A 140,580-nucleotide genomic window follows, 5' to 3' on the forward strand; every position below is an offset into this window, starting at 1 on the left:
TTGTACTTGTAAGTATGTGTGTAATTGTTGCTTATTACAGTAACCTTTTATAAAACTGCTGTAGTCCATTTGTATACAATGCATTTCTCCTCAGCGCTGTGACCACACATACATACACAGCAGACACACGCAACATGCAGAAAAGCAAGTCCAGTGGTTTGGTTTTAGTTCCTATGGGTAGCATTTCATGTTAGCTTAGCATGAAGACTTGAAGTCTATGGGAGTCATTAGCCTAGCTCTGTCAAAGTGAAAAAATAAACCTTACAGCAACTCAGAAACTGTCTTGTTTACACAGTTTATCATCCATTCATTCGATCATTCATTTTCCAAACCGCTTATCCGTAAGGGTCGCAGCGACAGTGTCATTCATTTGAATTTGAAATACAATCCTTGGATCTTCCTATACCTTCAAAAGGGCATGAATCACTGCAATAACCAGAGGGATAAATGTATTCAGTGGTTACAGTTCCATCATCTAACTTCTCCTGAAATGATTTTCATTTTTTAAAAAAATCCAAGTTGTGTATTTCAAATAGACATGACACATTGTGTAAGTAAGACAGCTTCAGAGTTGCTGAAAGGTTTATTTTTTCACTTTTATGGAGCTGGGCTAATGACTCCCATACACTTCAAGTCATTATGCTAAGCTAACATGAAATGCTACCCATAGGAACTGAACCACTGGCTGTACAGAGGTGAACACAGTTAACACCATTAGCTTTCAAACTGGGTTCCAGTTGAGAAGTTAACAGGGGGTCTCCAGCAATAAGAGGAACAGAATCATTTAACTTTTATATTATATATTTTGTGGAAGAGAAAAGGGAAATTTGTAAAAAGGATATCAATTTTGATTTGTTTTTAGGTTTACAGTGATCCTAGTTTGGTCATAGCTTTATTGTCCTATCTTTTGTCTTCTCCAAACCCAACAATAAAAAAATTCTCATCAGGGATTCCTTAAGAAAATATTCTCTCGGCCCATGGTCTATTGTGCTGTCCCTTGACATTGACCAGTTTGAGAACTCCTGGTTTACACAACTAATAATAGCACAAGCAGTAGCTGAGGTGGTATTATTCATACTAGAATAAGTATCTGTAGGAGAAGAATCTGTAGGAGTAATAGTTGAGGTTACACCAGAACTAGTGTCAGTACTAGTAGTAGATGAAGAGCTAGCAGTAGTAGTAATGGTGACAGAGCTTGCAGGGGTGCAATAAGCGCTGACACATACCAAACCTGCGACAGAATACCCCCATGATGGCGCTCTCCTCCACCACCCTCAGATCTGCCAGTAAAGCCAGTTCCAGGCCCCCAGCCACAGCGAAGCCACTGACCGCAGCTATCAGCGGCTTCGACAGCTCCAGGCGGGATGGACCCTGCAGGACATGACATGACTAATTAATACCTGTTGAAGGAGACATAAACATCCTTGGAGCACAAGGTCGAATCAAGGTATGAGATTTTGAGTGGATTTCAAAACTAGACACACACAAATCACACTTTCTCCAGGCTAATTTGAACATACAGTCACCAGAAAAATCAAGACACAAGCAAAAGGCTCGTCGACTTTCTATATCCACTGAGCATTACGAGGATATCTATATGCATAATTAGATCTATATTTTTCTCGTTAAATCTGTGGTTTTTGCTCATGTGATTTTTGTTACGTAAATCTACAGAAAACATTCCAGATTGTCCACCTGATTTATGTCTCAAAAGGTCAAACATCAGAGCAACAGATGATCTGAGTTCTGGCCGTCACTGAGGAAATGAACCGCTGAGTATTTTAATGGCGATACAACGCTATAATCTTGTGTGCAGGAGGCTCATTCAATTCCAAAGGACTTAAGATGCAAGCCAGACAGATTTTATGGAGGTTGCAGTGTTTATAGCTTTACAGTACATCATCTGTGTTATGAGCCTGCATTCTGTGTCAAGTGATACTGGGTGTGCCAAAACAGCAAGGGTTTTCCACACATGCACTACAATCAAACACGCACATTAAAAAAAAAAAAAACTATATTTGTGAGTAAATTGCATTAACTTCCCTTCACTCCCTAACCCCAAACTCTAACCTTAGCCCTCACTTCCCCAACACCTAAAAACACTTTAATGATGTCTGCTAAATATTCCTCACAAGTGGCAACTTATTTCTGGTTTCACATTTTTTTGTGGAGGCATTAGGACGTCATGGCATCATAAGAAAATATAGATATAACCGTCACTACTACTACTACTACACACACACACACACACACACACACACACACACAGCCCGAACAGTGCTTACCATCGGACCAGGACCCTTAGTGACATCTTGCTCCAATTTGAGGGAGGCTGTTTGATTGGCCAGCTCTTTCAGATCATAACCAGCGCAGAAATTCCCTCCTGGAAGAGACCGCAAAATTACAAAGTATGGCAGCTGGAAAGTCAGAGAGGAAGGGAAAATGATGAGGATGAAAAAAACAACAAGTTGAGCTGGAGTCCGAGGGCTGCAATTTGGATAGTGGCTTGCATGGGGCTGGCTGGCACACAAATGGTTTTCTTCCCTAAAGAGCCTAGGCCTGATGCATAGATGCAGATACAGAATCATGCATGTGCTCACACACACACACACACACACACACACACACACACAGCAAAATATTCTCATTAACGGAAGACTAACGCACTCAAACCACAGCCCCTTCCGTTGGATTCATGTGGTAATTACAACATTACCCAAGAGGCCAACAAATACTGTGTCACAGGCTGAAGCAGGGGCTCATAAAATCCCTCTCTCTCCCTCTGTGATGGTAATGAGAATGATTATGATGAGGACGTGCGCCAGCAACACCCATCGACTGAGATCTTTGATTACAGCTATGGGTCAAAGAAGGGCAATTATATAAAAACAGTGTGTCATGCTGTTTATGGGAGCAGCAATGAGACTGAGCTCCCTAAACCCCTTTTGTCCTCCGCTGGAGAAACGAGCCAAAGCTTTGGATAAGTGTTCTCTTCGCGGAGGCTGTCAAGGTATTTTGGAGACTCTGCGAGAGACGGCTTATTAGTGAACACAGAGCTTGTATTCAAAGACAGTGAACAGTGAACAGTTAGACATGAGCAACTCTCTCCACAACTTCAAAAAAAAAAGGGGGGGGGGGGGGGTAGTCTAATCGTTGCTGCTGTCATGACTGAAAACCTGGAGACTCCCAATGAATGGGACACTAAGCTTAGAGGAAAAGGTCACCCAACGTATATTTTCCCATTTACCCTTAGTGCAGTATGTCATTTGGATAGTTTGTGTGATCTGGCGAGCTTTCCAGTGTGCTGCGATCTTCCTTGTCTTCTGGCAAACTATATTTATCTGCCTCTAATACACACTCATTAGGGTGGATAGATAACAGTTTGACGGTGTTCTTCAGCAGGAAATAGATCCTTGTCTTTCTTCTTGGATTGTGTATGACCGTTTGTGAAATCATAGCAGACTGAAAACCTTGCTAAATCACACAGAAACCATCTGAAAGGATAAACAGGGAAACGGGGAAAATATATTTTTTTCTATTTTGGGTAAACTGTCCCTTTGGACTGTATGGACTTAATTTTTGTGTGGACTTCTGTGTCTCTTGAAGACATTATCAAAAATACTCCGTTCTTGTGTTTTTTGCTTTGGGATTGTATGCGAGTAACGTCACATGTACTCTGATGAACAGTGAATTTGCCATTCACATACATAGGGATTTGGGGGATTTTGGAGAACTATTTCCTGCTGAAGAACACCATTAAACTATTATCTATCCACCCCAATGAGTATGACTTTGAGACAGATAGATAAAGTTTACTGGGGAAGGATTGCAGCAGACTGGAAACCTCACCAAATCACAGACAGACACTATCTGGACGGATATACTGCACTAGGGTTAAGTGGGAAATTGTTTTTGTTTTGTTTTGTTTTGGGGTTTTTTTGGGGTGAATTGTTCCTTTAACCTGTGCAGACCTAATTTGGAGTTTTTGCATGACCAAATCCTTCCCTTCTTCTGTGTCCCCTGAAGACACTGTCCAAAAATACTTGGTTCTTGTGTGAGTATGTGAGTAACAATACATGGATTCTGATGAACCTTGAATTTGGCATTCACATACACAGAGATTTGGCTGGTTCAGGCTCTGTGTTTCAGTTTAACATTGGAGCTTTTATACACATTCAAAACGCAAGACAAAGACAAAAGGTTCCAGGTTAAACTGGCGACATTAACATTCCAGTTGAGTTTAACGTGCCCCTGTACTGACCTAAACAGCGCACGGCAAAGCTGGTTGGCATCCAGATGCTACCTGACCACAAAAGCCTGCAGAAACATGATTCCAAAACACTCCAAATATGTGCCAACACATTCAAAACCTGCAGAAGGCAATTGCTCTGAATTTCAAAGGACAAAAAAAGAGAAACACTCCGAAAAACGAGAGCAGAGAGAGTGATCATGTTAGAGCTAATTTGAACAAAATGGCTTCCTTATGTTTGTAGAAACAGCATTTCCAAACTGGAACCTCCCTTTACTTGTCATTTCAAAAACGGATGGCCCGCTAATCGCCATCGAAGGCCAGTGGTCTTTTTAAAGGCAGTACTATAGGGGAACCTACAGAAATGAATGTGAGCGGGGACTATTAAAAACACATTATAGACACAGCGGGACTCACAGAAGAGCCTCTTTGGCAAGAACAACCCATTGCGCTGCTCATTACAAACCCATTAAAAACGAGCCAATTACCCTCCAACACACACTGTTTTCAGCTCTCCACTGAAAAGTGGCACACAGCAGCCGTCAACTTGGCCAGTCTCCAAGTTCTGAAGTGTTGGAGCCTCCACATGAAGTATGGACTTGTGTCTCTTGGGGCCAGAGTGCACTTTACAAGGCAGACAGGGAGCACCGGTTGATCCAGGTTGAAGACATTATTTCCACTAAGGGAAGAAGTCCATTCAGCGTGTGTGTGTGTGTGTGTGTGTGTGTTATGATTATTTTTAGAGGTATTAGGAGCTGTGGCATGATTTTGGCTCTGGTCGGCTGACATAGTGCAGGCCTCCCTTGTAGGTGTGAGTGTGTGCACCGCTTTGGTCACCTCTGCCAGTTTATAGAACTGTGTGTGTCCAACTCAAACTAAGGTGTGATCAAATAGAGGAAGAGAGAGAGAGGAAGAGGAGGAGGTGGAGGAAGATAGTCAAGAGCTGAGGACAGAGGAGATGGTGCACAGTGAATCAAGACAATTTCATAACTTTTGCCATTATGCTCCATAACAACTGGAGTGCTTCCATGACCAAAAAATGTTACTTCCTCCTGTGTTAATGTTGTTTTTCAGCTCAGAAAAGTTCTACATTGCTAAACAGTCTGGTTTTACTACAAATGGGTTTTCTGTGGAGAGAAAAAAAAACACTGGAAACCACCATAATACAATGAATGTATGAAACTAGTTCAAAAATGCATTCTCGCATTGGCCTATTCCTGTAAAGTGAACCATTTATAAAATTCCTTTAATTCTCCAGAGAATTGATCAAATTCCCCAACTTTCCCTTGCTGGAATGCACACCCATGATATTCCAGAAATTAAATGAGAATTTCCATACATGGATCAACATGTGAAATTGCACTGTCAATCTATGCATTACAAAAACTCTGTGGCTCTCTCACCTTTCCCATGAAGGACAGCCACATTGAGAGCTGGATCTGCATCAAAGGCCTCCAGCTCCTCCAGCAGACGCCTTGCTGTCTCCTGGTTCACCGCGTTACGCACCTCGGGACGGTTTATTGCCACGGTGACCACGGACCCCTTTCGCTCTGAGACCACAGTCTGCCCTGTAACTGGTGAGACGGAGCGAGAGAAACAGCAACACAACAGATATGGACCACAACGCTTAGAAAGACATCAACCCAAAACAATTACATCTGAACCACAAACAGCAGGAGGGAAGGAAATGGAATGTAAATCGGCCTGCCTGAATGGGTTTGATGACACAAAGAAACACACACACAGACTGAGAGAGAGAGAGAGAGAGAGAGAGAGAGAGAGAGCATCTCTGGCTAGGACTGAACTGGGCTGAGGTGAGAGGGCCCTGGCTCACTCTCTCTCTCTGCCTGTGTGTGTGTGCGCGCGGGGGGGTGTGCACTCCCGCGCCCCTGGTTGTGGCTTGAGATCGCAGCAGGCAGTTTGACCTGACATTGTTTAGGGGTCATCCCAGGAAATCAAATCCTCAGCCACAGCCAGAGGTGCCCCAAAGAGCTGCAGCATCCAAGAGAGAGTAAAGCAGATCAGAGTTGGAAAGAAAACAGGCTACTGGACAGAGTCGGCTGGCTCACACCAGGCTGCACCCGGCAGAAGGGACTGGTAAACAAAACGCAGTCAAGTGTGTCAGTGATGTTTGTCCCGGCCAGACCTTTTCACCGTGCCACTTCAAGCGGCTAATCACACAGTGCAGTGTGTGGCCAGTGAGAAATGCATTTTGGAACTACTTTAAGAGATGGCTATTTTTCCCCATTTGATTTCACTTTCACATTTAGCTTCAATTTCCTTTTTTGTGCAGTTTCTTTAGCAAGAAAGATGAACAAAATGTCATTTCCAAGAGAACAAAGAACATGACTCAAGCCCTTGGCTGCCCTCTTTGGCTTTACAATGGAAACCAGGAGTGTCTGCAGCCTTCATCGTGGACAGGTACTACAAGGTTGTCTGCTTTCCTGTTCAGTGAACTGCTGGCAGCGAACACGTTTTCTGTATCTTTTGCTTCTGTGCACTGTTCCCCTTGGAAGGGCTAATTTGGTTTGCCTTATCACACAAATGATTGTGGCATCATCAAAGACATCTTGTGGACGGACACGTTAATACAGGCAGCCTAGTCAAAAAAATCATTATTTAAGCACTGAAAAGTCGGTTTACTCTAGAGATGTAAATAATGGTGCTAAGGTCAAACGTATGCAATTTTTTTTTTTTAACCTGGTTAACTAAAATAGAGCTTAATATGTGTAAACTCACCCTCTAAGTGTAAACATCCACAAGTTAAGTGCTACCCTGCCAGTGATTTTCTGCTTAAAATATTTCAGTTGATTTAAAGGTCTTTACTTTTTGCTAATAAGCCTTGTTTTGATTACAGTGGTATTTATCACAGTCTATGTGCAAATTATTAGAGTTTCAGATTAATCTTTGTTGACCAATGCCACAAGAATATTTGAAACATGGTAGCAAAGCCTCTTCTAACGTGCTGATAAAAAAAAATCCGTTTTTGTAGTGCCCATACATAATGTCTTACCTTTTTAGTGAGTACAGCTTGAGATAAACATGCGTGGTCGAACATTAAAGCCTATGCTGCCCCCTGCAGTCCCTATCTTGTTACTGCATGGGTTTCCCACATACCTCTTCCTGTCTTTTCTCCTTCTTTTGCAGTGTCGCAGTATCCTCTCTGCACCAGACTCACCCGAAGCGGGTGTCCCCATATTTTCCTTTGACAGATGGCTCCTAAAAGTGGGGCCAACGTCTGACAGTGTTTCAGACTCATCCGTAAAACTTAAACAAACAACTGGAAAATCTTCAGGCTCGTAAAACAAAACGTGTCCAACAGCCGACAATGTCACGTTACAAAAAAGAAATATACAGAAGTATCTGATAGCAAACTCTACGGTAACTAAACTTGGACGTTAAGAAAGAACAACAGGTCATAAATCAAACCGAAACAGTGCAACACTGTTTGAGTCCCTGTAGAAACAAACCATCGCACAAGGTTCTGTGATTTGGCACACTGCAAAAGTGCAATACAACAATAATACAGCAGAGGGCGAAACGGGACTTTTGCAAGTTTCTTTTCCATGCAACATGAGCTGTAGACCTCCAAGGGAAATAATCAAAGTAAACTCCTCTTAAGATTTTCTTTTTTTAATAAAAGAGATTCCTCTTTCATGTGTTTTTCTTACAGATCTTAAGGCATCATGCACAAAAAATAAGCCATACTAAAGGCATTATGCTTATCCTCTACCTAAAATTAGATGTCCTAACATTTAGAGATTTGCTGGTTAAAAATAAGTTTATACAAATATGGCATGTAAGCTGGCATGTCAGTGAATCTCAAAGCAGGTCAGTACCTGCTTTCACAGTATTGTAAACATGGCTTTGAGCAAAACAGATTTGAGGAAGAGAAAGAGAAGGCATGCTTCAACGTGGGGCTGAATTTCCCTGAAAAGCATGCAATGCATTCTAAATGATATTTACAATGCATAATTTTTACCTTAAACACAGATACTCTGGTCTTTTTTTAATAATAACAATTATCATTAAGACACCAAACAAATTTTATGGGCATTAACAGACTGCTCTGACAGACAGACAAACAAACAGACAGACAGACAGACAGAGGGTAGTGTCCGTAATATTCCACATACAACGCCAACCCAGAGTCCCCATCACAGACGTTGTTCAGATTGGTTGTCTTTCAAACACTACAAGATTTTTTCTTTCCCTCAACAAATCAAGCTTCCCTGACAAATGCCAACTTGGGGTGCTTCAATCCCCAAACCTTCAAGAACTGAAATGGGGCTTTTCAGCAAGTTTCCCTGGATGAATTTTATAAATTTTGTATACCTAACTAACTGGGGCTAAACATTTGTCTTAAAAAATCTTGTAGTGTCCACCATGGCAGACATCCGGGGAGGTGCCGGTGGCTTTGGCACAGTTGTGTCCAGTTGTGCTCTTCTGTGGTGATCTGTGTGCGTTATACCACGTTGAAGACCATGGATAGATACTGTTCATATGAGACCTGGATCCAGCCGTCCTGGTCCGTGTCGTACCGCCTGAACACATCAGTCAACCTCTGTGGAGAAGAGGGGCAGTAATATTGGAGTTTTAGTCTTTAAAAAAGCAAGCCTTGGTCTAATGTCTCAAAAACAAGAAATTTACTAGTTAAAACATGTTAAAACATTATGCTATGATTGCTATCCAGATATAAAACTGGATAAGCAAGCAATTTTATGTGTAGTCCTCTCCTTATGGATGTCATGTTTAAATAACCTCATTTACCATACCATACCATACCACATTTATTTATATAGCACATTTAAATACAAACAGAGTTGTGCCAAAGTGCTTTACAATAGATTATAAACATAAATCAATCAAAACTATATATACAACATACCCAGTGCCACATAAAACATCAAAATCATTTATTGCCATAGGCATTCATGACTGGCTGTTTGAACAGCATCTGCCTACAGTGTTAGTTTGTGTTGAAACTGTGAATCTGTTACCTGTAGTACGATACAACACTGGATAAAGTCATCGAAGGCCACCTGTCCCTTCCTCTGGCGGTCAAACTTCTCTATCAGCGTACCGTAGAACTGATCTGACAGACGATACCCTGCACAGAAGAGGAAAGTCATTCATCACTTACTCACATTCCCACACATTCTCCATTTCAAAATTGGACCTCAACATTTTGACTGGATTTGCATGTTCTGATTAGTGTTTATATTTATCATGACATATATAATTGGTGACTGAGCAATGTAACTAAACAAGTTCATGTCACTCTACATCTCAACATTACATTTCATAACAAGTATATACTTATATATAATGTGATAGTGGGTAAGCAACTACAATGAATGTGTGGTTATATTTGTAGCAGGGATAAACAGTTTTCCCTCTATCCTGTGTCTTTTTTTCTCAACTCCTACTTTTTTTGCAAAACCTGAAAATTGTCAGATTAATTCTTCACACTTTGTCAGACATTCCAAACCTGTGTGGGAACCTGCTTTTCCAGAGGTTCTTTTTTTTTTTTTTTAACCCTTTCTCTCAAAAACTACATATCCAGGGTAGAATGCCTGCCAGCAGTCAAATGCTGGTGAATTTATGCTGGGTCGTTTGTCTACTTTATTGACCATTTGATGGGTATCCAATTATTGCTTGGATGTTATTATTTAACATGCATCTATAAATCAGTTTTACTTGTGAATCAGTGGTTGTTGAATTTTTAAAACCTTCAGCAACTGTAGCCAATGGATGGAAAAAGCATCTTTCTTTCCATGAACACATTGTGTCCTCTGACTAATCTAGCTGGTCTGACAAAAACGCCGACAGAGCAGTGCCATCATCAGTGCTACACACATCTGTGTCACTGAGCCTTTTCGCCAGGTTTTAAAGAAAGGCACAGAGAGGATCAGTATGTAATAGCAAATTTATTATGGTTTCTCTGGTATATACTGATTTTGACAGTATGTCTTTAGGGATTCTGTTGGAGGCGATGTTTATATACTATCACTGGACACAGACTCAAAAAGAAACATGAAAATCCACAGAGCATGCACATAGACTGAACAGTTAAAAAAAACAAAAACAAAAAAAAAACACTATTTCTACGATATGCTGCTCTACGCAAATATTCACGGGGCTAAAGAAAGATCTGACCTAAGGAACAGTCCCAGAGACAGCCACAGATCCTGCACCTCGGTGATCAAATACATATCAAAGCATACTCTGCTGCTCACCAAATCCAGTCAGCGCCTGTTTGAGCTCATTCTTGTCTATGAAGCCGGAGTTGTCCCTGTCGTAGGTCCGGAAGATGTTCTGCCAGTCTGTGATGTACTTCCACACGCCGGCAAACTCGTTGAAGTTCACCCCGCCTTTGTTTTCCCTGTCAAACATGGCTGAAAGAGAGCAAGAGGTGGTAAGAGGCTCTGTTGGAAGGTCATGATACTGAACCTTGACACACACATCTTATGAGTTTGTTTCACTCAATAGGAGAGGCAGACTTCAGCATGCACTTAGAGCTAAATCCTGTGACAAGAGAGCCAACATGGAAGACATATCCCTTTATGAAGGCTGTCAGAGGACTGCGAAGTGTGGGTCAGAAAGAGAGACTGCTCACACTTGACTAAGCAGCTGCCACAAGACTGAGAGTGAGAAACTGCTTGATCCCCCCTCCCAACACCATCTCCCACCCCCCAGCGGTTCAATCCAATTACCTCCCAACAAAGGGAGTGTTATCAGAGGATATGCTTAGTGCTGGGGGACCATTAAACAATGGATTTACTGCATATGGTACGGTGGGAAGGGGAGGCAGATGAATTTATGGGGATTTATTCCGCAAGTCACACAACAAAAGAAGAATAATGTACATAAGAGACCCGGAGAAAGATATTTTTAACATATTTTTGCTGTTTAAACTAGAAACTATGGCTGATAATGTGTCAAATGCCTCAGAGGGGAACAATAAACAAGTCAAAAACTAAATCAAGCAGCTTATTGCAGATTCCAAATAAGAAACAGTAGTTTTACAATCAATGTACACTACATTTCAAAAGTAAACAGATCTTAGCCTGAAGTGCATGTTACAGCTGGCTTAAGACGGTAAACAGATCAATATTTGCAATCTGAGGGAATGGGCGGCTGCCTTTTGAGACACGCTCTCACATTTCCTTTCAAATACTCTTTTCTCCTACTTTTATTGACAGCCGCAGGTTTCTACTAGAGTGAGAGATATCAGAGTCTGAGAGGGATCTGTTTCTGCCATTTGACTGCTCAAAAACTATGTGAATTGGATCAGTTGTCATGGAGAGGAAGAAAATAAACAATGGTTGCTGGTCACTCAGGACAAAAGCAAGCTGTGTAAGAATGAGTCTGACATGTCAGCAGTTACTTACATATGATGGAGCGGACGGTCACTGGGTTAAAAGGAGTCCATGTGCCTGCAAGAGAGTAAAATACTGGTTAAAAACTGCTAACTAAGAACAGGTATAAAATAATCAAAGTTAAAGGTCATTAAAAAAGTAAAGACTTGAAAGTAGCTGTGACCATTTGGCTCTTGTCACAGTGACAGTAAAAAATGATTATTTTTTAAGTTTGCGGCGTGTAACTTTACAGTTTAACACTCTCATTTTTCATGATGCTGAGATTTAGCAGGGCACATAAAACTTTGCTGACTCACCTTCCCACTTTATTAGAGAGAGGGAAAGAGACCAAGAGTTCAGACAGAAAAGACAGAAGTGCAGAGATGAGAGAGAGGGGAGAAGAGATGACAAGCCAAGACAAGAGAAGAAAAGATGAGAGAAGAGGAGACAAGAGTAGAAAACACAAGGAAGGAGGACAAAAGAGGCGGCAGACAAAGGAAGATAAGAAAAGAGAAGACAAGACTAGAAGAGGGAAGAAACAAAAAGAAAAAACACGATAAGAAAAGGGAAGACAAGACATGAAAAGAAAAAGGAAGACAAGAAAAGAGAAGGCAAGAAATACTCAAATAAAGAACACAATGGAGGACACATGAAAAGAAAAGAGAAGATTTGCAAGACAGTTTTTGCTGCAGTAACATGAACTAGCCAGCCTACTTTTGCTGACCTAAGACTCTCCCCCTGCAAGTGTATCTGCAGACCCTAAAACTGCACCTGCGGACTTTTTTAACATCTTATAGTCGTAGTGTGAAACCGATTTCTCCTTGCACTGGTCCCAGCTGGTTGTTTTCACTTTCCTTGCATGATTTGAAATATGTCAGCCACAAGCAGGGCTGCAACAGGAGCCATAAGAGCTTAGGAGAAGGTGTTCATTGAAATACAGCCACTCATAAAAACACTACAAGCCAAATTTAAGCCAGAAAAGTGAGTTTTATATTTAAGTTTAATTTCAGCCTTCCTTTCCACTGAAGCCAAAAAAAGTCAAAACCAAGTGTTAAGATGATTGACAATGGGCCATTGGGACAAGAGTGAGCTTAGGACTGATAAGATGAACAATGGTTTTGGAAATAGCTTGTTCAGTGTTAAAAGAAGACACAAGACATTTCCTCGCTCTTCCTCAGTTTGTTTTATTGATGGGCGAGGCTGCCCGGGACTGTGGCTCGAGCTGTGCCTGGAGCCAGGCCTGGGGCTATTATTGAAGCTGGGTCCGGGCCAGAAACTTTATCCATACAGTAGCTAGGAATTGGTGGGCTGATCTAGGCCAGTACACATAAAGTATATTAGGTGAACTGATGTGAGACCAATTTGTGAGGCCAAGCCAAAGAAATCGTATGTGCTTTTTCACTGACATCCAATGAAAACCTCCAAGAAGTTAGCTTTATAGGAGAACAGACTCATTTGTTGATTGGTAACGCTGTGTTTTGGAAATTATACAGTAGGTCTGGAATGTGTTCAATTGTTTGAAAGGTCATGAACGTGGTCACTCTGCACGAGTGATCACGAAAACCTCTGAATCAGAAATTATTTTCCTGGCTGCTTTATGAATACAGCCTCAGCACTGGTGGTATCAGCAAAACCGGCCAAAAGCAGAGGGAGAAAGTGGTCATCCTTCCAGCCACACTGACCTCTTCTATTCTCTCACACACACCCTCTCCCTCCCTTTTCACAGCAGCAGCTAGCTGTGAGGTCATCAATGTGTGCCAGACAGACTGCGGCTGCCCAGTATAAGTTGGTCAATAAGGCTGAAATGTGTATGCGTGTCTGTGTGTGTGTGTCCAACAGGCCAAGCGGGACAAGGCATCCTCTGTCCAACACACACACTAGGCTCTCTCACTGCCTAGCCCAATTCCCAGTGGTGAGGCGGCAAGAGGGGAGGAGGAGAGAAGGTGAGCAGAAAGGCAGGCGGGTGGAAAAACATGGTGACTGACTGCAATGCACACACACACACACACACACACACACACACACACACACACACACACACACACACAAGCCTACTGATGTAGCTAAGTGAGACCTCTGCGGTCACATGCACTGCACTCACACTCTCACAATTACACAGCGGTCACACACACAGTTCATGCACATGAGCACATTAAGGTTTACACACTTTTCTGACACACACACACCCTAAATGCTCAGCCACACACCTCACAGAGCAATCTCACAGATCTGAACTAAAACATACATGCGCAACATCCCCTCCGCCCCAAGTAGAAATTTGACCTTGAGATGTAAAGCCACAAAAACATACAGTCACCATAAAATAAAGGTAGGACACACTGATAATCATCATTATCATCACCATTAACATTTCCATTAACATTAAAATCAAAATTGATATTCCAAGCCAAATTTCCTCTGTCTGGCTGAAATCCTGTGTTTGCTGTTTTGCCACTTCTCTCTTTCTGGCTACTGGGGTTGACAGCCGAAATTGTCTGCCATGTATAGAAAATGTTTTATGACATTGGGACACACTGAAATCATTTAAAATGCTGTGTAAAACGTCAAAAATACATGCCAACCGGAGAGTCACCAAGTCATTCCCGGTCCCTGAACAGTCCGCTCTTTCTGAAGATGCAAAATTTATGGTAGACAACAGTGACTTCTATGATGCAGACCAGCAGGCAAGCTCAAAGGAACCACTCAATCATAAACAACACTAGTGCAAAGTCCCCTCCCCCTGCAGGAAAATGATTGGGCCTAACACAATGAGTACACAAAGCATCCCATCACAGAGTCATGTTAAACAGAGGGGTGAGCAGGACTGCAGATTGATAAGACAAGCAGAAAGATGATACTGAAAAGCTCAACACAAAGAGCAATGCTTACTGACACTGTCTAATTCAAGACACAGAAAGTGTTCCCAATTGAAAAAAAATACAGTGTAGGGTGTAGGGGTCAAGCCTTCTTGAACTAACATCTAAAGTCTTGCAATTCAGCCAGCGTTGCAATCTGCACAGTGTGCTCTCTCATTCTTGTCAGCAGTTTTGACTTGCTATTAACTGCTCCTGCACACTAAAATAAATAACTAAAGGAGTATGAATCTGTGTGTGGGGGAGTGTGACGGCTAGTCAGTATGACAGCTACTCACTGCTGAGCGAAGGGAGGACAAAAAAAAATCCTCATTGATGGAGAGTGGCACAGCTAAAAGGCATACGCACACAGTCATGCAGACACCACTTGGTGTACTCAAAGTGGCTAGTGAAATTCAGCACTGGGCCAATGTGCTGTCACACTCCGGACTCAGAGGGATGGGGAGGAGGAGGAAGAGAGGGAGGACAAACAGAGAAAGAGGGGAGGGCAAATTGGGAGTGAGAAAGAAGAGAGCAGGGGAGAGAGATATAAAAGTGAGAGTGAGAGAGGACAAACAGACAGAGGACACAGCAGGCACTGAGCCGGTGCCATGCCCTCCTGAGGAATAGGAAGAGGAGAGGAGAGGAGAGGAGAGGAGAGGAGAGGAGAGGAGAGGAGAGGAGAGGAGAGGGGAGGAGAGGAGAGGGGAGGATCAAGTATTTCAGTCTCTCATTGAGTCTTAAAATGTTTCCACTAAAACAAGTGAAGGAAAATCCGGCCAAATGAATGAGATTATTTCGTTTATTTTCAATGCAGTAGAAAGTTAAAAAGTATACAGTAATATAAAACAAACAGGTAAGAATAATGAGAAAAACAAAACCCAGTAAAAAAAAAAAAACATTAAATCAAATAAAACAAGGGCTTACTCATGAACCGAGAATTTTCTAAATTATAAATATTGTTTGCCTAAACAGGTTCTTTCCCTTGCTGAACAACGTTATAGACATTCCGTTTTTATGGATGCAGATTTACTAGTTTCATGGGAAAAGTGAGAAAATCTTGAAATAAGGCAGATCAATCCACTAGCATCAAGATGACATCACTTGAAACAAGTGAAACAAGAAACTGCTGAAAATACCCCATGCTGCAGATTGTTCCATTTCCTCTTTGGGAGAGGAGAGGAAGTAACAAAACTGGTGGAAGAAGATTGAGAAAAAGGTCAAAAAGGACAGTGGTGGAAAGTTGGAAACTTTCAGGTTAGCCAGTAACAGGGAACTTAAATGTAGTGGAAAAGAAACATCTTGCAGCATAAAACAACCAGATTTAAAGCAAATTCTGTTGAATTTCGAACCTGCATTGTGCATTCCTCCATCACATGCACAGATCATTTCTAGAAACCTGCACATTACAGCAGGACTACTGAAGCCACATTACTACATCTGAGCCCACAGACTACATCAAGTCAAGTACGTTTTGATGATATTACTGGGGTAAATATATTTGATCTGTAGTATTAAAGCTTAATTAGAAAAAAATAAATCAAAATATGTTTACACAGCAGCTATGTAAGAGGTCATCTATCATGGTGCCAGCTAGCTCAGCTATGATGCTGTTTCTTCTGCCTTCTGCTAGCAAGTTTTATGTTGTCATACAGGAATGTAGGTTATAGTTTGATTTAGCATGCTGACTGACTCCAGCATCAGTCAGAAAGGATTGAGGAAAATTTCAGAAAAATGCAGAAACCAGGCTGGTGAATTTCCAAAATTCACCAGCTTAACTTCCCATGGAAAGTTTCCAGAAAGTTTCCAGGAATTTACCGTAAATTTTCCACCCTGTTGCAACCCTGGTGGTAGCACAGGAGGCCGAGATTGACTGATGATGTGATGGTGTGTGTGTATGTCTCTGTGTCTACATACAATATGAGCAACATTTGCAGGGTGAGTAGAGCGCCTTCTGAAGCAGCAGGGTTGTAGCTTTAGCTAGCCAGCTAACTACAGGACAGGACAGCGCAGTTTGTGTTCAGCCTTATTGGCCCAGATTCATATCACAGTCAAGCTAAGAAACTGTAGGGGGCTGGACCAGGAACACTGGCACAAACAGGCGGATGCTGCATGCACACATACAAACATAGACAGACATGAATTTTGTGCACACACACACACAATCTGAAACACTAACCCACGTCATGAACTCAGACCAAATAAGCACAGCTAGGCACCCATGCGTTCACACATGCACACACTTACACACACAAACACACACATACAGCCACACACTAATCAGTATGCTGAACCAGAGCCACTGCGCAGCCTGATAACAGCTTCTTTCACTGCTGCTGCTGCCTTCAACACTTTCTTTCCCCCCTCCGAGTCTACAGAAAAATGGGTTTCCGAGGAGAGTAATCAGTCCAAAAGTCTTTGAAAAGCAGCCCCAGTTTCTAAGAGCAATTCAGCCATAAACTTGATGGCGAACACATTATATTTTGATGAGAAGACAAACTCAACCTGTGCTAGAGTTTCTGCAAGCGGGAGGAAGGCAAAGTGCTCTCCAAAATATGTCTTGTTAATCATTACCATATTTCAACAATCCAGTCTCATTCAGAGCAAGGTCACATCACAGGGCTTGAAAGTGATGCTTATTCAGACTGATCAGTTGGGTGTGGGCCGGGAAAGGGAATTTTGTGGCAACTCTTCTCAATTCAGGCAAGTGTAAAATTGATTTCACTGGCCAAAACCTGAAGGGAGCACATGATGTTACTTATTCAAAGTTCCTTGCATTGGCACAAACATACACATCTTTTGTATAGGTGATCCAGGTAGGAACAGAGCTCCTAAAACTGTTAGTGCCATGCTTCAGCTACAGAGCTACACAGAACCAAGAGAGGCAACGCTTCGACAGTCAGACCAGACTAGTGCCGATAATCCTTACATTCCATCTCTGGGTCGTTTCACACTGACTTTTATGATCTTCCCTCTCAGTTTTCCATTGGTCCCAGAGGCACCCCAATTTCATGCTACAGAAAACACTGCCTGCTGATTTCAGAAGTCTTGTTAGCGACTTAATTCAACAAAACGTGCAGCTCCTCGCTGATGATATAGGTTACATGGACGACTAACTAAGGAACAGCAACTTTTTGAGTTATGGTGAGAAACAGTCTTTCATCTTAGTTCTGCTACCCAGGCTGACAAAAGCATCAGTTCTCATGTGAGGACCTACCAAAAGTCGCTTTGTGTTAAATCCCTTTATGTGGCAGTAATAGTGACACACATTTCCTGCCTTATACAGGAAGGAAAAGAATATTTCCTTTGAAGCTACCTTGATAAACTTTTCACCTGCTTCCCTGTTGTACTGGGACAAAAATAAAACTCCACTCCTTTTTTCTGCCACTCTGGGACACAAATAAAATCCCAATCCATTTTGTGCTAAGGCTTGGCAGTTGCTGAAATGAAAGAAGAGAGTGGCATAGAGCAATGACGTGTAATGAGGCGATGAGGGGCGGTCAAGAAAAAGAGTGAGAGAGACGTAAAGACAGAAAACGATGGAAAAAGAGAGGAACAAGAAGGGGACAGAGACAGAAACAGTCAGAGAGTCAGAAGGTAAGACAGAGAGAGTAATCAAGCAACAGAAAGAAGACGAAAAGAAAGAAAGACAAGATTAGACAGAGACAGGGGGATGCGTACCATTTGATAAGGCCTGCTGGAGCTCTGAGTCTGATATCACTCCACTCCTGTCCTTGTCAACCCTGCAGAGGAAAACACAGATTAGATACCGTAACAACTGAATGCTCGCTCTATCACACTCACACACACACACACACACACACACACACACATACAACGGCAGCGGGCATTAGCACTTGCCGGCTGAAACTTTATCCTCCTGAGCTCGTGTAAGGATTTCAACAGCCCACTGAGAATGAATGGAGGCTTGTGACCAGGACACACAATGCAGCTTGTACACTTGGCACTCCCCTGAGAGCAGCCACATGAGCAGTGCGTGTGTGTGTGTGTTGATCCTGACACAGCAGTGAAAGTTGACAACCACCCAAGTGAGACTTTAATGATGCTGGCCAGGTGTCAGTTAACAGGTATCTCGCTTTAGCATCTTAAATCATGAAAAGTGAAACCAAAACTACTAAGACCTTGATGCTTTAGATGAGCGTTTCCAAATGTCAGGACCATGGACCAAGAGCAATTGGGCCTATTAAGCAGATCAGGCATAGCTTTCACAACCAATTTCTTTCAACAACATGGGAAAACAGGCAATGAGCAAATTTAGCAAGGGATGGCCAAAAAATCCTTTAAAAAAAATTAAGATTAGCCAGAAAAAAAGTAAATTAAATACATAAATGAATCACCATAAAATTATGTTTATAATTATTATATGTATAAAGAATACCACCAGAAAACTACCTCTAAAAAAACTGTAAAAAAGGAGAAAATTGGCAAAAAAAAGTCCCCCAAAAAATGAAAGAAATTTTCCCATGGGATCCTGGGTTTCAAAGGACAAAAAAAATGGTGTGATCTTTGTGCATATTGAAGTGAAGACTCATAAAAACAGTTCAAAACAGCATACTACCATGTCTTACAGGCTTGTGTCTGACAGGTTGTTAAATTTTTGATGTTTCAGCGATGTGGCCCTACATTAATAGTAAAACGCAAGGGCTTCTGACTGATGATTTTTTGCCTAGGGCCCCCAAATCTCTAAAGACAGCACTACATGGACCCATGACGGTCCTTGAAAGAGTTTCCAAAGGGCCAAATGAGCAAAATGTTCTGTGTCTGCATTTTTCCACTCAAGAAGGCTGTTGAAAGTCAAATCAGCTCCTAGAAATACAGTTAATTCTATTACACATCTCAGTATCTCATGACCAATATCCAGTTTAGGTCATGAAAAAATAGTTTGGAATCCACTGATTAAGAAAAAGCATGAAGGCCAAACACTATGTTTTGTCTTGACTTTTGCCACTGCATGCTCTCAAATGCAAAGCAGTTGTCGATCAAGGTACTTTAACAAATTCAGACCTCATTTGTTCACTGTCTTCCTCTGAGAGGCTGGAAACATTCGCAGTTTGAACACAGACACAAATAACAGCTTCAATCCTCCAGTGACTCAGTCGTTCCTTAGCAACCTGCCCAGCCCAACCTGCCGACCTAGAGCACACTCAACAAACAGTGTCTGAATACCAAGAGAGCAGAAGAAGATGAAGGGGAATTCCCTGAGAAACCCCACAGGGCAAGTCCAGTGCTGGATTTGCGGGTGTGGGTTCAACTCCCAGCTGTGACACATTAAAAACAGTCACATCTCTTCAACCTCTCTGCTCTCTGCGCTAGGAACTATATGTCTGCAGTCACCTCCATCTAAATAAATAAACAGCTTGGAGCCTCCATAAAGGACACCTTTGTGATCATGAAGGTGTAGAGTGGGCTGGGTTAATGGTGTAGGCAGTTGGGGTACCCTACCTTTACCAAACACTGAGGGACTGACTCAGACTGTGTGTGCGTGTACATGTCTAGATGTGTATGTGGGCCTCCAATTTTCCCTCTCTTCTTTTTTTCCCTTCACCCACTCTCTCATTCACTCACTCTCCCTCAGGTAAACTTACCTTGCCAGGTTTTTATATAAAACGAGGTGAAAAATGTGAATGCATCATTAAAATTCCTTCTTGCCTGCAGCAGAGGCAACTAACCATCTGGCCATTCCGTCTTAACACTGTCAAACACAGATCCTGTAAAAACAGCACGGCGACACATCACACTATGGCCGAGTCAGACTATTTGAGTCAATTTTCCCTGTGTTTCACTTTTTCCTATGAAGCAATCATGCTGGAAAACGGTTGGTGGAACATACCCTGCCCTAGTTTTCCACATGTACAGCTCTAAAACGAGGCTATGTCACCTTGGCTTCTCTGCCGTAAAAAGAGAAACTTCCAATTTAAGCCTGTATTTACAGAACTTTCCTGGGAAGTCAACTTCTGAAACCACTTGTCTGTATTAAAGTTTCATAATTTATGAACAAGTCATAGGTCTGTTGCCAGTTAGGCCTCAATTAGGCCTGCATGTTGCATTTAAATGTGATCTCTGTATCCGAATACATTCCCTGGATAATGACATGTGGTGTTGGGACTTCACTGGAACTTTATTTACATCTTTCATTCACACAGAGTTTTCGTTGTATTAGGATCTGTACAGATCACATTTTAATGCAGGCTGTAAAAAGGGTTATGAACGCCTTGAGATCATATATAAGAATCCCTTGTCTATAAAATCTCATTCATTCTTGTTCATTCATTCTACAGGAAACTACCCACAAGGTCAAACTCCACTAGACTAACATTCCTGATACTAAAAGGCAACACCTGAACTTGTTTCAATTTGCTGTGGTTCCCTAACTTCTGTGAAGCCGCCATGCAGAGGCAGGAACTCAGTCAGTGAAAATGTTGTTGTTTTCGCATAGCAACACATCTGTGTTGTCGATCTAAGCCCAGCTTGAAGCCTGCTGTTGTTCCTGACTCTCTAAGGCATGAGTGCAACACATTTTTGCCATTCCAGAGTCATTCATTACAAAGGAAAAACACACAAGACGTTGGCTTCTTTGCAAGTTTGGTTTCCATCTAATGTCAAGGCAAACTCTTCTCAAAACGTTTTAGTTTTATTTGTGTCTGACTACAACACCTGTAGTCTACTTGTAATACCTGCACAATTCACAACGCAATATGCCCTGAGTGTGAATGACTTGATTGCTTCTGTTCCACTCATGGAAAGACAGACTCACGATTATGAGGCAGGATATAATGAGAATTACAATGCATGACTCAAACCAAATGGATTGCCAAAAAAAGCCCACCATTAGGTTGGTGAGTCATAGATTGCTAGGTGTGTGTGTGAGTATTTGTGAGAGAGAGGCCTAGCACTTCGACCATGCTCTAGTGACTCTGATCACATGACATGAGGGAATTCCAGCGCTGTTCTGCCACATATTCACTAAAGAGGCTGCAGATGAGGCGCCACAACACTCACATGAGAGCTGGATGTGCACCCATGAGAGAGATACAGTTTGTTTTAGTGAAAGGTAGCGTGATCATGACTCTGTGTGCAAACTCATGAGAGAGGCATGGTTTGCATGACAGGAAAAGATATGATCATGAGTTTGTGTGTCACAGCAAGAGAGAGAGAATGATGACACAATATAAATGAGACAATGGTTGTGTCTGTGCGTGTGCATGTCCAACCTGAGAATCTCTTCTGAGGGCTTTTGCATCACCTATAAATAATTCGTTAAGGTTGTTTCCAGCCTTAGAATGCCTGCAGCATCTCAATGTTGTGAGAAAGCAAAGCAGCAGGAAGGAATCCTCTGCAGTATTACATAACTCTATAGCTTATTATAACCAGAGGCCAAGCAATTCTACAATTTCCTCCCACCGCCTACTACTATGACCTTCATACCAGCTGCTCTTGACACACTTTTGACTGCTGGTAGCAGGAATTGATGCGTATCAGTAACCTAAAACCTCTACTGATTCTGTGCCTCATACATAGCAGTAAAAAATGAAAAATATGATGTGGAAAAGTGAGCTAACGAGGGCTCTAGAATAGAGGATTCCCATGCCAGAACCCCCTCGCCATCGCCATCACCACCTCACACACACACATTTCAATTAGATACACACTCACTAACTAATAGGCTCAAATTTGGTCAGACTGTGTAAGAGGAACCCCCACCTGAGAAGAATTTCATTGGATGATTTGGCACAAAACTGGGCAGCTGATGGAAAGAGACAATGGTATTATGGTACAAATAAACTATTCCTCTTTTAGCTGGGTGGCACCTCAGAAACGAGGGCTTAACAATATATCATTATCATATTGTTATCTAGATAGGAACATAAATGATATTAATATTTCAAAAGGTAATAATGTAAACATATCAATATATATAAATTAGGATTAGGGTTAGCCCCATACAATGATTGGTCTGCTTTGATCAATAAAATACTTTGTGAAGTACCTGCATTGTCTATGTCCAATTGGTGTTATCATACTGTTTTTGAAGAACACTTAATTCCCACCGTTGCTACACTTACATTTCAAATTAAGTGTGAGCCCATAGTCATATGGTATATTGTATCGCTACTGAGATATTTGGCATAAATATCAAGGCATGAAATTTTGTCCATATCGTGCAGTCCTACCAGAAACCCCCTACCCCAAGGACTCCTGGAGGTCCTTAGACCCCAGTTTGGAGAAACAGTTACCCCTGTATGAGACAGTTCACTGATCACACCAGCAAAGTGCCTACAGTGGTTGGGAGTGGTAATTGCATTTGAAAAGCATTTAACGCAAACAACAAGCAGTGTGATGGATCTAGTAAGAGAAGCGCAGTGAATCTGCTACGAGGCTGACGCTGTACACTTCCAGGAAGCGTCTACAACCACAACTGAGAGGCGCGATTGAGAAATCACTCACAACGGCTCTATTTTCGTAACGAACCACCGAAAAGAGAAACTTAAGTGAAAAAGACAACAGAATAAAGAGGGAAAACAAGCTGTCAGTGTAACACCGCTGCCACCATCCAGCCCCAGTCTTCCTCTGCGTTGTACTCACACGACAGCAGTTTTCAATGCGGAGCGTAGTGAGTCAAGACAGGCGGTGAAGGGGCGTACTTAAATAAGATTAAACGTCTTTTTCACTCACCTCTGGAAGATATTCCACAGAAAACCCTGGTCCGGAGGGGCGTTGATATGCGGGGGAGCTCTGTAAGGACTGTGATACGCCATTTTAAAGGGAATGAGGTGTCAAAATTGTGCGAGTAAGCCGGCAGGCAGCCCGTACTGCTGTAGTTTCTTCCAACGGCTGCTGTCTGTCACAGATTCACTGACGTTCCCCTCCTCGCGCACAGGGGCGTGGCCAATCATTCACCGCTTCCCATAAAGGGGTGACGTCATGTAGTCCCTCCTTATTTCCACTGGAGTAAAATTATATTTAAAAAACTAATTTTAGAGGAGTTTCCATATGGAAAACGCTATAAAACTGCATGTATCAAAGAAATAGCATTTGAAGCACCTTGGTGGTAATTAAAGCTTAGTAGCGGTTCATTACTACTCAGGTTTAGATTTATTTTTTGCCCAGGCTGTGGTATAGGCTTTGGCAGATAGATACCTGAAGGAAATTCCAGAAATGATGAAAAAGGTTAACATGGCTTACTTCTGTCTCTGAATACCGCAGAAAGTGTTATCTCTGCCAGAGAGTCGGTATTTAATAGTTTGTGGACCTAATCAGTGCAGTCATGTGATCTTGTTTAATATCACAGATGCAGATATGATGTTGTTTGAGCTACTAGAAATACACATTGAGTTTGTCTTGAGGGTACCTCTGCCATAACTTCTCTGACTGAAATGTACAAATCTATACTTTTGAACATCTATAATGATTTCTACTGACAGTTGGACAATGCACTGCCTTGTCTTAATCATTTCAATCAAAGAGAAGGGAAACTGTTATTGTCAAAGAATAATGTAAGCAGTGTGTTGTTCTGTACTCCTATTCCTCCAGCAACAGCAAACACAAGAAGTCTGCATACATTTGTAATATTCACAAAGTAATTGAGTGCACAGCATATGCACATATTATGCTGGAACCTTTTTCCTCCATCATTTCCATAGATATGGAAATAAGGTTGTGACTTATCCATGGCATCTGCCGCCTGGCTTTGTTTTGTTTGTTCTCATCTATATGTTTATTAATTAATTTATTATTTATTCATTTTTAATTGTTTACTTATTTATGTATTCATGGTTTTCGGTGTATTCGGTGTATGCTGATTGTATGTGCTGCAGAAAGTAAAAAATGTTGCAGTGAAAACCTTGAGAATGAGGTCAATAATAACTTAAAAAATAAAATAATATTCATCATACTATGCCCTAAAGACAACATGGCGGAGTTTGAACTAGATTCTTTAAATTAATAGTATATTAATGCCATAATGCGCATAGTAAAAAATAAAAATCACGTTCACGGAATACTTAGGGATGCGTTTTCTGTCTAAGCCACCCGTCTGCTCGCATTATCAACACACTCCCAGGTAGTAAGTTAACCGTGCGTTTGCCCATTTTCCGATGCGTCGTGAACGCAGCATCCGTGCAAGGAGGCTCGCATCTGATTGGTCCGCCGATTTGACGGCGGGAATTCTGTGGCGCGATTTCAGTCTTATTGTGTTGAAAATCAATAGTTTTTAAGTTCGATATTTCACGAGCAGATAAATCCCAACAACTCAAAGCAGTACATCCTGAAAATAATGTTTTATTATCCCAGTGTCCTCCATTACCGTACTGGATGTTTCGCCACCATTTGGTGAGTTCAAAATCACTTCTCTTGAGTGCTCCAACTCGCTTGATAGATGGCTAACTTGACTCCTGTCTTGTAGAGTAACCTGTCAGCTACTGTTAGCTGGTTAGCTCAATGATAGACATATTTTTTGTTTTCTAGGTTTGCAGCCACCAAAGGCGCCCGGGTCAATCGCAAAGAGCTTCTCAAGGTCAATGTGAGGCGAACATGGTAAGAAAACCCACAGCCAGGCGACAGGGTTAATGCTAGCTATCTAACCTGTAGGACTACATAGCTAGCATCATCAGATAAAAGAGCCTGGAAAATTTGATTGAATCAGGCAAGATAAAAGATGTGTTTTAATGTTTGTGGGCAAAGTTTGGCTTAAAATAAATGCTACACAGTATGTTGTAGTAGTTTAACCATTAGTTTGCTGTGCAACACAACTTTGATTTACTTGTTTGTTGTCAGGATTATTTTGTAATCAAATTTCACCAGGGCTGAAAAAGTCAGAGTTCACTACAAGGAGCCAAAAAATGTGCTAGGATGCAATTTTAGCAGCCTGCTCACCAACAATCTGGGTCTAGTTTACTGTACAATTATGCTCACCAGCTACAGTAGAGTTTAAATGAAACGTAAAGAATGGCAAGACAGTGCTGTCCTTGAGTGCGGCCCAAAACACTTGCTTTATCATCCCTCTGAATGGGAACTCCATCAGTGATATTGGGTGACTTTCATGCAGGTTAAAGTGGCATACCGCAGTCTAACTTTTTGTCATGTGTCTGTAGCGAGGACATCATGGACTATGTGACAGCTCAGGTCCCTCCATCACAACCCAGCCTGCCCAGGCCTCGATTCTCTCTCTACCTGTCGTCTCAGCTCCAGTATGGCGTGGTCATCGTCTACCACAGGCAGTGTGGCCTTCTACTAGGTGAGAAAAAAGGCAGAGGGGGCAGGAGAGAGTAGACGGATGAGAAATAAGGAGTTAAAGGAGAGTTAAGTCCTCAGTAAGTGTCCACTGAAGTAGAGGAATGAGATGAGAGAGAGGACAGACCGAGGATACCTGCTAATTTGTAGAAAAAACAGGCACATAGAAGCAAAAGAGGATGGGGGATACTTGTTTCTCTAAGCTGTCCTCCAAGCTGCACAGTCAACAAACAATTTATCTTTCTGCTAGGTAAGAGAAAACAGAAGGAAGACAGCAGAAGGATGAAAGGAGGAAAGAGACACTTTGATTCTTTGTGCACTGACAAAACCCAAATCTGTTTAATTGCTTTGGCAGCAATCTAAATTTACATCATGCATCTACAGTCACATCTGCAAGTAAGAGACTGGGGAGTGAATTAGCTGGCTTTAAATGCTGGTTTAAAACAAGGACTGGATTTAACCGCTGTTTACACAGAGGAATTAGAGAAATGCAGTGCATCACAGTATGTAGCAAACCTTTCAGTGTGACAAAAAATAATTATTTTCTAGTGAGAAGTGGAGCTTTCCAGGGCAAGCTGTGAAAACACTGTTTGTTTATCTGACGGCACAGCCAAACTGACAAATCGTGTTTGTCAGATACAAGATGCAAAAATAATCTGAGAAATGCTGTTTTGGTGTAAAACAGCGTGTCATGAATAAGTAAGCCTTTACTGCTGCGATCCTTTTTGGCCTGCTGCATCAACAAGGGCCATCATCACACATCCACATCATTCATTTTGTTCAAATCAAGCTGCTCAATCTGATGTAGAAGCCAGTATATAGCTGATTCAAACACTTATCACCAAACACATCCAGACACACAGTCTTTTATCTGGTCATAAATCATATTTTTATTAATGTTGCAGCCTACGGGTTCACAATTACTGTTGTCAGGGTTGAACAATCAAGCACAATACAGAATAATGAGCAGGAGACAAATAACCACCCACTGCCAGTGGCTATGGTATTTGATCAGTGAATAGAAAAAAATAGAATAGAGCAGAACCCTCCAAAGCTTTATATATAGTGGAGAGTGGGTGATCAAAATTAATGAGTATGTTGAGGACAGTTACAATGCTGGGGCCGGATTCTCTAAAGGTTCTTACGATTAAATTTCCTCTTAAGTTCCACTTTTTTCTTATATTTGGGTTTAAGAAGAATCTTAAGATATTTTTGAATTCACAAACAAAATATCTTAAGAACCCAAACAAAAGATCTTAAGAATGCTCGCAACTTTATTCTTATGATTTTTCTTAAGAATAAATGGGATTCTTGAAATAAATTATCTTACTATTTTTCTTGAAGAGTATCGTAACTTTAAGACAGGTAAAGGTCGTCTTAATTAACCACATGCTGTGTGAAGGTAAGCTATTTTTCGAACATCTTTGATTAATTTAGAGCCAAATTTGATTATATAACATAGATTAATGTAGTAATACCTTAATCATTTTACCTTGTATAAGTTAACATAGAGATAATCATTATCTAAGCTGTAATTCAGCCTAATATCTAAGCCAGTATTTAGACACATATAGGCTATTATTTCTGAGTCTATATGAGGACATTTTGTTTAGCCACCAATCACCACTCAAGTTAGCTAGCACTTATGCAACTAATGTAGCACTAATGCAACTAGCTAGCTACAGTAACGTTAGTTAGCTAACGGTAACTTTTCGAACTGGTAATTTAGTTGCCAGTCGCTTGTGCTTGTGCACACGAGGCTGTTTGTTTACATAAAGATAGATAGTTGCGAAGTTCGTAAGTGGAAAAAATCAAGAAGTTCGCAAGATAATGTGTAGTTTTTAAGAAAATAATTGGAAATAGCACTTGAGAACATTCTTATGAACTTCTGACTTTTTCCTCTTACGCAACGTCTTAAGATTATTAGTAAGAACTTTTTAGAGAATCCGGCCCCAGGTTATCCTCTCATTTCTCCCACTGTATATATACGATATATATATATATATAAATATATATACGATCATTAACCAGTTTGATAAAAAAAAAAAACATGAGAAGTCTGTCTATGGCATTCATAACATAAATAATGCTGTGCAGGACGTGCAGTTTTTAATAGAAAATCTCCAAATTAAATTGGAGAAAATATTTGCATTCTGCAGAATTTGCCCTCAGTTTATCATTCAGGACTTTGGAAGTAGCATCCATAAGGCCAAAATTTGTGTTTAAGAAGAACCCATAAATATTTTAAATGTTGAGAGCCTTTTAGCTGAGAGGATACCACCTACCTCCTGTGTTAAGAAGAGGATTATTAGTCATACACTTTCATTCATAACATTCACCCTCATGTCATATATTATTTTATACCTTCAGCAATGGGTGTTGCCTGTGCCTCTCTCTCTGAAGTAACGCATCCATTTGAATGCTAGTGTGTGAGTTTGTGTGTGTGTGTGTGTGTGTGTGTGTGTGTGTGTGTGTGTGTGTGTGTGTGTAAGAGAGAGACCTTGACCGTGTAACTCATGCCTGCCCTTTTGTTTTCCAGAGGAGATTCAGCACACCATCGGACGCCTGCTGCGCTCTCAGAAACACATGCACATTGACATGGCTGAGCCTGACAGGTCTTCACACTCACACACACACAGACACACACACACACACAGACACACACTGGTGTGCAAAGTTTACCTCAATACAGTAAGCGTTGAAGAGCCAACAAAGCTGAGAATTCAAAGCCATTTAGTTTTAAATTAATGTTATTGTGTTCTGTTTGTGTTTCTTTTGTTTCCCCCAAGTTTCTCTCTTGCTATTCCTGTTTTGTATGAACACTTAATAACCTCCAGCACTTTAGCACTTTGAAAGATTTCCCCAAATTAATTTTATTTCTGTAATTTTTTATTTCATTAACAAACACACTAATGGCATGCTTTCAAGTGTGCAGAAGAGCAGCAGATGCTGAAAGTTAGTTGATTATTCTGGACGCAGGAGGTGTCAAGGCTTTAGTTTTCACTGAAATCTATGCGATTGATTTTTACTTCCCAACAGTTAAAGAAGTGAGCTTGCCAGAACGCTGCTTGTTTGAATCCGTAGACCAGCTGAGAGCATCAAGGCAGACGAATGAGTGATAAAACAGTTTGTGCTGCCTCCTGAATCTCCTGACTATGCTCTATAACAAGGCATTTAACTCCCACCCGCTCCAGTGGAGCTGCTCAGTAGGGAACAATATGTGTGTGTGGGTATATGTAGCCTAGATGTCCCTCTTGCTTCCACTGCTGCAGAGTAAGAATGTGCTCTGAGGAGGCACAGGGCCAGGTGAGGGCTAAATAAGAGAGATGAGGAGTAATATCGGTGTACGTCCCTTACTGTCTCCATGGCAGGCTGATGTTGGATGTACCTGACAGCCTGTTCATGATGGAGGAGGCTGAGGGAGCCCAGGACCCCTTCTTCGGTCTCATGGAAATAGCCCAGCTACCCAGCCCCTATAAAGTTCACCAGGTACAACCACATACACTGATACAACCTTACATGGTCCTGTAACATGCCTCAGGAAAACTGCATGATAGATAAACCTCATAAATATCAAATGTACCTATGGCCAGTCCCTATTCCCAGATAACCTGCACCTTATATCAAATATTCCCTCTGTAAATGTGCACAAGACCTCGAAGGCTCCTCCATAATAAAATACTTAATGTTAAACTCAACTCTCTGAAAATGAGTTAAATCTCAGTATGTATTGCTATTAACATATGGTGTTTCTGAGAAATAGCACAACGTCATCTGAAACCCAGCTACACCAATGTATTGAAAAGGACAGCTTTTTAAAGAGTTTAGCTTCTTTGAGGTAACCCATACACATTATAAATATAATAAAACATATTTTGACATGACTTTGATGCTAAAGATAGAAAGATTGTGTAAGCCAGCTTAAAATTTTAGATAAAATTCAGATTAAAAAGTGTATCGATGGAGGACCCAACATGTCCATTATGTAAGCCGATTTCTGAACTTTGGCTGCTGACATAAGCACATACCACACCCACTTAAATGTGATATACAGTATGCAACACCTTTACAGCCACATGACATTATCTGCTAACATGATATCTGTGGCAATTCTGATGGGATTTTTCAGCCTTTGTTTCTACATGCCAGTTGGTCTGACACATAACCCACATTCATTTTTAAAAATAGATTTACTTATTTCCTGCCTTTTTACTGCATTATGTGTTCTCAGTCACATTCCTGATCCACCTATCAGCCACTGTGGGGGTTCACTGCTTCAAAACCTGACACTAGTACAGGTCGCTCCCATTTAAACACAGCACAGTATCACTTCAGAGCCTCCCGGTGTTCTCAGACACAAATCACAAAAGACAGCTCCTCTGCAGTCTTTCTACAGTAAAGCTGTCAGGCAAAGATTGAACTTTGCTCTCCTTGTAATCTTTTCAAGTGGCAGTAGTTTACACGATTTAAATAGTGAACAGAGCAGTTAAACAAAATGCAAGCTTTTTTTTTCACAATATTATATTACCGAAGCCTCCCAACTGTCTGTAATGAGCATGAGGACAAAAATATGAAAATACCTCAAGTGCACAGTCATGGGATTTTAAAGGATCTCTGAATTTGTTTACACAGTCACTTTCAGAATGCAAATGAAGGAATGTTGTGTATTTAGTTTCATTTCTGAGCTTAAACTTTGGTACTTGTTTGGTTCAGGGTTAGGCTCAGACACGATGGTATTTGGTATCAAAGGGTTTCTCAGGTACTACTGTAACAGTACTTAGACCCACATGTTAGATTGTCAGCGAAAAAAAAGGTTGTGTTCTTTTGCCTTTTATACACACAGTCATAAAAATGGAATACATTTTTTTTCCTAACAAATAAAACAAATTAGTTGCTACTTGGTTTTATTGAACAGTGCCAAGCTCTTGATCAGTTTGACTGTGATTGTGAAATGGCCGTGTTGGTGCACACCAGTCATTTCTCTGGTAAGAGCCAAGAGGTTTACATAAACTTGACTGGTGTATCACATATTAGGCCGCCCCTGCAAAACTGTGAACTGTGTTTGTGCCGTGCAGCTCATGTATATTTCCTGATGTTTATTCCCAGCCAGTGATGGTGATGGAAGAGGCAGCTTCACAGCACACGCTGCTGCCCGGCTCTCAGACCTCGTCTGACAAGGAGGGTGAGACTCGCTCTTTAACATGAAGGAGACTCTGAGATGATCATCATTCTGACCATCTATTCCATTAGTAGTTGCCTGGTCCAGGTCACGTAATCTGACCAGTTCAACTACTGCAAAATAATTTGTCTTCAGAGATTATATGAATGGGTTTGCTCACTTTGTATTTATTGAATTTCCTCGTGGACAGAATTCTAACTTTTGACATGGGAAAACTATTTTTCCCTCTGTATTAGAATAAATGCTCTCTCATTACTAAATAAATCATAATAGACATATGTACATCTTGAATTGATAGTAAATTGAAAGTGCATCAGTCCCAGCCTAGGTCTTTAGTTTCTAGTGTCATCACAGCACAATTCTTGGTTCTGCTTGGTCCCATCAGAAATCTGTGTCTGAATCTGAATTGTTTGGATGTTTTCCACGTTTCTGTCAAAGTCCCAGCTTGATTTTTTTTTTCTCTCAAGCTATCGAGGTATCAGAAGCATCATTCAGGTGCCATGAAACACCGGTGACACTGCTTGTGTCTCTAGCTAGCCTAACATAATTCTAGTGCTACAAATCTGTCTGCTTTGGGAAACCAGGTTTCAGGTCCCCTCCGGCTGCCATCACCCTGAGAGAGAAGGAGCAGTTCGTCATCACCACTGCTGAGGTAAACTCTCTGTCAGAGTCCAGGCAGGGGAAATATCCAAGTAAATCATTTTTGCACGCAGCGGGCTGTCCTGCTGGATCAATAAGCTGAAGTAAATTCTGCGATGCCATCAACATCAAGGCTTCCAGTGTTTCCCACAGAATGACAGTGTAACTGTGGCAGGGATGGGGAGGGGGGTGGAGGAGGAGTTATAGATTTGTCTATTGAAAATATTTGAAAGAATACCCGATTTGTTGTCAGGTATTTCTCAGTTCACCATTTTAAATCTAGTTCATTCTTCACCTTATTTTTATTTTACTCACAAACTATTTCAGTCCCCTCACCTTGGTCTCCCCTCATGGACATGGACACTCAGACACCCATTAACTTTTGGAAGAAAACATATTTTTGGCAGGCCTCCCCCATAAACTCTATGTATGGGAAAGATTGGTGCAGATTTGGTACAGTCCCATGTGTCTGTGGTGGAAGCACATACCCTCTGAATCTAGTCAGTGGGGTTGTGGGAGCTGTGCGAAAATACACCACAACTGCTCAATAAACACACACATGTTGTAGAAGTGCTGGGGCAGAGCGAAGTGAAGTGTCTGACTCTTAATTGAGCTGAATTGTCCTCCTGATGACCACAGTGCCTCAGTGATAGGAAGAGAGAGGGTCTTTCTCTATTCAGGAGACACGTTTGCCAGCTCGAAGCCTTGTGGTTCCTCTGCACTCTGTTGGCTTCCTGTCTCTCACATGCTGATGATGCTCCTGCAAAAGCTTCATCAGCTGATGAAATCCATTTCGGCTTGATAAGATGTGACTTAACCACATCAGCCTGCACTCACACAGTATTGTTTATAGAGATATGAGGATCAAGTAACTCTGTTTCTTCCTTCCTCTGTCTCCTCTCATCTGTCCCTTTGTTTTGAGGGGAGATAATTTTTAATAGCCTGTTGGATTTAGCTATATTTTTGCTTTGCCTGCACAAATTTATTTTTGCTCTTTAGTCTTTTGTCATTGTCACTGTTGTATATAATTTCTGTGTTTTTTATGTTTTATCACTGTGAAACCTGAAGTACTCTCCCTCACCTTCTTACCTTCTTATTTTATGCTATAATTGTGTCCTCTCTCTTTGTCTCTCTTACTGTCATTCTCTCTCTGTGCATCAGCATTTTGAGGGACCAGACATTCCTGAAGCCACGGCTCAAGATATTGACATGCTGATGGACCAACAGGACCAGTTCTATGGAGGTGTGTGTGTGTGTGTGTGTGTGTATATATGTTTCTGTTTTCAAACATGGACTCTCAGGCAGTATGGTGAGCTTTAAATGTGTATCTTCAGTCTAATGCTTGCCATGTGACGTCCTGTTTGGTTTTGTCTAGTTCATCAGTGCTGTATTGTGTTGTCTTGTAATGCAATCTGCACCAATCAACCAGGCCAGATTCCTCGTGCCACTGTTACATCTGGAAAGTAAAAACAACTCTGACAGTGAGTGTGTCATCCTCAGCCAAGGCTCACCTGCCTATCAGAAGAGTACATTCGGGGTCCTGCTCTTACGAGAAAGCCTAGCATGTTGAGCTTTGCCGCTGGAATGTTGTTTTTTAAGTTTTGCATTGGACTCAGTGTTTGCAGAAGTCACTCCAGTCAAGGACACCACTCTAACAAAATACTGGATAGTCTACTTTCCTTTACAAAAAAGACAGCACAGAGATATGTGAGTAGTGTGTGTTGAGTGGGGCAGAGATCGCTTCACACTGAATTCATTCTCTCCATTAAAACAGTAAATCAATAGTCGGAAAAACAGGATGTGCTACAGACTTGCTTTGCCCATGAAAATCAGCTTCTCAGAACATGTGAGACATCTCCTCATTTTTACTTAGTTTTATACACAGATCATTTTGGGGAAATTGTGATCATCTTGATAGATCTGTGTGTGTCTATGTGTGTGTTTACCAGATGTGCAGGAGAGGGAGAGACAGAGGCAGGCAGAGGAGAAAGAGGGCGCCTGGGAGTTTGAAGGAGCCGTGACCTCAGTTGACCTGTGAGTGTGGAAAGATGTTACAGAGATGAATGCCTCTCAGTTTCTAACACACTGCACATACACAGGTGCATTCAGTGTACAGCCAACCACTAGTGGTACCATCGGTTCATTAGTTCTTTACAGCCTGTTGACAGTGATGTGTACAGTGGAAACAATAATATACAATACAATACTACAAAAAATAAACACTCACATTGTTAACATAATGAAAATTCAGGTTTAGAGCTTGTTAAATGAAGCAGCCAAAAAAAAAATCCATTTATAATTCTAGGAAATGGAGAATGCAAGCAAACTCTAAGCTTTTGTGAGGCTATAACAAGCAAATGTTTGTTGTTTTTACTTTGTGTGAAGTAATTTAATCTCTGTCAGCTAAGTGATTTGTCATCTAATTGTTCAGTCATCAATATATTGTCAGTGATTTCTCCCTCCTTTGTCCGGAAATTCAGCTGGCATAAGCAAGTGCCAAAGTTTTGGTGGAAAACAGTTTTTAGATGCAGCAATTTTTCTGATTATGCCACTGGAGCCAAGAACAGGAACCTTTCACCCAACTGTGACAACAAACACTGAGTGGAGCAGCAGATAAATAAACATGTTTGTGGCGAGGGCGACAACAATTTCCTTATGTTAATCTGTGTGTGTGTGTGTGTGTGTGTGTGTGTGTGTGTGTGTGTGTGTGTGTGTGTTGCCAGGCTGAAAGAGGCAGCACCGGGTCCAGACAGGGACAGCGTGTGGCTGCTCGACGAGGAGACGGGTCAGCCTGTGGAGGTTCCCCTGGCAACTGTTCCCGTGGAGATGACCCCCCCACTGGTTGCCATGCCCACCCCACCGCCCAAGTCCTCTGGAAAAGACGGCGAGTCAGAGAGAGCGACAGAGAGTTCCTGTAGAGAGGTGCGATGTGTGGGCGTGCCTGTGTTCTCCTTTAAACCATTTCTTTTTGGCAGAATTTGAAAACACAAAGCCGGCCCAGCCTGTCTGTTCAGCACACGCACATATTTATAGACACGTCTCAGAGACACCCTGTCATTACTGGAGGTATACATGGTATTCTGTTATGATTCAATTATGAAACAGTCATTTCCCAGATGTCTTTGTTTGTAAAAGACTGGTAAAACGGTCTTTTTGTTGCTGTGATCACGCTGGAGAGTAAGAGCAGTGTTTCCCTCTGTTTGCAGGGGGTGTTGGTACTGACAGGAGCCCACTGACGTCTGTTTTCTCTTTTGTTTTTCAGACATTAAAGTTTCAGTGTTATAGTGAAGTAAATACAACACATAGCTTTGTCAAAATGGGCTCTTTTATGTGTAAACTGTTTCAAACAGCACCAGCATCGGACTGACCAGCACCATGTGCGGCGTCATAGACAGAGTGAACTCTGGTCATTATAGATCCACATCACATTTTCAGTGCCTGACTGCTTTAATTCTTAGTCTTTTTTAAGAGCGCATTCATGGGAAACACAGCATATGAGCTTTACTTTAATGCATCACAGCACCCATTATGGATCCATCCATTCATTTTTCATACACGCTAATTCCTAATCAGGGTTTCCAGGAATGGCAGCATATCCCAGCATGCATTAGGCTCAAGGCAGGGATACAGCCTGGACAAGTCGCCAGGTTATTAAAAAGATAACACCCGGACAAACACAGTCACACCAATTTAGAGTCTTTAATTCACCCTAACCTGCATGTGTTTTGACTGTGGGAGGAAGCAGCAGCTGAATATGAATCTGAAGTCAGATTGCTTTGGGAGGAGCTGCCATGTTTACCTGCAGGTCGGGGTCTAACATGTTGTGGGAATCCCTGAAATAACACAAGTGACTCACTGTCACCACGTTTAGTTTACATTCCACAAAGTGGCATGCAGGTGTGTGTCACCTCGATGACTCACCATTTCCAGGAGACGTGTTAGCTTGAGCATGAATGTCGTATCGTTTCCTTGGTCCATTAGTGAAAAGTGTTAATGTTGAAGTGGTGTCTGTGTCTCCCTGCCACCAGGTGGCTGTTGGTCCACACAGGAGGCCCGGTGGACGTCGCAGGCGTCAGCTCGTCTTCGCAGATCCACAGGTCCAGATTTCTGACAAGGACCTGAAGGAGCAGATTGGAAACCTGCGGGCTGAGACACTGAGCCTGGTGCAGAAACACACACACACACACACACACACACACACACACAATAGAAGAATACAAACTAACTGACCCTGGCATGGAAACATACAAACACCTGATCTCACTCCAGACACTCACACACATTGGCACACAGGAAGTTAGACGTGTGGAACAACAAGCATTAAGACTTGATCACACTAATGCAACATACCCACAAAGATGCATGTACACGGCAAAAAATCTCCTTAACAAGTCATTTTTGTTTAATATTCAATATAAAAATCTTGTTTCACTGAAAACAAGTGGAAAAATCTGACAGCTGGATGAGATAATCCCGCTTTTCTTGATACCTTCTGCCTTATTCTGCCTTGTTTCAACATATTTATACTTTCTTTCTAGATTGCTGCACTAGTTTGAAGAAAAACACGATTTGTGAATATTAAATAAAATGCCTGGTAAGGTTGGAGATTTTTGCAGTATATATTCACAACACACACGCACACACACTCCATCGTTCAAAAGAGGACTGAAGACAGTTCCATGGGAATGACTGATTGATTTCTCAGTCATTGCTGTTCTGTAATCAAAGTCCATCAGTCTGCCTTCACCAAGATGTCGATTCATTCAGTTCTAACTCTTGAGCTCTTCTTGCTCTAAGCCCAGTGGAGCAGAGCTCAGGGATTTCATTTCCTTCCATCCATCCATCCTTCTTTATTTCTCTCTCTTCCTCTGAACTGCAATCACTGTTGCCTTTCATCCTCCGTCCCTCTCTCTCTCTCTCTCTCTCTCTCTCTCTCTCTTTCTCTCTCTCTCTCTCTCTCTCTCTCTCTCTCTCTCTCTCTCTCTCTCTCTCCCTCACTCCCCACTGCCTACTCAAAAGTGAAGTAGAAATCCTCTTTAAAAATGTCCCATCTGACTCATTTCTTTGTTCCTCTTGTCAGCCTGAGATGTTGTTGGATTTGCCCCCACTGACCAAGTGCAAGACTCCTGCTCAGCTCTTCAGCGCCCCCACTGCCTGTCAGTACCCGCTGCAACACTTTTTAAGTATTTAACTAAATATTATTGGCAAGGTTTCAACATTTCTTAAAAAATATATATATATATATATTGTCAACAGTCTGGAGAAGTTTTGTGACAGTTTTCTTTTTTTGAGTAATAAATCCCAGAGAGCCATTAAGGTTTTACAATAATATTAATAAACACAAGAGGGAAAATTTGAAAAAAATATAAGCAAACAAAGAAATATACAAAGAAAAGTACAATAAATAAATAGATATAGTGAAAAAACAAAAGCAAATTGGTCAAGGCAGAATCATACCCATATTGGTACATCTTATTAAGCAGTAGAGTTGAGCTTCGGCAAAATATATCAATGATGAGCTGGGAAATTATGTGAGTTCAAAGATTGTAAAAACATCAGGGGAATTTTTTTTCCCAATACACTTTGCAACTTGCAAAATTGTTAAAAGTTAAAACTGTTAAAAAAAAAAGGGTTAGGGTTAGTCATTAGCAAAAACCTGTAAGGCCTCTGTGTAGAAAGCAAAGCTGAGATGCCATAAAACAACAAAAGAAACATGACTGTGTTTTACTTTTCAACAGTGAAGTTGAACTGGCTGTCCACGTCCTCTCTGGTCAGCAGCATAAAAATATTGACCAAAATCTGTCACTGTGACAGCCGCTCTGCTCTTTGACCTCTCAACAGCGCTCCTCCACCCTGACCTCCAGTTGCTATGGAAACAGTGTGCCCAAATCGCCGTCTTCCCTCGACATGGGGAACAACACAGAGGAGGGGAGGAAGATGAGGAGGAGGAGGAGGAGAGAGGGGAATCTGAGCAGGACAGAGAAATACTGAGGACAGAGAGAAAGAGGAGGCTATCCAGCATGAAGGAGGTGTGTGTGTGTGTGTGCGTGTGTGTGTGTGTGTCCACAGTCAAACAATCAAATATGGAAATATGGTAACCATTACCAATTCATTTTAGCAGTGTGGCACCATCTTACCTTATTTTCTTACCTTTCTTACCATATGATGTGATGTAAAACAGTAAAACCTCACAATGAAATATTCAAACTAAGGTCCACTTTACTGCAGTGCTAAAGTCTGTGAGGGCTTTTGTGAAAACATGACTAATAATCAGGCTCTCCAGTTAGTTCGCTAGCCCCTATTAGAAGTTAATCAGCTCTTCAGTGTGAGCAATGTTGATACGTTGTGTTCATGTTACTGAGATTAAGACTCGGTGGGGGAGGCAGATTTGTTTATGAACCTCTCATCTCTAACATTAAAGTACCTTCTCTCTCCCTCTCATCATCTCTCTCAGATCCCCAGGGACTCAGTCGACCCGGGACTGTATCCCACAGAGGCCTCATGTGAGATTTGTTTCCCTCTCTGTTCCCAGCAGGAATTTCAGCATTACTGCTCAGGTTTTGTGCTCATTGACTGACAAAGTTATTGTTTACTAGGTGTTTACCATGTTTTTGCATGTGTGTGTGTTTGTATAAACAGCTGTCTCAGATGTGATCCTGGATATGTCCAAAGAGGACAAATCCAATAGTGACCTGATCACTCCCATTGGCAGATGGTAAGTCTCAAACTGTTAAATACTCACATACTTAGACAGATAGATCGCTGTTTGTGCATGCGTACATACAGTACAGGCCAAAAGTTTGGACACATTTTCTCATTCAATGCATTTTCTTTATTTTCAGGACTATTTACATTGTAGATTCTAACTGAAGGAATCAAAACTATGAATGAACACATGTGGAGTTATGTACTTAACAAAAAAAGGTGAAATAACTGAAAACATGTTTTATATTCTAGTTTCTTCAAATTAGCCACCCTTTGCTCTGATTACTGCTTTGCACACTCTTGGCATTCTCTCGATGAGCTTCAAGAGGTAGTCACCTGAAATGGTTTTCACTTCACAGGTGTGCCTTATCAGGGTTAATTAGTGGAATTTCTTGCTTTATCAATGGGGTTGGAACCATCAGTTGTGTTGTGCAGAAGTCAGGTTACTACACAGCCGACAGCCCTATTGGACAACTGTTAAAATTCATATTATGGCAAGAACCAATCAGCTAACTAAAGAAAAACGAGTGGCCATCATTACTTTAAGAAATGAAGGTCAGTCAGTCCGGAAAATTGCAAAAACTTTAAATGTGTCCCCAAGTGGAGTCGAGATGGTTTGGGGTGAGCTGGACCGCAGAGTGAAGGCAAAGGGGCCAACAAGTGCTAAACACCTCTGGGAACTCCTTCAGGACTGTTGGAAAACCATTTCAGGTGACTACCTCTTGAAGCTCATGGAGAGAATGCCAAGAGTGTGCAAAGCAGTAATCAGAGCAAAGGGTGGCTATTTTGAAGAAACTAGAATATAAAACATGTTTTCAGTTATTTCACCTTTTTTTGTTAAGTACATAACTCCACGTGTTCATTCATAGTTTTGATTCCTTCAGTTAGAATCTACAATGTAAATAGTCATGAAAATAAAGAAAACGCACTGAATGAGAAGGTGTGTCCAAACTTTTGGCCTGTACTGTATATTTCTGTGTATATGTGTGTGTGTGTGTGTGTAGCTCTCCACAGGAGGAGGTCCAGGTGCCGATGGAGCCCATATTGGAGGAAAACATTGAGATGCCTGAGGCTCAGAGTGAGGCTGAGAGCGGCAACATCACGACACTCAGCCTGCTGCGGTACTGCACAAAGAAACACACACACACAAACATTATCAAGTGTGTGTGAGAGAGTGAGTTTACAACTGACTGGTGGTGAGAAGGAACACAATTAAAGATGGGTGATGAAAAATAAAATATAGTGTACAGGCCATATTCACTGTTTTCTCATTATGGCCACGTTCAAACAGACTTTGACGATGAGGATTTTTCCACTTGTTGGCTTCAAACGTCTCAGGTTGACCTACATCCTGAGATGTTTGATGTCTGCTTTGAAAGTCCAAACAGAAATCAACCAGTTTGCCTGGGGGATGAAACTGAACAAGACACACTCCCCTGTGGCTTCATCTCCATTAGCAGCTCCTCTGCTGGAGTTGGACATTACTGGATATCAGCCAATCAGCACCACCCATCTCTGATCCAGTCTGACTGATGACATTTTATTTTGTAATGGTAAACTGGTTGTCTATGGAAATCCTTGAAAGATTCATTTTGCACCCAGTTGGAGCTGCTCTGAGCTTACTGTGTGATTTTGAAAAACACTTGGGCTTGGGATTGGGCAAGGAAAATCTGAAAATCTGCTTTTATGAGACATCTCAGAAAAGTTGACCCTGAACACGGCTGCACCCTCAGTTGAACACCAGCTGCTGATTTTAACCACCGGAGGGCAAACTCAGCCAGGCTGAGTGACTGAGGCGCTGACAATGTAACTGGCATTTTTGTATAGAACAAAATATATGTGGTCCTAAATTCCAATTTTCAACTCAAAAGTGTTTTAGTGTGGAGTTACTCTTTAATTTGAATTGATTGATTACTTTCCACACAGACCACTTTCTCACAGATGTATGAAAATGATTCAAAATTCTTGTGAGTAATAGTTGTATAGTATTTACAGTAGTAGTCATAGCAGTCATCATTTTTATTTTGGGTTTCCATGGAGACTTTTGAGGATCCTATGACTGTCAATATACTACAGGCTAAGAACAAAGACAAAAAAAGAATAAAATAAAATAATAATGGCCAAATTTGAAGTTTTAAAATATTAGCTCTAAAAATCAGCAGCTTTGTTCAAAATATATTAGTAGTGCCAGCCTTTCAAAAGTCCATACTGGTTAATAATAAAACGATCCACCTCTTCCTAGAATGACGAAGGCACGCCCTAGTTGGCTTATATTCATTCTGTTCAGTGCTTCCCTAAGATTAGCCATAACCAGTTCATCCCTAATCTGAACCAGTAAGCCAGAGTGACCACTCAAACTGTGAAAAATGCCTTTGCCATCCTAGAGGGGAAAAAAATCAGCCACCTCTTGCTCTCTGTCTTTCTCTGCAGTTTGATCTCCTCCAGCCACCAGAGGGTTGGGGAAGTCACGTTTGACTCTCTGCTGCCCCCAGAGGCCGACAGCACCACTGCAGCCCACACATTTTACTGTCTGTTGGGTGAGGGAGTCAAAATCTTCTGCTACCTGCTGTAAAATACACACACACACACACACACACAGATTAACATAAGGAAATTGCTGTCACCCTCAAAAATGTCTGGAGAAAGAATTTTTAAAAGTCCGTGAAGGTAAAGAAAATATTTTGCCATCCTGATATACATGTAACTCCACTGCTGTCTGTACTTGTAGACCACATCATCATCATCATCACCATCATCTCACATTTTCATATATTCTGTTGTGAAGGATAATCTGAGTGATATTTAGCACAGCATATTCACACCAACCATCAAATACATAAATCAAGCTCAGGAGGTCTATTACAGAAGAGTTTTAGACTTTGAACTGTGTTTGAACCCTGAATTCTGATAAATGGAGTATGAAGTCTTCCACAACACTTCCATAACAAAGTTAGGCAAGGATTATTATTTAGACTGAAGTTTTTATCACATAACAGGTTTTAAAAAAAAAACAGCAGATTGTCAGAGCAGATTTTTTTCCGCTATTTGTGGTGGAACAGGCATAATGATGGTGAACTGACACCAACACCAGAGCCAGCCACCACAGGTTTAAATTCAATTTGGTTTTCTGCTTTTTTCACATTGGATTCAGTCGTATCATTTTGGTGGTTATGGTTGTTTACAGGAGAAAACAATGTCCCCAAAGTTTGATGCATCTGCTAATGCCAAGTAAAGGCCTAATGTGTGTGTGTGTGTGTGTGGTTAGCGGTCGGGCTTGGTGGCTGCAGCTCAGCAGGACTCAGACTGGACGAGCTGTTTGCTGGTCCTCCTGAGGAGCCTCAGCACGCAGGGGGAAGCCCGCCGCACTGCGTTACAGCACACGGTCGACTAGTTCCCTCAGTTACAGATGCTGTTGGAGTCCAGCTTCTGGAGCTCAAAAGAAAAAAAAACAGATGCAGTCTTTAAATTCCCTCACTGATTTCACAGTAAAACGGTGTGAGGGTGTGTCTTGGTGTTAATCTGAGGTGTGTTCTCCCCCGCAGAGCTGCTGTCTGCCCAACAGCTGACCGCCCGGCAGACCGAGCCCTACACTGCCATCACCGTCCTGCCTGGAGCGCTCACCGGGGCTGCCTGAGGATCTCACACACACATACACACACACACACACACACACACTTACATCACAGTAAAGTCATATCTTCATTGTCGTCAAGTTCATAGCTCTCACTTTTTACTGTTGGACACTGATCCAGTTTTTATTCAAAATGTTGATCCTGTGATGTTTTATCAACAACATGAGATCATATTTCAAATTTTTAGAACACACTTCATTATAAAAAGATGATGACAGATTAAATGTTTTTTTATCCATGTGAAATTACTGTGAAATTTTTATACGGCTGTATTTTGCTTGTATCCAGTGTTTTTAAACAATATTTTTAAAAACTTTCTAATTTATTCATATTAATATATACTCATATTATTACTGTTGCATTATTTCACATGCTGTTATTGATGTTTTTGTCAAAGATGCAGGGTTTTGTACATTTTGTACCTTTTTTATGGACTTGTATCATTTTTGTAATTATTTGGACTCAATTGTTTTTAATAAAATGTGATCTGAGCACTATAGCACATGAGCTTGACTTCTTTTCACAAGCTGTAAACATTCAGGGCTGACTGACTGGATTGTATTTCAGTAGTTATTATGTGTAGGATTTTTTGAATGTTAATGCAGCTCAGTGGCTCTTTGGTAGCTGGTAACACAATTTTAGACATTTTAGTTCAAATGATCAAACAAGGAATTCACTTAATCTATCAAACACTCAGAATAATATGTACCTTTTTTTATTTGGCCCTCATGTCGAATCATGACACAGTAACATTGTTTCATGAATCACTAGCAAAAATTACAAATTTAACAAAGGAAAAGTTTGGCTTGAGAGACAGCAGCGGTTCAGAAACACGGTGTGGATGTTTGGGGTCAGAGACAGGCCAGGAGGGGGTAGCAGAGGAAACCCCTACATCCTGCTGCAGGGCTGCTGCACTGACTAACACTGACGGAGGAAACAATCAACCAGTGTGTTTAATCATGCTCGCAGGACTTCAGGAGTGAGGAAAACGCCACGGAGAATGTGAGCAGAAAGCAGCTGAAGAATCGACAGACAGGCCTGAGTGCCTGTACCCCAAACCGGCCCGCCCCGCCCCACAGGACTTCATTATGCCTCGCTGGCAGAAACCATCTGCCTGAGCTCATGCCTCAATAACTCCATACAATTAAAGTGTCTGCCTGTTGAATGCACCGGGGATAGCTGTGTGTGTGTGTGTGTGTGTGTGTGTGTGTGTGTGTGTGTGTGTGTGTGTGTGTGTGTGTGTGTGTGTGTGTGTGTGTGTGTGTGTGTGTGTGCGCGTGTGCGTGTGTGTGTGTACATAGGAGTAAGACCTGTAGCACCCAGCTGTGATCGACAGTCGAAGGTCAATGCTGAAGTCACAGAATTGTGTTAATATAGCTGCCATAGTTTTATAGCAGAGATGAGAAGAGGCTTGATGCACAGGCATCATGCAGCTGCTGCCACCCTACAGAACAATCATGTTCACAGCGAAAAATATTCTGTGTGTTTCAGAGTTATTATAGCTTTGTATTTTTTCTTGGTGTTTATTTTTATTTGGTTTTTCATTTTTATTGTCAGTTCAGTGGGTTTGCTCATGTCAGTTAAGGTTTTATTGCTTCAAAATGTTTAGTTTCACCATTAGTGTTTAGGGTTTATTACTATTATCATTAGTATTATGATATGAGGGGTGTTTGTCAGAACAGGCACTACAATCCAAAGCCAACACTTTGTGACGGCAGCTGACTCCCAGTCATGTTGACATCCCAGTTTTCAGTAAACATCAGCACAGACGCCTCCATACTGTGTTGCTGAGAGGTTAAAAACTTAAAAAAAAAAAAAAAAAAAAAAAAAAGTCTCTGGTTATGTTTTCCTACAAGACGTCTGCTGCAGCACACTGGTGAACATCATCTATTTTCATCTACTGATGGAAGATTTGCTGAACACGCACTCATTTTTCAGGGATTCCCTGCTTTGACAGTTGCACACACACACACACACACTCACACACCGTCTGGGGTTGAGCAGCCTGGTGGCAACAACACACTGCTGTGAAGGCTTTGGTGGAAGCAGGGAGAAAACACCTGCCATTGAAAATCACTCAGTTAATACTAGTAGCCTTATTACATCAACTTCATAGAGCTGAGTGTGAATGGTGCACAGGTCTCAGCAGCTGTGTGGCTGTTTGGTGGCAGGACACTTTGCGTCTGTGTGTTCTGCGGCTCAGGCCATCAGTCAGCCTCCAGGCCTTTATATTCCAAAAGGAAAACATCATCTGCAGCCGTCTGGGCCGCTGACGTCAGGCTGGTATCTATGTGGGAGGATTTATGCGGTCCACCCATGGAATGTGACGCGCTGTGTCCAGAATGCTCTCTGGTGCACAGGACAGAACACACAAACACACACACACACACACACACACACACACAGAGGCAGCAGTGCATGGCAGAGCGGGCACGTGTCCCACATGAGCAGGAACACGGGCGTGGCTTGTAACAGTCACAGGGTGAGCACATTTTTCAAAAGCTGACAATGTGGCGGCGTGCTGCGAAGGGCCAATACATCAACCTTAACTTGAGCCAGCCTGTCAGCGAGGAGAGAGAGGGAGCAGCCCCACATCCCACACAGGCCCTCCAACATGGCGGACCCATCACTTCATTAGCCGCAGCTGTAAATCTGTCCAGACTAAATATTAAACATGAGCTCCCGTGGCCTTTTGACACGCTGTTTTGAGTTCACCTCGTCACCTCTGAAAAAAGTCATAGAGTCAGTCCTTGTAGTTTGCTTACACCCTCCAAACAAAACACCCCAAAATACCAATTTCCTTTCAAAAATAAAACACTACTTTGCGCTTTGCAATCTAGAGTTTTATCTTCAAAAAAAAAAAAGAAAAATTAAATGTTATTTCTATTTATTTATTTATTTATTTAATTATTTTGTTTTACAGGAGAATCTGCACTATCCAACAAAATACTGTTTCCAAATTATAGTTTTGAAAATTATTTTTGAGGTTTAAATACCATATTTCAAATTAAAGGTCCTCTCCTGGGCTCCTGAGTGTCAGGGGTTTAGCTGAGCCCAGCCTGGGTTCCAAAGCAAATAGACAGTGTAAAGAATGTAATGTAGTGTTGTAACTCACTACTCTGTCAGCTGAAACACACACACACACACACACACACACACACACACAAACTAATTCTCTCTCATTTTGTTCGTCTTGCAGTTTCTCTCTTTCTCTCTCTCTCCCTCACACACACACACAGAAAAACAAGACCATCTGTTCATCAGGCCATTGACAGGCTAATAAAGCTCACATATGAGTGACACATTACACACATGCACTCTGGTGGCTTATATCTGCCAGGAGGGCCGAGCAGGGGTCTGTATGCTGTAAGACACACACTCCCACTTTCCATTAGAGAGGACAGAGGCAGAGCGGTGAATCAGCAGCCAGGAGGAGAAGACAAGACAAAACAAGAGGAAAAACACAGATACTGAGCTCCAGGTCCAGAAGCAAAACAAAGATCACACTGAGAAGGAGAGCGAGGATCACCCTGTTTTTGAGAGAGTGATCGGCGTCCTCCCAAGCTGGCGGGAGACGACACAAACCACTTGCCGGAGGAGGACCAAGAGACCCGAGTGGAGAGACCCCCAGAGGAACGGGACTCCCCTGAGCCGGACGGCAAGATGATCATACGCGCCGAGCTGGAGTGGGACATCCCCATGTCGGTGAGCCTGCCCATCCAGATGCAGCCCGACCCGGCCCAGCAGCCCTTCCCCTTCCTGGAGACCACACTGGCCGACCTGGGCATCCAAGAGTGAGTCTGGTCTTCCTGCTCTTCTTCTTTCAATAATAATTTTAACAAATCTGTTCTGGTAAGACACTCTTTTTTTCATCTTCTATTTTTTTTTTTTTTTTAGATAACTCCAAATTGCATCTTCCTAGGACAAAGTAGTGTTTGTGTTTTTCATATTTCTATTTTTTGAAAAGACATAGTGTATTTTGTTTAGGGGGAAAATAAAACCTGTGAAATTGGGTTGAGGTTTCCATTCAGCAACTCCTCTGCAGTCAGGCTTACTCTGTACTTCTGAGACAAACTGGAGGTGGACTTACCATGTGTGTGTGTGTGTGTGTGTGTGTGTGTCCAGGTCAGAGGTAAAGGAGAGGGTGGTGTGGGTGGACACCAAGAAGACCCAGGTGAAGAACAAGGCAGGCAAGCTGAAGGAGAAAGAGATCACCATCCTGGAGGTTGGTGGAAGTTTGGCTTTAAACAAAACTTCACCCAACAAAGCAGCTTGACAATGAGGCTTCTTTTGATAAAGTGTGTGTGTGTTTGTGTGTAAACAGCATGGGAGCAAGATGCCAACACACTCACACTTGTTATTCTCATCCAGGTGCGAGTGAAAGCCCAGAAGCCCGGGGACAAGCAGCTGCAGGAGGTCCTGTACAGCACCGAGGCCCACACCGACCGCTCCTTCTGCCGCACCGGAGTGGACATCCTGCCCTGGAAACACAGGTGTACAGGTCTGGAGCCTGCTGCAGTGTGTGTGTGTGTGTGTGTGTGTGTGTGTGTGTGTGAATGACTTGTGTGTGACAACACAAGAGGAAAACATTCGTCATAAATGTCTGTTCAGCAAGTCACTGAATTCAAAAGGAACAAGGGATGAGGAAACATCTTTTCCCTGGCCTGGATGTGATCATTGCCACACAGAATGATAAGAAACAGGTATTCTCCCCATTGGACATAAATGGGAATTAGACAAACAGGTTCACTGTGTTTCCACGTAGTGCAACTTGAAACCTTGACATTACTTTGCCTCACTAACAAGTAACCAGGGTAGACAAACTCTTCAAGAAGGAACATGAGAAAGTCAGAGTATCTCAGTGTCCAAACTTTATTAAAGTTAATATATAGATATTCAGCTGGGGAAAAGCAATCTGGCAACTATACTCAACTGTCTTGACAATTCACATTGAAAGTAATTCTTCATTTGATGAAATAAAATCATCTCATCTTTAAGATGTCATCCAGTAAAAGGTTTTCAGGAGAGCGTGCTGAGCGATGGTGTCAGTCTTTTTTGCGATTGTATGGGTATTTGGAAATGTCAGGAATCACATAACTGCAGTCTAATGAGATCACCTTACTGTTTACAGAGAAAATACAGTTAGATGTACTAAACTGTAAAATGACATTATGAAACAGCTATTATGCAAACAAGCACAAAAATGGAAAAGCTCTTTCTCTGTATATCCAAGCAGAATCCTTTTTACTTCCATAAACAATTGACCTTAGACTGTTGTGACTGCTGGGGTTCATGTTAGAATCCAAAGAAGGAAATGAATGTGTTTGCCCAGCGCCTGCTGCAGTCTGCAGTGACCTCCCACATGGTGGCTGACCTGTCAGGGTGACGTGGATCGCCGCTGTAAGCCAGAGCCTCAGACATGGAAATGAGATCACACCACAGCATTACATCAGCGTCCAGCTCAAAGCTTAGCTGGACACAGTCGTGCCAGCAGGAATCCAAATGACTCACTGACTTTCACCAGTGACACACTTCATTTAGCTCGCTTCTGTTACAATCAGAGTGAGCTTCCGTCTTGTGTTATGAAATGTCCAAGACAGTGTGAAATGGACAACAAAACTGCACAAACAGACACACTAATGATAACCAGTTGGTATTTTTGGTCTCATCACTCTCAGCTTCATTTTGGTGTCTCCACATCTGCTATGAATGTGTGGTATTTGTCCCTGTGATCACAGGCCCGTGCTGATATGTGTGTGATGTAATGTAGCTGGGGAGTGCATTTCAAACACCTCTCTGTGTGTTGCAGGGGAGAATGGACTGGCACCAGTGGAGATGACCATGGCACTAGATATGGAAACGCAGCAGCCTAAATTCACTGAGGCACAGGAACAACGTGAGATCTGAGGAGCGGAAAAAAAATAATCCAAAACACAACGCAATTCAATGTGAATTAGCCAGCTAGATTTTTTTTTTTTTGGTTACTCTTTAAAAGGCTTGTTCAAAATGATTGCTCCACTACAAAAACAGAATAGTCAATGGATTGTTTGTGATCTCCGTTCTGATTTTAAGATGCAAGGCTGCTGAAGTGTAGGCTTCATCTATTTGTAACATCAAAATATGTTTAAAAAAAATATCAGTCATCATTTCCTCTTTCAACAGCAAGAAAAAGGTGAATGCTTGATATAACAACATGGCAAAAATTGCCAGCATTGTAGTGTGCCATTAAATTATTGTAGAATTTGTAAAAAGGGTCTTATATTTGTGAAATATGTGCTGTAAGAATGGCTTTGTACAAAGTAAATTAGAGCAGAAATGTAAAAGAAAAAAAAAACGTTTCAAGGATGCGACACTCATGGAGGTGGAGGTCAGGCTGAGCTGAGAATTAACACTTTTCTGTGTTTAATGCAAACTATGACAGTATGTGCTGTGTGTTTAGCTTCAACAAAGTCAACATGGCATGGAAACAGTGAAAATAAAGAGCTGCTTTTTTAACAACTGAGCGTGGTCTCTTAATTCAGCCATGTGCAGTCAGCAAGCTGTGGGGCTCGTACTGCTGGATCTCTGCCCAAAGTTCACGAGCGCTCAGCTGCAGAGCTGGCCTGGGTGACAAACCCCTGAGTAAGCAGTACAGTGAATCTCTCACTAAGGCATCGCCACAAGAAAACTCATGTTGCTCCATTGTTTAAAGTTCATAGACTTACACTGGGACATGGGAATGAAAAATGTTTATGTTTATCAGGATATTAAATTCATTGCTTCACTCTCAGAAAACAAAGCCAGAGGTTTGTCAAAATAGTGGTAAAAAGGGGACAGCAGCAATTAATAATCACACATTACAAGTTGGGTGACAAAAAAAAAAAAAAAACACACAAAAAAGAAAAGAACAACGCAGAATGTTAAATCTCAACTCTTAAAATAATAAAATGTAAACACAGCATGCCCATCAACAAATAAATTAAAAGTTAACACCTGGAAACACATCTGCTGATTGCAATAACAATAAGTAATATAACAGTTTAAGTGCTAGAACTTGCAGGTATTTTGCCAAATTTTGAGAAAAAAAAGTCCTCAACTACTGTCCCATTTTTCCACCTTTAGTATAAAAATTCATTTTTGAGCTGGCTTTCACAAGAGTGGAAGGACATGTGTGTGGGCTACGAGGCAGGCACAGCTGCAGTCAGCTTGGCCTGCTGCTCAACAGGAAGTGAGGTCACAGCACCCTGGAATTCTGCTGAGTGTTTCTGGGCAAACTCTCGCATCAGCACGGCCAAAGTGTTCTGAGTTTCTGTGGAAGCAAGACATAAGAGTTAAGGAACTAAAAAACAGAATAACATAAAAGCTAGAAAACCTAAATGGTGACCCCTTATCACAACACAGTGATGAAGTAGTCTGCAATGACTGAGACACCAATGGTATGCTCAGTGAGAGAAAGCATCAATAGCGATAGATGTGTTACTAACTAAAATATAAACTGAGCCCCAAAGCACTTCAAGCAGCAGACTCCTACAGGGAAATGTAAAATACAATATAAAGCATATGGAAAAGCTGTTTGGCTCTCAGGAAATCTGCTCTAAGTGAAACATCTTGCTCTGAGACTTGGTGCTCACCTGCATCAAGATCCTTGGTGCCCAGGACTTGGCTGGAAGCAGCAATTATGGGCTTCATTTGGCTCACAATCTGTATAAAAAAATATGCAAATATATTGCTACAAGCAGCTATTACAGGAGACCAGGCCCAAGGAACAGACACACAGTTATGGACAAGATATATAATGTTGCTGTGAGGACAAATTGGCAGTTTTGCAAATTACAAATCTGTCCTCACAGCAACATTACAGAGCAAACTCCTTCGCAGCGTTTTTGTTCTAGCATTAATTGATTAGGTTATTGCACATTCACTCTTAACTTCAACTGTATAGGTCACATGTGTTAATCTAAAGCTTACAAGAGTTTAATTTCTTCTGGAATATTCAGTAGGCAGCTGAAATATTATGTGTGTAACGTGACTGAGTAAAAATTGAGGAATAAATATTACATTTAAAAAAAGAAGAACTGTTACTGTGAAGTTGACCTGATGGTAACCACTATGTCTGGTCTGACATACTCCTATCAAAAACATTTTTATGTTTGGTTGCTCTACCATCAAGCTCTTAGGAATTCTACCTAGTTTTATGCATGTTTTGCCCATCAACTTAAGACATCATAGCCATAATACATATGGATCGTCACAGCACATGGTAACCAAGTTCAAATATGCAAATCAGTTCAAATACACTATGTGCAAAATTATTACAATCAACTATTGCTACCATCCCTTGACCTAAAAATCACATTTAAACAAAACTGAATACATTTATGTTGAAGATCTTGAGATAATCAACACTTATGGTTAATCTAGCTCAGGTCCAAAGGCAAACATTCTATCTGGCAGGTGTAAACCGTGTGTATACTGTACCAGAGCAGGGTTGTGTTTATAGAGCATGGCTAGACAGCTGTACACTGTCTTGTTCTCCTCCATGTCCTCCTGCAGAGGAAGACGGGCCACCAGCGCAGGCACCACCTGGGACAGAGCAGCAGCAAGTGATTTGACTTAACTACCAATCAGCCAACATATTGGTTTCCTTGTAAAGAGAATTTTCTACATAGTCATGTGTCTACAGCACGGCCAAGCAGTGAGATAAGCAACGAGATTAACAGTGCCAGTACACTTAAAATGTTCATCAGCAACCTGTGAACAGAGCATGCCTGGACAAAATGGGAGATTAATTCTCTCTTTGCTTGACATCACTATGAGCTCTACCTGCTCCAGCGGGACGGCGTCCACATTGCTCATGATCATCCTGCAAAGCGCAGCACACAAGTTGTCAATCACCCGGCGGTCTGACTCCTTGGTCAGTAGGTTGGAGAACAGAGACAGCATCATAGGATAGTCTCTGGGACATGCATCACTAAGGAATTTGGTTTGGTCTTAATGGTATTAATTATGTGTAAACACACACACACACACACACACACACACACACACACACACACACACGCACACACACACACACACACACACAAATTCATAACAACACAAAGAGGTGTGAGCAGGATACGATGCAACAATAGGTCCAGCAGCCTGAGCCAGAGATCCCAGTCCAAACACACTGTTGTTGCGAACCTCAGCATCACTGTCTTTTACTCCGGCCACCAACACCGGCAGCAGCCGATTGGACAAACGACCTGCCACTCCTCTGCCTCCAGACACGCTGACGAGAGCCTGCAGGACCTCTCCAATTGTTCCAACAGAGAAGGAGCGGTCCGCCACTGTGCAAGAGGATTTCTTTTAAGAAAAAGGGAGAAAATGAATATCAGTCTTGTTATTTCTGATGCCAACAGAAAAAAGGCAACATCAAAAGATCTTAACTATTGTCTCATTCCACCCTGGCTAGGTATAAGAGAGTTAAACTACTATGATATCCACGTCCTTACCACAGTCTTTTATTACTGACCCTGGAAAGCTACTGATGTAAATGTTCAATGTAGCTACGACATTTGTCAAAATGATTCAGCTACATCAGTCTCACAGATTAACAAAGATAAACCTAAATGAACTTAAACAATTCCCCAACCAAGTCATAAACATCAGTATCTGGGATACGTTTTGGGCAGACAAAATTCCTTTTGGGGAAACATGCTTGTGTTAGACCCCTGGTGCGCTCCAGGGGTGCAGACTCACAGCTTTGCTCATGATGAGAGGCAGCAGGTCATTGAGGAAGGGGGCAAAAGTGTCAGCAGGTACAGCTGAGGCCAGCAGGGGAATTCCCTCACCAGCAAACTCCTGGAGCATGGCATCATATTCTGCCTAAGACAATAAATCCACATGGAGCACTTTAAGCACAAAGAGGCATCGGAACATGAATTTCTGGAAATAATGGATTTAAAAAAAACAGGAACATTACTATATACAAAGACAAGGAGTGGGAATAGTGTTCATTATCTGAATTTCTCATAAAGTTACATAAATTTGCCCTTTGGCTGATACTATTATTCTGAGTGCCTTACAATACCATCAGTCCATATTTTTTTGTATGACTGCATGTGTTGTCTGACAACTAGTGCCACTGTAACAACAGAGTACACTGTATGATGCACATCAGCAAAACCCTGTCAAGTCAATGTACTTTACAACTTAATGTTTCTAATAGAGCAATACAGTGTGTCAACCTGTTGGTCGTCATCATCAGGTTCATCACCACCACTATCCTGGCACAGAGTCTGCAGAGACAGAGAGAGAAAAAAAAATAGCTGGAGGTCAATGGCATAATTACGATAAATATATTATGTATATGTAAGTTCTAAATAATCTCAGCCTTTATGAAATTCAAAGGCTGTATGACGATGCTGCTTATATCATGTTGCCTCTGTCTGTCTCGTCGTCTCACCTTTTTCTTGAGTACATCTCGGATGACATGGCTGATCTCCTGCAGTCGTCCAGGGCTCTTCAGCGCCTCCCCCTGGCAGGACTTGAGCACGCTGTTCATGGCCTCAAACACACCCATCACCACCTGGCGCTCACGCTCAGTCCGCACTGCCTCCAGGAAGCAAGGCAGCACTATATCCAGCAGTTTCTGTAGGGCTGGGGAACACAGACAGAGTTGACGATAGCTACACCACCAAAAACTGTAGTGTTCGTGGTCTTATCTCAATCACTAATGTAGTTCTCACTGATTCCCTAAGCTAGCCTGGTGGTACAGTCTTACTTCCCTCACCCTGGTCCATATCTTATAACCACCTTAATGGCTAAGTCTTTGTTTTTGCTGTGGTCCTCTGTAACCTTCCTTTTGTGTCTGATTTGCCTCTAATGGAGAGCACTATGTAAACTCTGCTTGAGAAAAGTGCTATTCGAATGATTATTCAAAAAGGGTAATCATATACATTCTGAGGTAAGGGCAATCTTGCCAACACTTTGGGCCAAAGGTATGGTATTATTCTGCTGCTGCTCCTTTAAGCCCCCTCTGATCTCCCTTGATTTTGTTCATTTATAATCCTAATGCCTGCAGAAAGCAGCACTGCCCATCTGCAAACTAAAAATATTCACAGGAGCATGGAGTTCCAGAGAAATGAAGCCCAGCTTTACCCAGGTGGTTGGCCTCGGTGGGATTCTCCTTCCATACTTTGTGCTGAGCTCGGCAAAACTGGCCCATGGCTGCAAATGCTGCCCTGCGGACATCTTCATGGGGGAACTGAGGTTTATAATCAAAAACACACATGGTTTGCAAATGAAATACATCTAATGAAATAAAGTGTAGTGTATAATATAAAGGCTTTAACTGTCACTAGAAAAAGGGCATAATATATTAGAAACTATTCTGGAGGCACCAACTTCAGAAAATATAAACTGATATGTGGGATTTCCCCACTTTGTCTGTGGAGGCTACCAATTTGCTGGTGACACTCAACTACCCAGGCCAGATTTGTTGCAGGCAATCAAAAATTTCAGTAGCTGTCTATGGAACATGACTACACAAACCAGAGGAACAAAATAACCATTTATAACTGGAAAAAACATCTCTGCTTCCAGTTTTAAGACGTGTCTTTTTCACAACCTGCAAATATCCCACATGCATTTGTGTACCCGCTGATTTATCCATCTGCCAAAAGGCATAAATATGAACATGCATAAACACAAATACACAAACAAACCATAATAATTGAAAACAATTACCGTAATAGTTACTTTTTACCATAAGAGTCACTTTAATTACTGCTGTGGTAATCACTGCATTTCTTTGTTTACTCTATGGCACTTTTTTTTTTTTTTAAGTTTAATCACTTTATCTGAAATGGTCCCTTCATAAATGTTTGCTGTTAGTCACTGTGCTACAGTGTGACCACTTTATTCACTGTCACTGCACACTGTTTTTGTACTATGGAACTATTACTCATCTAGTGCATTATTCATCTACTGCATCAATTATCTATCTATTGCATTAACAGTACCTTGTTTATGTATATAGTGCGGACACCTCTCCAGGCTATTTTTATTTTTGTATGATTTTTTATTGTGTTTTTCTACACTATAGGACATGCTCATTTTCAGGATTACAAGCAAAACGATTGCTTCGGGGTACTGTGTAGTGCACAGGCCATTGTTTCATGCTCAGGCTAATTTACTGTAGGTTACAAATATGGTGTGTGTTTCTAATTTCTAATTTGGACTGAGTGTATTTATCATATTGTGTGTATTTATAGTACTGAGCTACTGGATGCCTAGATTTCCTCCAGGATCAATAAAGTATCTATCCACCTATCTATCTACCCATCTTTCTTTCTTTCTACAAACATATACACACACTGCCCTTCACAGCCCATTAAGCAGAAAAGGGAAGATGAGGCTACACAGCCAGGCAGAGTGACTTACATCTTTCATCTCGTAGACCTGCTGGAAGCTAGACTCCAGGAAGGGCTGGAAGGCAGCACTGCCAGGGCAAACAACAGCAACATGAGTTACAAATTGCACACACAACATTTATTCATAAACCCTGACACAAGTTAGCATTGCAAACTGATTGATAAGCAGGCTTTTCAACAGGGTGGTGAGAAAATTGTTACATACTGTACACATTTTTCTCAGCAGTGAATAGACTGTCTATGTTGTAAAATATAATATAGTTGATTTTTTTAATTCTATGTTTGGGTTGAAATTGAATTTTTTGCAGAACAACTGACGACACACTAACTGCAGGTGTACTAGTCAATGGGTTGATGCTTGAAATTAAATAGCTCAGAGTAGAATCTTTGGCAACATGCCACATTGGAAAGAAAACAGATGAATCATAGGGAAAGTGTTACAAACAGAGCATCTAATTTGCCCTGTGAATAGCTGTATTACCCGGTATTGAAGGCAATTTCTCCCAGTGCATCACAGGCGTCCTCCTTCTCATCAATGTAGGCATTTTCCACGCTAAATCTGTGAGAGCAGACTCTGTGTCAGATAGTGCTTTGCCAAACAGACAAAATAGGATACGTGTATATGTGCATCTCCTACCCTGCAACATCATGGATATCGGGCTCAGCCTCATCCTCCAGAACAGCATCTCCATCTTTGCCATCTTCATCTTCATCATCATCATCCAGTAAGACAAATGTCTTGTCCTCCTCAAGGTGCGCCTGACAAGAGACAGGCATAGTGAGAGAGAAAGAGAAGGAGAGACAGAGCTGTTCACCTCAGCTTCAGGTCAATATTTCTTACATGATTTTTACATTGTACACAGCTTCTGACATAACACATTTACATTACCAACAAGCCAATTCATGTTGCTATGGATAATGTCTTCTCTGTGAGAAAGTGTGTGTGTGTGTGTGTGTGTGTGTGTGTGTGTGTGTGCTGCATACCGTGACACCCTCAGTGGACTTGAGGGCAAGCAGCATGACAGTGGTGATAGCAGTGAGATGAGGAGTCAGACAGTCAGGGCTGACTGTGGACACAGCAGAATACAGACTATACCTAAACAGAGGGAGAGATAAGAGAGAAGCACCAGGAGGGTTATAAAAAAAAAAATAATAATAATAATAATAAAAAGACAGCTGTCTGGAGAAGCTTAAACAATACGAGGATGAGAAAGAGATGATGATTGCTTAGGAGGTTTTAGCTGTAGTAACAATCACTAAGGCCAGTTTAAATTACAATAGACATCTCAAAAGGGAATGGAGGTCAGGGAAGGGAAAATACTTTATATACTCAAGTTTGTACAGGTTTATAAGTACGCTATTTAGTTAGTTTGTTTTTGTGTCATTGTATGTGTTTGGGATGAGGACAGACTTATGTTTGGACTGGCTGACTGAATGGAGATAAAACTGAAAAAGAAAAAGGCACATACACACACACACACACACATACACACACATACACACACACGCACACACACAAAACATACGTGCAGCGTCTCAGGTCAGGGTCATCGATTGTGTCAGTAAGGTTGAGGCCCAGCTGAACACACTCTGCAGCCAGAGGACTGAAGACATCATTACCAATAGTCCGGGCCAACACTGACAGAGTATCTGACAGCAAAAACAAAACATAATTAAAACATGTACATAGTGCCTTCTACTAATTTGAGCTTCAGGGTGTAAAAACTAATTCATGAGACTTGTGTCCTCTGTACAATACTTTGTTTGGGTGAAAGTAATTTAGTTTCTGAGACCTCAGTTCACCCTCCAGCCCATCTCAGGATCAGTTCCACTGGGTGATGCAGGGAGAGAGTGGCTCAAAAATTAGCATTTGTAATTGTGATGCAGTTAGTATAACTTGCAAATGTAATTGTTTGAAAGAGGGGTGGGCTGACAGATATGGTCAGCTGATGACTGAACCCACTGCATCAGAGGTTCAAAAAGGTTCCATGTCTATCATTGTCACAATTTTTCTTTTAGATACAAGACCATTGTGATTTATGTACCCAGGGCCTGAGTCTGCAATGGCCTCATCTCCTCTGTGGTGGCTGTCAGGAAACCCTTCAGGCTTTCAATGACTGGAGGGAAGTAAGGCACCAGCAGCTCCTTGGCAGCATTGGCTGACAGCAAGAAAAGACAGGGATTCACACCAGAGCTTAAGTTATTTCACACTCAGTTCAAGCAGAAACAAAAACTTCATTTGCTAAGGAAGAGATGTGCAACCATGTTGCATGAAAAGGCAACAGTCAACAGGTTTTCATTTCAACCAAACACCACATCAGTTTATTTCACTGACTAACAAGCATAATCAACCAGAGGGGAGTAATTAACATGTGAAATCATGATCTGGTGGTGGGATGGGAAAATCTGTAAACTAAAAATGCATGTCTTCAAGCAAGTTCTTCAAGTTTTAAAAAACAACTTACCTATAGCGCCGATAGCAGACACAGCCAGCTCTTTGATCTTTAGGCTGCTGGCGTTGTTGAGAGCAGACAGCATCGTGTCCATCAGGGTTGGCAGGTAGGGTGCAATATCTGATCCTGTTGAGAGAAAAACAGAAAAGATAAAGCATCTCAAATGCTAAATGAAGTTCTTGGTCTGAATGAGTCTTTGGCTAATGGTATTACCATTAGCCAAAGACTCAATAATGTTACACTTTAGGGACATGTGCAGTGAATGCAAAGTGGTAACTTTTGCTCACTGACACAAATAAAAAACTTTTTTGTGTGACCTACACTAGATACATGCTTAGCTTTCTACCATATCTTAATAATGGTCAGATGGTCATTTTTCAGTTTACCTAGGTTCTCCATGAAGTTCTCTAATGCGTAGAAGGCCTTGGTGACATGACCTACTTTGGCCTCATTCAAGGAGGACAAGTAACCCAACAGTAAAGGCATCAGCTCGTCACAATACTTGCTGACATCCGGCTGGGGAAAAGAGATGAAAAAAATCAAACTGAAAAAACAACAGCGTTAAGTACTGTAGCCATTACCAGACAGAAAGTGATCTTTACTACAACATGAGAAACAGAAAGTTACTTCCAAAAAAAATAAAGTCTAGAAACAACACAGAATAGCAAAGCTAAATGGGTAAAACATGCTAGTACAGCACACTCCTTTAGACTGTGGATGAACCACATCAATACATTTCTGATAACATTTGTCATTATTTGAGCTGCACTGACTTTACAGACTGATTCTGCTGTCCACAAAATAAGACAATATGTAATTAGTGCCCTGTGAAGGGTAACAAATGATAAATCTGTGATGCTACAATGCATAGAAAGGCAACAGTTGTGGTGCTTGAAAGTTTGTCAGGAGGCCCACAAGTGGCCTATGTATGCTGTAGCAGTATGAGTGTATATATATGGACATACAGTCTGTTGAAATAATGTCCTGGCTCACCTGTAAATATTCAGAAAACTGTCCAAGGGCAAAGAGGCCAGCACTGCGCACCACCTGATTACTGTCAGAAAGACTTCGGCACACTGTCTGCAGAACTGATGACAGCATCCTAACACATACACAGACATACACATACGATATTCTCAGTAAACCACAAAATACTTTATGTGCACCTGATATAAATGTTGGTCCCCAGAAAATTAATTAATTCACCAAGAGAAGAGATTTTTTTCTGCTTTCTACTGGACTTACTTAGTGCGTATGTGGTCTGCACATCCTTCAGCCAACACAGCCAAGCACATGATGCCCCCCTTTCTCTCATAGGGGTTTTCACTGGCAAGGCAGGCCTGTGTGAGAGGCATCTAATACACAAAATACAACACAATACATTGTGACAAAGAAGCAGCCTGGACAGTATACTGCCTTACCACTTCAATTTACCACTCTTGATATATCTACAGTTTTTATGTATATACAGTGTGTATTTTTGAGAAAGAAACTAAAACATAGTTCACATCACAATAACAGATCACATTGTAGTTCACATCAGTATCTAGATGATTTACCAGTTGTTGGAACAGTTTCTCTGGGGGCATGTGGAGTGCCATGGTGTCAATGATCTGGAAATACATAAATAATTTAACAAGTTGTTTTGTCTCTCTTGCAACTTCAAAATGAAGCTACAAAAGCTTCTGCAAGTACAGTTTGTTATCAGGCCACAGAGCAGAGATCTTCACAGGTCCAAAAATTCATGCCCAAACCCAAAAAGACCAGGAAATGTTATACCCAGAAACAAACCAGATCTAACATTACACTTTTGAAAGTTACAGTACACACAGACAGACCTCCATCACAATCAGCACAGTCTTCTCGGATCTACTCAGATATTACACAAAATGTTAAAAAGACCTGGGACCCTTGGCAATAGAATGGGACCGACCTGGGCCCAACTGACCAATAAAAAACATAGATCTGAACCCATACAGGTCATGGGTTGGGTCTGGGTTTCTATGATTTGGATGGACCTGTGACACTATGCTAATATCAGCAAAATGAAAATGTCACTGCACCTGAGCAGCACAGTGTTTGGGGTTCTCGCTGTCTGACTGGTCCCCGCTGTCATTCTCCTCGTCCTCTGGGTCCTCCTCACCAGGGGGGGGTGCTGCGCTCAGTACAGGGAATATAGTCTGCAGAATCGGGTTCAGCAGCTTATGCTTCAGCACCGTCTACAAGAGAAGAAGAAAAGAATGAGACTGGGATTGTTTATTTATTTATTTCTAACCAATACAAAATTCCTCAGCCATGCAATTACTTTCAGCTATGGTCAGGCTGAGCATGATGAGTGTGGGGAGCAAATTAAAATTCTTCCCGACTGGGATTTCCCAAGATGCAATCAAATAATAACTGGATGGAAAAAGGCAAACCTGGAACAAATCAAACCTCATTTGGGATTTTAATGTCACAGGGCATGTCCCTTCTATCCCCTTCAGTGTTGTACACTATGATATTACCACAAATACTTAAGCAATAATAAAGAAATTCAAGTGTTTAGGGACAGAAGAGTGGGAGTTGAAATTGCAGGACAAAAAAGTTGTGTTGCATCTGCCTTAAGCTATGTGTTTTTCCGCAGCTCTGACACAGGAAAACTTCCAAGAGAATCCATTCCAGAGGCAGTTGAACAATTTCCTCAAATGTGTGAAAATCAAGATGGGGGTAAAGGAATTGATTTGTAGCCAATGCACGTTTTTTACAGTGCACACTGAAAAATAAAGCAGAGATTGAGGAAGAGAGGAGTTATCTACTGTGTCCTCAGGAAGATTATCAGATATAACAGAGGTGGAGGTGCACCATGACCACAAATGGGTCCTTGTTCTTTAGGGATCACATACTGAAAGATAGATATAGGTCATCCATTTATAGTAACTAATAGGTGGCTTTACCTTGCTCTTCAGCCTAATGAGGGAGGCGATGCAGGAGAGAGCTTTCACACGCAGGGAGTCACTCAATGTGGTGTCAGCACCGACCTAACACACACACACAAATAAACTTCTTGCTCATCATCCCTTAGACTTCATATATGAGCATATATGCGATACTGAGCATCTGTCAGTTTAGACACATTGAAATGAACAATGGTTGAAGTCAGAAATCAAAACAAAGTTGGAGAGTCACAGATCTCCCACCTCCAAGCAGAAGCGGACGATCTCAGCAATGTGAGGAACAATAATTGACACCTCACTCTCCATCAGCTCATCAAATACTTCCATGGCCTCACTGGCTTGATCCTGTGCACATAGAGATGAAGCCAATACCCATACCACTTTTTAAATCTACTTTTAAGAAACAAGGTTTCCAACTGTAAAGTAAAAGTAAAAGTAAAAATAAAGTAAAATAAGTAAGTAAAATACCATAAAAGCTCAGTTTACCTGATCTGCTTTGAGGAGGTGCTTAAGAGCAACAATCAGATTTGGGATAAGAGAACGCATCAGGTTCTGCAAGACAACAAAATATCACTTAAGTAAAAGAGGCCTCGCCTTTTCTATATATCAAAAGTGGTTTAGTGACCATGTTTTATAAAGAGTTTGATGCTGGACGACCAGAGAAAAAAATATATAGGGACTTAGTTTAACTGTTTTTGTGAGCAAAGTTTCACAATTTGAAATTTATCAAAATCTATTTAGTCAAATGTATTGGTGAAGCCAAATCTATCCCTCCTGAAGGGGACTGGATTGTCTATCGACAATTTTAAACCCTGTTTCTGCCAGATGACAGTGCCTCACCATCTCCTCTGAGCCGGTGTATGGGGTCATGGCTGTGAGGGTGAGGATGCAGTAGTACAAGGCTGGAGGGTTGTTGAGGTCCTGCAACACAGTGCCAAACAGCTGCAGCAGCTGACGGTAGTGAGGCTTAAAAGCCTCAGGGTTGGATTCAACCACCTTGCTCAGCAGCAGGAGGCCCACCTGGGAGGAGAGAAGAGGGTCAGAATTTGAAGTCTGTTACAGACTGAGGTCCAAGGCAATGTAGGTAATGCGAGAAGATTTAAAAGCCATAGTAAAAATAAATAACATGAATAAACAATAAATAAATAAATAAATGAATAACAGAGAAAAATAGACAAAAAATAAATAAATAAATAATCAGTGAGAATCAGTGGTGATTATCACAGCCCTTCTTCCTCCCTGTACCCCATGAAAACCATATGTTATGAATAAACTCTATAAAAGAGATCTGTGAAATATTGCTGTCTAACCTGTATCGGCCACAGCATCATTACTTTTTTCAACTGACAACTCATCCATAAACTCAAATAATTTCAAACAGCCACACTGGAACCCTCCTTACAATAATTCAATAGCTGTTTTCACAATACACTTAGCCTTCAGTTAACTGGTCTTCACACCTGCAACTTAGATTGTGGGACATTCCCACTCTTTAATAAACTCTGCTCCAGAGCAGGGTTATCCCTGATATTCTGGAAATATCCCCCAAAAATCAGGGTTAAGGATTGTAGTGTGAATCAAGGTAAGAACCAAGGTTAGCACAATAGCAATAGAACACTTCTGAAAAGCACCATAATATTTTTGTCCAATAAAAACTGTGCTGCAAGCATTATGAGGACATGAACCCTGTGCTTTGATTTTGAAGTGTGAATCCTTAACCCAACCCAGGGTATTAATTACTATGTGAATCGAGGCTAACCTTTGTTAGCCCAGGGGTTAGTTAGCCAAGGGCTATGGCACCCAAGTGTGAAATGGGCTACCATGATTCATGAAAGCATGCAAACATAGTGGTAAATAACATCAATCCAAAACAGGCGAATCTTTGAGTGACTGATAATTTTATCAACATGTATTCAAACACAATGTGTCCTACTGAAAAAATGTAGTTCGACAGCATTTTTTTTCCAAAACTGTCTGCCTTGAATGCAGCTAATAGTGAAATCATAACTAGGCTATGAGACCTGTACCTGTCTGTCCTGTGGGTTGTTGCTTTTGGTGGACTGGTTGAGGAGCTCCAGCAGGGCAGGCCAGCGGTCTGGTGTCTCATGTTTTACCATCACTGCGCTCAGCTGAGAGAGGGAGTGGCGCACTACATGTCTAAAAAAAAAAAAAAAAAAAAAAAGGACATTTAAATGAGTTACATCTCATTCCAATATGACACATTCAACAGTTGTGCATACCTTTGCATGTAGTGTAATTAAGGATGCAATTGTTTCCACTTAATTCCATTTTCAACAAATTAAATCTGTGTCATTGATGTTATAGTTGATGATTATTGTATAGAATGAAGAGCTTACACTGATTCCTGTGTGAAAGCCTGTAGCACCACTGCCTTAAGGCTGTAGAAAGAAAGACATACATCTCATTTACAACTTCTGACCAAACTCAACTAACTGAGTCTAGTAGCATGATGGATTTAAGTACTCTTTGGCTGGGACTGAAAATGTATAAAGTTGCATGATAATCTTGTTAACATGTGCAAGCAGCTTAATTTTTCATCTGAGGTGAGGTTTCAGATCACCTACTTAACCGCACAGTAGAACTCTTGCTTGTAGGTTTCAAAACTCAATTCACCTGCACTGATCTTTAATCAAACTGAATTACCATGAACTTAAGTACACTGGCAGTGCAATAAAGCAATAAATAAATACATAAATAAATAAACAGCTTATAAACCTCTCTCTGTGATCAGGGCTGATCTTCTTCCAGTGTTTCTTCACTCTCATCCTCAGCATCACTGCAGCTGACTGACGAATCTAAATTAATTGAGACAGAGGTGAAATGAGGATAAGACATACAGTGTGTAATGTAGATGATATGACACAATCACAAGAGCTGATATTCACCTCTCTCATACATTTCTGCTCCATTTCTCCTCTACTGTAAAAGACACACACCATGTCTAAATTACCTGTGGGTTTTGAGAGCCAGTCATAACAGCACACAGGGCTGGGATGATGGCTGGGTCTTTGAAAGCCTGCTTCAGCTGGGCTGTGGCCTGGAGGGGGACAAAACACCAGACATCACTGGACTTGCTGATATGAAGACAATCATGTACAACAATGAGAGCCTCCTTTTATAAATGAACACACATCAATGACCACAGATATGGCCTCTGTCTGACTGCAAGGACCACTGGTTGTCGTGGCAACTGTCAAGATTAACAGTTAACGTTAGCATGAGCTAAGTTAGCAAAAACGACCGTTAACTCTTTTTTAGCTTTCATATTTGTTAACTAACTTATATAACAGAGTAATCCAAATTATCGTCACCCATGGCCGCCTTAGTAGTGTTACCTGCTGAATCACTGCATTATCAGGCTGGGTCAGCTGTAAAAGAATTTTCTCAAGTTCCTCTGACATCTTGACACTTGCTAACGACCGTTTGCTCCGATGTCTCCCGTATTATTTTTTCAAAAGTTGGATATCGAAACGGCTTGTCCTTCTGTTGACTGGCTACTAGCGACGTCCTGCTGATTTAATGTCCTCAACTTGTCAAATACGTAAACAAATACCCTCGTAGTAGTTAAGTTTTGCTAGCGAGCCAGTAAACTATCCCTTTAGATCCGTCTGAAAATAAATCAGAAGTCGTTAAACCGGCGACGACGGTTAGGTCGGCACGGTTGGGATTCGGCTCGTGACGTTCGGTCTGGTTCGTTCTGTGCGGCTGGCAGCACGCGGGGCAGAACCGGGCAGCGGCTCCATGTGAGTCCAGTTAAAGGGACATGCAACCTGCAGCCTCCCGGCCCGGTGCAAACAGCGCCCGCCGCTGGACAGGAGGGCATATGGCAAAATACTAATGATGTGGAAATAATTTAATTCATCACTGTGGGGGAAACTGATATTTCAAGTCACGGTGCCTTAATAAGTACTGTCGTTTTACTGGCATTACTACTGTCTTTACACTAACTGACTGACTGCCAGGCTTGCAGGACATGGTCAGGTGAGGCCAGTTAACAGTGATCTGTGTCTTGGGCCATAATGAGGTAGTTCAGACAACAAAGAGGGGAGTGATAGTTTCACACTCCCACTAGAAAAACATCCATTACAAAGAACACAATTTCCATCACTAATCTATACTCACATTCAAGGAGCAAATAAACATACAAAATGAATTGGGATGTTTTTTATGAATTCATCATGCAGCTCCAAAATGCTCTTCTAAGAATTATTCCGGCCCCATTTCAGCATGATCTTTTCAAATAGATTATTTGGTAGACTAAGGTGCTCCTCAAAATTACTGGCAGTGTTGAGGCATGGGAGCAGTGAGATAAGCCTCACATGCTGTCAAAGTAAAAATAGTATTTACAAGCCACAAATCTGCAAAAAATTACTTCAAGTATATGAAATGCTACTGTAGCTGCTCTACAGTATAAAACAGGCCCTAACATCAAAAGGCCAGGATGTCTTTTGTCCCACATTCCAATGGTAATGTCCTGCACACCTGTGCACCTAACCCCCTCCTGTTTTACACAACCTCAGTGTACACACACCCTATCAACCCCCTTCTGTATGCCCTCCTCCTCTAAGATCACATACACACAAACACCCTGCCCAGCAATAGATCTGTAGCTATGCAAATATCCCCATTAGGCTTACTGTTATCACATCGTTGCACCACTGACTGAATCATGACCACATCAGCACGGTCAAGGTGGCGGTGCACAAACAACCACTTAGATGCTAATGCAGGCCATAATCTAATTCATGTTTGTGAAAGGATTGCAAATGGAAGAGAAAGGACTCTGCATCAACATGTCCAGCACATTGTACAGGGTAAGGGGGGAGGTCTGAGTCTGAAGCTACTCACTAACTTTGAAGCCCCCAAAAAGGTCCAGTAAGTCACTGTTCACTCATGTCAACACTCATCTTGGGTTCAATGTGAACTTAAACTTGTGCATGTGCTTCCTGCTGTGAGGGGAAATCTGGTAGCTTTCCATAGATAACACCATTTTTATACAAAATATCCAGTAATAGGGATTAGGCTTGTATTTTTTATTTTTTTTTTTTTTTTTAATTCTGTGTGATGACTTTCAGTTTTGAAGAAAACATTTAATCTCTGACAACAAAACTAAAAACTATCAGTCAGGGGTTCATACAGTATTTATGCCTGGGACCCAGATAATATATTTAGCCCATGTGTCTGGGACTCAAACTCACGAAAATATAATTAATCATGCCATTGAGACCCATTAGACCTAGGCCCCCACTTACTGTATATATAAGCCCAAATCCTGACCCAACCATTGTGTCATGTTTAACGTGTGACATCATGTAATCTTTGCATAAGCAGATTTAAACAAACTTACAAACTCTAAATGTGCAGAGTGTTTTATTTCCACCTCATTACATGGTCTTTTTACTGCATAATAATATTGGTCTCTCATTGTTATTAGTTAATATGAAACTAGAATGTCTTTATACTTGAAATAAAAGATAGCCTGTAGCTCATTTACTATTTGGTTTAGCTAAAAATGAAGTCTGCCAACAAACTGTCTACTTTCAAGTGTCACTGCCTACACATTTGCCTCAACAAAACAAAACCCACAGTAGGAACATTTTTTAGACAGCTGATAAATTTGTTTTACACAGTAAGGGTCAGTACAATAACATGACATGCATTTTTTTTTTTTTTTAATGATTATTAATGGCATTAATGGAATGGAATTTAATGGAATTTGATTCAAAGACACACTTCAAATTTTAATCGAATGGACAATGAAGCTGGATCTTAAAACATCTAGTTCAATGGACAGCGGCATTTTAAGAATCATTTAAAGGGCTAAATGCAATCCTTAGTGTGTAAAAGCAAGTCCACTGAAACTCAATATTTTAAACAAAGACAGAGATACCTTCTGCAACTGATCTAGGAGGGCTTTTCCACTCAAACACCTGAATAAGACAGCTGGTACGACCTTTCCTGGTATTAAACACAGTTCCATGTAGGTATACATCTATAGTGCAAGTCAATAAAAATTTGCAATTAGACTTTTAGCTGTATTCTGTTGTCCTATTATCCCCCAAATATGGAAAATAAAAATGTAAAGCAATATTATACTACTGTAAATGTGCTCATACCAAAGTGTTTTAATTAGAGTGGAGGTGAGTTGTGAGCTGACCAATGAAATGAGGCTGTGGGCGGGCTTAATGGCTTGGATCAAAATTACAGAGCGGAGATTGGCTGACATCAAAACACCCACCTACAGCCTGACACACGCCCGCACACCTCTTTATAAAACGTGTTCGGATGGCAGCAGGGCTATTTTGAGAGTTCGTTTGCTTGTGTTTTGTGTTAGGTAGGACTTTCTTTATTCACCGGTTTTTTTCTCCACTAGGCTGTCGTGTCCAGGTCGTGCTAGCTAGCCACTCTGCCAACAACCCAGGAGCGTCTTTATTACCTTTTTCGAGTTTTTCCCGAAGAAATGGCCGACTGGAGGGCGCAGTTAAGCTACAATTACAACCCACCTTACCATGCCTATGCGTACGGTCTCATGTACCAAGCCGGACCCGAGCAAAACCATGGGAATCTGGGCGGCTGGGTGGAGGCCGGAGTAAACGAGCTGGGCAGCTACAACTCCGGGATGACACCGGCCTTCTACGCCGGCGCCAGCGGCAGGACGCAGGAGGAGTCCCCGCCCCAGAGCCCGGACCAGCGTGCTGTGAGCGGTCACGGGCACTACCAGGGCTCCGGTGTTGTCTACCTCAGCAACACCCAGGCAGGCCACATTTTCCTGTCCGCACCCCATCGGTCTGCTTATGACACACGGGAAAACGAGCCCGGACGTGCCGGGAGCGACTCGACCAGTGACTCGGAGGCGCACACTTCTCCTGGTAAGGTCCAAGCTAGCTCGGCTAATAAACTTGTGTCTTTGGAAGTACATCGATTAGTTATTTACACTGCCACCCTTATGAACTATGCATGCTTACTTTTTCCGGTTTGCTGGCAAAAGCTACGATTTCTCTTTCTAACATCGCCCATGAGGTCCAGTCTAAAGCCATCTTTGCTTTTTCAAACTTTCAAATGTCCCGCCACTGACGGCGTGGAGAGAAGCTGGTGGCATTATGTGGCGACATCTCGCGATAGAATTTAAGAACAGCTGCTAAAACAAGCTGAAACCATACACTTTGAACGAATCGATTTATCCAATTTCTGTGGCTGAAATTGGCTCAGGCCATGCTGGAAGTTGATGTAAACCAGTGGATGGAGTGTTTCATGTCCCCAGGTACACTAATCAAGTAACAAAAATCACATCCAGGGGTCCTGCTCTAAAGGATTTCCCCAGACTGACTGATCTACACAAATAAGTCATCACAGCCTTATACAATATGATGTTCACTGCTTGCTTTCCCTTACTCAGATTCGTGGAGTTCTGCCAGTAGCCGAGAAGGGAGTCTCCCCCAGGCAGACCCTACTACGTGGGCAAAGAGAGATCTTGATGATGAGACTGACAGAGGGAGTCCCGATGTCAGTGAAGATGTTTCCAGCTCTATGGGCGAGGAGCCGCACTGCTTTGCTCTTTCAGGGAACCAGAGCACAGACGCCCCTACCCCCCTGCCTGTACCTTTGTGTACCCCAAAGAAGTCAAGCACTACTGCTGTAACTAATGCTAAAGGGAAGGCGAGGACAGCTTTCACAGAGAGTCAGATGAACACTCTGGTCCAGCGCTTCAGCGTCCAGAGGTACCTCACTCCGGCCGAGATGAAAAAGCTGGCAGGACTTACGGGGCTGACCTACAAGCAGGTGAGGGATCATGTCAGATGGAATGTTGTATTTTTGGCAAATCCAAAAATGAAAAGGCAATCCACATGACAAAGTTGCAGTGGTCAGTAACAAGTGTTCTCATATGAGGGAAAGAATAGCAGTCTACTTGTTGTCTTCACCAATACTGAGCTGTGTGTGCTATCTTTATTGTATGTGTAGGTCAAGACTTGGTTTCAGAATCGAAGGATGAAGCTGAGGAGGCACCAGAAAGACACCAGTTGGGTGTCTGAGCGCTACAACCTCAACAAAGACAGTCCAAACACTGCCACCACCTTCACCAACATGCCCCCAAACATCCAAGCAGTGAGTAGCTCCCGTGCATATGTAATGAAGTTCCTCAGCTACCATCCGCTATTGCATACATAATTGAGTTGCACCACAAATGATGGGTATTGGAGTTGTTTTACACACATTTGGTTAAGAGGGATTTCCACTTGTCCTGCCAATGTGTCCTGTTTGCCAGTAACAGGCAACACCAGGCTTGGACATAGAGTAGAGCAACACGTCTATAATGGAGGCCTAACCATAGTTTGGTCATGGTCTTAAAGGCAAGACGATACACTGACAATTCCAACATCTGATTTATGGCTTATTATTCTAGTGCTTTAATTGCATTTTATGTGCAGAATGTCTTTGAATTTGTTATTAACTGCATCTCATTGCCTTGCAGTATCAAGGAGAAGCACAGGCCCACATCCAGGAGCAGTACAACCAGCAGATGAGAGATGCAGCAGCTTTCAAGACAAGAGCCCCGCAGAACCTAGCCTACTACCTGGCAGCCATGGGTGCTGCTGGATCTGCTGGCTACCCCTCTTGGTCCTCCACCCCACCCCAGACTGCAGCTGCCACCAGGCCCCAGGCAACCAGCTGGCATGCGACCCCGCCTGCGGGTCACTACGAATACAACCCCAACGCATTCAGCACAGCCAGCATCACCACTGCAGCAAACACCAGTGTGCACAATACAAGCTGCGACAGCAAAGATGGGGAGCCGGCCCATGCCAGCAGCCCCTTACAAATGGCCATTGTGCATAACACCAGCCAGTAGATGCTCAGTCTAGGTTTTGTGGGCCTAAAATCTGTTCTGTCAATGTTACCTTGCTTTTATATATCCCACATACCACATTAATTTTCAAGAAATACCAAACCTGTTGGCTGAGTTGTTTGGATTTGCAGCTGGGTGTACATAAGCATTGTTAATACTCATGTTCATAACTTTTACTTCTTTTATCAGAAGTTTTATTTTTATACAAGAGTATTTAATGTACGTTGAAGTTTATTCTTTGCGCTTGGAGCTCCTTTAACAGGACAAGGTCTTGCATAGGTCCAAGTTGGACATGTTCATCGTGTTACAATATTTTTGGTGAATTGTTCCAATGCAAAGTACTAAGATCGAATATGTTCACATTTTCATGGATTTTATTATTTTTTTACTCTTTGGAATAAACCAGTTCTCCAGCACCTTGAATTATTGTCCTTTTTCACTGACAGTAAATTTGCATGAGCTATTTGCACATGAATTGTTGGAGACTAATGAAGCTCGAGAAAAATAATGCATGCCAGTATGGCAAAAAGTTTCAGATAAATTCCTACACATGGTTCCAAGAAAAATCTGAAACTGTTGGTCTATGAGAAAACAACCCAGAGGTGATCACTGACAAATCAGAAAATATTGTAATAAAAAGCATTTTTATTGAAAAGATTGTATATTTACATCAGAACCAAAATCACAGTCAATGGTGACCACAGAACACAATGACAATGTTGCTCCCATCACCAGCATTTTGCAACAGCTCTTCATTGTACCACAAATCAGTCCTCCGCTCCACTGCAGGGCCACATGGAGCTTGGCAGGCCCAGTGCAAAATATAAAGCCATTTTCTATTTTTATTACCATTACTGTGTGTCTGTGAGGAGCAAAATGGCCATGTTATAATAAAATTTAAAACTGTAAAATTAATAAAAACTAAAAATCAACTCAGTTAACCTCAATGGGACAAGTAGGAAAAATAATTTGTAGAACCTGCCAAGCCTTGATGGGCCCTGCTGAGGCATACTTGATGCCAAACATCACATCTGCATCACACGATGACTCAACCATTCATGCACACCTCACCATACACATTTTTCCATTCACTCTCGATGGGACACAGTCATCCCTTTATTATGTAATATCCCCTTTTTCCTTTAAATACACACTGCCCGCTGTTTCACCTCACCCTTAATCTGTCCGTCCATCCATTTATTCAACCAACTATCCATTATCCCAACCATGACGGCTCTTATAGTCTTTCCATTAGCTCCTGCCAAATCAAGATAAAAGGCCCCTGTTTCTCCTCCCATTTACCCCATAGGAGGTGTGTGTGTGTGTGTGTGTGTGTGTGTGTGTGTGTGTGTGTGTGTGTGTGTGTGTGAAAGAGCAAGTAGGGAATGAGATTGTCCATGTGTGGTATGAGGACGAGTAATAAGAAATGTGTATGTGTGTGTGTCTGTCTCATCTCTAGTCCATCTTGAGGCTTCGGTAGATGTAGCGAATAAACGTCAGTGAGGCCCAGAACGACACGGTGCCCAGCATCAGCGAGAAGACCAGCGCCGTGAGCAGTGAGTAGCCGAAGAACTCGGCGCTCTGCACCAGGCCGCTCATGGACGACCGGTTGCGGTAGTAGAAGACGGAGTAGACGAAGATGAAGAGGCCTGTGGAGCCGGTGCTCAGCACGCTCCGCCACCACCACCGGTAATCCTCGCCGGACAGCAGGAAGTAGGTGAGCGCTACGGAGATGCAGGCGCCCACCGACAGGAGGATGGCAAAGACGCAGAGCAGGATGCCGTACAGGGTGTAGTGCTCTCGGCCCCAGACTGTGGCGAAGATGTAGTACAGCTCCACTGAGATGGCACTGAGGGAGAGACAGGGAGGGAAGGATAAAGCAAGAAAGGAGAGGGAGGCAGGGGATAGAGGGAGTGAGGCAGAAAAAGAACCATTATTGCACCAGTGAACTGAATTAAGAGTTCAACAGGGGGGTTTGGTTCAGTTGAGTGGATAATTCCTGCCAAAAAAAAAAAAAAAAGAAGAAAGAAAGAAGAGGATTGGGGGTGGGGTGGGGGCTGCTTCCCTTGCAGCAGTCTCACAAGAATGAGGTGAAATCCAGATCCAGACATCAGACAGGAAACAAAGTGCTGACTCAGTGCTGACTTCAAGCACAAGCAGTTAAACACAGCTGACATAAAAGTACAAACTCATTGTGGGATTCATGTATCATTTATACTCCCTTAGCCAACAAATTTTACAACGATGGGATAAGTTTTATATGTGAATATCAGCTTTTCTGAGGTGTATTTTGTGAAGAACTATATAACTAAATGACCTAGGTGTTCAAATAAAAATCATTTTTCAAGACTGTATGTCATTTTGGAGCGAAGCCCTTGAAATGTCAGCGTAAACTTCCCTTGACCAATTACTCTTCACGACCTAAGGTTACAAGAACATATCATATGCTTAATGTGTTCATTAGTGTACATAGATTAAATGGTATTCATTAACTGTCCAGCTCTGAAGACTCATCTGAACTCACCTGAAGGGCAGGAAGCCGCCGATGGCCATGTGCACGGCTGTGTGTTTGTACCAGGGCTGGGTGGGGATCTGCCGGGGGATGTTGCGGGTGCGGCAGGGCGCCTGGAAGCTGCCGGCCCGGTTCTTTCCCACAATGCCACCGATTACAGTGAGGGGGAAGCCCACCAGAACCCAGGCCCCCAGCAGCAGGAGCACTGTGGTGGCCGGCAGGGCCTGGGTGGAGCCACTCCACCAGTGGACCGAGTTCACCACGCTCCAAGTCAGGAACAGAGGAGCTGTGGGAAGGAAACGAAGTACATGACTCAATTTCTGGTCAGCAAAGAGGGTGAAAGCTCTAAGCTGCAAGAGACAATACTGAGCTCAGTCCTCGAGCAGCATTGCCTTCGAGGTGTGTCTCAGAAAGTTACCCTGTCACTGCTTTTATTGCACAAACATGGTGAATATGGAGAAAAAAATGAGATATGGTTCCATAATTAACTGAAAAAATATTGAAATCACAATTTTAACAACTGCAAATTTCGAATCAAAGCTGTAATTTCAGCTTCTTCAACAAAATACTCGTTGGCTGAATACATACAATACCAAGCCAGTCACGTTTCATTCTTGAGAAAAAGTCTGATGCATTTTCCCACTGACAAATATGTTAAAATAATTATTAACTGCACATGGAAAGTTTTTAAATAACAAACCTACAATATATTTTGTGTACTGAAAAAATAAAACAGATTGTGGAATACACATAATTAAAAAAAAAAGTTTCTTTTTTTCACTTTAAATTTTATTTAATTTTGTGACATTTCACTATTTTTCCTCACAACCAAAAATTCTATATATCTCCATTCATCAGTCAGCCAAAGTTCATCTGACAATACTGGCAATTTATTGTCTCTGTCTAGCTGCTATCATCTTGTAAAACCTGTGAGTTAAAGTTACACATTGTCATAATTTGCTTCAATGGGTAACCGTCTTGTATCTTCCTCATGGATCTCTCATTGTGGAACAACAGAGGAAAGAGGGAAGGATTAAAGAGGGTAGAAGTGGAGGAGACGGGAATAAAAGGGAAGTAAATCAACAACGGAGAAGGGGAATAACAGCAAGAGGAGCAAGAGGAAGTGAAGAAAGTCCAGACAGCATACAGGAGAGCGGGAGACATGAATGGACGAATGACGGCATTACTGGGCATGAGGTCGCCGTCACCGGGCCGGGCCGCTGACTCACCAGAGAAGAGAGAGGAGGTGAGGATGATGTTCCACACCCAGCGCTGGCCGTGGATCTGTGTGTAGAAGCTGCAGGAGACGTAGCCGGACACGCAGCTGGTCAGGGCGTACAGGACGATGGCCGCAGAGTTGATGGCGCCGTGGCGATGCACGTTGAACATTCCCAGCAGTGCCATGACGATGATCCCTGTAGAAACCAGCAAAAGGACAGTGTTAGTGGCAATGGGAAGGCTCTCTCTTGTTGTATTATCTTACCTGAGCACTTACCTAAAAATAAAAGGATTCTGTGACATTTCACATTTGTCAAAAAACTACACTGACAACAAGTAGCCACTCTTAGAGAATGCCTTCAATATGTGATTATTTGTTACGGTATACGCTACAAAAATTACACCACCTTCCTAATGTGAGTTTCACCTATTCTACTGTTGACGTAAGGCATAAAAATCCTTTGACCTGCCCTGGTCATGATTGAAATAGGTTAAATCAGTGAAATCAGTTGCAAAAATCACAGCTTTCACCAGGTCAGTCTCTCTTACAGAAAGAGCAGAGCTCCTTGGTTTTTTCCATAAACACCCGATGAAGTGAAATACTGTAGTTAAAATGCAACAGGAAATTTGTAAAGTCAGCGGCAAACAGTGTTGATTCACCGTTACTGAGGTAAACGAAGTGGCTGAACACACCACCTTATGTTTAGCTGCGTGTTTCGATGTGTGTTCGTCCAGCTACGCTCTGCGTTTCTGTGGTATTATCGGGTTTGGAGTTCTTATGTCACACTGCCATTCAGCACAAAGGAGCTGGAGCTACGGGTCAGCGCTGCCCGGAGAACCCCAGCGCTCGGTTTTCCAACAGAACAAAGAAAGAACCCGAGAGGCAGCCTGTGATTTGAAGTGTACCAGTGCTTTGTGTGTGTGTGTGTGTGTGTGTGTGTGTGTGTGGGTGTGTGAGAATGAACGCACACCTGTGGCTAGAGTAAGGAACTGAGCCCCGACTCCCAGCACGGCACACAGCAGGCTTTTGTAAGGGGGAAACCTGAATACGTCAGTGTGTATGATCTTCCAGCCGTTGTCTCCCTGGTCCAGATCGTCACAGCCGCCCTCCTCCTCCACATTGTACCTGCGGACGAGGCAAAGGTGCTTCAAGTCCCATAGCATGATCAGGTTCACGAGAGAGCGGCAAGACTGCTCTCCTGGTAGAAATCAGTGAGGCTTTTTCAGGAGCACGCCGCAGATCAGCAGAGTGAGAACAAGGTGGCTGCAGCTTCCATTTTATTTCACTGGTAACAGCACAATGAAACATGAGACCAATTCTACCATCAAAATGAAAGTGAGAATTAACGAGAATCTGTAACACTGATCAGAATACAAGAAAATGGTGAACCAAAAACAATTTTACACCTTGTCAAACTGAATTTGAGACTTAAATTTGATTAAAGTTTTTTGATTAAATCAGTGCACAAGCTATGTGATTTTGGGTCTTATCTAATTTTAACCCTGTGATTATGTAAGTTTTTTTCTTACACTTTTTATACTCATCTAATGTATTCATCTAATGAAAATATCTAAATATCTAAACTTTGATTATTTAGTTTTTGTTATTAGTTTTAATGTTCTCCTGTATATTATTTTGTGATGATTTACAATGAAATTTTGTGCATGTTTGCAAAATAAATAAATTAATTAAATAAATAAAAATAATTCATTATTTAAAAAATTAATTACATTTTTTTTAAAAAGCCTGACATTTAAGACTTTTTTTTTTTAATGGACCATACCAGTGATAGTAGAATGAATGGAAACCAAATGCTGGATAAAAGGCTTCAGAGCTGACTGACCATGCTGGCTTGTGTTTAGCAGTTTTCAAGAGCCTGAATTTAGACGATCAAGTTCAAAACCTGCTGAGACTTTTTCAGGACCTGCAGACACACCAGAGCAAACCGCCTCAATAATGCTGGGTCCCAAACTCCGACCAGTCGTTCTGCCAACTGACCTGGCGAAGTCGTTCTTGAGCACCCGCATGAGGATGATGATGACAAAGCCCAGCAGCAGCACCACCAGCACCAAGGAGTTGATGATGGACAGCCAGTGGATCTCCAGTGTCTTAGGGAAGAACGAGTAGTCTCGGAGGCGCTCAGCTCGCCGGGCGTGAGGCAGCGGCGACTCGAACCAGTGCACGCTGTAGGTGTGGGTCACCTTCAGGCCGCCGCCCCCGACCCCGACGCCCCCGACTGCGCCGCCCCCCTCCTCCAAAGGGACGGGCTTCACATCCTTCACTGAGACGTTGGCAAAAATCACAGAGTCGCCGTTGTACTCAATGTTGAAGTCAAGGTGAGTCCACAGGCCCACCTATTGGAGAGAGGAGAAGAGAAACTGAGAAAAATACACTGGAGTTTCACGATAGCCGCAAGAACTTTACAGAAAATGATATCAGGATTAAACAGACCCAATGTCTCTGTCCCCCACACACACATTTACACCATGACTGTGGAATCCAATCTACTCCTCGTCAATCTACTCCCTCGGTCTCTCACACCCACACAGCCACACATACACACACACACTCATGAACTCATCCACAGGTTCACCTTGTGACTGTGAGGCAGGAAGCCGCTCTCCTCCATGTATCCCACAAAGCCCCAAATTGGAATGTCATCCAGGACAAACTCAAAGTAGTACAGCTCCTCAATGGCCTCCCGAAGCTGATCCACCTGCCCAACACACACACACACACACACACAAGCAGTTACATCCCACCTGTTTTACTCGTGGCTACAATCCCTTGTCAGCTCTCTAAACCAGTTGAAAATGACACATTATGCACTGATTCAACTTGAATACTTGGGTAAAGTAAACAGACAGGCTGCTTGGTTTATTATGGATTTATCACTGAGTCCTGTGGCAGAGCTGTGAACCTAATTCAGTGAAATGTCTGTGATGGAACGTGACCACATGATAACCCAATTGAGGCGCTCGCCCGCTCTCCCCCACCCTCTAATCTCCAGTAGCTGCTCACCTAAAATAGCACAAGACAGTTTCATCAGATCCTGAGCTTTGGTAAATATCCTGCAAATCATGAAGGCAAGGACTTCTCAAGTTCAAACGTTAAAATAGAAACTAAACACTATTCAGTCACGTAGCTTTTAACCAGGTCTGCAATTCTGTTAGTATTCATTTTGTTGACAAAATCAAATCGAATCTTGATATAGACTCACTCTTCATTTCTCAGAGTTGCAGAGAATGATGATTTTGAAGCAAAAAAAAATGAAATGAGTTTGCTCTAATCTCAAAAACTGGGCTAAACTTTGTACAGACTGAAAAAGCGTGACCCTGCAGCTTCCACCATCTCACGATCAGTTTATGCCATACTAATGCCAGCCATTAAAAATCCAGGAAAGTCAATAAATAATACACATTTGCAATCATTAGTGCACAGCTCTCCTGAGGTTTTTTCCATGGTTTGAAAATTAACATTGATATTTATCCCATAACATCTGCCTGCAATGTGAGGTGTTAATACCACACTAAACAGGACCGATGCAAATAATAAATACCTGTTTCTCAGAGAGAGTGAGCTGGCAAAGTGTTTTTTTCTCTGTGTTTTCTTTGAAGCGAATGTGATATAATGACTCTGCCATCCTGTCGCCGTCCAACACCTCCCCCAGACTCAGGGACTTGTGGTGCACCTAACGAAAAAAAAAAGTGTTACAATATGAATGACAAACTGAAGGAGAAGCCCAGTACTGAGCATCGGCTGGTAATTCTGTCAGCTAGTCATTTCTTTAAAGCACATAACAGTGCTTTGTCGTCACAGCAGGTATTTGCAATGAAAAAACAAAAACAAATGCGTTTGGCCTCAATTGCACGTCATCATCGCTTCCGCCTGGTTTTACTGATACATCCTGAGAAGGTTACAGCTGTCATGCATTTAGCCGGCACGCTGCACTGTCACACTTCTCTGTCCGTGTTTACATTTCTGCAAAACCATGAGTCATCAATTAAGCCCTCATTTCCATGTCATGGGGAGTTTGAACAAGGGGACAAAAAATGCCTCTTTTCATGGCAGGAGTTATTCTTCGAAAGCAAAGCATATGCACAGGCAGAGAGGATGAACCAACAGGGGAATCATAAATACAGAAATTACGTAAATAATTTAAGCAAGCACATTTGAGTGGTTAATTACACAATTTCATACAACAACATTTTATATGGTGTGACAAACATCTACAGTTGCTCTAAGAGTTACATCAGCCCAGTAAATCCCAGCCAATCGCAACAAAGACTGACCTTCTCTGGTCTGCAAACAGGCAGAGTGTAGTAGTGATACGTCTCCTGTGGGTTATGGTAAGGGCCCACTTTATTGACATACAGAGTCACGTTATCCCCCCGCTTGTAGCCGAGTGCCCAGCCCGGCAAGAGGCACAGGACCAAGACGCAGTACAGGCCCATCGTCCTCTGGCAGCCACCTGGCAGGTGTCCTATTCCGAGCTGCATAACCCCTGGAGCGGAGACACACGCTTCATCAGTTCATTTGGGACACACACGTCTTTCTGCCTGGAATAAACTGCGCTCTGTCCACGCTGACATGTCGGTATGTGAGGGCTTATGCATCCAGTGGTACGAACAGAGAATTTTATGCAACGTCACACCTACAAAGTTATAGCAGACTCTGCAGAAAATTGAGAAACACAGTTAGACTGTGTTGTGACACACGATGTAACTGCACCAGATGTCATCAGGTTCACCCGTCAAGGATGTGACTGGCCTCTGTCCATTCTCAGCTGTCTGTCATGAGTTTGTAAGACATGTATCATAGTTAATAAGTCAGATATATGACCAACATGTCTATGTAAACAGGCAAATGTATCAATAATAACTTGACCAGCCATATTGCTTCATTATAATTTTGGATCTCATGCACCAAAATATTAGCCATTTGTAGATTTTCCTGCATGGCCAGTCCACGTCTTATGGAAACTATGAGCCAAATCACATGAGCATATACTCTTTATCTGTTAATGACAGGGTGGATATACCTGCATGTATTATGAGTGTGTGTGCGTGTGTATTCTATGACTGAATTCATTATACTTGTGTAATAGATGGGTAATTATTACATTACAATTTCATGCCTCCATATTTATGCCAGATATCTCAATAGCGATATGATATATGATATGACTATGGGCTCACACTTATTTGAGATTTTAAGTGTAGCAACAGTGAGAATTATGCATTCTTGAAAAAAACAGTATAATAATACCAAATGGAAATAGAAAATGCAGTTACTTCACAAAGTATTTTATTGATCAGAACAGACCAATCAGTATCTTAAGCTAACCCTAATTCTGATGTGTCTGATGAATCTCATGCATGTTCATATCCAGATTATGTTTCTTTTTTCTTAAATTATTGGTGTAACACATACAAATTGTGTACTTATTTCCAGTGATGTCTGCCAGGAGAATGCCACTTTTCAAGAGATTTTTAAGGCAATTCTCCTTCATATTTCCCTGCTAATTTTAACTTGCAACTTTTATAAAGTTTCTTATATGTATAAATAATCAAACCAAGCCACATGTACGGTGAGAGCAACATTAGTCATCTACGTTGTCTCATAACTGATCATGTATCAGCACTGCTATGCTGGGATGAGAAAGAGGCAAGAAAAGGCAAGCGTCTCCGTCTTTTTGCAAATGTCAGATTGAGATTAAGATGCATTAACCATAACTATTAAAATGTATAAGTGTTATCCATTGAACTACATGAACAGTGGTCTAGAATCACTGGTGAGGTCTCACTGAAGCATAAATGTCATTGTTGTTCACTTATGTTGAATGTTGACATTTTTACGTTCCAATGTCAACAACAGCATTGGGCGCACCTCTCTCTTACTTTCAAAAGTAGTCTCACCTACCTGTTGTGGTTCTAATGTGTATAAATTCATGAAAATGTTAAAATATTTTTTATTCTGCATCCACCAACTATTTAAATGTTGCAAAATTGCAAAAAAGAGCAATAACAAGGATTGAAAGGAAGACAAAATAAGATGTTGTGGATGGTGGATCCCTCAGGGCACCTGCTATCAGAAATTTAGGAGGTGCCGGTCAAACATGTTTGTCCTGATTTAGTATTTTCCATCAAGTCTTGAGCTGCTGACTGAGCACGAGGATCCAGCTCAAGAGGTGCAACAGAAAACATGTTAAGATGAAGATAATTTGCTGTTCTGTAAACTTTAACACAATTTGGATTTGGGAGACTAACAACACAAGAGCAAATGAAACTTCACAGCTCAGTGCAGCAATTTCAACTGAGTAAAATCAAATTATTCCTCAACTTAGTGGGGGACCCCCTGGAGCCCTCTTAAGGACCCCATGGTGGCCCCCAGACCGTAGTGTGAGAACTACCATGCAAAGTAAGAGCAAGGTTGAGTGTCAAAGTGCCACAAAACAATGTTAAGTGTACTGGATTGTTTTGGTTGATGACTAATTGTTAGTAGGGGCATCACTGATTACTACCGAGAGACAAACGACTCATCTACATTAATACTGAATAATTTAAGAGCTGAACTTAAATGTGCAGATTCATCAAAAGACAAACTGGCTGCGATGAAACAATGAAAGTGTGGAGTCTATCAGTCCTGCTGGTGCGTCACTACAGTCCTGAAAGGCTGCAGATCTAACAAAACCTGCCTGTCCGCCGGATTTTTCGGATTCCAGGCCCCAAGAGTCTCCTCTCTCCTCGGGTATGCGCCGAAAGACAGGCTCCAAATCTAAACCCGTGCGAACATCTTGGAAAAAAATCTCCTTTCTTCACCCAAAGTGTCAGGCCTAGGCATTCATGATGCACATATCCGGGAACACCGAGTACTTTTATCGACACATGAGCCGAGGTTGAAGAAGGGGACCGACTCCACGTCACCTCGAAAAATAAAAATAATGACGATTCGGCTGAGTTTTCCGGAGTGGGCGGGGACAGCGGCAGCACTCCTCCGGCCTTACCTTACCGCCCACCGGCGACCACTCGCACTCAAATGCCTTTTCTAATGAACGCAGGGATATATTGTATTCATTTATTCATTCCAGTTAAACCTGTTTATCTCGTTACCTGAGCGGCTCTGTGTTATTTTGCCGTGTTGACCGGATTTCCGTCAACCTGAACGAGCCAATGAGATCTACCGCTGGCACTTCCCCTTTTCAAACTCAGACCAAAGCAAGCGGCACCGCAAAGTCGATGTGCCACTCTCACTTTTTTCAAAATCTTTATTTCAAGTCAGGAATAAAGAAGATGACAGCATTGTTTACAAATATATGAAGCAGACAATAAAACGGGATAAAGAGAGAAGTGTGGTAGAACGCAGCAAAGCTAACAAAAAAGATAAGTGGTAAAAAAAAATTTATAAATTAAATCGAAAACCGCTATTCCTAATTGTGCTATCATCGATCGCTCGTTGCGTGATGCCTGCTTTTTGGTTTCCCGCGAAACAGACGTGTTTTCCTCGCGCCACAGCCACCGGGACAAGCAACCGCGAGAGCAGCAGCATCTTGTGAGTTCATGCAAACAACAGCACATCTTAACTTAATTCACTTTCGACGTTTAACCAAATTAGTGTGCACTATTGTCTCCGCCGCATCGTTAAGCCCATATCAGTAAATTTGTAGTTTTGTTGTTGTGGTTTTTGTTTTGTTTGCCTCTTCCAGTGGAGCTGCGACAATCAAGCCAGGGCACGTTACCTCCTCTGCACCCCGGACTCCATCCAAAAAGTCTGGCAGTTTGATGTGGCCTTTTGTTTTTGCAAACGCAAACATGGTGACTTTATAGTTAAGGTTTTATGATTTTTTTTAGAAGCCACAGGTCAAGCCGGCGTGCACTGGATACTTGAAGCAGCACGTACCAGCTCTCAGAAATGGACCACATTTTCCACCAGCAGTGTGCATCAGCTGTAAAAGTTGATATGTCACTCAAATATGAGCTGGTTGGTGTACTGGATGTATGCCGGAGTGAAGAGTAGACCATATGCAGCCCATTAAGGTCTCATCCCTGCTCTGAGATTAACATTGTAGCATGATAAGCAGATCAGCTGCCAAAGTGACCTGTTTTTTGAATGGAGTTCGGTGTGACGCTCTTTACATATAAGACAGAGCTGAGCTTCTGGGAGCTGACGCTGTTTCCTTGTTTTCCAGGGTTTTGGGATTTGACTCGGTGAAGCTGAGGTCTAGTCTGCCGCGATGGGAATACACGGGCTTGCCAAGCTGATTGCTGACCAGGCTCCTGGTGCCATAAAAGAGCAGGACATCAAGAACTACTTTGGTAGCTACCTGACAGTCCCCAGTCGATACCTGGATGTTGATCATGTGACCTGTATTAGAGATGAGATTAGATATAATTTGAATGATCTCCTCGGGTTAATTGGGCTGTCATTGCAACAAGTAGTAAGATGATAATACCGAGAAGAGACTATAAAGAAACTATTCTAATCTTTCTACAGTGTTTATATTGCTCTTGGTACTGTTATCTGTATATACTGTTTATTGTGTAAATTGTGCTTCGTATCTTGCTATCCACTTTGCTGCTGTGATGCGTGACATTTCCCCACCGTGGGACTAATAAAGGAATATCTTATCTTATCTCTTATATCTTATCTTATCTTAATAGTCAGCTGTAGTAGTGGCAGGCCTGTCAGTCTGTAACTGCACTCTAATCAGTGAGCAGTGCTGTTCTTTCAGCCCCAATCCAGCTGGTTGTCATCCTCATCCTCTCAGTTTGTTGTGCACCTCTAGTATTTTTGTGGAATGATCAAAGATCTTCGCTTTTCTCTGACTAAACAAGACAAAACAAATGTCATGGATGTTTGTCAGTGATGTTTTTTTTTTCTTTTGCTTGTTTATTGGCAAACTAGTCTACTGACAGATCTGTCTTTGAAAGAATAGATAGATAGATAGATACTTTATTCATCCCGAAGGAAATTCACAGTTTTCAGCAGTATCAGAATAGTAGCTGATATAGCAAATTTGAGGCCTTGTCTTGCCTAATTCAGACAGATAATGGAGGTAAAAGACAAAATTCAACTGAAGGGACTTTCTGTCCATGAACACAAGATACAGACTCTTATTAATCTTCCCCATGTGTCAAAATCAATTGTAATGTTTTTGCTTCAGTTGGATGACTTTGCTGTTCTGTATGTGCCACTTACAGGGAGGAAGATTGCTATTGATGCCTCCATGTGCATCTACCAGTTCCTGATCGCTGTGCGACAGGATGGCAACGTTCTGCAGAATGAGGATGGGGAGACAACAAGGTAGTATCCCTACACTCAACAAGATTTTTTTTTTTTTTTTTGTAGTTAATACTTATTTTGAGGAAACTGTGATCCAAGAGCAGAGGGAGTGCAGATGTGGTTCCAGAGGCAAAGGGACTTGACCAGTCAATTTCTTGCTCTCTTCCTCAGCCACCTGATGGGAATGTTTTACCGGACGATCCGCATGCTGGAGCACGGCATCAAACCTGTGTATGTGTTTGACGGGAAGCCCCCACAGCTCAAGTCTGGGGAGGTGAGTGTGTGAGGCCCTTCTGATTATTGACAACATCTTTGGTGCTAAGTGCTAAGATCACCCGTCAGTCAAAGCATGTGGCCACTACGTACGTAGACTGCTGCAGCGTGGAGTTTCTGCAGGTGGAGCTCTTGTCTTGGCTGGCAGCTTAAAGCAGCAAATGTAAACACGGTCATTCACAGGTTATAAACTGAGTGACTGCTGGGTTATATCAACTGGAAATTGTCAGGAGCAAAATAGGAATTTATTATGACAACATCACAGATTATTACAGTAATTACCATCACATTGCTATTCAAATTAATTTTAAAAATCTGTTTCAACCAGGGATGCACATCATCAGTATCGGCCAATATCAGCTTTAAAATGAAAAACTGGCAGTGGCCTAACAAAAAAAAAAAAAAAAAAAATTCTGCTGTTATTTAAAATAGGTCAACTTACATCGGTTGTTGCTTTTGTCAGGATTGTCTCAGGGAGGTCATCATCCAAGCCTGTTCAAGCTCTTTGAATCTCTCAGTGTTGTTTGACAGAAAATGTTATAAGTATTATAGGTTCAAATAATTGAAATTATTTTGCCCAGTGAATGTGTACATTGTGAAAAGCATTGTGTTGTATGTCTGCATCTGCCAGTGGGGCTTCACATAATATTTCCACTGCAGGAGAGACATGATGTTCTCATATGTGCATGTATTGGTATCTGCAACTGGATAAAAGAGTGGGAAGATATCAGCAAAAATCCAGTATTGTGCATCCCTAGTTCTGTTAATCCTCTGCCGCTCATTTTCCTCATCTTCTCTCTCTGGATTGTTACTCGTCCTGCAGCTGGAGAAGAGAGGGGAGAAGAGAGCTGAAGCTGAGAAGCTGCTTGCCCAAGCTCAGGAAATGGGTACGGTTGCTCTTCTGTAACATCTGTGTATAAAACTAGCTGTGCTGTGCTGGCTGTGCCACATTTGACCCCTTTTTACGTAAATATATATGCAGGCAGCAGCCAGGACGTATGGTGAGGGAGACTGTCCTCCAGCTGAAAGGCTCGGGGTTACTTAAATGATTACAGAAGCCAGAAACACAAAACACAGCACAGAATCAGAAACAGACTAAACATTGTGCACAAGTGTAAACAAACTTGTCTGCTTTTTATCATAGTTTTAATGATAATCCAGTTGGATGTAAGAATCCTTATGAGTTGAAGTAGATTTTTTTTATTGCTATAGTTCAAATAATAAAGATATAAAAAGAGTTTGTAAACACTCCTCCACCATGGCCATGTGTTGATGTGTTAAAAAGTGATGACGTTCTTATTGTGCCAACGCAGGGGAGCAGGAGAACATCGACAAATTCACCAAGCGGCTGGTAAAAGTCACCAAGCAGCACAACGACGAGTGCAAGAAGCTGCTGACTCTGATGGGCGTGCCCTACATCGAGGTCAGATCCCGTCTCCCTCTGCACCGGCTCGCAGGCTGGCTGTCAATGTGTTTCCACGAGCTCTACCTATGTCATCATGGAAAACCCGGGAACATTAAAATTTAACTTACCACGGCCTGGAAACACTTGGAAAATCAAACATAGTCATAGTTGGGGCATGTCATGGAAGTTTTAAGATAATCTTTTTTTTCTGTTGCTTATTTATTGTCAACCTTGTCTGCTGACAGATTTGTCTTTGAATGAACAATAGCTGATATAGCAAATTTTCTAATTGGAGAGGTCTTAAATAATAGCTGGAGTGAGCCAAATAAAGGCCTCCCACAGACAAGAAAATGCAATATTTGAATGTAAATAGCAAATATGAGTCATGGAAATGCATTATTACCATACAGCATGTACTTTGGTGGTGAAGTTTTTCTCCTAATAAGCTGAAAATTTATCACCATAATATAGCGGAAAAAGGGAAAACGTTTTTTACGAATATCTATTATGGGTGTAAGAAAATATTGATGCACTTGATTGTTGCAATATTATTTTTCTGATACTATATTGATTCTCAAAAGCACTGCTGATTTTTAATTAACCATCTTGATCTCTGCTGTGGTCGCCCGTGACCTCGGCTGACATCCTGACGGGATGAAAAAAAAAGCTAAAACTGGTGTTAAATGTACTCCAGTGAAATGCCTCCTCTTCTCAGAGGGACTGTTGATTAAGACAAGTATTTTGTGTTTTCCCTCAGGCTCCATGTGAGGCCGAGGCCAGCTGTGCCGCTCTGGTTAAAGCAGGGAAAGTCTTTGCCACAGCAACAGAAGATATGGACGGACTGACCTTTGGGACAAACGTCCTGCTCAGACACCTCACCGCCAGCGAAGCAAAGTACTGCTGCTCCTGCATCCTGCTACTTCCTGTTACTGTAGCGTAGATTTCTGAGGCCCAGAGGGCAGGGATCTTGGTCTTGACCTCCTTTGCTGTTGCCAGAGCATTTGGAGCGCTTGAAGTCTTTAAAATATCTTAAATTCAGTTGTAAATTTGAATTTCTTGAAGACTTAATTTCAACAGAAACATTTTATCTAATTTCATTTCACCATCTTAGTTTTGTCAAAATGAATCAAGTTGTTCTGCGTCAGAGTCAGTAATTCTGAAGTTAGAAAACTCTAAGCTTACTGCTGAAGTCAAAGTCACAACCGCTCTGATATTTAACTGCTACACCATTTGGGAAAATGCCTCTTTCACTCTTTCAATTTATACTTACCTATAGAGACAAATCCAAGAAAACCCTCATCTGTCCCAAATTATGTGATTTTAAAAAACAGAAAAAAGTAATGCTTACATTTCTTCCAGTACCATCTTGCTAATCCAACCTAAAGGAAATTTCTAAGTTTATAGAATCCTTTAGTTAATAGCTGACCGTATTCCTTCCTAAAACTGACCTATATTCTGGACCAATTATATAGAACTTCCCTTATATTTACCTTAAATAAGAAAAGGACAGATAAGTTTTAAATCTTGTTAAATTTGTATTTAAAAGGTAATGGAAAGCCTCTCTGATGCCTGTAGATGTGCTGGTTTTGATCCTAGTCCAGGGTGAAATCTAATGCTGGGTTGGGTGTCACCATTCACACGTGTCTTCATGGTGATGACTTTTTGTGGTTGCGCTCCATTCAGTGTTGAATAAATGCAGGACTAACTTTGCACTACATACTGCTACTACCACTCCCACAAAGCCATCCATCAAAGGATCAGGTTTATTATATTCTTCCCAGTTTCCTTAAAGTGTGTTTGTTTCAGCAACTCACCATTTATCAACTATGGTAGATCTTTCTTTGTTTATGATCATTTGAGTTCTGGTCAGCTGTGCAAAGCCTGCAGCCAAAAATACTTGTTTTTCAGTCATTTCAATAGCATAGCATTGTTTTATTGCAGTGAGTAACAGGGTTGTTAAAGAGACATATCATGTAAGAAAATCTGATTTCATTCTTCCCGTCTGTTCCAGGAAACTTCCTATACAAGAGTTCCACTTCAGTCGCATCCTGCAGGACATCGGCCTGACCAACGAACAGGTAGAGCATTCTCTGTTTAACCCAAAGACGTCCTTATATTCATATCTTCATTTAAAGTTCTTCAGTAATGGAGACAGGAGCCCATCTAGTGTGACCTGTATGCAACATAAAAATAACAATGTATATGATTGATGGTTTGGGTGAGCCTCCCTCCTTCCCTGTGCACACTTTGGCCTTGGCATTCACTGCCCTCCAGCTTTGACTGATGAAGTTTATCACGTCCCATGGAGATATTTTGTTGTTGGATGCCGTTGTCAACAACAGAACAAATTCAGAACAAATGACGCTGCTCGTCCCCGTCAGAACTGTCCTTTCAGTTGTCACTTGATTCATCACTGCCATTATTATAAACACAATCATCAGTCTTGTTTTTCCCACAGCACTGTGGGTATCGAGAGATTTGACACCCACTTCACCTTTATAGTTTTTGAGTGATCAAGTGTCATAATGTTTTGAGAAACATTTTTAGAAAGAGTGCATGTTTACCGAGTAGTATCTAATTAATAAAGGGAATTTAAAGTGTCACTGCTGTCAGTATTCAACTGTCTCACACAACTCAAAATCCTCCTCTGGTATTCATGGAGAAGTAAACATCATCAGCATTAATGCTCTATTTGGGACTGCCCTGTTCTTGTCCTCATGTTAACGCCTGTGCCTTTTCCCAATGTCCATTGCAGTTCATAGACCTATGCATTCTGCTAGGCTGCGACTACTGCGGCACCATCAAGGGCATTGGCCCCAAGAGAGCCATCGATCTGATCAAACAGCACGGCTCCATCGAGGAGATCTTGGAAAACATCGACCTCAGTGTGAGTTCATGTTTGCTCGGCCTGCAGCTGAGCAAGTTTGGACAAAAGTATCCATCAAGTGACACATGAAATGTTCAGTTTTCCCACTGGGCCTGGAGTTCTTTGAATATCATGTAATTTCTTTTTCAGTTTGGGAGTATCAGTGAAATTCTACAAATGGGTCGATTTTACAGGAATATGCAATAACTGGTTTCACAACCTGTTTCACATTTTGAATGCACTCGATGGTGGTTTTCTGCTGTTGTTCTCAGCAGCCGAACAACATTGAGCAACTGGGAAGGAAAAACATGTTAGAATCATAAAAGTGAAGGAAAAGCCCAGGGATTTTCTACATCAGGTGTAATTTTGTATGTTATCTGCCACAGTGCAAATGATTTAGTAATTACCAAGATTGCTTGATTGTTTTCTTTCTTAAACACACATACATTTGTTCAGTCTTTCATTTATATCATTCAGTAAAGATTCCATAAGTTTAATTAACTGACCTGACACTGTGTCCTCATGTTTGTCTTATGTGCACCCATGCAGAAGCACCCTGCTCCAGAGGACTGGCTGTACAAGGAGGCCAGGGGGCTGTTCCTGAAGCCCGACGTGGTGGACTGCTCCTCGCTGGAGCTGAAGTGGAACGAGCCGGACGAGGAGGCACTGGTCCAGTTCATGTGTAACGAAAAACAGTTCAGGTACTTTTTTTTTCATTTTAAAAGTCAGCATTTGCAACTGCATATTAGCTAAACAGTAAGAAAACAAACCTACTCGCCAACAATATCATTTAATCATTTTGGTTCTCGTCACTGAAGAATGGCATGAATCTGCTCACAGTCAAATAGCTTTGTTCAGGTAAAATCACAATAATTTAAGTGCTGTGTTCATAATGTAAGACATGGATGACGTGGTGACAGTTTTGGGCATTTAGCTGACGCCCTCCTCCAGAGCAGGTCACGCCAGGTGAAGCGTCTTGCTCAAGGACTCTTGGTTGTCATGGAGCAGCCTCTCTGACCACTAGGCCGCACTGTTGGCCAGGTTCAGCTTTCTTAGAGCCCGTAGTCACTGTCACAGTCTCAAAGGACTAACAGGCCCACAGGTCATGAGTTTTAACTGTAAAGACACCTCAGCACACTCATTTCAGTTCAGTTCAGTTTTGCCCTCCGCTCATTTTTGTGTGTTTGTGTGTTTGTGTGTGTCTGCAGCGAGGACAGGATCCGTAATGGCTACAAGAAGATTGTGAAGAGCCGACAGGGCAGCACTCAGGGACGACTGGACTCCTTCTTCACTGTCACCGGATCATTGTCGTCGAAACGCAAGGTAGCTACTGCAAGCAGACAAAGAATTTAAGTAATTAGGTGAACTGGTCAATTAATGGACTAGTTAGTTAAATTCGGCTGCATTGTATGTGGCATGTGGGACATATGTTTGAGTCTGTATCTTATTTTCTTCTGCTTGAATTTTAATCCTGAAGCATAAAATGCTCCTGTAGGTTTCCAGCAGGCTCATGCCAGTGTTTTTATTGTGCTGCTATATTTGTCCTGATTGAGTGTGTATCGTGTCCTTGTCCAGTTCCTGTTTTCTCAGTGTTACAGTAAGCCCCTATCGTCCACGTTCAGCAGGCTGTCTTCACTGTTGTGCTGCATGTTGGACTAATCTGCTGTGTGTCTGTTTTCTCATTTAGGAACCCGAGATTAAAGGATCAGCGAAGAAGAAGCAGAAGACTGGAGCCACGCCAGGCAAATTTAAGAAGGCCAAATAGACTTCAGAGAGGAAGCGAGACGAGGCAGCAGGAAGTTGCAAAATATGAGTTTACCCATTGTTGTATTGTACATTGGCAACCGTTTTTCTGTGTATGTTTGTTTGTTGAAAAGTCAGCAGGAGTAACGAGGACTGTTTTACCTGACTCAAAAACTCAATCAACAATAGCTTTTAGGAAAGTGTGTCTTTTCTGTAAAGGAATAAAAGTTAGGAAGGCTTTTTGTGATTATTTTCTTTCTTTGTTTTTTTTATACGATTTCCTTCCTTCTTTCCGTACCTCACATAGTAGCATTTGCATTTTGTCAAATCATTACAACGACCTCCAACCAGAGGCACAGAGACTGAACAACAGCTATACTTTATTTAAAATCCACATGAGTACATGAAATACAGACAGATTCCGTTTTGCATGATCTTGCTCACTGTTGTTAACAAGATCTCTCCATTTGGCAAAAAAAAGGAAAAGTTGACAAGTCTGAATAAAGTGAATGAATTTGATTTTTTTCCCCTCAAGATCTTTCCTCTGTTGGATTAAAATCTATATAATCCCCAGTTTTAGGCAGGAAGACAACTCTCACAAGTGCAGTCAATCTACTGGGAATAAATTATCACAAAGCTCAGCAGTCTGAGCATCCTCGCTACTGAATGAAGAGAGCACTGGTCAAAATAATTTTTAACAAGCTGTATATTGTTTTGAAATGAAGGCTTGGGCCCAGACGTCAGAAAACTGCTTTTTCTACTGCTGGAAAACGTCACGTTTCCTAGAAGGCTGAACAAATTTAATCTACAAACCATGTGTTGTCATGGTGCAGTGTCATGTTCATGTCAAAGATGCCACTCCTTATTATGGCAACATTTTAGAATAACCATTACTAACTGGTAAATTGATAGTTAATTAAACTTAAATTAAATATGCATTTTACTGAAATAATTCAGAATGTTTACTCATTACATAGTTAACTACTTGTTAACAATCTATTGTATCATTATGCTATTTTATATACTATATTAAGTATTTCTTAATGAATACCAAATTGTGTGTAAATAATACTAACATTACATAGATGGACCATATTTTAGAACATACTGTGAACGGGCAATAATTGTTTTTGATGGGTATTAAAACGTTACTACAGATTTTAATAATCCTTAAATAATACGTAATAGTTACTAGTGCATCTTTAAATATTATTTGGGTGGAGTTTATAAAGTTTAACATTTTTAATTAAGCTGTTGAAGCTTTAAACTTGTAGTGGTCTATGGCGACTTGAATCCCAGAGTCAGTGCCTGGAGTCATATTCATAAATTAATTATAGGCAGTAGTTGCAACTTTATAACAACCATCCAAATAATGTTTATAGAGAATTTACAAATCAGTTATTACGGATTAATAAAGTGTTATCAAATAGCTGATCCATTTTTCTGTGCAGGTAGTTGTTTTACACATGATTTCTTCAAGGTTTACAAATCATTAGGTAGTCATTAATAAATAATTAATACTATGTATGAACTGTTATAATGTGTGCAACAATAAACTGTAAAAAAAAAAGTTTACTGTAGAATACATACATAACATTATTACTTATCATTTCATTGTTTGCTAATTGCAAAATAACTATTAACTAAAGTGTAATTAACATTAACAACATTATATAAAACAAACAATTATCATTAAATTAATGATTGTTATTATGAAGTGTTACCCTTATTTTTAAGTTTTGAAAAATGAAAAATAGGTTTTCAGAACTGATCAAATTAGATATTTTTCCTGGCATGAAAATGTGATGTGGATGTGACTCAGCAGCAGCGGGCCGGCAGTCGTCGTAACTTTTGCGTTATCTCATCAACTTTTGCCCGTCAGCATCAACTTCTCAGCTCCATTCGGCAACAAACTCTTCACTGGTAAGGGATTTTATTTTTTATTTAATTTTGTTTATCAGTGAGGAGACAGTTTTAGAGAATATTCTTGCCATCCCAGTTATCTTTGAAAACCTGCAGTCAGAGGAAAATGCCATTTGGTGCTATAATGTCAGATTCATCATGGTTAGACAGGAAGTGGTGGATTATTTGCTATTTTAACATGTTGAGTGTGTTTTAATAAACTGCATGCTAATTGTGTTGTGTGAAAATGGCAGGGAATCAGATTTGTGCGAGGGCTGAGACAGATCATGATGCTGGCTGTTTTATTTCTGTCAGGTGAGTCATCTATTCAGTTTCACTTGGACACAGTTTGATGCAATATGATTCATACAGAAGAAAACATTTGTTGTGCATCTGATCCTTGTCCTAAAATTGAATATGGACAGTGTAACACCTGCTCAGGATTGTTTTAGGAAATCAGATTTATGACGTGAGACGGGTATCGGAGGATATTAGCACTGAGGCCGCAAAATTGTTCCGCAGAACTGAGGAAAAAAAGAGGAAAAGGTGCACGGAAGTGAAGTGCCTCATGAATGCAGCGTGTAAACAGTATGCAAAGTGTGAGATAAATATCAGCCTTTCTTCATTTTAATTTGTGTGTTGTGATGGTGTGTGTGTGAGGGGTTGATAAGAACAAGTCCATCCGCCTGAGTGAGGATATGTGTCTATCAGTGCCACCACACAGGTTGTGAAAACAGTCTGAGCTCTTAGCATAGTTTGAGTTCTTCTCAGGGGCCACAGAAAACACACAGCACAAGGTCATACTCAACTCCATGCACTGTAAACACCATGTTTAACGTATATAATACAACACAGTCCAATTCCCAAGGCCCGTATCTTTAAACTTAGTTTAGTTCAGGTGCAGTTCAGGTTCTTTATTTTGCAGTTTTATTTTTTTGCAGACTAAATGCTTTCACTGTAATTGTTTTCATTAATTTGTCCCAGACACTCAAAAAGGAGACACAAGAACCTGAAATTGGTGCGTGTAACAAATGGTAGGAAAACAAGGAAAAAGGTTCATAATGTCATCTAACTGGAATATTGTTCACCTAATTTGAGCCTGTAGCTATAAAGGGGTGTCACAGGTATAAATATCTTAACAATGGATGAAAAAGAGACTAATCGTTACTGTCCACATCTTAAAGCAACAGCATGTAGAAGAAAGGACTGAACAGCAAAGGGCCCAAAAAGGTTACTGTCAGCACAATCAAACACAAACTCGACATGATCACTGATTTCTTGTGGTAGTCTGTGTTTTGGAAGATGAAACAGCACTATAGCCTCCGCAGCCCTCTGTGCTTTCGTAATATTTCACTGTAAAATTAAAGTCATTCAAGGATTTATTAAATGTGCAGTGATTCTGTGTGAGTGAGTGAGTGAGTGAGTGAGTGAGTAAGACAGAGAGGGAGAAAGCAGAGACTGTGGTCTGGGCTGCACACATGTGCCACCTTGTGGTTGTTGGTGTGCACTGCCCCAAAAGTCATGTCATCATTTGTTTCTGATTTGTTAGCATTTCCAAAACGTATGGTGAAACAACAAACAAACAAATAAATAAAATAGGCTGTAGCAGAAATTAACAGGGTTTTCCCCATTCCTTCAAAGTAATTCATGACATTTGTACTTCTGCATTTGAGACAAAGGTTTCTCTCTATATAAGCTTTGCATGAATTAATACACTGTAGGCCTATACACAGTGTATCAGTTCTTGTCAAATTCCTCTAAAGCCAGCTGTTCATACAACATGAGCTCACTTTCTTACCAAATGAGCGTCCCTGCTTCTGCTTAAAAGTAAATGTGAAAAGTGAAGCAATGACCAACCAGCAGCTGTACAGCTACAAGCAGCACCACAGCAGCGTTTATTTCGTGGTGGGTGTAACTCTCATGCTCACAAACACATTGGTGTTGCAGGGACCCTGACAGCTGCTGCCGTGGAAGGGAAGAAGGCAGACGCTGGGAGCAAATACATGTCCGTCGTATGTAAGTGAGGCGCTCAAAGTCTACAGCCTACAGCCCACTGAGCGGTGCAGTGGGCTGTAAAGAGAGGACTGGCGGGGATCTCAAATGTAAACTGCACTCTGTTTTTGAACTGGATCAGAGATTATAGAAAACTTTTACCCTTCAGAGTGGGGGTAAAGCACTTTACCTCCACTAAAAATCAGCCTGCTTGTCTCTCAGTTCTAGTATTAGCCTCTTGAGTGAATTGTGCTACAATGTGAGTTTAAAGGAATACTCCAGTGTTTTGGGCAAATACCCCTTTTTCCAACGTACCCAGAATGAGACAAAAGCTTGGATGCCATTTTCACCTCTGTACGTCCAGTGGTTGGGTTCCTATGGGTACATTTCATATTAACTTAGCATAAAGACTTGAAGTCTGTGGCGGTCATTACCCTAGCTTCAGTGAAAGTGAAAAAGTAAACCTTACATCAACTCCAAATCTGTCTTATTTACAAGTGCAGAGGTGAAAATTGTATCGAACAGCTTGTCTCAGTCTGGGTAAGTCAGAAAAGGTGTATTTTCCCCATTTTGTTGGAGTATGCATTTAAACTTGTCCATAACCCAAATATTATAATGTTATATATATTAGAAACTGACTTAAATATGAAAAGAAAGAAAGAAAAGAACTGAACACTTAACAGCTTGAAGAGCTCTTGTCTCCTCCCAGTTACTGCAGGCCGACATGTTTTTCATACGTCTGCTGAGAAGTGTGTGGCTCGTTCACATTTCTAAATTCTGTCACTGACGCTGTCGACCTGAAACAAACCGTTTTTTTTGTTTGTATGTTTGTTTGTTTGTTCGTTTGTTTTTTCATCTAATCACAGATTCACCTCCAGAACCCAGGATTGCTATCTTTGGTGAGCTGGACGAGGAGACTATTGCCGATATAAGTTGCACAGCCGTGTCACACGTCCCCACGTTCCAGCCCATACTGGTGTGGAATGTGCCCTGGGAGGCCAACTACAGTACAGAGGAACATGGAGATAAAACCTTCACAGCAACAAGCATCATGCAGGTCACTCTGAAAAAGGAGCACGACGGATTAAACATCACCTGCTTTTCCAGCTACCCTGTGAAGCCAGGGACAAAGAGCAAGACAGCAGAGCGCACTGTGATGCTCAATGTTTCATGTAAGACGTACTTTCATTTGGTTGACCTTTGACCCCCTTGTGGAGGTGAGGTCCACAAAATTTCAAGGATCAACAAAGTAAACCACTTATTACTTATTCATTCTCTTTTTTTTCTCCAGACTCTCCCAGGGATACTTCGGTGTCGGTCAGTCCCAGTTATCCCGTGTCTGTGGACAGCTTGGTGACTCTAACTTGCACGTCCACAGCACGCCCTCATGCCTATTATTTTGTGTGGTACATGATCAATGCTGGCAGGCTGGAAAAATTGGACATTGACTCGGAGGTTAACAGCTTTCATGCCACCGAGAGTGATCGAGAAAGGGTTTACTTTTGTGGGGCCCATAATTATCTCGGCCGTCAGATGTCAACAGGATTTCAGTTAACATTTAAAGGTAAGGTATGTTTGAGCCGTAGGATTTTCCATGGTGAGAGCTACAGGTGACCATGTTATCGTGTTGCAGAGAAACCATCTGGTGGAGTCAGTGATGTCCAAGTTGTAGTGAAGACCCTGGGGATCGTAATGCTCGTCAGCACCGTGTTGATCTTTGAGTGGTGAGGCAAACTTTTCTGTTCAACAGTGGACGGCAGATACAGTTGACATTATTTAGCGCAGAACAAGGGGTCTCTTTTAAATCACAGCGTTAGACAGCAGGGCCAATTCACTAAAGAGGCCGAGAGGACATGAACAGAGCCAAGTCAAAGATCACAACATCTGCATGAAAGTGTAAAAACACGTTCCAAGTCCATGTCTTTTTCTTCCAGGTGGTTAAGAACAAGATTTTCCACCAAACCAGTGAAGGTAAGACTCATAAAATATATCCTCAAGTCTGCTTTAATATGGTCAAAAAAAAAACAAAAACAGCTGCTGACAGTGTTCTTCACATTCCTGGGTGTGTTTTGTTGTTTGGTGGTGTATTATTCTGCTGAACAGACAAATCCTCAGATAACACAACACCGTGCTGAGATGCTTCTCATTCACCTACAATTGAGATTAATAGCAGACACATCTTTAGCTGTCTAAAACTATAAAATCCCTCTAAATTTTCTTTCTGGACTCACCATTTTGCACTGAAATCAAACAGTCACACAGGGAAAATTCTGTCCAGTAGCGCCATCCTCAGGCCAAAATGTTAGATTTTTCACACGCACTGTCACAACATCTAATGTGCGGATTGGCATGACCCTATGACGTTTCCAGTAGCGCCCCCTTTAGGCCAAATTTGATATGTCAAAATCTATCAGATGGATTGAAATTTGGACAGCAACAATGACTGCGTCTACATGGACCTTTGTGTCCTGGTTATGAGGTTTATCCCAGGTTTGATCATATTCAGGACATGGTGTTTACGCTGAACACATGAATCGTTAATCATTAAGGTTAGCGTATTCGGGTTTCTCAAATCCAGGATAAGGGCTTATCCTTAAATATGAACTCTCTCAACTTCCTCATGACTTTTGCTATAGCGCCACCCTCAGGCCAAAACATACAACCCCCATTCTCCTACTGTTAGCCTTCCCCTGACACGCACCAAGCCAGCAGGATGCCAGCAGCAGAGGGTCTGCGCTTGTATGTTGAATAATGGCTGCCTCTTGCCTGTTTCTCTAAAGCAGCAGAACTGAATGAATCACAGCCATCTGTCAGACCAAGCCTTTGTGGGTGGCTCACAAATGACATCAAATACCCTTTTTTACACCCGTGTGAGGGAATTCCCACAGTTTTTTCCACTTTACGCCAAATGTTTTTTGTGGGAGTTTCTCCTCCTTGCCATCATATGGTCTAATGTTGGTTTAAATTTTGTTTTTCACCGTGCGGGGGGTGTATGAGGTTCTTTGAGAGGCTCGAAGTGATTACCAGCTACACAAATTACTCGACAGATTGGTGCTTTTTTACAAAAGCAATAAGCCGGCTGGAGCTGGGCTTTACAGTGATTTGAGACAAGCTTGGAGGCGTTGTTAGGCATGATGGAGCGCTGAAACACCTCAGCTGTGCTAAAATCACTGTAAAGCACTTCCTGTCACAGCTCAGTGTCAATTTTTTTTTTTTTTATCTCCACAGGACACAGTCGAACTCAACCACCTCAACCATGTGATCGAGTAGGAACCAAACCAAGATGTCGACTAGTTGAAGCTGACTGTTAGCCACAGTTGATGCTATATGTATGCACAATATATTTAGTCACAATCGCTGGTTTTGCCACTTACAAGAAGTGAAGGAGCCTGCATAAATTAGCCTGGCTGGAAGGTCATCAGAGACATTACATTATGAATTTGATGAACATGATGAGTCCATAGTTGTGTCAATGTAAATTTGATGTAAATTCTTAATAGCCATAAAGTTTTTTATCCTGCTTAGAGTGCAAGAAGAGCAGCTGCTATGTTCTGTTCAGTTCCACACAAAAATGAATATATTCTCTTTAATCATTTCACTCACGCTGGGCAGCAGTTTTATAATTCAATATATGCTCTACGCTTTATGCTCTGCTATATGCTTTTTTGTATGTTTTTACATAATGTTGTTTTTTTTTAATGAAGGTCTAGAGTCTCCTCAGAAGATGGCAATTAACTCATTGTTATTCATGTCCATTATGATATTTGTATTATATTATTTCTATGCATAGGCAAACAAACTAATAAAACAAAAATCAATTAAAGTTTAAGATTAAAATGAGGGAAACTTTGAAAGAAAATAGGAAGGTTCCCAGAAGGTTTCAGGGGCTTTTTTTCCACTCAGAGGAAAGTTCATCATTCAGTCTGTCATCACATTGTCATTATCACTGTCTTATGACTGGTGATATAATTCAATTCCCAGTTCAGCTTTGGATTTGTAAAGTATATTTTGGAATGAATTGATTTCACTTATGTGTGATTTAAAGGGTTTATTATTCAAATAAAAGCACAGCTGTCATGAAGGTAAAAGGAGAAAGACTTAGGAAACATGTGGGTTGCAAACAGGAAGACCAGAGGAAGTCTGATGAGAAGGATGATAATCAGATGCTTTCACGTCAAAACAGTTGTGTCTTATTTTATCAACCTGTTGCTCATCTTGAGCTCGTTTCATGTTCATTCTGAAGAAATCTTCACGTAACCATGTTTTCCATTTTGTTGTCATTCATTCATTCATCATCCCTGAGGGCATTTCCTTCACATAACAGCACAAGACATGTAATTCTTACTCTGAGATGGTGTGTAAAAGAGGAAATGAACCAAGACAAGTACAGCTGCCTCACTGTGGCACCTTTTAGGCACTGACCCGTTCATTTTCATTTTCAAAGAAAACACACATCTACAAATATTTTTTTTACACCTTAATAGATTGATGTTGTGTTGTAAATACCTGGCAACAGTGAACTGAGGAGTATGAATGTTACACGTCAGCTTTACTGGACTGGTAGAGATAAGAAAGAAGGTGACTCCTCTGTAGCTGTTCCCAGCGGGGAGCAGCAGTGACTCTGTGACGCTCAGCAGTTTGGGAAATCGAACAGTTTTTCACTGGAATGTCAATTATATTTCCCCTCTATGCCGATGACTGATGCTTTAAAATGAAGTCAGCTTCCTACTCAGTGCCTCCCATAACACGCTAGTCACACACATCTCTGATTCAAATGTGTGCTCTGTGTCGCCATGTCAACAGTTATGGGGAAGTTGTGTGAGCCTGGTCGTTGCAGTTCAGCAGCAATAGACAAATTGCAACATTTTGTATTTTAGATCGCAAGGTCTCACGTTCCCCTTCCTTTTTGCCTTGGACTTGTTAGGTGAGATGAGTTTTATACTATCTATCTATCTATCTATCTATCTATCTTTTTTCAGAGGTGAGACTAAAAAAAAATACCATTTACTTCAACTTTATAGCAAATTGAAATATCACTCTATACTCCTATTGTGGGACTTTTTGTGGTTTCATGCTGAACCGCACATTTATTTTACATTTAATATTATTTACACTGAATACCAGTACAACCATTGTAAACTGTGGTTGTACTGGCACCGACGTTGTTGCAGGTAAATTGTGGTAATTGACAGGCGTTCATACGAGAGCTGTGAGTGTGAACATGAATGCTGCCAGTAATCAGTGGGGACGTAACTAAAAACAGATCAGAAGTAAAACTTCCTCAGGTAAAGTAAGAAAAGAAACAAATTTGTTGTGTTGTTGTGTTTGCTCTCCAGAAAGTGAGGCTCATGGCAGCACTGTGTGTGAATACTGGGACAGACAACATGTTACTCATTGTCCTCTTTCTGTCAGGTAAGCCGGCTGTTTTTTTCTTTCAGTGATTCATTAATTGACTGAGGCAGAAAAATAAACAGTGCAGATGATGGTACTTTTCCAAATTGTAAATGTCCTAACTGTAAAATAATGTTTTTTGTTTGTTTGTTTGTTTTTTTGTTTTTTTGAATTAATACTTTATTGCAACAAGTCTGAAGGTGCCAGGAGTAGAAACATGTCACATCCTGCTGATGTATACTCTGTGTACACTATCAAGCTCCTTGTCATGTCCATTTTATGCTAACAGTGAAATTGTTATTACAGGTGCTGTTTGTAACAAAGTAGGCCTGTCCATTAATGCAAGACAAAACCTGGAAGGACTGAGTGGCTCCTGTTTGCAAATCCCATGTCAATTTAATCCCAGCACAGATGTCGAGGACAAATTCAGCAACACAAGACCTGTTTCAGCAGTGTGGATGAAAACGGACCCAAGATTTAGCAAATTTAAAGAAAATGTCGTATTTAATACTAGTAATGCAGTTAATAGCTATCCAATGAAGATTGTTGGAAACCTGAGTGAGAAAAATTGTGACACTATATTTTACAATTTGACTGTACATTACAGAGACAAATATTTCTTTAGAATTGAAAACAGGCCATTCTTGGCAACGGCTACTGATGATCCTGTTCACATAACAGTTAAAGGTAAGAATTTTGAAAAGAAAAAGAAATCACTATATAGTTTTGTGAAACTAAAAAGAAAATTGTTGAATCCTCTCTTTGGCTTTTATAGCACATTTCTCCAGAATTTTAACTTTAACCTTCATTGTGTAACACATAAATATTCAGTCAATGGTTTGAATGGAAATCTGCATAGGACAAAAGAAGAAGAAAATGTTGTTCCCACTGTTGACATGCTCTTGAGCAAGACATCTACCCTCAACACTTCTCCTATGAGAGAGACTCAAAGTATTGGGTTATTGTAGTTACATTTATCTTTCATTTCCCCACAGCAGAAGCATGAGGGAGATGATTTACCGTCTACATGCATGAAACAAATATGGTGCTTTTCCAGTTTTTGCCTGCTTTGCTGCAGAAGCCTGAGTTCATGTGGGTTAGACTGAAAGTAACAAGTGAAAGTCTGTTGATGCTGATGGGTTAACAATAAGCCAGGCCATGTCAGTGACGCAAGCTCCTCTCTGACCACAGCTCCCATTGCTCCACAGCTTCAGGGGTTAGGGTTATGGTTAAGATGCAATGAAACTGTCTCTGATGCTGCTTTAAAGGAATACGCCAACGTTTTGGGCATATACCCTTTTTCCAGCTTTCCCAGACTGAGACAAGATGTTTGATGCCATTTTCACCTCTGCACGCCCAGTGGTGCAGTTCCTATGGGTAGCATCTCTTGTTAGCTTAGCATAAACACTTGAAGTCTATGGGAGCCATTAGCCTAGCTTGGTGAAAGTGAAAAAATAAACCTTACAGTGGCTCTGAAGCTGTCTTCGTTACACAATGTATCATGTGTCTTTGAAATACATGTCTTGGAATTTTTTTTTTTAATGAGAGCAGTTTCAGGAGAAGTTATATGGTGGAACTGTAACTACTGAAAAGCTGTACCCTTCCATCTGTCCTTTTCTGTCTATTCTGGCACAAATTAACCTCTCCCAAACCTCTGCTCACTCTCGTTTGTTTGTTCTTTAATTCCAAGACGGGTATTTAAAATACACATGATACATTTTGTAAACAAGATAATTTTGCAGTTTCTGTAAAGTTCATTTTTCACTTTGAAATATTCACATTTGATGTAAAGTTTATTTTTTCACTCTCACTGAAACTAGGCTAATGACTCCCATAGACTTCAAATCTTTACTTCAAATCTTTATGCTATCTTGTCTCAGTCTGGGTAAGCTGGAAAAAGGCTATTGTGCCCAAAATGTTGGAATATTCCTTTAAGCAGCTGCTAACCCCTGTGAGAGAGTTTCATTTGTGTGCGTGGGGTGGAGAGAGTCTGGGGAGTTTTAAAATCCCTTGACAAGGAAACACTGCACCTGTGTTCTAGTTCTGATTTGTGTTTTGCCAGTAAAATGGTCAAATGTAAAGATGTCAGCAGCAGTGATGTGTTCTACATGTTTCATTGTAAACCCCAATGTTCTCCTTTAAACACAGATTCACCTCCAGCCCCGAGAATTAATATCTCAGGTGAGCTGATGGAGGACAAGCTTCTCACCATAACCTGCTCAGCCGCCACCCCCTGTCCACAGTCTCCCCCTGCACTGACGTGGAATAGGCCATGGAGGAACAACCCGGGAAAAATAGAAAATAAAGACAGAACCGTTACAACTACAAACCAGATGAACATCACTCTGTCAGAGGAGCACGATGGATTAAACATCACCTGCTCTGCCAGCTACCCTGTGAACACAAGGACAGAGAACAGGACAGCAGAGCACACTGTGACGCTCCACGTTTCATGTAAGATATCTGACATCACTAAAGTCTGTCAGGATGGAACACATATTTGCAGAAGTAAAGTGAATGTGACCTTTTTACAAAACTGTGACAGAAAGACTTGATATGTTGCATGATACTTTTGATTTATGGTGCATGTCCACTGTAGGGAGGACATTACACTGCAAAAACACAAAATCTTACCAAGATTATTTGTCTTATTTCAAGTCAAAAATGTCTTATTTCTAGTCAAAATATCTCATTACACTTAAAATAAGACATGATCACCTCAGAAGTAAATTGTTTTTTTTAAAAATTTGCTTGAAACAAGTGAAAATTTGCTTGTTTCATTGGCAAAATTTGCCAGTGGAAAAAGTGAAAATTCACTTGAAATAAGTGAAAATTAGCTAGAAACAAGAAACAAACAAACAATGAAACAAGCAAATTTTCACTTGTTTCAAGCAAATTTTCACTTGAAACAAGAGACAGTTGTCTAAAAACAAGTTATTTTTGAGGTGATCATGTCTTGTGTCAAGTGTAATGAGATATTTTGACTAGTAATAAGACATTTTTGACTTGAAATAAGACAAATAATCTTGGTAAGATTTTGAGTTTTTGCAGTGTATGAACTTCCTCTTACGTTGACAAAAATAGCTTGAATTTCTGTCTGATGCAGATGCTCACAGCGTGCTGATCTCTGTCCAACTGTCCTCAGACTCCCCTAAGGACACCAAAGTCACCATTAGTCCTGGTGCTGCGGGGCCGCTGAGCCTGGGCACCTGGGTGAACATGACCTGCTCCAGCAGAGCCAACCCTCCCGTCAATCGTTTCACCTGGTTCAAGAGCAACGAAACTGGCATCTTCTATCTATCTGATGGTGATTTTTACAGCTTCAATGTGACCAGTGTTGACAGTGGAGGACTTTATTACTGTGTGGCCACGAATCATGTTGGTAATCAGACATCACGACAGATTCACTTGACTATTGAAGGTAAACCACATTTGAATCACACTGATTTCAATTTATTATCCTCCCATTGAACTGTTGAATTTTTTTAAATGGAGTCGTTGAAACATAAACTCCCTCATGTTGTCTCTGATCTTTGGAGGAAAACCGAAAAGTTTGAAAGTGACAGTTTTGCCAGTGAAACTGGAAGAATTGAGACATTCTTGGTTTTCAGTCTTAGTTCAATCTTTTAGCGCCATCTGTACTGAGGAAACTGCATTTGATATTAATCAGTTCAGTATTACACTGAATTTCAAATGGACCCTTTCAAATCAGTTTTGAATTCATCAATTTAGTTCATCAGTTCATCATTATTTTATCATTGAACAAATCCATACGAGCACAGAAAATTCAGACAAATGCAAATTCAAATACAGTCTCTGCTGATGCTAATCTTTTTCCATACCATTGCACAGCGTGTGTTTATTCCAGACTGTCACTGCTTCATGCAGTGTCTGCTTCCTCTCATTTTAAGGAGAAAATAGAAAGATTTGGTACTGTGATATTTTGAGTGTTAACCATTTACAGTAAAACCCTCCATCCTCCCAAACCTGCATCTGCTCTACATCTGCATTAGTTTTTCAAGCACTTCCTCTGAGGGCAAAGTGGGACTTCTTAAAGCAGTATAGATGTTCCTCCATGGGTCCTTGTAGTCACATATTATAATTGCAGCTTTTCTATTCTTTTCATAGGATCAGAAACACCTGAGGGCCCTCAAAACCTTTACACAATTCTCGGAGTGATTACAGGGATTATTTTACTACTGTGCCTGGTGGCCTTTGCTTTGTGAGTATATCACAAATCAGTGCAGGCAACCACTACACATTTGTTCACCACCATGTTCATTTACTGAGCTTGCTGATTCAAGTGGCTCTGTGAATCTGCTAGGAGCCACGTGGAGAAAAGCTCAGCTTGAGGCCCATATCTTTCAAATTTGCATGGCCACACATGGCTAAACCTTACCAAATTTTATGTCTGCCTTATGTTTCAGCACTATTCACCAGTGACCCTGTGTATGCACATTCAGCACTGCTTAGGCTACTTCGATCACATTTTTTGATGTTTTCACTCCTGGTTTATCATGGTGAAATTACTAAATATTTGTCTTCCAGGTGGTTGAAGTCAATGAATAAAACAGCACAGGCACAGGTGGGAAAAACTATACTACATCATACCATACTACACCACACTGTACTATACTATACTATACTATACTATACTAATCTATACCATTCTTCTGTACTGTTATACACTTTACTACACTATATTATACTGTACTGCACTATACTACACTATTGTTCTATACTATTATATGATATAATAATAATAATGATAATAATAATAATAATAATCCATTTTATACTCTACTATATTGTATTATACTCCTCTATGCTATTCTTCTGTATTGTTAGAATGTATTATACTATACTATTTATATTTCAAATGTAGAGATTTGTTGTTGTTTCGTGTCTTCACCCTCCTTGCACTGTGTGTTGAGAATATCAGTGACTGGAGAAGTACAGAAGCAGACTTAATTAATGACAATTAATGACAATTGCTCCCAAAACTTACTTGGAAATTTTTTGGGAAGCTGAGAAAGGTTCCAGGTCTAGTTTCAGTGCTTGACTACATGTCTTGTTTTTTGTTGTTGTGTTGTTGTTGTTGTTGTTGTTGTTGTTGTTGTTGTTGTTGTTGTTTTTGGTTCATTTCGACAGAACCAAGTAGGTGAAGAACCAGTCAGCCAAGCTGAAGGAGAGGAAGACATCCATTATGGAGAGATCGACTTCTCCAAGCTGCAGCCCAAAGTGTCTGCTGACGGAGCGCAGGCCCAGGGAGAGCAGCAGGACACGGAGTATGCAGAGGTCAAAGTGGCTCTGCAAGCAAACACCCCGACACAGACAGATAAAGTCCCAGAGGACATCTACGCTCAAGTGAAGAAGAGACACTGAGTGCACTAACATGTGCATTATTAACACATACTGTCATTATTATTCTTATTGATAGGCAATGATTACAGTTCTTACTTTTCTCAGGTTGCATGGGGCATGAGCTCAGTTTCCATGGTGACATTCAACTGTGTATTTTCGTATTTACAGTGATATTCACAATAGGCTGTGAACACACTCACTGTCGATTTATATACTTGAAATATTGTTTTCTACTCAGATTGCAGACATGAAATGAACATGTCATCAGTCATGTGCCATATGTGTAGTATAGTCATATATTATATACAGGTGTGTATCATAGTAGTGCAGCAATAAGTTTAAATAGTTTTCTTTTTCTTTTTATGTTTGTGGATAGAAATTGACACATCCAGAAATTGTTTTTGACCAAGCATTGCTAGTTTATTTATGCATCATGATTTCTCTTCAGCTTACAATTAGGCTACTTGCACTGCAAAGGTGAATATAAAGAGCCAACACTGTGTCTGAATTTCAGGTTATTTATTCATTGCACAGTAATAAAAAACTTGACATCCAACTTCTAATTTCTAATAATCTCAGTCTCGCTTATTGGTCCAACATTTCATGTGTTATAGTGTGTAAACATTACTTGAAATTATACATTTCAATCAGAAACAACACAAACAGTGGAAAAATTAATAATGCACGATGAACTTCTGCACAACCTCCGCCTGATAAAATGTTTTACATAGTTTCTTCCTCAATGAGCTCATGATAAAAATCACACATCTTAAAACACGGGGCCTGTCAGCAGACTCAGTAAATATTGGAAGAACCAGTGTTCAAATTAATTCAATGAGTAAAAATACTGAAAGGCCCAGGGAAACTTGAGGCGCTGAAGTTCAAATAAAACTTTTTTTATGTGTAAAAATATTAAAACTTTGTCAGAATTGCCAAAAAGATCTTTGGGGTGTAGCTTGTAAACATTAGGGGACTCGACACTGCACTGTAAAATGTCTGGAAGGCACTACTGGGCTAAGTTGATTGTGCTCCATTGCATTGCTAGGGCTGCCTGGTCTTCTGTATTACTGAGCAGGAGTTTAGGGGACAGGCCACATTCATTTTGTGGTACAGTGGCCGTACTGAAAGCGAGGTATATGATTACCGGTGCTTCACAGAAATGTGGACTTTCATGCTCAGAGTACACGTCCAATTTCAACTGAGCAGTGTGTTTCAAAGTTCCCACTTCCCAGCTGCTCGCCTCCACCCACCCCCGACCCCAGCACCATTCTCACAGTATTGCAGGCATCAGTGTGAAGTAGTTTCCAGAAGGCTGGTATAGCTTTGTAGCTGTTCAACTTCTACCCCCTCCCTCCCTCCATCCCCCGTGTAGTTCCATTCTGATTTCTCTCCACGAGAAGAGAAAGGCCAGAGGCTATGTTTACATGCGAGGAGCATCCTGCTTGGAAAACCAAGTTCAGAGCCAAATTCTCTGTGCATGTCAATGTAGCCAGTGGCCCTGATTGTACCCCAACAGACGAATCCTGTGTCACCATGGCACTAATGCAGGACGCCTTGGTTATCTTTGGTTGTATCGGTTGTTGTTGTGTACCACACGGTCCTACGCTGCTCCATAGAGAATTCTCTCTATAAAAGTCAGAGAGGTCTAAGACAAAAAAACTTTGTTGAATTTCACTGAAACAAGCAGCTGTCTGTAATCCCTCCCTTGTCTACTTTCAACGTGCTCACATGCCCTACACCTCCAATGTACAAATAAACTTAGTTAAAGATAGGTATACCCCTATTCTCTACTGTAACGTCTGACTCGCCTTCGACTTCTTCATTGCTGCTGAGGCACACCACCAATGAAGTCAAAGTTTACACCAACCTTCTTTGATTTAGTTACAATGGAGAATTGGGGTAGACTTGTCTTTAATTACACCTCAAACCGTATTTGTATAGACCTCTGTTGTAGACCTCTGACCTTTGTAGGGAGAATTCTTTGTGGAGCAGCACAGGACCCTTTACACCCCAATAACCAATAAAACTGAAGATCACTTGAGGGTTCTGTATCAGGGCTAGTGTCACTAGTGACTCCTTTCTTCCCCCCTCCCAATCAGCAGGGTTTTAATTACGCACCCTGTCCTCCAGTGCCTTCAGCTCAGCCTCCACCTGAGGGGGCAGGTCGGCTCCAACCTGCTGGCTGAAGTAGGCTCTCAGCTCCTGGGTCTCCTTTTGCCAGAAAGCTTTAGGCAGGTCAAACAGGGCACCCATATCCACCTTGCTTAGACCTTTTGTATTAATGGCGTTATTTTCTGGCAGCCATCCGATCATGCTCTTTCTGGCCGCCTCGTCCTCCCTCTCTCGGCTGCAGCGCTTGAAAATCCACTCCAGCACCCGGGCGTTCTCGCCAAAGCCGGGCCAGAGGAAGGCACCCGTCGCCGGGTCCTTCCTGAACCAGTTGACGTGGAAGATCTTGGGCAGTTGAGTTGGAGCCTTGCGGTTCTCCATGCTCAGCCAGTGAGCGAGGTAGTCACCAAAGTTGTAGCCGAAGAACGGCCGCATGGCGAAGGGGTCGTGCATGATCACCTTGCCTGGAGGGAAACAGTCACCTCGTGTAAAAACTACAAATCAATACTCTGAGAATAAAGTATGCCGTAAACTCTACTGTGAAGGATGATTTGAAGTCCATACCTTTATGCTCAGCAGCTGCTGTGGCTTCAGACCTCATGGCAGCTCCAACAAACACCCCGTGACGCCAGTTAAAAGCTTCATACACCAGAGGTACTCCTGGCAAATGCACAGGGTCAAAGGTCAAAATTCCAACTTGTTTACTGCACTGTGCCATAGCACACTGTCATGGTGATTCCTGATTTGGGATTTTTTTTTTTTTTTTTTTTTTTTTACTGTTTGCACATGAAGAGTTCAACACCAAAATGTGAAATATTCATCCTGGAAAAAGTATGACCTAATCATTCAATATCTCTAAGTGCACATTAAAAAGTACTGTACTTATCTGTAATCATTTTTACATGTTATCATTAAACACTTTTCACCTCTCATTACCTGTCATTTTATGTGTCTTGCTTGTCTTTACACTTTTCTCTGACAGGATCAATCCAGGGTCACAAGAACACTGTCAGGCTCTGACCGCTGCACTCTGTATTTACTGGCTGCTTGTTTGGTTGGTTGGTACGTTCTACCACTTAAAGCTTATTCGACTGTTGCAGTCATTGTAATTCGCACTGGATAAGGCTTTCAGTTAAATGTCTAAAATGTTTTTTTTTTTTTTCTCTCCAAATGCTGGCTGTATTCTTTATTTGGACCGAAACTCTTCATGTGTTTGAGTGAGAGCAGCACTGACCTTCTGGTCTCCTGCCACCAAAGATAATGGCATCGATGGGAACTCCCTCCTCGCTCTCCCAGTGGGGGTCGATGATGGGACACTGAGCTGCCGGGGTGCAGAACCGGGAGTTGGGGTGGGCACACGGAGTGGAGCTTCCTGTTTACAGAGACAAGTCATGGAAAGACCTTATTTTTAGGCTAATACTTTCATTGATGTTTTCAATAATATCAATATTTTTGTGTAAAATGTGTAAAATGTACTTTTTTTTAATGGATTCACGAAGCAAAGAATATCATGAACATCTAGATGTCAACTTATGTTACTGTCAGTAATATAATTTTAGCCCATAGATGGCAATATGAGCAGAATACAGAATTTAACTATAAAAAGCCTACAGTAAAAGTTAAGATTAGATTGGGGGTACAAATTAAATCCATAGCAAGTGAGTGCAAAAAAAAGAAAGAAAAAAGAAAATGAAAAAAGAAAATCTGGAGAGTTACTCCAGACTTCAGGTCACTGACCCAACAAGGTCATTGCTTGGAAGCAGTGGAGGATTACTCCATACCACTAGGTGGCATCATTGACACCATAACTCCTGAGTTAACCTCTCATATTTGTGCTGGTGTAATTTTGCAGGAACCAGCTGTCCTTCAGTTTCACCCACTAATGGAAGCTCAATTCAAGATGGTGGCTGATGTGTTTCACTTGCTAAGAATATCTGTGTGACTCCGGTAACGTTGCAACTTGCTATGAAAAGTTGGCAGAATATTTGAAAACAGTCCAAAACATACTTTTGCAATTACAATGTATTCAATTCTGTGACTGTCTGGGAAGAAAGTTCACACGTATGTATTTTTGAACCAAAAAGAGCAGCCTATGGCAAAGGGAACTAAAATTCACTGTTTAAAATAAAGCAAGTGAAATACCTAAATGCTACAAGAGAGAATTCCTTGCCTAGAAGACTTTACAGATCACTAATGTGGACTAGAGCTTCAAAAGGAGTTCTGTGACCGTCAACACAAAAGTCAAAGCGATCATGCTATCCAGGTAAGTGATACTACAATGGGTCATCTCGGTCTGCAGATGTGCTTTTACAACAGTCATAAAGGCCAAGCAGATGACTGTTTTGGCAAAGAAATACAAGCCAAGGACATGCTAAAATATTGTATAAAAAACTATAAAAACCAAGCAGTAAACACGGGCACAGGTAATGAGCTTCTGTAACACTGCTGCACTACAAACCCAAGTGCAGTCACCCTGCAGGTTTATGACATGTTTGTAAAAACACACATCGTCTTTGGGTGGAAGTTACCTGGCTTCCAGGCTTTGCCCAGCCAGTCTGTGAGTGTGATACCAGCTGCGGGGGGGTCCAGGCCCTCCCACCACACGCCTCCATCGCTGGTCTCACCCACGTTGGTGAACACGGTGTTTTTGGAGATGGTGGACATGGCGTGGGGGTTGGTCTTGGCCGAGGTGCCGGGGGCCACACCGAAGAAACCATTCTCTGGGTTGATGGCCCTCAGTTTGCCTGGATATACAAGAGTCATACAAGTGCCATGTTTACAGCCAGCAAGGAAAAGTACCACTGTAGTAATGCATTCCTCTACTGCAGCTCTGTGTGTGCTCCTTTAATTTGAGGCCTTTACAAGTAAAATGTGACTCTGGCAAACCCTTGAGACCCTTGGTGGTTGTGTTTTATGTCACTATCACAAAGTGTGCAGTGAAGATTGTTTACACCAGTTCACTAACACACTGGCAGATGATGTGGTTATCCTTATTACTCAAAACTTGACATCCAACTTCTAATTTCTAAGTTCAACTGCAGTACAGAGAATGCAACATTTGGGCATCACAGGCACAAAAATCTATATTAGACATTAGTTTCACTTGTCATCATTGAGGTAAATGTGACAATATATCATGAAAATAATTTCAGGTCGTAGTGCCGAGCCCTGGTGCACAGTACATTTGTCTGTGAGCAAGTCGGGGTGAGAGACAATGTGTTGTGAGCGAATCAACAAGTGAAGAAGTGAGTGAGAGAAAGCGGGCATATATCCGCACCCTGGCTGTCAAACTTCATCCAGGCGATGTCGTCTCCCACACACTCCACCTTCCATCCCGGCAGAGCTGGTTTCATCATGGCCAGGTTGGTTTTACCGCAGGCGCTGGGGAAGGCCGCAGCTACGTACCGTTTCACTCCCTGAGGGTTGGTGATACCCAGGATCTGAAGACACGAGAGGAGAGGAGAGGAAAAAGCATTACAGCCAAATACTTGAGAAAACTGAGAAGCCTTATTCCCAATTATCACTATCAGTCCCAAAACTCTTGTGTCAATCAGGCTCTACTAGTATTAGGCTCATGATATGAAGACAGACAATGTAATTTCACTGTAATGCTTCAACGTTGCTAGTATGCCACTAGAGGTTACTCCTAAACAGAAAAAAAAGAGTTCAAATCTGGTGGGGATAAACACAGTTGGTGATGGAAAAACCACATCCATTAAATCACATTTTTGCCCTTCCTCACCAGCATGTGTTCGGCCAACCAGCCCTCGTCCTTGGCGATTCGGGAGGCGATGCGCAGGGCGAAGCACTTCTTCCCCAAGAGGGAGTTTCCTCCGTAGCCGCTGCCGAACGAGAGGATCTGCCTGGTGTCCGGCAGGTGAGAGATCAGCACCTTGTCGGGGTTACAGGGCCAGGAGTTGACCAGGGGGGCTGAGGGGGAGAGAGGGGCCGGCCACGATGGAGATCAGAGGGAGTTGATGATGGAAGAATGTGGAAGGAAGAGATGGAGGAGGAAAATAAGAGAAAGGCAAAATGTTTGCATGAGTTTGGAATTCTTTTTTTTTTTTTTTTTTGAAAAGTGCATAACTTTACAAACCTATCAAAAAGGACAGCAAACCGCAAAAACAGCTTGTGTGACGCTCCAGTGACAGGTACCTTTGAGTGGTAAGGGTCGTCCTAAAGAGTGCTGGCAGCGCACAAACTCCACCCCTTCAGCCAGTTTATTCAGGACAGGTGTGCCCATACGCGTCATGATTCCCATGCTGGCCACAACGTACGGCGAGTCCGTCACCTTGAACAAGAGGAAAACTTTAACACCCTCCTCTGTTTAGTCTTTCAGTGAATAATGCAGCATTGTAATATGTAAAATAATAATAATGTAAAAACAATAAAATACTACAGTGAGTGGTTAAATAAAGAAATAAAATACATCAGTGTAAAGTGTACAATTCAAGTACCTGGACACCATATTTGGTCAGAGTGGAGCCTACAGGACCCATGCTGAAGGGGATCACATACATGGTCCGACCTACACAGATGGAGATGGAGGGGCAGAGTTAATACAACATATTAATAAGCTTTATTTCATTATCATTATCATTTAAAACACTTGTTGGACTAGCCAATTCTGGAAACCTTTACACCATGCTCCACCTTACTCAAAGGACTAGGCAGAACAGTTAGGATAAGGATTTAGTTAATATTAGACTGATTTTTTCATTATTAATATGACACAAACAGTAGTGCCGATGACCTGCATCATGTTCTCATTTTGCCGAGAAGTAATTTAATACTTCAGTGCTCTCCTATTACACTGTTCTCTCTTTCTCTTCACTCAATACAATGCAATACGATGTAACTTCCTAAACACTCCAAGGCATGACTGACTCATATTCTCTTACACGTGGGACTTCTGATGTGCTCTGTAACAATCATCACCATTTTTTGCAAAGTAAATACATATATTAAAAACATGGCATTGGGTCAAAGTCTTTTAGCCAATCACCTTTTGGGGGGAAAAAAGGCAAGTGATGGTGTCATGTTCTGTACCTGTCATGCAGCCGGGGAATCGCTCCTCTCGGGCCTTCTGCCAGTCGGCCTCGCTCATCCAGCTGCCCAGCTGGCTCTTGGCCCCCCCGCTGGGGATGGGGATGGTGTCCCTCTGCTTTTTGGTCACAATCACCGTCTTACTCTCCACCCGAGCCACGTCCTTGGGGTCGGTGCGAGCCAGCCAGCTGCCAACAACAACAACGACCGTGAAGTCAGAGCACCGTGCAGAACAATTATGGACTCTGGGAGACAAACAATGAAAATACATTTGCATGTTCCTGGGGCCAGGAAAATGTGGACAACACAAAAAAATCACGAAACACATGATCAATTTCAGGAATTTGTGAGTTATGCTGGTACATAAATAAAGTGGACTATGCAAATATAAAAAAAAAACAATATCTTGTTCTTTTCTTGTTATTTTTCTGTTTTAACTGGAAAGTAGATCCGGCTGATGACTTCCACATACTAGCCTTTCACCAGAAGGAAAGGACCTGATAGTACTTTAACAAATAACTGTAACTGCCTAAAAATGGGTGTCAGAACTTGATGCTTTTTTGCTTAGCTTAATCTGTTTTGTTCATGTTTGTTAATGTGCTAAAAGTGTTGTTTTAGGAGCTGTTTTGCTGCACTATGGAAGTGAATAGAGAGATATAAACGCAGTATTGTGGATTATCAGCCCAGGGGAGCACAGAGCAACTAATGAGGATATTTCACCACCATGTGGACTCGTATCACAACCAGGAAACTATACAACCCAACACTCTACCAAAGTTCAGTTTTGCTTGTAAGAGATTTGACTTTCTATTGGCTATTTTACAACATTTGTGAGGTTCTCTGTGTCCTTTCTCCATGTTGGTACCCAGCAACATTTATGTTATTACTATTATTACTCTTATCAGAATCAGAATCAGAATCAGAAATACTTTATTGATCCCTGAGGGTAAATTTGGTAATACATGATGATACATGTTGTGCATACACCAAGTGACCAGGTCAAAACTAATTCTGAATCAGGGGGAAGGGGCTGCAGTAGCTCCGGTCCAAACTCAGAAAACATCCATAATGTCAGGCTGCAACAATGGCCACGAGCCAAGAGCTAACTTGTAATTTTGGAAACGTGTCATAAAATCAAACAATAAAGCTGCCATGGTGATAGCCAAGTATAATGAAATGTATCTAATCAGCTGTGATGAAAGTTCATTAATAATACACCTCTAGCTGTCTTATCTAGTTTTATGACCATGGGAGGGATTTTGTGTGTGTGTGTGTGTGTGTGTGTGTGTGTGTGTGTGTGTGTGTGTGCCTGGCATCTGATGGCTGGCTTGAGGTCCACTGTGTGAGAAATGTGAGTGAGAGTAGCCTGATCTTTTTTTATAGCGACACATTGATAAAATAATGTGATTACATTAGCCATAGGCAAACAATGGCAGATATAAAGTAGATACGGCACCCAGGAAAGAACTCAACAACTGGACGGGGTTTGATAATCAATGGCCACAAACAGTGTAATTCAGTTGCATGATTTGTTCTGATTCACTGTTGAACCCCTGATCCATTATTTGATCAGCTTTAGCTTGATATCTTACTTTGGTTTGGTTGTTAAAAGTTCCACATTTTGCTTATTTCTTTCTTCCAAATTCAACCCAGCTTCAGTAGTCTTTAAAATGTATCTTTAAAAAGTGGTCTTTGTGAAATGTATCTCAGGAGAAAGGAACAAAAACAAATCTAGCTTTTGTAGTGGGTGCTCCATTCTTCTCGTGTCTCCATTCCTAATGATGACAAAAGCCAGAAACTGAGTGGGAGCGGCCTGTCGTCAGCCCTTAGTGATGTCACTAATGGATCCAAAAGACAAATATATAAATGAAGAAATGATGGCAAACTGGAGCGGTTCAAGATTTCACATTTTCTCATCTATTAAATACAAAATTCCTATACAGATTTAGGTGAGGAAAAGACGGTTTTGTACAATATGGAACCTTACACTTTGTTTACTTTAAAGCACTGTCATTCTTTGCACATGCTGTATACAGGAAAAAAAACATTGATTACTGTTATCATAATTGCTGCTGAAGACTGTATTGACCACATACTACAGCATAATGAGCACTAAATTAGGACAGCTGGCTAATCTATCGACAAGCATCCTCCTTGCTGAAGTCCAGGGCAGCTATTCTGACAATTTCCGCCAGAGATTGAGGAAAAATAATGTTAAAATATCACATCACATTTTATTAGGAGAAATGTGAAGCCCTCACCAGTTCTCATATTTGGGAAGCCTTTTGACCATCCCTTCCTTCTCCAAGCCGGCCAGGATGTTGGCTGTTTCCGCCTGGGTGCCTGTCACCACGTGCACATTGGCAGGCTTGCACTCCTCAGCCGCCCCCCTGACAAACTCAGCCACAGCCGGGGGCAGTGAGGGGATAGAGGCCAGGGAGCGAACCCCAACACTTGTCCCAACACCACCCCGCCTGCAAGAGAGGAGAGCAGACACGGCGGTTAGAGCAGCAGCGGTGATATACTGTCATGCAAACTAATGTGATGATAATCCTGATTTTCCATTTGCATTTTTGGCTTGAGAACAAAGTTTTTAAGTCTTGTTTTTGGGTGGGGTGTGGGGAAGGTGGCTTGAGTCTTTGGTCCAAAACACAGTTGAGAACAGGAAATAAGTTTGAAAACTAGAAATGACAATGGGGGATTTGTTATGTCATCATTAGTATTAGAAATATTACGGTCATTTTGTGCTATTGGGCGGTAAGAAAATTACTTATTGCCCCTCTATAGTTTATACCCTCATTGACCAACACGCAATCCAAGAGAGCAGGTGGTGGTATAAACCTAACTCATTGGCTGTGTGCCAAAGGCATATCATATACTCACTCTAATCAAGTTTTGAGTAGGTAGTGTTTTCACACTCTTTAAGTATGAAAATGTAATATACTCGTGAATGTCAACACCATGAATGTCAACTCAACTGACTCACATGACATGAACTCAGCTGACGTGCTGCTTTATTTCTGGTTAGTAAAAACACTGCAGTATGTTGAATTCCTATCATACTAAGTGCCAAAATGATGTCGTGTGTAACTGAGTATACGACTATACAGAGCTGCTGTTTTTTTCAATCTGCCATTAAAGGCCCATCCAAGTGACCTCATGACCTCAGTCACTCCCAAAACTCTTCCTGAGACACTTAATCTCACAACGTGATGTGTGATTATTTCCACCAATCACGGTGAGTTTCATATGCACAGCAGGTTAATCTGGGGTTAGGATTGGTTGTGCTAGCTGTCTGTACTTAGATTGCACTCCCATTTTACCAGGTACAACAATGATTTACTTGAAAGGCATGGCTGATATTGCTTAAAGAGGTGTGGTTACACCTGCTGTACAGGTGAAACTTGTAACTGAGCCTGTCACTGGTGGAGATAAACATACCCCGCTGAATTGTTTCAGGAGGACGTTTGAAAAAGACTGAGGTCATCAAATTGCTGCAGGGGGCCTTAAATATACTCAAGACAGGGAAGATGAGGGTTTGCTTGTTTTTTTTTTTTTTTAACAATCAAAGATTAGTTTCAGCAGCTTTACACATTGTTATACAGCAACTGGCAGATGGGGTAATCACACAATCAAACTCTATTTAGGACACATTTCATATGAGGTAAATACTGTCATCTTTTGAAGTAAGATTTGAAAGGTCGATTTCTACATCAAGATAAATTTCAAAATGGAGACCTCCAGTATATATCCAAAGGAGAAAAATGGTTGAAGAGAAGTCAAGCCAGTTTTATTTATACAACCCAAAACCACTTATTACAAATTTGCCTCAAGGGGCTATAAAGCACTACAACGTCCTCTGTCCTCAGACACTCGGAGGGAAGGAAGAGAAAGAAGCATAAATCCAAACACAATGAAGTTGTGTTCTTGTGACACGTGTTTTTTTTTCTGGGTAGTGCTGAACAAACACAAAGGAAAACAAGCTCAGAATCATGACACTGAAACATGGAGACAGAAGAGAGAGAGAACACTGACATGTATTTAGCCTGGCTGTTGTAAGATACTGATATCACATTTTTTTCTCCATACAGCAATCTTAATCTGTCCAAAGATTATGCAAAGTCATCAATGGTGGGAGATCAGTGGAATAATTTACATTTACAATGACGTGTAATTGAGCTGGCTCAACAACCAACATGTCTATAAGACATGATTTAGACATGCAAAAAAAGTATTCCACACAAAACCTGCAAGAGTTCTTCAAAAACAGGAAAAAAACAGTTGTTTGGGTGACTATGAAATCATTAATGAAGTTTGTGATCTAACATGTGATGCTGCAGTGCTCTGGTGGACAATCTCTCAGCATGCTATAAATGCATTAGTGAATAAATAAAACAAAGTGATCATCTCTGACTTGAGCTCTTTGTAACTGTCTGGATGCACAGGCTGTGGTGCGACTTGTTTTTCCCCATATCTGTTCTTCTGTAACCCTGTTTGAAATTATTGTCTGGCATTTGTACTGACTGTTTTTTTTTATCCACTGCTGTTTGCAAAACATTCCCTCATTACAGAGTTATGATTAAAATCTCGTAAAACCACAAACTTGTCAGGATTTTTGACACTGATGACTTGTGACTGGGTTGTGGTTACTGGTCGAGCCCTCAGGTCTTGACAAAAAAAAGCCCAAAATGTGCTGGTTTTCATGTGACAGCAGGGACACTGAGATGCCTGTGCTGACCTGGGGCAGCCACTGCAACCTGAGAACGCCTCAACATAAAGGGACAGGCATGCAGGGGGCCAGTTTACTGTTTGTTAGCAGCATAATATTCACAAATACAAGCAGCTGAGACTGAGAGAGCTGTTAAACAGAGGCCTCGAGTGTGTCAAATATCATGATTTGTTTGACCAAATACCTTGATAACAATATTGGGATGATACTGCAGGGATAGCTATAGGTGTTTTCATAAAATATTGAAACAAAAGAGACTTTTTCAGAAACAGTCATTAGTAATGTGCATATAATGACCAAGACAGGCAATAAGTTCAATGATTTCATCTGTTCACTGCCTTGCAGCCTTTATAACTAGGGCAAGACAATACATATGTCAGATCATGATATCCAAAATCCAAGATGATATATAGTCTCATAATTATTGCGATATTGACATAGCCTAATATCAATATAGTGTTCTATATTTCCCTTTGTCAAGCAACCAATGGCTAACCAGCGACTGAGGCGGTGTGTTTTGTGTCTCACTGTGGACCGAAAGGTTAACCTGAGATGCCCTCAAAAATAACTTATGTCCTGCACTGCTTGAATGACAAACTCAGATAAACTGTAGGGCACCACTTTACTCAAGTGGCTGGCGTTTGTTTTCATCGCCTCCAATTCCAACTCGCATCCACGGTGGTGAACATTTTCACTACAGACACAAATCACACTCCTCTACTTGGGCTGCTGCTTCAAAGTGAGTGACAGTGCTGTCCTGGTGAGCACCGGCATGCAGCTCCCAATTGGCTACACTGAGTGTGTCATTAAACATCATGTGCACACACTCACACACGCACACACACAGTGGTCAGAGTGTAAAAAGGGCTCATGCAGTAAGCAAGCCCAGAAGCACGCAGTGAGAAGATAATGTGTAACCTGATGGTGGAAAGGCAGGGAGCCAAGTACACTGTGATGCCAGCCTCAGGGTTCAAACTGCCTCAGGACATGGATCCTGCAGCGTGGTGGCTGTTTAACCATTCATGTGTTGGTGACATATGACATGACATATGTAGACGGGGAGTTATCCTTTGTGCTGTTCATTTACAGAGCAATATGGACATTGAGTGTGCATGTGATATGAGTGCCAGTTTTGGATTGTGGATCTTTATTGAACTGTGGTCAGCTCATGTCTTCATTAAATATGTATGCTTCTTACACTCAAGATCTGCAGATGTACATATGTAAATCCTAAACAGACTGACAGGCAGGTGATTTTCTTTTTTTTTTTTGTTATCAGACACAATATACAGGGCAGAGAGGGGACAACATGCAGCAAAGGGTCTGGGTTGGATTCAAACCCAGGCCACTGCAGTAGCCTATTACGTGATACGTACTCTACACATTCAGCCATCGGGGTTCCCCCAGGCCATATGATTTTCTGACCAACTTAATATCAACTTGAGTTTTTGCATTCACTTCATGCAGGATGTGGAATAACCAATTACTGTCAAGAATGTTGGTTGGTCTTATTGTAAGTCTCCATTCCTCACACCCATCAAATTGACACTTCACCAATATACAGCAGAAAACTTGAGTCTTTTTCTTTTCTTTCTTTTTTTTTTTGTTTTGTTTGTTTGTTTCCCCAGAAAATAAGTTCCAGGACTGACATTTTGCCCCTGAACTGTGGGACAAAGGCAAACATTATACATGTATATATATAAAAAGAACCATTATATCAGAAGCAGCAGGACAGAACTTTCTTTAAAATGGCCTTTAGGTTTTTTCCCCCACATGGTAAAGTAAATTACTGTAAGCACGAGCCCAACCATCTCCTCTGTCACGCTACTAATTAGCATAACCAGCCACGTAGTGCCAGGACTTACTTCAAATGTGATTCAAATTAGAAAGGAGACGAGTTGGATTGAATTTGAAATTAATTAAGAGAAGCAAAGCATTTGTTAATTGTTCATCATTTTCCTGCCGAGGCACAAGCGCTGCCTGAGACTTGAGAGCTGAGACAGAGAACGAAGCAGCGAGTTGAGTTAAACACCTCTGCTCTTCATTCTTTGCATCTTTTCAGGGAGCTCTGCAGGCTCCGGTGACCTTTGACCCACCACTGCCTCACTCATTCATCCCTTGGTGCCTTTTTCTCTCGCTGCCCTGATCCCCTCCTCCTCTTTCCCCTACCCCATCCCCCACACCTGATGAGCCACACTGCAAGTTCAGCAAGAAAACTGCTGCAGATTTAACGTTGTTCATGTCAGCTTGAAAAACCTGTCTGCATCCTCCTGACAATGTTGCAGCAGTTTAAAGGCTATAATTTAGTTTCCTATGATAGCCTCTGAGGAGTTTAAAAATAAAACATCTCCGAGGAGTGAGATATTTTCTAGGCAGGGATGTTTTCCAGAACAGAGCAGCCGAGTGAGGCGTGACGAGAACAGATAACCCTGTGAACGTATCAGTTCCTGAACCCCGTTCTCCCGGCCGCCTCTCGACTCCAGCTGGGCCGAGAACGGTTCCTTTTCCCCCAGAACAATAAAACACACCTCCAAAATCACCAGGCCAATCCACATCCAAGACAAGAACACGCCCACACTCCCCCCTCACTGAACTGATCAATAATCTCACAGGGCAGAGTCCACACATGAACCAGGGATGATCCTGGACAACACATAGCGCATGCACACCTACTGCACACATTAGTCTCAGACATGCAACGGTGAGTGTCGGGCAAATAAAATGCACAGAAAGTCTTTCAGGCTATTCACACAGGTATAAAAACAATGGGAAATGCTGACTACAGATCTTTCAATCAAACACAAATACCACAAATGCACAGGCCCTTCTTTAGTTTTGATGTCACTCACTCACATGCCCTCGCCACAGAGTCAGTCACACACTCAATATGCGTTACCACTGGAAAAGAAAAAGCACACACACAATGCCACGGAGCGCTCACTTCTACTCCCAGGTCCCCATGTGATGCGGCACTATCACAAACCCTGGGGGAAAGAGAGGGAATGTATGCACAAGGATCACAGTGTTGTTTTAATCAGACTGTTGTTTTAATCAGAGACCTCTATGAGCTCTGACTCAAAAGTCATCTCAGGTCATCCTTCTCTGAAAGCACATTGGTCAGGTTTTTGGCAACTGGCAGTCATTACGCAAACAGATTTCACAGTCAGGGTACACGTTACATATATTAGCATATCCTGAAAATATAAGGACAACTGCAGTGCATCTTACTTAGATGTCACCTGTGTAACCCAGCCATATGACATGACTGCCTATCTGTGAATAATGCCAGAGGCCATATCTATAATTGGTAAAATATAAAATAACTGATATAAAATAACTGATAAAATAACTGGTCAAAAGCACCTATCTTCATCCATTATATATTAAGCCAACTTAGAAAAGACAAAAGTCGGTCTTGAGGTCCAAAATGACCTGATGACAGGCAAAATGGTTTCTACTCAAATTGGTAAAAATGATCAAGCTGAAATAAAGTCCAGATCAAAAAGGAGGAAATCACTATAATTACCCCTAATGGATTTTTACATGGAATATTTCAAAGCACTTTTTGAGAAAATGGCCAAAAAATGTATTTGTACTCTTTCTAAATACACTTAAAGGTATCTAAAATATACATGGTTACAGGTGGAAGAAGAAAACATGCCCAAAATACATTTGAGCCATAAGAAATGACTGTTTATCTGGGAATCCTGCCAGAGGCCATATCTCTGATTAGTTTGCAACAATTGCTCAAAAGCATCTATATTCATTTATTACACTGATAAAACCTTTGAACCAACTAAAACAAGACAAAACTGTCTTGTGGGCCAAAACGACTCTGTTAACTATTCAAAGTGGTAAAAAAAAAAACCAAAACGATCAAACTGAATCTAAGTCCATATCAAATAGGAAGAGATGACCATAGTTACCCCTTGTAGATTTTTACATGGAATATTTCAAAGCATGTTACTGAAAAAATAGCCAATAAATGCATTTGTGCTCTTGGTAAATGTGCATTTTCGCCATGTGCATATTACCAGACAACTACACTGTGTCTAAATACACTCTTAAGTACACTGAAATGGTGTTTAGTGTGAGGCACGACCTTATAACAATGTAATTAATGTAATGAAGACAAGATAAAGTTCCTCACCTTCGTATAACTCCCAGCAGAAGGCTCGACATGTCGGGTGGAAACAAAGCTGGCTGATGAGGAGAGCAGGTCTAGAGGAGCAGGCACATGGAGCTGAGGAGCTGAACACAAGAGCTGCGGCTACAGCTGCTCACTGCTCATATCTGAGAGCCGCGCACCGAGGGGACCTTGCACTTTGCAACACGTGTACATGTACAGAGATACACCTTGACGACACCGGTAAACACGACGGCGCCCGGCTCCGCTCTCTCTCACACACGCACACACACGCACACACACGCTTTCCCTGAGCGGCCAGCACAAAGCCGCGGCACTACTTCTTCTGTCGCCTTTCCAAGTTGACAGAGTTTAAAGTTGAACCCCGGCGGAGCGCCTCTCCCGCATTAACACCGAGGAGCCGCTGCCCATTAGCTGCTAAACTGTGTGTGTCCTGCTGTTCTTCTGGTCCATTGACCGGCCTCTCTCTCTTACACACACGCACACACACACAATCCTGTTTTCCTCTACAAACCCAAACTAGCCGCCCCTTCTGGCTGATGTAAGATCCCAAACCACACGACGGATCACACCCGGAAGTGCACAAGTGAGGATGTGGAAATGGGTAGCTGGCAGTTTGTGTGTGTGCGCGCGCGCGCGCGCGTGTGTGTGTGTATGTGTGTGTTGTAGGGTACCTTGCTTGAACTGTCAACACCCTGCTCATTGTAGCTGTCAGGTGAAATGCATACAACAGTGTACCACCATTTTTGTTGACATAACCCTGTTAAAGCGGGATGTACATAACGCAGCTTCGGTGCCATGAAGTTGCAGGTTTGCAGGTGAAACTTGACGGGACATCCCAGATGATGATTTTTACTGGGCGGTTCGACACCAGGCACCTCCAACACGAAGCTGCACGGCGGTGAAGTTGCATTCATGTGCAACAGCAGCGTTATACAGCGTTATAACGTGACTCCCCAGCCACCAGTGCATGATGGGCCTGCTGCTCTGGAGGGTGATCAGCTTGACTTTCATCAGATTTGGTCACCTTGACAAACATGAGTGGAAACCCAGACCTAAAGGCTTGCTGGAGGCCAGTGCTCAAAACCCAGAAGAGCTGGACTGTGCAACTTTAAGAGCTACAAATACACAAAGCTGTTCCAAAATGTCTGGCAAAGTTATATATCGACACCGTCCTGTGAAAACTTTGAACCCCCTGTTTTCTGATTTTCATGTTTAAGCTTAATTTGAGTATTTACATGCTCCTGTGTAGAGACAAGATTGTTTTCCTTAGTTTCTGAAAAGTTGATATTATGGAGATGGGAGGTTTTGGTTGGACAGCAGCAATGTGTTGCTGTGTTGGAGGTTCATAGCAGATGGCAGTGTGTGGCTGACTGTAGCTTATTGCAAAATGAATCCAAATGATGAGACCATACAGGTTTACTTCATATTTACATCCACACCCTTTCTTTTTCAAAGGTCTTTTTAAATCTTTTTTTTTTTTTTTTTTTTTTGCATATTTAGCTGTTATCATTCACTCAAAATAGTGAGCGATATTTAGAAATGGTAACCTGTTCTCTGCGTGCATTTTAATTGATTGCTGCACACTTGGCAAGTTTTTTTTTTTTTTTTTTTTTTTTTTTTTTTGGCTGTACCTGACATAACTTCTGGATAGTGAAGTTTGCAAAATTGTGTGTGTGACGTTGCCTAGTGCAGCTTTACTGTTCATTCATGAATATCATGGGAGAGTATGTGTACTAATGCATTAACACTCACGTGCCACTTGTGAGTGTCACTCATTGTGACTATCAAACATGAGCCAGCCCTATTTCCTGCGGACATTTCTGTCTGTCTCTAAATGTAAAGAGAGCAATTTGGTGTGTCTGAATCTGGTTTGGGTTTCCTGTTTATGTTTCTGCTCTGGAAAGTGAGTACACACACACATACACACACACACACACACACACACACACACACACACACACACACACACACACACACACACACACACACACACACATACTGTAACAGTGAGGGGAAAATAAAAGTTTGGAGCTTGGAGAGCAAGAGATAAACTAGTCTGACATATATAATAAGACTTCACTCCTTATGTCTTAGGTTGTGATCTCTAATATGGTCTTTAGTGTCATCAGCCAGTCATACAGGCTCCTCATGCATGTGGGTAACACACACACACACACACACACACATTGTGAAGGGATGCATACAGTCTACCTGCTCTCAACAGCAGCCCACTGTTATGAAAGGGAACACTCCGAAATGCTGCCATTAGGAAAGAAAAAAAATCCCACAGTGGGAAGTCATGACCTCCATAATTATTTAACTGTGAGGCTGCAAGGAGTCCAAGCTGCAGTCGTGTTATTTGACATCTGGTGTAGCTGGAAGGGACTGGCCTACAGAACTCTGTTTGCCTTTTAAAGGTCACAAAAGCTGATAGTCCATCTGCAGCTATCTGACGTCAAGTGTCACACTGTCACAGTGGCTCACCTCTGCTTTTGAGAGGCCAATGGCCAGGATCAAGCACGCAGCACTAACAGTACACAGGAGGTGGCTCAACCCAACAGGCTGACAGGACACATGTTCACTCCTCCAAACTGCACTGTAAAGCCTTGAGACCTAGCATGTAAAACATTAAACACCAACAACTAACAGTATGTTGAAAGAGCACTTTGCAAAATCACTATTTAAAAACAGGATTATAAAGTCAGAAAAGCAATAAAACACATGTATTCAACAGTTCAGACCCTAAATACTGAATTCAGAATCATTATTTAATTGTCTATGTTGTAAATCAAGCAGCTAAACTGTAACATGCTATATACTGACTTTCTTGACTGATGCAATTTTACAGATTTGGATTTACAGTTTTCCAGAAAATAGATGTAATTTAGATCTGTATTTTTATATACAAGAAAATGCAAGAAATGCAACATTGTTTCCACTGGATATACATTTGATCTAAAATGCAGCAGTAAGAAAAATCCAACAAGTTATTTGCACATAAGTCATAACCCTAATATTTGTGCAGAAGTCCAAACGGTACATGCATTCAACTCTCTTTTGTTATGTTAAATAATTGCATTTAATCAAACGGAGCTCTGTATCTTCTAAATTTAACCCGCTGCTGATGTAACTGAAATCTATAGGAATAAGTATTTCAGGATTTCCATCAATGTTGGCGTTTCTCTCCTCCTGTGTTCTGCTCAGAGACGTAACCTTTGTCCCGAGTACTTCTCAACAGCCACCCTGAAATGAATAACACCAGTTTTAATCAGTCACTCAATCAAATCAAAGAATCAATAACTAATGGGTTTCACATGGCAAACACTTTGAAATACAACCTTTGAACCTTGACCCATCATGCCTGGGGTTTTACTGTATTTCCCTGATACAACACACTCCATTATCACACACACAAACCAGACACTGAGTAAAGTTCAAGCTTATTTATCACCATCATTTTGTGCTCTGTTAATATAAAGGCACATGCACTGTTTTGAGATTTGAGACTTTGTGAAGTGACCAAAGAACTATTGAGAAAGACTGAAAAAAAGCTAACAGTGAGTGATCAAATATTTAAAATGTCACTCAGTAACAATGATTTAATTTATATTTGTGTCAGTTTATGTGATGTTATGAATCAGGCCCCAAATAATGACATTATCATGGTAATGTCATCATGGTAGCATTTGAACTCAAACACTGTACGCACACTCTGTTTACAATGGGTGGCCCTAAGGTCCTTTTTGTCCACTCAGGAGCCTGTATTTGTTTTAGGCCGTAACCTGCCTGGGTCAACCTAGGCTCTTTCCACATAACTCCTGACGCAAGGGCCCCTGGGACGCTGTACGACAACCATGTTGCAATTTTGGACACACTTTGGCCTTAGCATTGTGGGGTATCCAATCAGTGTTAGTGTGTGACTATTTTATCATTGAGGACAGTGATGATATCAGTGATGATTCAAAAACTGTCTGCCAGTCATTTTTGGCCTTGATCCTTCTTTCTGTGTCTCTAGAGGAGGAAACAAACGGCAGGGGACTCATGAAAAAGACACTTAACTGGAGCAAAACACACACTGATTGCTCCAGTTACAATAAAACAACAGACCAATGATTATTTTGCTAACCTTGCTAACTTTAAAGTGCATAACGCACTGTGCATAATGCCGTAAAAGAGACCTGTCTGTCTCTTTTATGGCAGATTCTTCTGCTTTATATGTATGAGAGGAAGCCAGATATTAATATTTGATGATACTGTGTATTGGTGTTCTGCAGGGAAGCTGCTGTCACATTGGCTAGCACTGTCTCTAAGTCATCAGAGGCTAAACACTGCACCTAGATTTAGGGCTTTAGGTTGGTTTTAGGTGTCTTATAAGTGGTAAAGGTATAGGCTCTTTTTGTGTTGTGTCTAGGACCTAAATCTCCAGCTTCAGGTTGCTAATCAGGGTGTCCCATTCTGCTTGTCTTGCCATTATTTTTTATATTTCAAATAAATTGTGAAGAAAGAGCTGAACTGAATTGTAAATCCTTTAATGTGTGTGGTGGTGTTATAAACTTACATAAACATGTGATATGGGCAAAAAGCACCCACCAAATGGCATGCATAGCCTATATAAAGAGCTTTATCTAGTGTGATGTAACAGAGGTTTGGGAGCTGTGTCCACCAGGAGCAGCAGCGACATCTAATGGACACAGTCAGAACTGCAGCAACTTAATGCAAATACCTTATAAAATGTATTGCATATTTTCCATCAAGGGAGATCAAAGTTTTCAGGGACTCTAATTTTTGCATATTTGACCACGGACCTCTGTGTGATGAGAGTCTCTATTAAAAGATCCCCATGTGAGGAAATGTTTGTTGCAAACTTTATAGTTATAAAATAAGTTATGAAATAGTTGCACAACAGTAAACATTTAAGTTAGAGATAACAAACAGACATTGTTACACATCCTATTGTTGGGCTAATAATAACAGTAATATTGATAATAACCATTTCTCATTTCCTTGAGCTATACATGACCCCTTGAGGTCCCCGGACCTCACTTTGTGAACCCTAGCCCCACATAACCCAGCAGAGTTACGTTGACTGATTTTTTAAATGTTTTTATTCTTAAATAAGACATCATGGAAGCTGGTTTTATTTACAAAGTTTTCAACGTGGAGATGATAATAAAAATGGCAATGATGCATATAGTTTTAGGCTAACACTCTGGAGGAAGTTTGTCTCGTTTCCCATCAGCCAGCTATTATCACGTTAACCCATAAAAAAAGAAAACTATTAAAAAACTACAAATCCCACAATGCATGCGAGCTCTGTCGCAGCCAACCTGGAAAGTCCGCCTGCCTAAATACTTCACTTTCATTTTCACTCTTTGTGCTGAGTAACTGTGAGCGTCTTTCCTCGTCTTGCATTGCCCAGGCTCGTATTTACCACCTAAAATACTTTCCTTCTCAAATTGCTGCCGAAGATAAAGTTTGTTTATTAACTTGAACCAAATCTCTTCTCATCCGCAGAGGCGAACATGGCTTCTATGGATATTCGCCCCGAGTCGAAGAAGCAGGTGAGCACGTCCGTCTGGTGGCGTGATCTCCGGGGGAAACAACTTAAAAAACAGGCATTTTAGCTCGCCTGACTCATCCCTGTTGTGAGTGTTGGTGTTTGGCACAGCCGAGGTGATGCAGTGGTGTGAGAAAAGCCAGGAGGGGTCATATCAGGTGACCAGGTAGTGCAAGCAGCCCTGGTAATGAGGCAGTGGGCTGGAGAAAGGCCTGTGATTAGTTGTGTGAATGAGCGCTGGCCTCACTGAACATCACCCATTTGCAGTGATTGTACACTAGAAGAATAGGAAAATGATCCAAACACAACTCCATGAGAGATTTTGTAATTATTTTTTTTTTTCTCTCTCCAGGTGGATGACTTCTGCCAGCAGCTCACCAAAGAGGTAATTTCCTCAGTAATTACAGAGCTTTATGAGCTGCTACCTGAATTTTAAGTCAGACAAATATGATCAGAGCTGTGTGTGCACTTTGGGTAATGTAATATTTTTATTTTCTTTTAACAGGCCGAATCCCTGGTTTCGACGTTTTTCCCACAGAAGATTGCAGAGCTGGAGATGCTGTTGAAGGTATCAGACTGCTTAATAAACCAAACTGGGGTCCCGGGACGTCCCGCGGGGGTCTGGGGCAAAATAAGGAGTAGTTACATGTTTATCTCCCCACCAGCAGAATTGCTTTCCCTTTGTTTCCACAGATTTATAATGCACATATTTGGATATTTATTTCTTTTTCTATTTCTTATAATTTCACTTATGCTTATAATATAGTCTTCTCTTGGGAATTTAAGCAACTTTAACTGGCCCAATTTCCCCTCAGGGGTCAAAAAAATGTTTCTGATTGTGATCCTGACTATGTGCTGCAAAAATCCTCTCCGATGGGGTTCATTCAAGCAGAATCTGATCAAACTGTGGTCTGCAGTCAGATACACAAATATTTGGAAGTTCTTGACATGCAAAGTTTTGGAAACCCCTTGTTAATATGTCTTCTTCCAGTGTCTCTTTATTTTTAATGTTGCTTCCCAGCCCCCAATCTAATCCCAACCCTCAATAATGTGTTGTCAAAAATGCCTCGGCCACGACCGGGAGAAGCTCTCTCACCCCCTGACAAGGTGACTTTTCAGAAACATCACACACTGATGAACTTGTTATTTGCTGTCAGAGTTCTCTCAGCGTCGACAGCCTGGAATCCCTGAGGGCTCCGCTGGACATCCCGATACCAGACCCGGCTAAAGAGGAGGCCAAACGCAAGAAGAAAGAGGAGGTAGGTCCCTCTGTCCAACAGGTTAATCCCACACAGCATGAAATCAGGCTGTGGTTTTGGCACTGTCCTGTCACTGTAGTGAAATGTATTATATTGAGGAGTCTCACTTAAGCATTTCATTTTCCCAACCGTGGGGTGTTTGTGTCGCATGAAGCCTCTCAAACACGCTACTCAGCCAAGAGTTTATATTTGGTGTTTGATTTAATTTCAAGGCAGACCACTGCCTGCAACAGAGTCCTTGTTACCGTGGCAACCATTCACTGCACAATTTTTTTTTAAGACCCTTTAACAATTTGGCAGCATTTATTTTGGATCATCTTTTTAAAAATTGACTGATTTACCTCAAGCTGCTGTGTTTTACACGTTAATTTGACATCAGATCATATCCTGGTTAATTCCTATTCCTTTTTTTTTTTTTTTTGCTAAATCTTTTTATCCTTGAGCAGTGATCACAAACAAGTGGCACCTGGCTAGACAGCTGAGAGAAAAGGCTTTGAGAGAAAACAATAGGCTTGGCAGAAAGTATTTATTAACAGTGTCTGCTAGCAGCCTTGAATCCCCTTAAACACAAAACATCCTTTTTTAAGTACTGTCTTGAAATATTCAGTGTTATCTGCTGTCACTTGATATATAATGAACAGAACCATGCAGGGGCTCTCTGATCGCCTCCCAAACTGTAAGGAAAAGGTGGCAAAAAAGCCAAGGTGACCATCAGAAAAAGGCTTTGTAACTATTAATCATGCCCCTAGTTTATTCAGGTACATGGTTTTGACAGTGTTTGTCACATGACCTACAGGGTTTTCGAGAGGCATCGGTTGTAGTGTTGCCAGTGTTGTGGGTTTTGGGAGAATTATCAGAGATCACAGAGCAACTCATGGGAACAAACTTGAGGCTATTGGAGTGCATTCAGAAGCAGCCACTACTGGAACTAGGTTAAAATTATTCTCCAAAGAAAATATGCAGTGCACAGAGAACATTTGACATCTTCATTTAGGCAGCCAGGGGAAAAAACACAACTCTTGCGTAGGCTGTCTAAGAGATTAATAGGCAATGAAAAAGTCTTTGACCCAATGCCTCCTGTCCTTATGTTGCAGCGAGAGGCAAAGGAGGGGAAGAAAGACAAGGACAGCGATAAAGAAGATGAAGACGCAGGTAAATGAAAAGACACAGACAATGACGACTGAGAAAGAAACCCACTGGTTGAATGTGAAAGGAATCACGTTATTACAGCCCAGGCTGTGGTTATGAAAACACAGTCCCTCCATTCATTCAGACAAGGACATCCCTGTTTATGGGAGTCCCATGTGACTGCCGTTTCCTTTAAAAGAACATGGTGTCTGGGGGGTGACGGGGGCAGGTTCATCTCTGGAGTTAATCAGATATTATGCAGAGTTTCAGTTACTGTTATAACATTAAAGCCTCAACTTCTTGCAGTTATTCTAGAGACGTGTGAATAGTTTAAATTGAGGACTCAAACTAGAACTTAAAGAGGAAGCAAAGCCTGCCTCGGCATGGCTGGTGGATTGGTTGCACATGGTTTTAAGAGCACATTAAGTATGGCTTCAGGTTTTTAAACCACAGAAATACCATGGTTAGCAACAAAATAACTACCATATCATGGCTACCAAGGAAATTAGGACAGATTCATAAAGGAAATCACTTTTGTCTCCATAATTGCAGCAAAGAATGCCCTTTGGAGTGTTATTACTCCATGAATCAGTGTTAAAGGTGTTGTTGGTTTGTTTGATCCTCCAGGGCCTCCCTGTGGTCCCATCTGCTGCAATGAGCGCGTGGAGAGTCTGCTGCAGGAGGTGAAGCCGGAGATCCAGACTCTGAAGGAGAAACTCAACACGGTCAGTCAGTCAGTCAAAGTCAGTTCAGTCCTCTTTGCTGGTGCATCCTCTCTTTGTCCAAGTGCATGACGTGTGTGAGGAATCTGCCGTGGTGGAACATGATTGGTGTAAGAAGATGCATGGTCAGATAGAAGCTCACATGCCACATGGATAAGGATGGGAAATGTTAATCTCCAGCCATTGCTGATTGTATGTACAGGTGCATTAAAATGGGGCTTAGTCCCCTAACTTGATAGAATTTAGCTGCACCGTTTAGATTAATTAAATATCATTTTGGTTACTATGATGATTGTCATACATGTGTTTCACTGTCTAGAATCTGACGCTGTCATTAATTCAGATTTTTTTTTTATTCCTAACAGGTGTCTATGTGGGTGCAACTCCAAATTCCTAAAATTGAAGATGGCAACAACTTTGGAGTGGCTGTACAGGTTAGTGACTGATGATAATCAGCAGGCGAGAATGCAGTGTTTCTTTGATAGCTTGAAAAGTTGTTCGTCATTAATTTAATTATTAATGTTTAATTAAGTAGTGTTGCTAAGGTGAAAAATCTCTTAGACGAGAATCATTCCCAATAACTTGTTCCATGCTGCTTTCTTGGCCAGCTGTTTTAAAATGTTTCCATGATTTGAAATGTTGGCCAATACAAATCGCTCATGAGAAACTGTCACGTTATAGAAAGATGAGCAGTCACTGTCCTGTTTGCTCCAGTCTGACTGAATCTTTGCCCATGTCCGACAGGAGAAAGTGTTTGAGCTGCTGACCAACACGCGCACCAAAATCGAGGGATTCCAAACTCAGATTTCAAAGTAAGAGCCCACACCAACAAAGTGAATTTATGGAACATTTTTTTATGTGCACGATAATTAAGTGAAACATGTTGCTGCCCATGAATGATTCATGTACCACTTGGAGCATTCAGTAACAAGATGTACCATCTCTCCAAATTTCATCAGAATCAGACAGCTGGTGGAGCGGTTCAGGCTTTTAATCACAGCAAAGTTTTTTTCAACTAGTTTCATCAAAATTGCTCCAGTTGTCTCATAGATACCATGTTTGAATTAGAAATTTTGACCTTTAGTTGCCCACACATCAGAGTGTTTTTGCAAGAATAACTGGATTTTATCACAATCATAAATGGTGAATAAATGTTTTTTTGTTTGGTTTTCTAGATACTACAGTGAGAGAGGTGACGCTGTGGCCAAGGCGGCCAAACAGCCCCACGTGGTCAGTAACCCATGCCCTCTCTCTCTTTCTCTTTCTCTGTGTATGTGTGTGTGTGCACAGGTCACAAATCACATGTATGATGAAAGCAGATGTGTAATTGTGTGGCTGTGTACTTGATAGCATAATTATATTAAGACATGCAAGTGTATTGTGTGCACACACTGCAGAATACGTGTGCTACATGTGAGGGAAAAGAACAGCAAAAGTGAAAATTGTTGTTCTCCATCAGGAAATTGGCATATCCGTACTGTAGGCCTATATATGTGATATTTTAGATTTTGCATGCTGACTACCTCTACTGACTTGTGCTGCAGGGAGACTACAGACAGCTGGTTCATGAGCTGGACCAGTACCAATACTGTGAGCTTCGCCTTGTGGTCCTGGATATCCGCAACACATATGTAAGACACCTACTCAACTACTGAACTCATGCATTTATATCTGTATTCATATAATATGCTGTACTGCCGTGTTAATCTGATCATTGTTCACACCACATTAGAAAACATGCATAAAATTCAATATACCGTTTGGTGTATTGAGTAGCCATTAAATGCATGCATTTTGAATCGAGTAATCCATTTTGTTGGTAAAATATTCTGTCGGTGTGCCAGCGGAAGGGATGATGGCTAAATGAAATCCATTCCGTCCTAATAGCAGGGTAATTAGACTAATTGCTGTGCCTGTGTTCTGATTGATTGACGCTCCGTCTCCTGTTCAGTAATCACTATTTGTCTCCCTCCTCTCCCTATTGTGCTCCCGTGTTTGATGCTGTAATGAACAGGGCGGTACAGGTGATGATGAAAGGAGCTATTTGACACAATTATGGCTCTGTATCTGGCTCGCTCTCTCCCTCTCTTTCTCTTTCTTGTGTTGTATTCCTGCCCCTGCCTGTCTCTCACTCTTTTGGTCTCCCCCTCTCTCTCTGCAGGCTGTGCTGTTTGACATCATTAACAAGAACTATGACAAGATTAAGAAGCCAAGAGGAGACTGCAAGGCTCTCATCTACTGAGGCCGACTTCTACACGCACACACACACACACACACAGATCTCCAACAGATATGCTTTCAGCTGAGATACAACTAGTGTTGTGTGACACTCTTATTAAGTAACAATACACCTGCTCTTGTCAAAGTTTTCGTTTTCTTTTTCACTTTGCAGTACGACTGTTAACATTTTTGGTCAAATTACAAATAAAGCAGTGTGATTATCGTAAGACATGCCTGTACACTCTTTCTGTTCAAATGGGATTTTTTAAGTCTGGTTTGAGCAATAGCAATTACTTTGTCCCCATTATTTTACTACAAATGAAAGCGACCCTGCAAACTAAACTCAAGATATGAGTGGTCCACAAGAATAATAAACTGGGGCTGAATACTCCACTGATGTCAGAGACAGAAAAAGAACTGTGCAATGGGGAAAAAGTCAGTGGGAATTACTCATCAGCCACACACAGGTCTTAGTCAACAAAGACCTTTGCAATCAGTTACTGGAGACTATTACAAATAATGAAACCTGACCTCTAATTTATGCACTTACCATCTGCACTCCTATCCAAATGGATGATAAATGAGTAGTCATTCCAAGAACGCCCCCCTGCTCTTTACAAAACTCTCAAAACCGCCAAAATACCTCAAAGTCCAACAATTTAGCAATTGTGTTCATGCTGAAAATGTCTCTCTGGGCATGTAAAGGTTGAGAAGAGTCTTCTTTAGTATCATCAAGGACGCATGCAGGCATACACACACATCAAGACCTTTGACTGGCATATAAATGCACAGTTGGCTTCCTCATTGCTATCGATTATTGTAATTTGTAACTGGCATACACATCTCAACCAACGTAACTTAGTTTCCACTGTGACTGGCTGACAAGAGGCCTTTTGTGGACTTTTCAGAACATCTTATTTTCAGAGCATTGAAGGTTATAATGCCCAACCTCACAACATATGTGTAATTGAAGAATTCTGTGTTACTGTAGTGCATGATACTATTATGGATGTTTGCCACTGTCTTTGTCCATGAAAAGTTCCTCTCCCGGCAGAGCAGGACGGCCCCAGCTGGGTTGGAGCCTAAACCACCCCTGGTAGAGTCCTCTCCATGCCAGGTAACCCAAAGCACCTCCTAGCTGCTGGGAGGGGAATTTTGGGAAGTGGGCGAGCACACACAGTAGAAGGAAAATCCATAGAGCGAGCAGCAATGCACAGAGGAGGAAGATGATTCTTAAAGGGGCTCCAGGTGATTTCTGCAAGGGCTTTGCTTGGGCCAGGTGAGGGCCAAAAACAGACATTTCCTCCACGAGCAGGAGGCAACACAGGCAGAGAATGAGGGTGTCCTCGGATACCTCATAGCCGCGCCACAGCATGCCAGCTCTGAGGCAGGAGGCCTTCGTCTGGTCTTCGTGGAGGAGCAGCAGGGGCTGGCTTGAGGAGCCCGAGCCCTGGATCAGAGCCCCGTCCTGGGAAGCAGCTACAGGTTCGTAGCAGGTCCCTGCTGCGTTCTCCAGCAGGGTCAGGAGACGCCGAGAGCCCCACCACAGAAACCCCACCACCCCTATCCGAGAGAGGTGGCGGAGGGAGAGAGAGAGGCAGCGACGGGTTGAGAAGGAGAGGAGGAAGATGAAGGAACTGGTTAAGATGCAAGTCCAGCCCCAAGTGGACTGAAGGAACTTCCTGCATGACAGTTTTAAAGCAGATAGTTATGAGTTAGGTGGATGGGAATAGTTAAAAACACAATAATAACAATAGAGAATCATACAGTATTCATCACTTGGTCAAGCCACTGGGACTTTGCTGGAAGAGTTTAAACAGTTAGATGCTCACATTGTGCACAGCTGAGGCAGCAGATTTATTGTGGTTGAGGGCACATGCAAGTTTAATGAGCACGTCCACCTCTCTGCCTGGGCCTGACAGACTGCCACCAGCTCTCACCAGGTTACCAAGATGCTTGCATGCATGCACGCACATTTAGGAAGAGAGCCTTTTTCAGATGATCTTTGGAAATTTGAATAATGTCACTGAAAGGACAGACTAAAACCTAACTTGATGGATCTTCATGGAGTATATAACAATGCATTTTTATTCACATTTATATTCACTTATGGAAACCGGCTGAACTTCTTGTAGCTCCGGTGTTTGTGTTTTGAATTAATTCAATTTTACCTACAGTTATTATAGTACTTTATGTGCTTGGTGGCTTTTGGGTACAGAATGAGTCATTAACTTAATGTTTAGTTTCAAAAGTGTATGAGGATCCGAGGGAATTTGAGCTAGCTTGTTTCACTTCCAGTAAGGTCTGCTGGTTAGAGATGAAAGACTTATATGAAATTAGAGATACATATCTGTTTTAGACACACTTCTCACCTGTACAGATAGTGGTTCCTGTTAGAGAAGATGCTGTACTTGGACACCCAAAAACTCAGCACTGGTCCAAACAGCACCAAACCAGACAGGGCCAGGTGGAAATGGTGTTTGACTAAGCCGCTTCCTAAAATTCTGGCCCACAAATTTGTGACAAACACCAGAGCGATGTTCAGTAGTTTCAGGATGAACCTTCCTGGCAGTATCAGCTCTGCGGCCATCTTGCGTAATTTCTCCAAGTTGATCTCTGGCACCAAGCCATTCGATGAGGTTTCAGTCTTCAGATCCATGGTGGTCTGTTTTGTTTTTCTTCCTTGATTAAGAGGCTCCAGTTAGTGCCATGTGGTGGAGTCTGCGCCCGTGAATTGTTGCCTGTACTGTGTGAAAGGCAGTCCAGTCCTACCCTGGGACCCTCTATACTTTATCACTGTCAGGCTTGTAGCACATGCTTTACAAAAATACTACCCTTCTGTCCCCTTTACCCTGCAAACCCCTCCCATCCACGACCCAGACTGGAAGCCAGGACACAAGTGGCTACTGCTCTTTGGTGGACTGTAACTTAGTACACCCAAAACAATGTGATCCGGCATTAATTGCAGCTTTGAATGTATGTATATATGTATGGTGTTTGTTACCAGGACAAAACTGAACCTGTGTCTAGACAGGGAGCAACAAATTGTTAATTTTCACCCACATTAATAACCATTTGCAATCTGATTAATTTGGTGCTTGCTGGTGCAACGCAACATTGTTCACTCACCGGCATTGAGTAACAAAGGTCATGTATAGGCCTACAAAAGCATTTACTGACATAAAATGGGTCATTGACTCCTTATTTGGCCATGAATAACTTTTCTCTTTGGTTCTCCTTTAGCCTCTCCATTCTTAGAGTCAGCTGCTGGTGCCAAAACTAATTTAAGTTATTAACTGTTGCCAGGCTGCATTTGGCACCGTGAACAGCTGCCTTCCTCACAGCACATTGAGTCTTTTTTATTGCAGCCCCAGTCCTTAGCCCAGGGCTTCAGAAACTTTCTCAGCCCCCTGAAGCCAAATTGAGTAAATTTAGTCTTGCCATGGGACTCATGCTCATTAAAACATACAAGTGCTATTTTTGTGACCCCAGGAAATCCAGTCCTGCTACTCATTTGGCCACGCAATCCAAAGCAACACTGCCTTAAGAAACACTAGTCCACATGTGAAAAATTGTAGCCGCTACTAATTAAGGAGAGTGGTTTGATATATAACGTCTTCCATTTTGCCATTTACTCATTCATATTTCATTCATTCAAAATTAATAATATGGACAGGTGTCTCCACTTTTTCATCTGGCTTGTGTTGGCTGATTTTTCCCATCACTTTCAAAGGACAATTTTCCATACCAGCACCAGGGGAGTTTTCCTGATCCATGGCCAGCTCAATATTAAGGACATAAAGCAATATCCATTTCATTGAAACTACAGCTGAGATGACAAATGATCTGTTTGCTAGTGGGCTACAATATGAATCACATTTTTATTGAAGGGTGGGGGTACAGTTAAGTGAAATAAACAAGTATGTCCTTGCTTGGTTCTGTAAATGAAACCAGTCATATTGTTGCCAGAGGTCTATTTTTAGAGCTCTTACTGCATTCCTGTCACTACAATGCCCTCCAGTGCAGCTTTGCTACGGCCCCTATAGCAGCTAATTGTCTGCCAGTTGTCTACAAGTATGCTACTGACAATTGTCTGTCCAGCAAGAAAAGAGGAGGGGCAAATGAAGACATCACTACAGGGAAACTTATCAAGAAATATCAAAATAATAACAGGAATAATGACAGAGACACAGCCTTAAAAGTGCTATGTTGTGTTTACACCATGTCTTGATCAGACTCATATGGCTGTAGTGTTATTGATGTGTAAAAAGACACTTATTTGTATGTATTTCCCTCTATTTAACCTATGAAATTGTTAATTACATTTCAGTAGTACCCAGATTTTGCCTGTTTCAAGCCTGATGAAGCAAATTTGTCTTTCCTCATTCTGGGGTGGGAAAAAAAGTCTTAGGAGTTTATATTTGTATTCATAATTTATATTGCTACTGGTTATCTGTTGTTTCTATTACTGGACTATTCCAGGCATATACTGACATCATTTAAATGCTTACCAATGGTTAATTAAAGGCATTTCATATATGCAAGACAGAGTGCCTTGAACCATGCTACTAAAAATAACCAATATTGTTTTTGTAACTTAACAATAAGTCAGTCCAAAAGTTACCCTCACCACTGGTATTTTAGTCTGTTGTTAACAGGGCTTGACTTCAACAGCAGGAATCATCAGCGTTACATTTAAAGAAAGGTTTTATTGTAACTGTAAAACAATGGTCTGAGAGTGAAACATGGGTTTTAATATAAACATACCCAAAAAATTGCATACACAGATCAGTGTGTAACTATGTATCCACACACACACGTTCCCAATTCCATCATCAAATCTTAACCTCGACATATTATTACGCACATTCAAATCTTTTGAACAGATCACATTTATATTGTCCGACAGAAGGATTTTTTTTTTTTTTTTTTAGTTTTTTTAGTTTTTTTTCTCCATCCCAATGCCGGTATTCACAAAGCTGGAGTGCTGACCAGGATCACTGATAAGACCTCAGACAATGTAACTCATGGTAATAGGAAATGTCAAAACTGATTCCAAATCAGCACACAAACTACTTCGTGAATACACTCCCTGCACACTTTTACCATTAAAATACTATACATTATTTATACAGAATTATCAATCTTAAAGTCCAGAGCTTCTCCCTGCAATATCTAACATTGATTTAACATATAACTATCTTACCATTAATTGGGTAAAAGGGCTTTCTTCTCAAAGCACCATAAGAACTGTCAATGAGTGCAGTTTTGTTGGGTAGCTCTTTAAGTAAGCGCTTAGCGTTATGAGCTTCAGTACGTTTTGGGTGAAGGGTTTCAAGAAGCCAAATTCAGCAGCTTTGGCCTTACATGAAAGTGAGGCAGATAAAAAAGACATTTCAAATAGGCCATCATCTGAGGTGATCTCACCAAATCTCCGCCCTAATCTGCACTTTTGACAATACAAGGTTATAATGCCTTCCAAAAGAACACTTCACAACCACGCTATAATTATAATTATTAATATCCAGCATTGAATTCAGAAGATATGAAAGTCTCTCTCTCGCTCTTTGTGAGCTTTGTCTCCCTCTGTTAGGGCCAGCCTCTTCCTGTTTGACGTCACTTCCTCTGACATCAATCCCTTACTCATCACATTTTCTCTAACCATTTCTGTCTCCCGTTGTTTTGTCCTGGCCGTCAGTCTCTCTCCCTCTCTCTCTCCTCCTCTAGAGGATGGGTCTGTCTGTGCTCCCACATTCGCACTGCCCCGTCCCACTGTAGAAAAACAAAATATAGAGGGGGAAGAGGAGGACAGGGAAACAGGTAAAAATGGCAGAATACTGCTTTTGCGACTTCAGTTTTGATGTTTGTGCATTCTTCCCATCTAACAAAATCAATAATAAACCAACCTGCAAACTTAGCGATATCTTCCTGTAAAATGGCCCATTTGTATATAGTGGGTTGTAGCTTAACAATTTGTATTTGGAGAAAAAATAAACACTTCGAAAACAGCACTTACAGAGCTGCTGACAATGTTGTCCTCATACGGGTGCCAGCTGACGTCCCTCACACACGCGTCATGGCCCGACAACCTGGCTACCACAGTGCCTGTTAGCACATCATAAACTGGACGAACACACACACACACACACACACACACACACACACAGAAATTAACCAATTATGCTACTTGTAGGCAAAAACTGTACATTAGGTCTCGCACAAAGAATTTGACTGAGTTATTTGGTACTGACTAATGATAAGACAGTTACACAATGCCGGACTGACACACTGGGTGCACCACAAAACATAACAAGACCACACACCACACACAAGTGGCTGTGTGTGAGGGCAGACTAAACACAAACACACTTCAAGTATACAGTCAAAGTTGAAGAATTCTGCAGTGTAGCAGCATCAGAATGGACTCTAAATGAGGGGTGTTGTGATCGTGTGGTGGAGCCGCAGCCCAGGGTAAAAAATCTTCACTAGGCTGAACCGAGCAGAATCAACTTGAGAATAACTTACAGTGCAAGCCAAAGTGGCAAGGATGTCATGGTGCTGTGAAGTCACAACTGTGTTTGGTGCAAGTTGAGTAAAATTTTCATCAGTGACAGATAAGCAAAACACATTGTTTCTCACTTTGATGTGCTTGTGCTTACATTTGCTTGCACATTAAACAGGACATGACATTAACACCTGCAAAGCACTGAAAGTCAGCAAAAGTGTCCTAGATGGATAAGTGAATGTCACACAGGCCACTAGCTTATACAAGACAATAGCATTGATATTTCTCAGTGTTTGGTCTTTGCCTTTTGTCAAACCTTGTCCTTTCTGACTATCACACACTGTCTCTGAGTCTGAACCAATCAAATCAAAGTAACACAATGGCTTGATATCAAAGAGGCAGCTGATAGACTCAAAGGGTCTAAACATCTGCAAACTCCTCATGCTTCTACACTGCCTGGATGGTTAAGTAGCGAAACATTAGGTCAAACTTAACATTAATTGCATGTAGCAGATGTGAAGACATCAAAAAGAAAAAAAAAATGAAGATCAACAGTAAAAAGACCCACTATAGAAGCTACTAAGCAATTTTTAAATATATTTTTTTTTCAATTATTTTCCATACAATATCTAAATCCATGCACACAATAATATAGGACACATGTACAATAACTTTAAAAGTTTAAGAGCCTGTGGTGGGTGAACCAGAAAGTGTATTTCAGACACACATACGTTACAGCAACACACTCACTGATGATTTTGCCAGTGGAGCAGCCAGAGTAGATGAACCTCTGCCCGGTGCTGAACTCGGGTGAGAAACGGCAGCGGATGAGCGTGTGCAGGACGCCGTGACCACGGTAGGTCATCACCGAAGTGTCGCCTGTCAGCTTGTGTCTCTTCAGGGCTGCGAGGGACAAGGCCAGGCCAGGTAAGCACAAAAACAACATCTACAATCTGCCATTTGCATGTAAATCTCTTTTTTAAGCAGCTTTGATTACAAGATTTATGAGAAAATCTGTTTTTTCTTTTCAGTCATACACGTTTTTGCACTAATCCCTTCCACAGTGTACACGTTATTAGAGACACACTCAGGGACCTGTTTCCTATAATGACCAAGATGACTGTAAGTGATATAGTAGTAAGAAGAACTGGTTGATATGGTCAAAATCGAGTAACATTATATTTTTGACCAAATAATTCAATCTTGATATTGTGACAACATTGTAGGAATAACCATTGGTGTTTTCAAAAGATACTCATACACATGAGTTTTTTGATAAATAATCATTAGTAATGCGGATATGAAGACCAAGCAGGTAGAAACAAATAATCAAAAAGCTAAAACAACCTGAAAACTGCAACCTTATTGAAATAGAGCCTTTAAAACCAGAAAGACAACTCTTAAACTGTATCATGATATTACAATATCCAAAATCCCAGAAAATATCTAGTCTCATAGCATGATATCAATATATTATCAATACATCGTCCAGCCCTGGTGGTAAATAACATCATTATAGTCAAGGACATACAACTTCAGAAGAGAATTAAGTTTTCTGTCCTGTAGAAGTCATCACATGCCATTTGTTAAGAATTCACATCTTAAACATGGGCACTCACCAGTCTAGGTTTGATCCTCTGCTACATCCCTGCTCCACCTCTCATTATTATAGCTCCTGTCCTTCACTTCTCCTCTATTCTTTCCCTTATCTTTCAGCTATGAGGGCATTAACTCTTCACCTCCCCCTCCTACCTTTTAACATTGTCACATCCTCCTGGCCCAGCATCACACTTTCGCTGGGTGACTATATCCATTGAGACCTAAAGCCAATTTTTTTAATTGCTCCTCTCTTGCCTCTTTAACAGCCCTCCATCCTTTTTATCTCTATTCTCCTCCCCTTTTCTTCCTCCATGTGACCTATCCTCCCCTATGAGTCACTGACTCCTTCTCCCGTCGCCTCCCTATCCTGGTGTCTGTCTGTCCGCGCTCTCCTCACCTCTCTGGGGAACCTGCTGCCAACGGTAGTCCCAGTTTTGTTGGGTGACAGCCAGGCGCGAGGCGGCCAGCCCCTCCTTGGGCGAGAACTTCCTCACGTCCCAGAGCTTGATGGACTGATCCTTAGAGTTGCTGATCAGGTAGCGTGCATCGCCCTGACGCCATCACACCCAACCAGATTTAAACAGGAAGACAAAAAAGACTGTCATGAACAACTAAATACATAAACTACCAATTTCAAATTCAAACCCTGATGTCTGTAAAACATCCTGTTGATGTGTCCTTGTGCACAACACTGAACTCCTACCAGCAACAGGCTGGGGGGCAAACAAAAAAAAAGTATTTCCCTATGGATATCAATGAAGTTTCATATAATTATGATAGTAATTTACTACTACATGTAGTAGTAGTATATGTAATATGTTCATTTTAAAGCCATGCTGTGTGAATTTCCCTCGACACACAAGTGGTTAATTTTAGTATGAGTTCCGTCCACCTCTGATTTGATGCATATGATGCAGTCTGTTTGCTTATTGATTGTGAATTTGAACAGTTGTACACTAGTCACCTGTGGGAAGCTCTAATTGTCTTCTAATGTGTAATTTTGGTAAGAGATGCATTAATATGTTTTTTTTAGTTATTCTGCTGGGTTTTAATTTTAGCCTCCTGTCGTCTGAATGCTGTTTCAGAGATATTTCCACCCTGCTAAAACAAAAATCCCAGTGGAAACACTTAAGACTTCATTTTTTTCAAAAACATTTGGCATGAATATGGCCACATTTAAAGACAACAAATCTTGTCTCAAAACACTGGTGGTTTCAATTTGAGGACACCAGCACGCCAGCCTTCAAAAACCAGTAATTTGTCAAACGCGGCTACCTGTCAGCATGGAGACCCTTCCATTGACCACTGACAGATTAATAACACATCAGCGGTGCTTTCCTCTCCTTCCACCCCACCTTGCTGTGGATGAAGGTGACGCCGTCTCGGTGGCCGGCCAGCTGTCCGACAGGCTGCGGTCTGTCCTCCCGCAGCGTCCGTCTGTCCCACACCTTGCACAGTGCGTCATCGCTGCCAGAGAAGAGCAGCTGGGAGGAGCCGTCAGCAAACGCCACCGCATTCACATCATCCTCATGGGCATCAATCTGAGGAGGAGAGGAATGGAGTTAATGCATATTTGTGTGTGGAACACCTGTGCATGGAAATGTATGTGCAAGGTAGCGAGTGAATGTGCATGTGTGTGAATGTGTCTGTGCATGCTTGTATGTGCACAAGTGTGTGACAAAAAAGTGTAATAAAAGCACCTGGGAAAAGTGAGGTACATGACTTGTTTTGCTCTCCCTTCTTTTCATTTTTTGGCAAGGAAAAAATGCACCATTTTTAATTCACTATTTAAATCATCTCACTCTCTATTTTCCCCTGCTCTGCTGAGTGTGAGATTGACTGTGAAGCATAGTGAGGCTGACATCAGTGTGTCGTGTTCAGCTCAGTCCTCTGCAGCACGGGAGCAGTCACCTTGCAGCTGAAACACAATGCTAAAAAGAACAGTTTGATGAAGAGCCTAGTTGGTCCTCTTTGTTTCTAGGCTGCTATGAGCTTCAGTGGCAAAGAGTCTGCTCCATTTTGTTGAGAACTGATCTGTACACACACTCTCTTCCTTGAGTCATGTCACAACCAGCATGAAATTGTGCAATGTGTACACAGATAGGGTGTCTTCAGTCACACTGGCATCAAGTGTACTGTAACAATAATACAAAAGATCCTTAATCTGTGTAACACAATCTCTATGATATATTCAACATAGCCAGTAGTGCTAATGATGTAATTAATTTGGCAAATTCATGCTTTATTTAGCAAATATTTCTCCATTACAACATGTAATTCTTATAACATGTAATGCATGTAATGTACCAAGGTTTTTTATTCATTCTAATTTGGGATTGATAGGAGTTTTATACTTGGCATGTTTGGTGCAGAATAAAGGTAGCACTACAAAGGAAACAGAAGAGGAACCAATCAGGGACTGAAATAATCCCATCAATTCTCAACCTCAGACATGAGAGAGTGAAAGAATGGCATGAAAGAGAGATGTTCAGAGATTGGGAGTGCAGATGCAGACACACAAACTCGGACAATGAGAGGTAAGGGAGAGACAGAATGAGAAAAAGAGTAAGACAGTGATGAAGCAGATGGTGGAGGTCAGCTAGTGACTTCAACACAGAGGGGGTTTTGGGAGGAGGGGAAGAGGTGGGATGCCCCCCCCTCCCCCTGCAGGGTTTAGCTGGATTCTCCGCTACTATGTTACAGAAGGCAGGGCGGTGTGAAACTTCATGTGAACTGACGCACAATAAGCTCCGCTCATGTCCACCTCACCTTGGCTGCCGGACGAGCCGTTAAATACACAAAGGTGAATGTGACTCAAATTGGTGGATACAGGCAAATTTAGCACATCCAAAGCAAGAGTGCATGTGAAGGTGCACTCATAAGCACACTAACCTTCAATGTCCTTTTATTCTGCTCACGATCAAAGACATAGAGGCAGCCGTCATTCGCTCTGAAAGAAGAGAGGGGAAGAGAGGCTGAATACATTCTCATCCGGTGTTTTAATGCGCCTTTGACAGCACTGGATGGAGAATTCTCTAATACTCAAATATTAATGGGCTAAAAAGGATACTCTTCTGAATACTAGAACAT

General features: G+C 41.6%; 12 protein-coding genes and 1 long non-coding RNA gene across 16 annotated transcripts in view; 6 read left to right on the plus strand and 7 right to left on the minus strand.

Moving 5' to 3' along the window:
- Nucleotides 1-7,721, minus strand: part of LOC115378665 (probable enoyl-CoA hydratase) — a 22,057-nt gene extending 14,336 nt beyond the window's left edge. For both annotated transcript variants that reach the window (XM_030079073.1, XM_030079072.1), the window contains exons 1-4: nucleotides 7,367-7,721; nucleotides 5,653-5,823; nucleotides 2,286-2,383; nucleotides 1,227-1,371 (exon numbers count right to left, since the gene is read on the minus strand). In XM_030079073.1, coding sequence (XP_029934933.1) covers nucleotides 1,227-1,371; nucleotides 2,286-2,383; nucleotides 5,653-5,823; nucleotides 7,367-7,508 — 556 coding nt within the window. In that variant the 5' untranslated portion in view covers nucleotides 7,509-7,721. The remainder of the gene's footprint in view (nucleotides 1-1,226; nucleotides 1,372-2,285; nucleotides 2,384-5,652; nucleotides 5,824-7,366) is intronic.
- A 145-nt stretch (nucleotides 7,722-7,866) lies between these two features.
- Nucleotides 7,867-23,351, minus strand: pdcd6 (programmed cell death 6). Its single transcript, XM_030079994.1, has 6 exons — nucleotides 23,157-23,351; nucleotides 18,144-18,205; nucleotides 11,644-11,688; nucleotides 10,489-10,647; nucleotides 9,250-9,359; nucleotides 7,867-8,813 (listed from the first exon to the last, which is right to left on the minus strand). Exons 1-6 carry the CDS (start codon nucleotides 23,237-23,239, stop codon nucleotides 8,715-8,717), a joined length of 558 nt encoding a protein of 185 aa, XP_029935854.1. The 5' UTR covers nucleotides 23,240-23,351; the 3' UTR covers nucleotides 7,867-8,714.
- Nucleotides 23,352-28,272: 4,921 nt separating this feature from the next.
- Nucleotides 28,273-42,292, plus strand: rec8b (REC8 meiotic recombination protein b). The gene is made up of 15 exons (XM_030079972.1): nucleotides 28,273-28,327; nucleotides 29,084-29,201; nucleotides 30,819-30,894; nucleotides 31,476-31,543; nucleotides 32,692-32,773; nucleotides 33,480-33,564; nucleotides 34,254-34,452; nucleotides 35,559-35,693; nucleotides 36,611-36,686; nucleotides 37,372-37,553; nucleotides 37,985-38,033; nucleotides 38,170-38,245; nucleotides 39,240-39,317; nucleotides 40,648-40,772; nucleotides 41,778-42,292. The coding sequence occupies exons 1-15, from the start codon at nucleotides 28,299-28,301 to the stop codon at nucleotides 41,867-41,869; spliced, it is 1,470 nt and encodes a 489-aa protein (XP_029935832.1). The 5' UTR covers nucleotides 28,273-28,298; the 3' UTR covers nucleotides 41,870-42,292.
- Nucleotides 42,293-48,578: 6,286 nt separating this feature from the next.
- Nucleotides 48,579-63,073, minus strand: ipo4 (importin 4). Its single transcript, XM_030079728.1, has 30 exons — nucleotides 63,008-63,073; nucleotides 62,623-62,709; nucleotides 62,388-62,467; nucleotides 62,009-62,050; nucleotides 61,679-61,808; nucleotides 60,492-60,671; nucleotides 60,138-60,203; nucleotides 59,895-59,996; nucleotides 59,652-59,735; nucleotides 58,782-58,937; nucleotides 58,278-58,331; nucleotides 57,964-58,073; nucleotides 57,712-57,820; nucleotides 57,105-57,234; nucleotides 56,731-56,844; nucleotides 56,311-56,424; nucleotides 55,792-55,915; nucleotides 55,250-55,361; nucleotides 54,903-55,024; nucleotides 54,747-54,824; nucleotides 54,276-54,333; nucleotides 52,992-53,097; nucleotides 52,297-52,490; nucleotides 52,079-52,129; nucleotides 51,591-51,716; nucleotides 50,968-51,194; nucleotides 50,670-50,802; nucleotides 50,325-50,429; nucleotides 49,478-49,547; nucleotides 48,579-49,155 (listed from the first exon to the last, which is right to left on the minus strand). The coding sequence occupies exons 1-30, from the start codon at nucleotides 63,071-63,073 to the stop codon at nucleotides 49,025-49,027; spliced, it is 3,261 nt and encodes a 1,086-aa protein (XP_029935588.1). The 3' UTR covers nucleotides 48,579-49,024.
- Nucleotides 63,074-65,927: 2,854 nt separating this feature from the next.
- nanog (nanog homeobox) lies at nucleotides 65,928-68,940 on the plus strand. Its single transcript, XM_030078943.1, has 4 exons — nucleotides 65,928-66,541; nucleotides 67,069-67,451; nucleotides 67,632-67,775; nucleotides 68,143-68,940. Exons 1-4 carry the CDS (start codon nucleotides 66,133-66,135, stop codon nucleotides 68,518-68,520), a joined length of 1,314 nt encoding a protein of 437 aa, XP_029934803.1. The 5' UTR covers nucleotides 65,928-66,132; the 3' UTR covers nucleotides 68,521-68,940.
- A 202-nt stretch (nucleotides 68,941-69,142) lies between these two features.
- tm9sf1 (transmembrane 9 superfamily member 1) lies at nucleotides 69,143-79,397 on the minus strand. The gene is made up of 9 exons (XM_030078942.1): nucleotides 78,946-79,397; nucleotides 76,541-76,752; nucleotides 75,808-75,939; nucleotides 74,842-74,964; nucleotides 74,247-74,602; nucleotides 73,219-73,373; nucleotides 72,259-72,444; nucleotides 71,042-71,315; nucleotides 69,143-70,366 (listed from the first exon to the last, which is right to left on the minus strand). The coding sequence occupies exons 2-9, from the start codon at nucleotides 76,745-76,747 to the stop codon at nucleotides 69,973-69,975; spliced, it is 1,827 nt and encodes a 608-aa protein (XP_029934802.1). The 5' UTR covers nucleotides 76,748-76,752; nucleotides 78,946-79,397; the 3' UTR covers nucleotides 69,143-69,972.
- Nucleotides 79,398-79,691: 294 nt separating this feature from the next.
- fen1 (flap structure-specific endonuclease 1) lies at nucleotides 79,692-88,297 on the plus strand. Of its 2 annotated transcripts, none has more exons than XM_030078944.1 (12): nucleotides 79,692-79,799; nucleotides 80,437-80,563; nucleotides 81,449-81,551; nucleotides 81,702-81,804; nucleotides 82,627-82,690; nucleotides 83,117-83,226; nucleotides 83,966-84,102; nucleotides 85,220-85,286; nucleotides 85,964-86,095; nucleotides 86,624-86,775; nucleotides 87,283-87,397; nucleotides 87,762-88,297. In XM_030078944.1, the coding sequence occupies exons 2-12, from the start codon at nucleotides 80,482-80,484 to the stop codon at nucleotides 87,837-87,839; spliced, it is 1,143 nt and encodes a 380-aa protein (XP_029934804.1). In that variant the 5' UTR covers nucleotides 79,692-79,799; nucleotides 80,437-80,481; the 3' UTR covers nucleotides 87,840-88,297. The 2 variants fall into 2 exon arrangements, with proteins under 2 accessions (XP_029934804.1, XP_029934805.1); XM_030078945.1 differs by lacking the exon at nucleotides 79,692-79,799 and adding an exon at nucleotides 79,863-79,977.
- Nucleotides 88,298-89,714: 1,417 nt separating this feature from the next.
- LOC115379248 (sialic acid-binding Ig-like lectin 12) lies at nucleotides 89,715-103,017 on the plus strand. Its single transcript, XM_030079973.1, has 14 exons — nucleotides 89,715-89,740; nucleotides 89,974-90,034; nucleotides 91,667-91,735; nucleotides 92,578-92,883; nucleotides 93,003-93,191; nucleotides 93,345-93,435; nucleotides 93,646-93,682; nucleotides 97,048-97,123; nucleotides 97,409-97,789; nucleotides 99,251-99,556; nucleotides 100,209-100,523; nucleotides 101,231-101,324; nucleotides 101,651-101,687; nucleotides 102,254-103,017. The coding sequence occupies exons 2-14, from the start codon at nucleotides 90,007-90,009 to the stop codon at nucleotides 102,485-102,487; spliced, it is 2,163 nt and encodes a 720-aa protein (XP_029935833.1). The 5' UTR covers nucleotides 89,715-89,740; nucleotides 89,974-90,006; the 3' UTR covers nucleotides 102,488-103,017.
- Nucleotides 93,355-95,088, plus strand: LOC115378629 (uncharacterized). Its single transcript, XR_003930150.1, has 3 exons — nucleotides 93,355-93,435; nucleotides 93,646-93,682; nucleotides 94,940-95,088. It is a non-coding gene; the product is annotated as an uncharacterized LOC115378629 (long non-coding RNA).
- On the minus strand, nucleotides 102,963-118,979 carry pck2 (phosphoenolpyruvate carboxykinase 2 (mitochondrial)). The gene is made up of 11 exons (XM_030078940.1): nucleotides 118,501-118,979; nucleotides 111,883-112,095; nucleotides 109,625-109,809; nucleotides 109,033-109,103; nucleotides 108,731-108,866; nucleotides 108,318-108,505; nucleotides 107,853-108,015; nucleotides 107,104-107,319; nucleotides 105,810-105,947; nucleotides 105,140-105,235; nucleotides 102,963-105,039 (listed from the first exon to the last, which is right to left on the minus strand). The coding sequence occupies exons 1-11, from the start codon at nucleotides 118,530-118,532 to the stop codon at nucleotides 104,573-104,575; spliced, it is 1,905 nt and encodes a 634-aa protein (XP_029934800.1). The 5' UTR covers nucleotides 118,533-118,979; the 3' UTR covers nucleotides 102,963-104,572.
- Nucleotides 118,980-123,806: 4,827 nt separating this feature from the next.
- On the plus strand, nucleotides 123,807-129,613 carry psme1 (proteasome activator subunit 1). 2 transcript variants are annotated; one of them, XM_030080005.1, is made up of 12 exons: nucleotides 123,807-123,919; nucleotides 124,015-124,061; nucleotides 124,410-124,442; nucleotides 124,563-124,625; nucleotides 125,215-125,316; nucleotides 126,411-126,468; nucleotides 127,072-127,169; nucleotides 127,532-127,600; nucleotides 127,911-127,978; nucleotides 128,342-128,396; nucleotides 128,711-128,797; nucleotides 129,328-129,613. In XM_030080005.1, exons 2-12 carry the CDS (start codon nucleotides 124,023-124,025, stop codon nucleotides 129,406-129,408), a joined length of 753 nt encoding a protein of 250 aa, XP_029935865.1. In that variant the 5' UTR covers nucleotides 123,807-123,919; nucleotides 124,015-124,022; the 3' UTR covers nucleotides 129,409-129,613. The 2 variants fall into 2 exon arrangements, with proteins under 2 accessions (XP_029935865.1, XP_029935866.1); XM_030080006.1 differs by having other exon boundaries at nucleotides 123,869-123,887.
- A 776-nt stretch (nucleotides 129,614-130,389) lies between these two features.
- fitm1 (fat storage inducing transmembrane protein 1) lies at nucleotides 130,390-132,045 on the minus strand. The gene is made up of 2 exons (XM_030079976.1): nucleotides 131,759-132,045; nucleotides 130,390-131,068 (listed from the first exon to the last, which is right to left on the minus strand). The coding sequence occupies exons 1-2, from the start codon at nucleotides 132,043-132,045 to the stop codon at nucleotides 130,390-130,392; spliced, it is 966 nt and encodes a 321-aa protein (XP_029935836.1).
- A 2,030-nt stretch (nucleotides 132,046-134,075) lies between these two features.
- dcaf11 (ddb1 and cul4 associated factor 11) overlaps nucleotides 134,076-140,580 on the minus strand; it is a 15,101-nt gene continuing 8,596 nt past the window's right edge. The window contains exons 10-15 of the mRNA XM_030079359.1: nucleotides 140,383-140,440; nucleotides 138,846-139,031; nucleotides 137,888-138,041; nucleotides 136,642-136,794; nucleotides 135,403-135,509; nucleotides 134,076-135,158 (exon numbers count right to left, since the gene is read on the minus strand). Of these exons, the coding sequence (XP_029935219.1) occupies nucleotides 135,081-135,158; nucleotides 135,403-135,509; nucleotides 136,642-136,794; nucleotides 137,888-138,041; nucleotides 138,846-139,031; nucleotides 140,383-140,440 (736 nt within the window). The 3' untranslated portion in view covers nucleotides 134,076-135,080. The remainder of the gene's footprint in view (nucleotides 135,159-135,402; nucleotides 135,510-136,641; nucleotides 136,795-137,887; nucleotides 138,042-138,845; nucleotides 139,032-140,382; nucleotides 140,441-140,580) is intronic.

This window comes from Myripristis murdjan, chromosome 20, assembly GCF_902150065.1.
Source record: "Myripristis murdjan chromosome 20, fMyrMur1.1, whole genome shotgun sequence".
NCBI lineage: Eukaryota > Metazoa > Chordata > Actinopteri > Holocentriformes > Holocentridae > Myripristis > Myripristis murdjan.

Excerpts from the sequence above, each read along its gene's own strand:
- pdcd6 (XM_030079994.1), bottom strand. The coding sequence starts at position 23,239 with ATGGCGTATCACAGTCCTTACAGAGCTCCCCCGCATATCAACGCCCCT. Across the intron at positions 11,689-18,143 it reads CCAGCAGGCCTTATCAAATG|GCACATGGACTCCTTTTAAC; the intron begins GTACGCATCCCC and ends ACTCTCTTGCAG. Across the intron at positions 10,648-11,643 it reads GACCGTCCGCTCCATCATAT|CCATGTTTGACAGGGAAAAC; the intron begins GTAAGTAACTGC and ends GCTCTCTTTCAG.
- fen1 (XM_030078944.1), top strand. The coding sequence starts at position 80,482 with ATGGGAATACACGGGCTTGCCAAGCTGATTGCTGACCAGGCTCCTGGT. Across the intron at positions 82,691-83,116 it reads TGCCCAAGCTCAGGAAATGG|GGGAGCAGGAGAACATCGAC; the intron begins GTACGGTTGCTC and ends GTGCCAACGCAG. Across the intron at positions 86,096-86,623 it reads TGGAAAACATCGACCTCAGT|AAGCACCCTGCTCCAGAGGA; the intron begins GTGAGTTCATGT and ends GCACCCATGCAG.
- nanog (XM_030078943.1), top strand. The coding sequence starts at position 66,133 with ATGGCCGACTGGAGGGCGCAGTTAAGCTACAATTACAACCCACCTTAC. Across the intron at positions 66,542-67,068 it reads GGAGGCGCACACTTCTCCTG|ATTCGTGGAGTTCTGCCAGT; the intron begins GTAAGGTCCAAG and ends TCCCTTACTCAG. Across the intron at positions 67,452-67,631 it reads CGGGGCTGACCTACAAGCAG|GTCAAGACTTGGTTTCAGAA; the intron begins GTGAGGGATCAT and ends TTGTATGTGTAG.
- ipo4 (XM_030079728.1), bottom strand. The coding sequence starts at position 63,073 with ATGTCAGAGGAACTTGAGAAAATTCTTTTACAGCTGACCCAGCCTGAT. Across the intron at positions 58,938-59,651 it reads TCATTAGGCTGAAGAGCAAG|ACGGTGCTGAAGCATAAGCT; the intron begins GTAAAGCCACCT and ends CTTCTCTTGTAG. Across the intron at positions 54,334-54,746 it reads GAAATTGCCTTCAATACCGG|TGCTGCCTTCCAGCCCTTCC; the intron begins GTAATACAGCTA and ends TTGCCCTGGCAG.
- LOC115379248 (XM_030079973.1), top strand. The coding sequence starts at position 90,007 with ATGATGCTGGCTGTTTTATTTCTGTCAG. Across the intron at positions 93,192-93,344 it reads CAGCTTTCATGCCACCGAGA|AGAAACCATCTGGTGGAGTC; the intron begins GTGATCGAGAAA and ends ATCGTGTTGCAG. Across the intron at positions 97,790-99,250 it reads TGTTCACATAACAGTTAAAG|ATTCACCTCCAGCCCCGAGA; the intron begins GTAAGAATTTTG and ends CTTTAAACACAG.
- fitm1 (XM_030079976.1), bottom strand. The coding sequence starts at position 132,045 with ATGGATCTGAAGACTGAAACCTCATCGAATGGCTTGGTGCCAGAGATC. Across the intron at positions 131,069-131,758 it reads AGGAACCACTATCTGTACAG|GAAGTTCCTTCAGTCCACTT; the intron begins GTGAGAAGTGTG and ends ACTGTCATGCAG.
- tm9sf1 (XM_030078942.1), bottom strand. The coding sequence starts at position 76,747 with ATGCAGCTCGGAATAGGACACCTGCCAGGTGGCTGCCAGAGGACGATG. Across the intron at positions 74,603-74,841 it reads TCCTGCCTCACAGTCACAAG|GTGGGCCTGTGGACTCACCT; the intron begins GTGAACCTGTGG and ends TCTCTCCAATAG. Across the intron at positions 73,374-74,246 it reads CTCAAGAACGACTTCGCCAG|GTACAATGTGGAGGAGGAGG; the intron begins GTCAGTTGGCAG and ends CCTCGTCCGCAG.
- pck2 (XM_030078940.1), bottom strand. The coding sequence starts at position 118,532 with ATGTCGAGCCTTCTGCTGGGAGTTATACGAAG. Across the intron at positions 109,810-111,882 it reads CTTCCCAAATATGAGAACTG|CTGGCTGGCTCGCACCGACC; the intron begins GTGAGGGCTTCA and ends TGTTGTTGGCAG. Across the intron at positions 109,104-109,624 it reads ATTCCCCGGCTGCATGACAG|GTCGGACCATGTATGTGATC; the intron begins GTACAGAACATG and ends CCATCTGTGTAG.
- rec8b (XM_030079972.1), top strand. The coding sequence starts at position 28,299 with ATGCACATTGACATGGCTGAGCCTGACAG. Across the intron at positions 28,328-29,083 it reads GACATGGCTGAGCCTGACAG|GCTGATGTTGGATGTACCTG; the intron begins GTCTTCACACTC and ends TCTCCATGGCAG. Across the intron at positions 35,694-36,610 it reads GGGCTGAGACACTGAGCCTG|CCTGAGATGTTGTTGGATTT; the intron begins GTGCAGAAACAC and ends TCCTCTTGTCAG.
- psme1 (XM_030080005.1), top strand. The coding sequence starts at position 124,023 with ATGGCTTCTATGGATATTCGCCCCGAGTCGAAGAAGCAG. Across the intron at positions 126,469-127,071 it reads TAAAGAAGATGAAGACGCAG|GGCCTCCCTGTGGTCCCATC; the intron begins GTAAATGAAAAG and ends TTGATCCTCCAG. Across the intron at positions 127,601-127,910 it reads ACTTTGGAGTGGCTGTACAG|GAGAAAGTGTTTGAGCTGCT; the intron begins GTTAGTGACTGA and ends CATGTCCGACAG.